The sequence below is a fragment of the Pavona decussata genome, unplaced genomic scaffold (genome assembly GCF_977016875.1).
Source record: "Pavona decussata unplaced genomic scaffold, jaPavDecu1.1 SCAFFOLD_37, whole genome shotgun sequence".
Classification (NCBI taxonomy): Eukaryota; Metazoa; Cnidaria; class Anthozoa; order Scleractinia; family Agariciidae; genus Pavona; species Pavona decussata.
This window is the reverse complement of record NW_028145459.1, coordinates 4,246,157-4,390,335: the sequence shown is the minus strand read 5'-3', so window position 1 is coordinate 4,390,335 and position 144,179 is coordinate 4,246,157. Positions and strand designations below refer to the sequence as shown.

The window sequence follows — 144,179 nt, the reverse complement described above, 5'->3', positions numbered from 1 at the left end:
TATCAGACAAACTAAGTGTTCTTTACCCAAGTTTGTCCCAGACTACTACTATACTAGGCAGATGATTCGTCTTGATGGATTCATGATCTGTCTAGGGGATGAACCATATCATCCCTAGTATAAATTGAGCCATTTAAACATATAGTACACTTTTGTGCATGCACCACCTGCTGAGAGATAAACCACTCAAAATGGCTTTCGAAAGCTCCCGATCTGAGAGGCCATGAAAACACAGCAAAACATAAATTTGTTTTAGCAGGTAGCTCGCTTGCTACCTGAGGAGATAAAACTAACCTACCCGGATTGCAATATTACATATGTGCGGTACTTTAACACGCATGCAGGATTTTTACTTAATTAACTACTTGTATTAAAGCCTGAAGTATTTTTTACTTATACATACATGGTTGCAAAACCGTAACACTCGGGAGACCTCAATCACAGCACAAGCTTGTCTGCCAGCCCCAGAACCTGGTTTATGATTTAAAGACAAACATCACCGACCTGCTGATGCTTCCCTATTATAATTTTTTTAGGTTTTCAAGGGAATATTGTTGGTTCAGTTTCAGTCAAATTTTAACGCCATACAAACTCTTATATTACGCTTTAATTTGGTGCCGGTGATTTTAGCTGAAAAATTGTTGTGCGCAGTTGGCAGTGTATTAATTTTGTACTATGTGAGTTTAAATTAAGGCGAATGTTTGATCAGTTGATATATGGTAACATTTCGAGCATTTAATAGCCTTAATGTGTCAGAGCAAATTATTAAGGAATTGTGGGTTGTATTATTAATTAATATGGCTTTAGTTATTAACTTACTGTACTGTTTTTGTCATGCGACAATAGTTTCAAGCTAAACTTCATTTTCCAAATCCAAGCACTCTTAATCCCCAGGGAATGAATTAATGCTTTTCATTCAACTTATTTATAATTGTCCTCCACAGTAGCATGCTCCCATCAATAGCATAGCTCTGCTGCCCACTCCATAAACCACATGCAACTCACAATATTATTCCTTGATTTGCTCTGACAAAGGACATTGCTGCTGAAGTTCCCTAATTTGTTGGGGAGGGGAGGGGGACGTAATTGTGAGGGTAACTCTTGAATTTTTTATAAAGTTCTATATTTTGTGGCCAAAGTAAAGTGAAATTAAGTTGCTTTAATTTGATTACGCATAAGTGAATAAATATGGTGTAGTGCTGGCTCAATGCAAGGTTACTTTTGTAGTATTTAATTTTTTTTTTTTTTCAGCTAGTTGTTACATAGCATGTTGACATATTTTACTTGGAGCAATCAGGTTTTTATTGGATTGAATATTATAAAAATGCATGAACCACTGCATTATATTACTCAGCGGATGTTGTTGAGGGCCGGTATGCAAATCAGGCCAATCTTCAGTGTTTAATTACTTAATTACTTACCTGGTGGATTAAATTTGACACCAAATGAAGGAATGAAATTTATCACAAAGTGAGATTGCCCATTATTGTCATCTTGAGTTATGTTCTTCTTCCTTTCATACTTGATAGTTTTCATTGGCATCCAGAGAGACCATTTCTTAGCTCTTTAACTGTATTTTGTTGACAAGTAGATTCTTTCGTTGCAATTCAAATGTCGCACTTAATCGTGGTGCCAAATATTCATCCTTAATGATCAGCATGAATTTTCTTAAAAGTACTCAATATACCTGATGTCAATTCTTGCAAGGGTCAAGTCAAGACTGTTGACTTTTAACCAGTACTGTATTTTGTGGGAATTTGATTTCTGTCTGATCTGAACCTAACCTTGTACATGTACAGTATCCAGCCTCCAAATCTCAATCTTAAGCAGTTGCACCAGAAAGCACTCAAAAGGAGTTTGCCCATGCACATTAAGCAAAAGAATTGCAAAGAACTGATGCAAGTCTTTATGAGGAAATTTTTTGTAAATTACAAAATTTCAATGGTTTATGTCATGGGGTTCTAATGTTCTTAGTATGAAGCGCTAAGAACCCATCTTTAAGTTTTCAACCTATTCGGGAACCATTTATTTTCACACCCCGTATTTTCTTTTGCTCTGTAATTCATGTAATACAGACCTCTCGCCATTGGCATGCCTTAAACTGCAACTTATACGTGTATAAGCCCTGGGCTTATACATGTGTTGATGGAAATATGTTTTTCATTTACTGGTTTTTAATTAAGCTTTAAAACGTCAATATTTGGAACAAAATTGAAACTAACAACAGGAACAAAACTAGAGGGGGGCAATCAGATGTATATTTTTGGTTTACAGATAGATGGGCCTATAACCTGGGGGCTTATAAGCCGCAGTTTACGGTACATAATTTCCTTATGATTGTTTTGAACAACTTTTAAGTCACACAGTTTTTATGAAAGCCCTGTGGTTTTCTGTGAAACATATCTTGCGCGCCCAGCTGCCCAGTAATATATACTTAAATTATATTGAAGGACAACTCCTATTTGGCACTATAATTATACTTAATTCTGACATACACGTACATGTGCAATTGTCAATTTTTAATTTTAAGTATGCACATTTAAAATTTGAATATGGTACACTATAAATATATAGTCAGGAGGCAGATCGCAAAAAAAAAAAAAAGATTTTCGTTAAACATTTTGGTTAGAAGCGGGAAACGTAAGTCTACTAGTTCAAAGTAGTGTTGCGCGGTTTATGACTGCACAGGAAAAGCAGATCTTACCAAGGGTTATTGGAATCCAAAAGGAGAATAATTTCCTTTTTGGGGGTTAAACCACGCATTTTTTGGTCTGAGCTAGCAACAAAAATTCTAAAAAACGGCAAAAATAGAAAACAGTGTATGGAATTTTTTTGCAATTTGAAGCTTAATTATCTCTGAAAAATGCCTGGTTACCCCTAATTTTCTTTTCAGATTCCAATAACCCTTGCGAAGACCTGCTTTTCCTGCGCAGTTGTAACCGCGCAAGGATATCTATGTTTTAGCAGGCACAGCCGTTAAGAAACCTGACTTTCTCGGAGCATCACGAGATGTGCAGAATGACTATGCGCAATAGCAAATTAAACACCATCCTTAAAATCTTTGTTTTTCCGCCCTGATTATAAGAATATTGCTGTTTCCACCACGACATTTCAATTTGGACTTTGGCCGGTAAGAGTGGTTTTCTCCCCGGTTCTCTCTCCTGTAACATGGAAATGAGGCTGGACCTAGAAAACTCTCAAAGGCAGTGAGTTTTCTAGGTCCAGCTTCATCTCCATGTTGCAGGACTGAGGGCTTGGAAGAAAACCCCTCTTAATGGCCAAAGTCCGAAGATTTCAAGGTGGAAACAGCAACATTCAGCTTCTACCCATAATGTTTTCTGAGATAGTGCCTCCTGACTAATGTGCAATATCGCCACATACATGTAATTAGGGCTGAAGTCGTATCTCGTTACTCCCAAGTTCAAGTCCTGGACCATGCTTAATGTTATCATCATCATCATCATCATCATCATCATCATCATCATCATCATTATCATCAATCAAGGCTAGCGCTGTTGCCTAAGAAAAATGATAAGGAGCCAAAGCTGAGAAGTTAGGAGCTCAGCATGTGAAGTGTTAGCTGGTGATGCTGCAAAAAGTTGAGGCACATTTTCTTAGGCGCCCAGGCTACTGGGTTCCTGTTAGGCAGCAGCTTTCATTATATTAGTCAAACATTGAATGTTTTTGCAACACAGTACAGAATTTGCGCATAGTATTCAACTGTGCCATACCCCTAAATTGAGACAATGCAAAGCCATACAGTTTAAATGTAAAGTAATTACATGTATGTGAATTAATGGGTTTAATTTTATTAATTACTAAATAATATAAATTAATTAATAATGCTTTAGAAATACACAGGCAAGTAAAAACTAGCGATATAATGTTCCGACTTTTGGCGACGTCATGACGCCATTCTCAAGGAATGAATAATATAAGTGAGTTCAACGGAGTAACATCTTAGATTAGCATAATGGAGTAATTTAAATATAAATACTTTGGCGCGGATCGAATCTGTTTGTACATTCAAGCGTGGTCTTAATTGTTTGATGTACAGCATTTCGTTAATTAAACAATCAAATTTGTTCCTGCATTTTTTCAGTACTTTGAAACAGCTAAGGAGGTCTTCAGGGACTGCGCTCGCGTGATCGTTATCATAATGTTTCCGCACAGAGGATGAAGTGCTGTTGTGGCCAACAACGCGCGCATGCAGATGACCACGAGTATAACCAACATAGCTACCTGTATCGCACAGGTTACATTGAAAACGATAAACTACACATTGTTGGTTAACTAGCTGTGGTTAGGGCTCCAATTCTTGGAGGTCTTGGCCAATTTTGCAACTGACAAATACGGGTTGGATTGTGGTTTGGAGCTTAAGACTAAGGTCTTTCAACTGAGTCTTAACCATGTCAGCAGAAACTTGATCCTTAAAGGCCCGTTTACACGTTAAAAGAGAAGGAACGGCTCGGTTAGAAACAAGTACCGGTTCCAGACGAAATCTCCCGTTTACACGTAGAAATTCTGTAATGTACCTAACAGAAAAAGGCACGGTACTTGAGAGCCCCTTGGAACGGGTACGAGACCGTTTACACGTTGTTTTCTTCGAGACCGGTAACGATAGAGCCCGCAATAATTAAACAAAACTGCTTCGATTAGTTGTTCATATGCGCTTACACATACAGTACGCTGTGCGTATCTCCGACTGTCATAGATTTACAAGCACCTTTCTGGTTTCTTCTGAAGAAGAGAACACGAAATTCACGTTTGACAGCGCGAGTGATTCTTCAAAGAAATGCTTCTGAGAGAATGTACCGAATTAGGAAAAAAAACAAGGCTTACGGTTCTCCTATTAACAGCCCTTGTATCGCACTTCACAGTCGCACGGAGCTTGTGGCAAATTCCAAGAACAAGCGCTTGGTTTGATCTTAGCACTTACTCTGACGATCAATGGTATGCTAAACAACTGACGTGGAGAACTATGGGCTCAGAAAAAACGTAACAGAACGGTACCGAAAAAAGGGCGAGCGTTTACATGTTGAAAAGAAAACAAAAATGTGGGTACGGAACCGTTTTTTATCGGTTCCGTTCCGAAATGGGTCCATAGCCGCCTATGGACCTTTTTAGGAACGGGACGGATAAGACTGGAACGGGTCAAGTACCGTTTACACGTCAAATTTTGTCGGAGCCGTTCGTCTTTTTAACTCGTGAATACCGTTTACACGTCAAATTTTGTCGGAGCCGTTCGTCTTTTTAACTCGTGAATGCGCGTAGCGCAATGAACGAGTTATAGCGATAGCTGGCTTTTGACTTGGTTGGTTGGTTGGTTGGTCGGTCGGTCGGTTGGTTGGTTTTGTCGTTAACTTTCGGGCGTGCGCAGTGAATGAGTTTTAAATTCAATTAGTGGAAAAAACACGCGAACATTTACTGTTCACGGCGCATCAGGAAATTCTTATTCAATATGTAGAGAATAATTTGACGATCATTTAGTGCAAGAATGGAGATTTTTCGTTCAATCTGAGCAAAGTTACAAGTTTTTTCAGTTTTTCAGAAAGTCCGGGGTCGTAAACTCAATTAGTGAAAAAAAAAACCGTGAAAAGTTCTTCACGACGCGTCAGAATTCTCTCATTCATTCTGTAGAGAATAATTTGACAATCATTTTAGTGTAAAAATGGAGATTTTTCGTTGAATCTGAGTAAAGTTATAGGATTTGTTCGTTTTTTTCTACAAAGTGCGGATTCTTTTAAGAATTAAAAATAATTTAATTTAGAAATAATTTAATTTGTCAGTTTTCACGCGAAAGCGGAACGTGCCATGTCACGCATCATTGACGTCGTAAACAAAATTATGCAAATTTCTGGTGAAATGAACACTTTAAGATCTTGTCAGCTTTCATAGAGGTTTCAAAGGTAAAAAATGTTTCATTTTCGAAATTTACAACTGGTAATTTATGGGAAAGCAAAAGGACGCGGTCGATAAATAATTCTTATTTAGCAAGAGCTTGTCATAGTTCATTATTTTAACTTGGGGATTGCGTGGACTGAACTCCAAAGGAAAAATATCACGCATTTATATCGGGCATGAAATGTAATGCGATACTTTGTTGAACAGATTTCCCTTTGTGAGATCGGCTTGCCCTACAATAATTTTGTAATTTTAATTCCCAAAAAAACTTCACTTGCCCATCGGGCAAGTGATGGTTAGAATCCACTAGCCCGATCGCGAAATCCAGTAGCCCCGGACTATCGGGGACACGAATTTGCATGACGTAGCTGCACATGGCATGCTTCTATAAACTTTGAATAAAAAAACACGTGATTTTTTTCAATCGGCGCATCAGAATAATCGCTTATTCAATCTGTACAGAATAATTTGACAATCATTTTTATAGTACAGGAATGGTCATTTTTCGTTACATAATCGGGCAAAGATATAATTTCTTTTAGCTTTCGAGGAAGTTTCCGTAGCCGTCTAAATTTCAATTACTATGTGTCATCTGCATTCACGAGTTGGCTCACAGGAGCCTTTGATTATCCGTGCCGTTCCAATTTTTTTAGTCGTGTAAACGGCCCTTAAAAGGAATGATCATTCGGGTCACGTCTTTTTCCATTACTGGCGAGGGCTGCGGTGTCTGCTGGTCAGCAACTCTCGAGTTGATAAAGGTGTTAATGGTGGAGTTGATGAGGTGTAGAGGGTACTTTAGGCGCGAAAACACAGACTTCAAGCGTTCACACTCGTCCGAAAAATAACTCCATGACGAGGATAACTGGTGAGCACGATCCAGCATAGTTGTTAGTAAGCTTCGTTTGTACCGGTTGTCTACATGTACTGTGCAAAAGTAATGAGAGCGAATTTGACTCTGGTAATGGAGAAGTAAGCCGGTATTAGTAGCTTTCACGTAAACCCTGGTCTCAATTTGGGGCGCTCGATTTAAGAGCTGGGTTCCGAGAAAGGGGAGCATCCCAGGGTTTACGTGAAACCTACTAATACCGGCTTACTTCAACATTACCAGAGTCACGTAGACAACCGGTACAAACGAAGCTTATTAACAACTACGCTGGATCGTGCTCACCGGTTATCCTCGTCATGGAGTTATTTTTCGGACGAGTGTGAACGCTTGAAGTCTGTGTTTTCGCGCCTAAAGTACCCTCTACACCTCATCAACTCCACCATTAACACCTTTATCAACTCGAGAGTTGCTGACCAGCAGACACCGCAGCCCTCGCCAGTAATGGAAAATGACCCGAGTGATCATTCCTTGTAAGGATCAAGTTTCTGCTGACATTGTTAAGACTCAGTTGAAAGACTTTAGTCTTAAGCTCCAAACCACAATCCAACCCGTTTTTGTCAGTCGCAAAATTGGCCAAGACCTCCAAGAATTGGAGCCCTAACCACAGCTAGTTAACCAACAATGTGTAGTTATCGTTTTCAATGTAATCTGTGCGATACAGGTAGCTATGTTGGTTATACTCGTGGTCATCTGCATGCGAGCGTTGTTGGCCACAACAGCACTTCATCCTCTGTGCGGAAACATTATGATAATGATCACGCGAGCGCAGTCCCTGAAGACCTCCTTAGCTGTTTCAAAGTACTGAAAAAATGCAGGAACAAATTTGATTGTTTAATTAACGAAATGCTGTACATCAAACAATTAAGACCACCCTTGAATGTACAAACAGATTCGATCCGCGCCAAAGTGTTTATTTACATTACTCCGTTATGCTAATCTAAGATGTTACTCCGTTGAACTCGCTTATATTATTCATTCCTTGAGAATGGCGTCATGACGTTTTCGAAACGTCGGAACATTATATTGCTAGTTTTTAAATAATATAAAACAGCTACAAACACTGTATGTAATAAAATGGCAATGTCAAATCATTTCATTTTAGCAGAATCAGCGTCAAGTCCCAAACCATCACAACATGAACCAAAACTTGACGTTATTGTGGCCACAGAGGCTCCTGGCTGGAACACAACTGTTAATAGAGTGTTAGCAACTTATTTGGCTAGGAATCCAAGACTTCGTATCAGAGCATTTGTGCCTGAATCTACTTGGAAAGGCAATGAACTCATACAAACATTAAATGTTGAACTTCTTGAGGATAAGAATTTTCCTGGGAATTCACCAGAAGAGCTACTTGGTTATCCGTCCGAAAGTCTTCAAAACGTGGACTTTCTTGTTATGCATTCATATAACAATGTTCTAGCAAAACAAGCTGAAAAGATTTCCAGCCACATGAAATGCAAATGGGTTCATGTAATTCACCAAACATGGCCAGAATTTGTGAAGTTCTGTAAGGAGGTGGAAGGAGCTGTTGTTTCTTTTGTTGGACATGAAATTGAGCATCAAGATGAATACCAAAAGCAGAAAGAAGTGTTAATGAAGGCTGATCTGGTTGTCGCAATTGGACCCAGGGTAGCTAGTTTTTGCAGAACCACCCTGAAATCCTGCAGTAAAGATACAAAAGTCTTGAGCATTATCCCTGGAATTTTTCCTGAATTAATTGGTGTTCATCAGATCCATAAAGATCAAAGGAGATTTAATGTTTTGATCTATGTAAACAGGAACGAATTCTTCAAGCATAAAGGTTGCGACATCACTGCAAGGGCTATCTCGTCATTGCAGGACATGTCATATCACCTTACCGCTGTTGTGGTGTCCCAAAGAAGGGAATCAGAGCTAAAACAGCATTTGATTGATGAAGGCATGGATTCCAGTCAGCTCACAGTGGTATCATTCTTTCATGCCCCTGAAAACTGGGACAACTTTATTAGTAAAGCTGATGTTCTCATCATGCCCTCAAGGGTGGAGGGATTCGGCATGAGTGGTGTCTATGCCATTTCAGCAGATCTTCCTGTCCTAATCAGTGGAGACAGTGGGCTTGGCATGTTCTTGAAGAAGTTAGCCTCTGGACAGAGGCATGTAGTTGATTCTGAAGACCCACAGGTTTGGGCCGACAAGATAAAGGAGGTTCGGGAGAAGGGTCAGCAAGCTGCTGCTCTGGAAGCAAAAATACTCCGGAAGGAATACATGAATGCATTAAGCTGGGAGGATCAATGTAGCAAACTAGTGGATATGATGATGATTAAACATGGTAAGGCTTACAGAATCCTTATATTGTTAAAACTGCGTAGCGTCTTGTTCAGGCAGCACTGCCGAAACGTCGGTGAGCATAAACTAAACTTAATAGCATTAAAGAATACCGAAACCTTTTGTTTACAAAATCCTTAGCTTGAGAAAGGATTTTCCATTAATTATCCGACAAAATAAATAGTTAATATTCTTGTATGACAATCACTATTATGTGACAGAATTTTGTATATGTTTTGGAGATAAAGTTTGTAAACTTAAAATTCAGAAATTATCTTTGTACAGTTTAAAATCATTTTGTCATCACTTTTACATGAAGCTGATTTCATGTAGTATGTAAACCCCTATGGCTGTTCTTCTGTTATAGAGTTCATCAATTAATCTCAGTTAAAGCTGCACATAGTAATGAAAATGCTTTGTTTGATCTACCCAGGTTCACTCTAATCAAAATCACAGCTGTTTTACTGACTTGCTATTTATATTGCTTGTTTAATAGTCCCTTCAGAGATTCTTGCCAGAGGTCCCTTGGCTATCAGGGCTTACAACAAGGCACTTGAACAGGGAATGACCCGTGTTATGAGAGTACCAATCATGCTAATTGGTCAAGAGCGATCTGGTAAGACAAGCCTGAAGAAGTCTTTAAGAGGCCATCTGTTTAATGACGAAGAGGAAAGCACTGATGGAATCGAGAAAGATCCTAACTACTTCAGTGTAACAACTGAGATTTGGAGCACTGGGGAGAAAGATCAGCAGTCAGATTCAGAATCTGAGGTTTCTCTTCATGGTAGAGTTGCACAACTCATGGTGAATGATTTCATGGAGAAAGGGAAGGATGCAGTTGTTCCCGAACTTTCCAACTCAACAAGTATGGAGAGCACTTTCAATTCAAAAAGTGCAGAATCGAAGACACCCAGAATTCACCTTGACAATGATGCACCAGCACAGGATGTTGAACAGACTCAACCACAGTCTCCGTTTGCGAATTTCCAACCTAAACATAATGAGGAAGAATTCAAGAAGCAGCAAGCTAAGCAAGAAGTACCAAATACAACAGCAGCACGTGTTGAGAAATTGCTTAAAGAATCCAAAAAGGAAGAAGAAGACAAAGTTTATTCTAATCTCTGGGATTTTGGAGGACAGTCAGTTTACTATGCCACTCACCCACTCTTCCTCACTGGAAAAGGAATTTATCTTCTGGTACATGACATTAGCAAAAATCCACATGGCAAAGCCACTCCCATTACAAAGCAAGGCACATATAAGCAGAAAAAAGATCATCACTGTAGGAAAACCAATGAAGAGTATCTTCACTTTTGGTTGTCTTCAGTCTTCTCTTTGGCAAATGAAGACCAGAACCACGCAGAGAACTTTGACAGTGGGAAATTACCAAAGAAATTGCCCCCAGTTATCTTAGTTTGCACTCATGCTGACAAACGTGTTGATGCCAGAGAGCTAGCCAGTGAATTATATGGCTCTCTACGGTGTGAGGCACAGCCTTACAATGAACATTTGTCTAAAAGGTACTTTGTTGTGGACAACACCAAGTCAGGAAGTGGCAGTGAGTGCCCAGACATCCAGCGTTTGAGAAATGAAGTACTTGAAGTGGCAAAGCAGCTCCCACAGATGAAACAGTCTATTCCAATCAAGTGGTTACGTTTTGAAGAGGAACTCAAACACAAGGTGAAGAATGATGAGCCATTCATCTCTCTTGACGAAGCAAGAAAAGTTGCAAGTGATGAGTGTGGAATTGAGGATGACGAACAATTTGAAACTTTGCTGAACTTTTTACATGACCAGAGAATTCTGATCCATTTTGACAACACGCCAGAGCTAGATAAAATGGTGATTCTGGACCTTCAGTGGTTGATTGATCTTTTCAGAAAAGTTATAACCGTCAAACGTTATGACCCTACAGCGGATGAAGAACAATTTGAGGAATTGTGGAAAAAGCTCGAGACTGATGGTATCTTAGATGATGAACTTTTGCAAATTGTGTGGAGACCCCTGATTAACAAGGAAACCACAGAAAGCCTGATCGCTGTCATGGAGAAGTTTAGCTTGCTGTGCCACTGGCCTTCCGAGGAGAAGAGGAAGCAATACCTTGTACCATCCATGTTGATGTCCCATCCAGATGAAGTTGCCACCAAGCTTCTCACTATTGCCTTCATTCCTCCTCTTTTTCTGCGATTTAGACAGAGAAGTGAGTACGTTCAAGTGCCTCTGGGGTTGTTCCCACGGCTTGTAGTAAAGTTCTTTGAGTGGTGCATCAACGAAGGATTCAGACCCTTGTACAATCAACTTTACCAGAACTTTGCCAGATTTCCTATCCAACCCAATGGCTACTCAGTAATTCTTTGCAGTCATTCCACCTTCATTGAGATCGTAATTCACAGAGATCCAGATTCTTCCAGTAAAACCTCTGAAGTGGCTATTGGAGGTATAGTGCGAAGGCAGCTAGAATCAATGCTTAAGCGTCAGGAATTCTTTTGGTTGCAATCCATGGAATACGAATTAAGTGTCCTGTGTCCAGTCTGTTGCGAGGAACGTTCAGTCAGCTACTGCCAACAGCATCAAACGAGTGGCTGTGAAAAAGAAGGATGCCTTCACTTCTGGTCTGAGTCCGAGTTGGAGTTGCAAGATCAGCTGCTTTGCGGAAATAACATTTTTGCTGGGTTTGTAGAAGTTAAGGTGGAGGTGTTTATACCCTGGTTCAAATTCCTGGAGTTAAAGGTATGGAACTCTATCATACTGCACAAAACTTTGAACCTCTAAAGTTTCATTTTAGCAATCATGCTGTTGCCCCTTGAGGGTTATCTTTGACAGTTGGCTCAGCCCCATTCAATTTTTTTTATTAGCTATTTATTATAATTTTTTTTATTTCGTGTCCTCTCTAAGTGTACTTTGGTCTATTTCTTCAATTAAGCACCTGTTTATTATTATCATCATCATCATCATCATCATCACCACCATCATCATCATTATTATTATTATTATTATCATTATTATTATTATTTATCAGCAGCGATTTGCTAAAGCAAAGGCATAGAAAAAACCAGGAAAGATTTATTACTCGACGTTGGAGTCATGATGACCCCGAAACGTCGAACTTTCGTCTATTTCTTCAATTTCCTGGTTTCCGGGTTTCTTCAATTTTCCTGATTTTTTCTATTATTATTATTATTATTATTATTATTATTATTATTATTATTATTATTATTATTATTATTATTATTATTATTAATGTCAAGTATGCGAAACACTGGCAGAAATCTTCAGAGTTCAATTAAAGTGTTGCTGTTTACAGTTTTTCATTTGTTGCGATATTAGCAGATAATTTGCGACTTCGTGAGTTTTGCCTACTTTCTGAAAATGTTCTTCTGATTATGCCAATAACGATGAATGATTAATTTTGTACATACCCAGGCACATGAGCTACTTATTTTGAAATACTACGTTAAAAAATCTACTTTTAACATAAGAAAAACAAGCTCCACACACTACTAGTGCACCTATCATCGGCTATCCTGGAGGGAGGGCTGGGGGGAGGACCACAGACAAGTAGGGAGATGTGATTGATAATTTGTTATTATTATTATTATTATTATTATTATTATTATTATTATTATTATTATTATTATTATTATTATTATTATTATTATTATTATTGTCTGTGTATTTCGAAAGCACTATTAATTATTATTATTATTATTTTGCACATAATTTTCCCGAACTGAAGAATAGGTTTATCCAATATTGTGTAAGTACCCTATGTTTACTGGGGCAAAATTTGCGTGCACTTTTGCATAATGGTATATACTCAATTGATTGAATGCTTACATTCAAATATAGCATTGACTGTCTATTTCTAAATTAATAGTTTTCCAAATAAGAATTAAAATATCAAGCAACAAGGTCGTTTATATTGAGCTGTTCGATGAGAATCACATTGACGCCTTCATAGTTTTCTTTTTTAGTTACCAATTGTTCATAGCAGTTTGTTATTAATATTTGTTCCTTTCAACAGGATCCCTGTGTTGACGAATTTCTGCTTTCCTTTGGAGGTGACGTTCTTAGTTATTATTACTTTGACAAGAGACATTACATGTAGCTGCACTAAACCAACCTTTATATTTCTTTGTAATTCACATGCAAGTTGTTTTTGCATCATTCATTTCCAGGAGTGCCCACCCATCCCCCCTCCCCCTCCCTTTCCTCCCCAGGGGAAGTTGAAATGGGATTCCAAGTGACGGGGATGATCGAATGGGGACAAAAATCAAACCCAGAAAAATTCCCTGGACCAAAAATTAACCCCCAAATTTCCTCGCCTTAAAAATTTTCAGAAAGCATGAAATGATATAACACGAAAAAAAAAACATTAGAAATTGAATGTTTGTGTTTGTTTATTCTTCATACCATCTGAAGTTATCTTTTCCGCATCTGGTAGTCATTCTAACAACACTTGTGACACCCAAGAACATCTTCTGTTTCAACAATAACATTATGCAGAATGACAATGCGGCCGGGATAGGCGGGCACTACCACCAATCTTCAGCTTTTTCTGAATACCCCAAAAAATCCCTACTTAAATCAAGCCACCCAAAAAAATACTTGCCAAATTTTCCTACCCGAAAAAAAAAACCGGAATCGAAAATTTCAAACCCAAAAAAAATCCTTCGATCATCCCCGTCACTTGAAATCCGGAGTACCCCCTCCCCCTCTCCCCTGGGCTCAACCCAGACATTAGCTTTTTTAACACAAACTAGCAAGTGCTCCTGCTGTGTTGATCTCCAGGTTCAATGTAAGTGTATTGTATTGAAACCATGCAACTGACCACATGTACAAATGTAATTGTCGTACAGATTCCCAAGTGAAAGATGTGATTGTATCAAAGGTCCACGTTATGGATGACCTAGCTTGCCGACTGGATCAACCAATTTGTCATGAAAAGAGGGAGGTGCCTACAGCTACTCAATATTGGGTGCATCTCGCTGAAGAATTCAAAGTGCCAATTGAAGTTGTGAAAAAGTGCAAGCAAAATTCTGTGAGTAGTCCTAGTAGAAACATGCTGGAATTCCAAGAAGCGTGTGACCCTGACTTTACTGTCAAAAGCCTCAAAGATGGTCTCCACGTTATCCCAAGAAATGATCTTGTAGTGAAGCTGGAACAATGCTGTCTACCAGGTGAGTTTCCTGCTATACCCAAATAGGTTTTTTTCGACCTAAACACAAAGTACTCAACATTAACAATATTTTGTAACATCAGGTGAAATAAAAAACAAACAGATGTAAAGATGGCTGCCAAAATTTACTCCGATAGAATATAGACAACATAATGTTTTTATCTGTGAACTTGAAGCTGATTGTTCTTGAAGACCTCAAACAAATGTTCATTTTCCGTGGGTGGCCATCAGCTGCATGTCTTTTGACAGGAGCCTATAGGAATCATACCCATGACTTTCCGTACGCTAGTTGGATGTCACTACTGGAAGACTCCTCTGTGTCGCCGGCATGCTGGTGACTTTGTACTTATTTTATTGCAAAGCTTATAAAAGACTTACCACCTTTGTTAATCATCTAGCTGGGCACTTTTGTCATTGCTAATCCCAGCAGTACTGCCTGTACCATGAAACACCTAGTAAAATGACTAAGCTCATACCAATCCCCCAGTACCTCAGTGATCAGGGTTTCGAACCGGTATATGAAAGGTCGCGTGTTTGATTGCCATCAGGGATGCAGGTTTTACTTTTTCCCACGTGCAATTACGTTACAATATATTGTAACATCCTCTCATGATTGATCATCATAAATACTTCCTACTCAAGATACGGCAACATTGCAAGACCTCCGTCTGCCCCAGCACCTTGAAACCCTTGACAGCATTTGTCAGGAGTTGGACCTCAACACAGATTGGAAAGTTCTGGGAAAGACGATTAACATTCCTGATACAACACTGCAGCGAATTGAGACTGGCTCTCTCAGCTGTACAAAAACAGTTCTTGACATCATCGAGAAGAGAACCCCCAAGCTGACTGTCAATGAGATGCAAGCTGCCTTAAGAGAAATGCGAAGAGAAGATGTCTGTAGAGTGCTGAACAACTACCTCTCAGGTAATAGTTATTTGCCGTAATATGAAAAGCCAAGGAATGTGTGCAGAGTGTCTGAAGTAGGCATTGAAATCCCCGGGGGGGGGGGTACTTGGGTTCAGTTTTGCTGGGTATATGTGCCGCTGGCCTCTCAGAGCCCCTGCCCCATTATAGTCTTTTTTGTGGCCAGTTATAGACCCCATCTTGGTCACTTTTTGGGAAAATGTAATTTTCGCGATCCCAACTAAGTCACTTTCTATTTATTTTTTTTTTTCTTACCCCAAAAAACCGAAAATGTGCGACCCCATTCTAGTAACTCTACTGAAAATGCAACCCCATTCTAGTCAATATAGTCGTGAAAATGCGACCCCATCCAGCGGCACATCCCCATTAGCCTCTTATAAGGGAGTACCCCCCCCCCCCCCGGGTTGAAATCACCACATCAATAGAAGAGGAGTCGTACTTGCATTGTTGAAAAAAACAAGACCCAGAAATTACACCTTATAACACATTAAGCACCTGCTAGTCCTGCTACACAGACTACTCTTGCCAAAATTGTGAGATATAGTGAAAGTAGTTAACAAGTTTGTTCGTTCTTTGATTCTCTTGTTGTTTTTTATCTACACGTTTCTCACATGTTTGTGTTGTTCATCATGCCCCACAAATTTCCAGTTTAACTAATCAAGTACAATTTTCCACTGAACAGCATTCTCACATATTATAGCACTGATTTAACTTTGGGGTAGGAGTGGGGCTAGGAGAACTCAAGCTATGAGTCTCTAACTATGCACCTACATGTATCATCAGTCATCCCCTGAGGGGGTACCCTGGGAAAAGAAGAGGGGCTTTGTAAGTTCCTTCTTGAACGTGCTAATTTCCCCCTCTTGGAAGGGGGCATAGAAAGATCAAAGTTGAGAAATTGCCCTTCCTAGAGAGTCACTACAGAAAAAATGTGAATTCTCTGGCCAGTCTCTGTGGTCAATATCATCTTCGTTAAGCAGATCACAAGATCACATATATAACATAGGATCATTGGATGAATTTGCATTGCAATACTTGAGCTGGAAAAATCCTGTTTCACCATCATTTACAACAACACTACTTGCTGCAACATGGTTTCTTGTTTTACAAAGGCCTCTATTCCCTGTAGGGTAAGACACAAGAAAGCAAGCTTTCTTTATTTCCCTCTCCTTGCTAGACAAATTATCAATCAAATCTCCCTACTTGTCTGTGGTCCTCCCCCCAGCCCTCCCTCCAGGGTAGCCGATGATAGGTGCACTAGTAGTGTGTGGAGCTTGTTGTTCTTATGTTAAAAGTAGATTTTTTAACGTAGTATTTCAAAATAAGTGGCTCATGTGCTAGGGTATGTACAAAATTAATCATTTATCGTTATTGACATAATCAGAAGAACATTTTCAGAAAGTAGGCAAAACTCACGAAGTTGCAAATTATCTGCTAATAACGCAACAAATGAAAAACTGCAAAGAGCAATTAACACTTTAATTGAAGTCTAAAGATTTCTGCCAGTGTTTCGCATACTTGACATTAATAATAATAATAATAATAATAATAATAATAATAATAATAATAATACATTTATATAGCGTCTTTTCTCAGTGGTCCAAAAACGCTTCACAGAAGGGAAATTATAATTACAAATTGCCTAACTATGACTATTAAATATAAGATGTAATTCATAAAAAGTACAACAACAATATAAATTCAATGTTCCATGTAAGCCCACAAAAAAATGCTCCTTAAGTTTCGGTTTAAAAGCAGAGATATTAATTCCGTTTCATTCCAATGAAATGTTTTTTGTAATGAACAAAATTTAAATAACCTGTACAGAAAATTTTAAGGGTGGGACCCGAGCACCCCTTGTCTCCAAGCTCCATTGTCCCTGTCTCGGGTCTAATTTTGCAACCCTCTGTCTCGCATAACAGAGAGCGCCACAATTGCATCTCTTCAGAGCAACCTAGATTGTTTGGAGGAAGTAACGACCTTGTTAGATAAAGAAACACCAGGAATGAAAAACTGGCTGCATTTTGCTCAGAGGTTTGGTGTGTCTAAAGAACATTGTGACTATTTGAAGCCTAAGGGAAGCCCAGGTCCAACCAAGATTGTGATGGAGTACATCGTTCACGTTAATCCACACCTTACAGTAAAGGAACTTGTCCAAACACTGATGAAAATGCAACGCAGAGATGTTGTGTATTCCTTAAAGAAATTCTTCTGTGGTAAATATGTGTATCTAAACTACTAATTTAATAGTTAAAATATGTAACATTTTTTGTGCAAATTTACCTGAGCAAATTAAACAATACTTCACTCAACGGTCAGTGCACAAACTCACTGACAGTATATTGATTCCATTGATTGACTTAGGAAATGTAACCGTTTTGAAGAGTTGAAATAAGATCACCTAATCAAGTCATTCTTCCTTTATTGTCATTGGTTTTGTGAAGTCAATGGAGTTATACCAGGTGGGATGATTGGCTCCATGCCCAATCCACTCCAATATTTAGGATCAGACAGCGTTGCCACAGCCAAAGAAATGTCAGGGGGGGGGAGGGGAGAATTTTTTCAACGGGCCAGAGAAAAGTCAGGGAATTCTGTATCAAGTCAGACAAATACTAGTTCTATCTCAACGGTCAGTGAAACGTCAGGCAATTATTGTCATTATTATTATTATTATTATTATTATTATTATTATTATTATTATTATTATTATTATTATTATTATTATTATTATTATTATTATTATTTTGGCTATAGCCACGCCCAGGTTTGGGAAAGGGTTGCTTTGTTGGCAAAGGTAATGTTGTCTCAAAAGACGTTTACGAAGGAACTGATTTCTGTGGCTTTATCGCTGGCTTTATGGCAAAGAATTTGTCTTCTTTTGTCCTTGAAAACTGGTTTGTGGTCAGTGAAAAGTAAAGCAAAAGTCAGGGAATTTTGCTGTTGTAATAAGTGGCAAGAGAATGACCCACGACAGGCCTCTGCTCCTTAGCTTACGCAACATGGTTAAATGTGCCAGGGGCTACGATCTTAAAATGACACAACTCTTGACATATGGGTAATTAATAAAGATCCACCACCATAAGAACGTTGCATGCCCGGATAAAGTTATTGTATGCTAATCCCTAGCTAAAGGTAGTTATGGTTGTTGAATTGTTGCAGAATTCATTAAAAAAAAGTTTTATTCGATGCTTTGCATTTTTGTTCAATAATCAAAAATCACATTCTATAAATTTTGTATTTTTGCTCAGATTTTGATTCAACGTTTTTGATAATTCTCTTTACCAATAGATCTTCCAGCGATCGAGCAAGGAGTTGAAGAGATGATGCTAGTGGATGAGAAGCTTGGTAGGGAGGCTGGAGACAACACAGATGGTGACTAAGACAATTTTTAAGTTTGAAAAGACTACCAATTAGCTCAGTAATGCTTAGGGTAACAACTGTGCGATCAAGCAGTTTATTCCTCAGTCTGTATGATGCTTATGATCCTATACTGGCTCCTCAATATCTTTATATCTCGTTTTACTTTAAAAGTAGTGCTGTATAGGCCCAGTGTACCGTTGGCGTTCAACATGACCCTTTCTGCGTGTTTCTAGGACAAACAGAGCACTGCGCGTGCCCCAGCACGGCCACTTGTTCAGGTATCCAGCAAACAAACGGGTAATATACGAAACACGCGGAAAACATATCGCCTTCTAGCATACGAGCAACTCTTTTGGGGTGTGAGAATTGAGCAGCTAAGCGCACCTCCATCTCCGAGGGAGTTTGCTCGCAGGTTACTTCTAGTCTGGACAGGCCAAAAAAAATTTGTATTATATTTACCAATACACTAGAAATATATGTCGATAACTTTAGCATTAAGAACACGCCCATATATGATATATACAAAATCAAAGGGCTCATAGATTATCAGAACATATTTTACAAATTTCAAGCAAGCTTAGGTGAGAAGATTTAAATGTAATTTTTCTTAGTCGAAAGAAGTCGATGAGAAATTTATGAACATTAGTTATGAAAGAAACAATCATTAAGTACAATTTGAATAGAGCGGTTTTCGAATGAGTGTCGAAAGTAATTTCGCTTTTGGTTTGGTTTTGCATTACTACACTCTGTGATTGGTTAACAAACCTCGCGACACTCTCTCAACCAATACGAATCCAAACCAAAACCAATCGTGTTTTGGCCGCACGCGTTTTCCCGCGCTTGGCGCCGGTTACCTGTATTTGCTTGGAATTCTGATTGGTTCGTTGTGTTGTTTACCTCTGTTGCGATTGGCCAGAGTTATTACTTTAGTTTTGGTTTTATAACACTCAATTGGAAACCGCTCTATACGCATATAGGAATTTGTCCCATTTCTTGCCAATGAAAACCAGTACCCCCAATATAACAGAAGACAATTGTGAGTGTAAAATGTATAGCGTAGCCCTGCTGAAGGAAGTAATCACTTTGTTTATCAGTACGTCCAACAAGGTCAAAGCTCTTGCCGGCTTTGTGTAATTATCAATCCGATACGTCCTTACTATGAAAGATAAACACCTCAGTTTAGTATTGTAGTCGAACCGTCCGTTAGCAAACACTACAAGAATTGGGTTTAAATGTCCACTTTCCACTAAATGTTCACTTTCCACTAACAGGAGGTTTTTGTTATCATCGTTAATTAGTATTTTTAGACTGTTCACAGCTCCATATTTTCAAGTGCTTTGGCTGAGTTTCATCTCTGACTATGTTTGACATGTTTATCTCTGCCATCTTGAGTAACATGTCGACCGAAATTTAGGAAGAGAAAAAACCAACCTAAGCGCTTACTTGGGAAAATAGGTTGGGCGGGGGGGGGGGGAAGTTGGGGGGGTTAGGGAGACTGTGGACAGTGTGGAAATCATTGTGTATTTCATATGAATGGCTCCCATGTCCCGGCTCGCAGTGCCGAGTGGGAAGGGTGACTGAGAACTGGAAGTAAATTTATGTGAGAAAGTTATCTTCTTTAGTTAATGCTCAAGTGTGAGCTATTTAAATTTTATTCATCTAATTAGGAGAGCTGTCCCTCTCTGCCTCGGTAGTTTTTAGATAGGGGTTGAAAAATAAACCGTTTTAGAAATTTGAATAGTACTTAAAAGGCCCAGGTCACGCAATTTTAGGAAATTTTAACGCATTGATATTGGTCATAGAACCGAAGGATACCTCAAAATAACTGCTTACATCTACAGAAAAACAAGAAAGCTAAAAAGAAGCGTGGATGGGAAAACGTAGACAAGATTAGAGGGATTGCATTTAAGTGAAGTTCAAGTTAATCTAGATTTTTGCATGAAAGTTTCATTTATAATAATCTGAAATTGTCTTAATTTGTTATCTGGCCGTGATTTCATTAATGAATGAATTTTGTATTTCCGTTTTCACGTTTAGGGCTTAACGAAATGCACACTGTCTAAGATACCATGACCAAACGTCTTTAAATAACACATTTTCACCATGGGATCATTTGACCACAACTATCAGAATCCTTCAGTTTTTGTTTTCTCATGCTAATTAGAGAAATTGTTCTTTGCTCTCCACTGGGATTACAAAATTTGAATTTGAAAAGAAAAGCGAACTGAATAGTTGTAGTTGTAATCAAATGACGCCATCTTGAAAATGGCCTATTAAAACAATACAGTGGAATCTCCATACTCGAGCCCAAGGTCGCACACTCCGGGTGCCAGATTAGTTTCATTTTCAGTGAAACCCGTCTGTAAGAGGCGAAGCCATGAGAGCGAGCTTATCGCGCCATCGACACAGTTATTTTCAGTGTTGAAATTTAAAGAACGGACATTAAAGACGAACATGTTTTCTCATTCCGAGTAAATATGTAGTTTTCCCTTGTTCACTCATTTCAGTTATTTTATCCTGGACAATCCAAACTTTCGATGTTCCGATGTTTGTCACAATTTTCCTGACAATATGCGAGTAATGGGGATTCTACTTTATGGCTGTGGGCATGCTTAAATAATCATAATAATAACATAGAGACGTTATCAGAAGTACATAAGATGATGCATACAGTATACTGTAAACTGCCGCCTTTAAGCCCATGTGCTCATAGTTCCCCAGTTATAGGTTCATTTACATGGAAACAAGAAAATTCTTGAGAATGATGTATTATTTAAAGTGACACAGCCATACTCGGAAAAAGGAAATCCGAATGCTCCTATCAGGAGTCTAACCTAAGACCTTCCGATTACTAGTTCGGATGCTCTCTACCACTGAGCTTCAGGAGACTCGTGAGAGCTAAGGCCATTAACCTAAGTTCATGGGACAAAAATCGTGCATACTGCTGGGATTTGAACCTCAATGTGTGGCATATGCACATACGTATAAGCGGGTATTTATAAGCGGCAGTGTACAATATCTGGGAAAAATACATGAATTAGCTATATATTTTTAGGAAAAGCATTTTCGCTGGATAAATCGACAGTGTCATATCGATTAATTTTTGTATCAATATACCATATCAGTTTTTACTCCGACTGTTTTTTTGGTTGTTTTGTTTTTGTTGTTTTTTCGCAAAATTCTCAAGGAAGTGGTCAAGACTATTATACTCGAACAGGACCCACCACACCCTAAAATAGATGGTGGTCTCTACCTGCATCCCCACCCCCCCCCCCCCTCTATCCAGCAGTAAGAAATGACAATGAGATTCAAACGTCACTTTTCTTGTTTATCTAGCAATGCTGACTCTTGCTAGCTCAATATTTCTGTGCCAGCTCAAATTTTAAAGCTTATAAAATTCGGTCCGCAATGTTCGTGAAATAGTTGGTCTCCTCAATACCCCTACAATCCCAGACAAGGTGGCTCCTCTTGGAACAAACTTATTATGACCAGTTCTCTGAAAATAACCTACTCATACCTCTGGGTAGGCTGTGTAACTGGCGGTGTTGTCCTGGCCTGGCCCTACATTGGTGGGAGGCAAGTGCTCTCACCACTGCGCCATCCCTTCTCCCCTCGTAACATCACTGACCTGTTGGTTTTGTGGAGGGAGGAAAACAGGAGAACCCGGAGAAAAACCCTTGGAATAGGAACGAGAACTAACAACAAACTCAACCCACATATGACGCCGAGTCCACAAATCGAACCCAGGCCACATTGGTGAGAGGCAAGTGCCCTAACCACTGCTGTGCTCCCCCCGTAACATCACTGACCTTTTCTTAGTAAATGATTCTAAACTCATAACGACGGTTTCAAACACATTTTAGAGCGTGAGGAGATAACGCCTCGCTACTGAAAATGGTAGTGATTGCGGGGCTCCCCTAGAAATATTTATCTGTTAGTTTATCAATTAATGCTCCCGCCTCCTCTCTCATTCTATCGATTAGCTGTAGCAGCTCAAAAAAAGTCTTCACTTTCGCCATAATCAGTTGCTTCGAAAAATCGCTGAATTGATGGAAAAAAAACTGGAAAATAAGTGAGACCTTCTAAGGCGAGGACAGAAACCAAGACTGAGAAGTGGAGGCTTACGAAGCAGTGGGTGCATGCATGATAAAATAACTAAGCAAATGGTTTAGAGCACTCAGCGGCATTCTGTCGATTATCGTAGTACAATCGATATAGTCATCTCATTTTTCAACATATATCATTAAGAATTCACTAATTTTTATTTGAAATGAACTTTCCGTTCTTTGCGGACATTAGGTGAAAGACCCCGTGAAATACAATTCCATCGGTTCACTCAGCTGATCTTTGAAGTTCTTCAGACATTATGGTAATTTAAACTGAGTTCAAATACTTTAATTTATTCGTTCGAATGTTTATTACATGATTTGGTTGTCTACACGAGAGGCTTAACAAACGCTTTTCGGAAAGTCCCGTTACGGAAACAATATATGAAGGGATTACATATAGCATTAAGCAATGTCAAGGACAGAAGAACAGGGTGAACCAATGTTAACACTACGCTAACAAAATGTCCCGTGGGTACAAACCTTTTCACAATACCAGAAAGGACTAAAGGAATATAGCACATGATTAAAACTCCGATAATAATTGTCGTTGTTCTGAAAGCTTTTTTCTCCTTTAAGAAATTGGCAACTGCTTCTGGTGAAACTTGGGCAGCTTGGATTTGTTTTTCGTGGCGACGTGTTATGAAATATACAGAAACATGACAGTACACAATTGTTATTAGAGTGAAGATACGAAATGCAAAATAAATGGGCCCAACTAGGAGTTGTAAGATTTTAAAATCTCCTAAAGATCTTTATCCAGACAAAATAGCAATTACCCAACTAAAAATGACAGCTGACTTTATGCGAGTTGTCGTAACAATACTGTGATATCTCAAAGAATACTTCATTGCTGCACAACGCTCGGCACTAAGTAAGGCCAGATGAAACAAAGATGCTGAAAAAGGTACAAAGAAAAAGCTTGCAACACCAAGAAAATTGCGGCAAAAATCCTTCAACGATAACCCCTTCAAGACGAAAATTTCTGCAACTGCAAAACTTGGCTGAACAATTGCTCCCACTAACGCGTCAGTTCCTGCCAAACAGGCCAGCAGAATGTTGTGTTTGGTCTGCAGTTGGTGTCTTGTTTTTACCAACACTATAACCAACGCCTTCATCAAGATGGTAAAGGGGCAGCTTACCATGTTTAGTGCTATGGCCAACAGAGTGAAAACGCTCTTCTCCAGCAAGTAACCTTTGGTCCAAGCCAATGGGTCCGAAGGGCAGTCGGCGTTAAAAGACGAGAGGAGAGTACTGTTGGTGAAGTTATTCATCTGTGAGTCCTCTTTAAGCAAGTTTGTCTCTGAAATTGATAAACTCGACCGATTCGCTACCGATTGAAGCAGACTGTCCAACTTTTTTGATTGACTGACTTTTATTCATTAGTTACACGGTAAATAAATCGGTTTCGAGAGTCAGTGGCAAAGGGCCTCTCACCTAAAACACAACGCTTTCCTTTTTTATTGTTGCAAAATAATGGCAAGAACACATTTCATTCTTAACAAAATTGTTTTCATTGCCGTCTATAAAGCTTTTATGCCATTAAGTTTCATTAAAAGTCTGATCAGTATTGAACTCGTTTCTTGTCAGCCAGCTAAAGTAACAGAGCGCGGATACAACCACTTTAAGCCGTTCCTCAAGGACTCATTTACCATTACAACTCAATGCAATTTATTTACAGGACAAAGAAAAGAGTCTTAAAATTAAAGAGTCTTTCCCTAGTCAGCATGAGCTCTTGTCAATGAATTCACTGAAAACGCAGTGCTCAGACTTGTCTAAATTAAACTCATAAATTTAATGGATTTGCCATTACAATTGAAGTGGTGCCTGGAAAATAGCCCTAAGTAACTTCTGATAAACTACTAGATTCTCCTTCCAAATTACCTTATGTTGCCTTGTAAAGAGGGGGAGAATTTAATATGAGATTAAGAGTCGCTTGGAATAGAATAGAATAGAATACAATACAATAGAATAGAATTGAATAACTTTATTTGCTATCGTGCTTACGTGAATTATCATGAGGCCATTTTCCACGCACCACTCCAAATAAAAGTTGTGAGAAAGGAACAAAGAAGAAAGCTACCTTCTATAGTTGATGCTCAAGTGAGAGCTATTTTAATTTTTTTAATCTAATTAGGAGAGCTGTCCCTCTCTGCTCCGGTAGGTTTTAGATTACGGTTGAAAAATAAACCGTCTTAGAAATTTGAATAGTAATGCCCAGGTCACGCAATTTTAGATACTTTTAACGCCTTGACATTGGTCATAGAACCGAAGGAAATCGCAAAATAACTGCTTAAATCTACAGAAAAACAAGAAAGCTAAAAAGAAGCGTGGATGGGAAAACGTAGACAAGATTAGAGGGATTGCATTTAAGTGAACTTCAAGTTATTCTAAATTTTGGTATGAAAGTTTCATTTATAATATTCTGAAATTGTCTTAATTTGTTATGTGGCCGTGATTTCATTAATGAATGAATTTTTTATTTCCATTTTCACGTTTACAGCTCAAACGTAACGAAAATACACACTGTCACCTAAGATACCATGACCAAGCGTCTTTAAATAACACATTTTCGCCATGGGATCATTTGACTACAACTATCAGAATCCTTCAGTTTTTGTTTTCTCATGCTAATTAGAGCTATTGTTCTTTGTTCTCCACTGGGATTACAGAATTTGAATTTGAAAAGGAGAACGAACTGAATAGTTATAGTTTTAATAAAATGACGCCATCTTGAAAATGGCCTATTAAAACAATACAGCAGAATCTTCATACTCGAGCCCAAGGTCGCACACTGCGTGTGCCACACTAGTTTCATTTTCAGTGAAACCCGTGTGTAAGAGGCGAAGCCATGAGAGCGAGCTTGGCGCGCCATCGACACAGTTATTTTCAGTCTTGAAATTTAAAGAAAGGACATTAAACACGAACATGTTTTCTCATTCCGAGTAAATATGTAGCTATCGTGCTTACGTGAATTATCATGGGGCCATTTTCCACGCACCACTCCAAATAAAAGTTTTGAACAGGAAATGATTAAAACACGGAAGAGATACTTGTAGAACATTAGTCAGCTTCAACGAAAATCAACTCAGTTACCTTCCATACTATGATTTACTGCCAAATTATGGAATTCTTAAATAAATCGTTTACATTTCACACGTGCATGATTTGTTAAAATTACTGAAAATACAAACATCACATATTAAGTACCTCTCGACAACAGAACAAATGTCGCGCAATCAGAATATACAGTTGCCTGTGCCCCTTTCATATCAGAGTCCCCCCACCCCCCTCCCGGTATGCCGGTGTCACTGACTGAATAATACACCGCTCTCAAGATGGAAATTGTGTATTGTTGGAGTATCATTGATGTTACTGTCAAGTTGACTTGTTGTTGTTGAGCTGTTCGTAACAAATATCTCGATGGATGCCTTCCTTTGACCTGTCTCTCAAGAGACAAGCGGAAATAATGCCGGACCATTCCATTTTTCATATACTTGTAAATAGTTGCAGCTTATACTTGTGCCCATTCGTGCCCATCAAATGCACTATTTGGGAACTGGTCCATTCACATTCAACTAAATTTTCTATACATAACTTATTCTCGAGCTCAGTCTCGTCCCCAGAGCCTCCTGTTCCTCTTAGCCGGCGGGGCCTTCGCACGAGAGAAAGGAGGCTCTGGGGACACAGGAGATTGGCTAGTCTCCTAACAAAAGAAATCTAAAACGGAAGTGAAATGTTAGCGGCAGAGCGTGGGATGAGCGACTGGTGGCCTGGGGCCCGTTTCTCGAAAGCCCCGGTAACTTATCGGGCCCGATGAGTGATTCTCGTGATTATGTTTCTTAACAGAAGTCAATTTCTGTTAGCTTTCAATACTAACTTTTAAAATCTTATAATTCTATGGTAACATTGGCCAAGTAACATGCCTGTAATCACTGTGTAATTGGCGAAAGAACATTTAAAAATATATTTATCGGGCCCGGTAAGTTACCGGGACTTTCGAGAAACGGGCCCCTTGCGCGAAAAATAAAAGAAATGCAGCACGATGGCGGACGCTAAAAAATCGCTAAAGATTCCCAGAAAAAGCCGTCGTCTGTCAGGGTGTTATAATCAAACGGTTTTTATTAGAAACCATTCTGTCAAAAGTTTCGTAAAGGAAACACGGGTTGGAGTTGGCAAAAGTCTTAAGAGTTTTTATCGAGAAGGGAAGTTTCGCTCGATGATAATTTCCCTAAAAAAATCTCTGTCAGCCTTGTTTTCACAAGATAAAAAACATTTATGAATTGCAGTCTTTAATGAAAAAGAGTCTATCTTCACAGGAGCTTTCGTTGGCTGAGACAAAAGTGAAAGAGCCCGCAGTTCTACGCCATTAAATGGTTAAATTTCCCGAGCTTATCAGGCTGAAGCACTCCCCACAAATTTCTATCTTGGAATAAAGTACAGTAAGGGACATCTTTTCTGTCTCAGCTCCTTTAGCTTTGCGATGTAAGGCGGCAAGAGGGCCTCTATTTCATGTATGTTGGAATCTAGCAGCAGTGTAAAATATGTTCTTTCCGTTTGATTTCACTGCAATGATATGATGACAGGATCCACCATCCCTAAGGAATTTGAAATTATATCTCTTGTTTTCTCTGTTGCTGTTACTGTCAGAGCAACTATAGGTACATTTAGAAACATGGCACTTAGCATACCTAGGAACAGGTCTAAAAATAACTATTTCCCTATGAATGTTATTAATTATTAACAATGTTTAATATGCAGTTGTTTTGCAACATCAATTTTCTGATTGTTTTTTTTTTCGGGGGGGGCGAGGAGGTGGTGGTAGAATTTGGGAAATTACCTACTTGAAAGTAGAAGAGGGCAACACAAATAATTTACATGTGCACTGTCATCCCTTCACATCTAATACCTGTTAGTATAAATCTACTAGTGTTCTATCACGAATGCCGTTCTCTGATTGGCTACGCTACTCGCTATCTATTCTGTGATAGATAGTGAGTAGCGATTTTCAACAAAATGGCGCCCGCTTCTTCGCGTTTTCGAAGTGTCTGCGATGAGGAAATAGATAATTTACTTGTTTAGTTTTGAACGACTAGTAGATTTATACTAAAATAATTAGACTATTCGCCCTCGATTTCTATGCGTGATAGTTGATTCGGGCTTCGCCCTCATCAACTATCACGCGATAGAAATCTCGAGCTCATAATCTAATTGTTAACTAGAATTATCTTTGAGGCATAAAAAGAGTGTCACTGAAAATATGAAAATTCCTTAAAATTGTTTTCAAAATTGCATTCAACATTTGGTCTTTTTAGAGCAATTTTTTAATTTGCTTAATATTTGGAACACTCATTGTGACCCAATGAAATCAAAATAAGTCTCTTGATGGCCACAGACACATAACACGATTAAACACACAAATGTCAATTATGCGTAATACTGATAAGTGAATGAGTTAATGTGTGCTGAGGTCAAATTTGGTGAATTTATAGCAGAGGTGGATAATCCAACCCAATGAATCTGTATGGTAGTTAATTTGCAGGTATACATACTAGAGATGGACTTCTTGTCTAGGAGGAACATTGAACTGACAAGTGTTTCTAGTTTGTCTGATAATCAGTCATCTGTGTATAACAGTATGGGCACAGATTATCCTTCTAATGGCATTAATGTATTAAAATTATTAAAAGCATAATTGTTAATAGAACTGAGTGGAGTGCAATGTTCAATATTTAGTAATTTATTACACCCATTTTGAAATCACATTTCTATTTGTCAATGTTAATATTTACTGATCTGCTTCGAGAAACCCGTTTTTTAAGTCGTTATTATTATTTCATTTTATTTTTGTGGGATAAAGGGATGCAATTTGGAGACAAAAAACAGTGCGATTCGTGAATAAATCGCACTGTTGAGAGCCAATCAGATTGCAAGGATCACCAGTGGTTTTAAAATAGGTGCAATAAACGTAGAAATAAATTATTAAATGATCCATCAGATGGTTCTTTTGTATTATAAATTGAGCCCTCAAAACGCCAGTTCCATCCGAAAAATGCGAACGTATTGTAGTCATTTTCCCATTAATGATTTGCATAACATTGTACAACTTTAATATAATGACAGATTAACCCTCACAGGTTTGTATAGTGTGATTTAATATGTTGATCACAAAGTATATAGCTCAAGAGTATCTATATGTTTATTGTAAAAAGAAGTAGAATAAAACTTGTTACCATTCTGCAATGAGATGTGCCTCGTCAACTACAGCGGCTTCGATCTTTTCCCTAATCTCAACACCGTCCAAAACCTTCCTAATTTTTTTCAATAAAATTAGCATAAAGACACTAAATATTTCTTCCACTTGGGATACAGAGAAGTCTAACGATTCGCCTCAAAGAATCATTGCAGATAGTAGTTTTGTGCTGATAAGTTTGATATCTGATCCCGCATCAGCGCATTCAACGGCGATGCGACCAAAATGATGGAGTCACTGACCTCCAGCCATGAGTCAAAACAAAGGGCAAAAGCTGGAATATCAAGGAATACCGGAAGTCCTAGAATCTAGGACTTCCGTAATCCTCCGTAATCCTGAATCTCCAGAGTCACTTGGTCCTCGTGCCCATCCTCCAGAGGCTAAGAGGACCAGGCGGCTCTGGGGGTCGCCCTGGGGACGAGAATGGGTGGAGCTCGGAAAAATTTTGTTATGAAGTTGACGCCTCACTCCTGACATGAACACCGCTGATCACGAAGGTCGGATTCCCACCTGCCGAGACTGCCGAATAATACGTGGCGCAAAACTCTCTGAAACTAGAAGAGGACAACAAGAGTAACAAGGCTATTATGGAGCAAAAGAGTGTTAAGAGTTTGCAAGGTATGTTGAAACTTTGTTTAATGCAAAGTAAGAACTCTACAAGCCAAGTTTTTAGGTAAAGCGTCCGATGCGCCATTCTGATAATTAAGCTTATACTAAGCATAAGCTTACACTGTAGCTTAATTTCTCCGAAGCTGAGAGATCAGTGCTCATAGATTCGGTCGAGGTTCAAGCAATGGACTTAACTCTAATATTATACCTACTTTTTTGTAGTTATTGATTAATCGGAAAATGCAAAGGATGCCTTCCAAGATCACGGGCCAAATGTTGCTTTAATTACAACTTTCGTTTAATGCGGAAGTGGAGGACATTCACCGAGGCATTTTACAGGTCACCGAAGCGTAATATAAGAGTTTGAATGGCATTTAAATTCGATCGAAAATTAAACAACAATATTCCCTCGACAACCTACATATTAGAATTAATATGAAAAAGCTCACCCGGTATGTTTTGCTGTGTTTTCAAGGCTTCTCGGAGCTTTCGAAATCCGTTTTGAGCAGTTTATCGCTCAGCAGCTGGTGCACTTAGGCACTTGTCATCGGCTTCCCCGAGGGGGGGGACCCCGGGCTGATGTGGGGGAATACGGGGACTTTATGAGGACTTTGCAACAAATTTCTTCCATTGTGGTGGGGGAAATGTGGGGACTTAGATTTTTGAATGCCCTACTCTCGGGGAAAATATGGGGACTTCGCTTATGTTCAACTGAGAGGAGATTGGGGACGATTTTTGTTCGCTCGATCGATGGCAAGATGGCGGAGGAGAACAAGAAGGTGTGTTTTAAAATCCATTGATTTTTGGCTATCAAACAGACCATCCGTCAAAAATTTGTACGTATTTGTAGGCATAGGCAACTTTAAAATTCCTCTGTGTATATATTATTGTTTATAGAGGTCACTGTTAAAGGTTAACAGGTCGTCTTTTGTTAGTGATATAATAGAAGCGGTCTGTTAAATTGTTAAGGATAGAAAAAGTTGATTTTTTTTAAATATTCACAAGAATGTTAATTCTGAAGCATCACAGCAACTGTTCAGAGTACTCAGGAAACTTAAGGATGTTGTGTTTAGAAGCAGCAATGAACCTTCATGATAGTGTGTTTTCCCTTGTTCTTCATCAGTCCGGATAGATTGAAAACTGGGGAATTCAGGACTGAATGAAAAGTTGAAATTTTCACCATACTGCGCATGTACAGTAAGAGGAGTGATTTATAGCAACTTATGGAGTATTCGAGAAAAAATAATTAAAGTTCAGTTTTCATCAGAATGCAAACTCCGAGTGTTTGCCGACTGTTTAAAGAACCCAAATAAAGTTCTGAAGTGCATCTTCAAATCCAGTTGGGTTCGCCAAATACTGGGGACTTTGCAAGAAACAAATCCCGCACGGGTGGGGAAATACAAGAACTTTGAAATACACAATTAGCAAAGTCCCCATATCAGCCCGGGGTCCCCCCCCTCGGGGAAGCCGATGACAAGTGCATAATACACAGGGCATAACATGTCGATAATTTCAAAAGTCGATAAACATTGATCGTTGTCGATCGAATTCCATACTAATCAATGGACAAATATCGGAAATTGATAAAAAATTGATCGCAAGATTTCTTGGGATTTATGCACCTATCATCAGCCATCCCCTGGGGGGAAGGGACCCCGGGCAATGGAGGAGACTTTGTAAAGGATCCTGTCGAAGTTCATAATTTCCCCCTCCTTAATGGGGACAAAGAGTAGTCAAAGTTAAGAAATTCCCCCTCCCAGAGGGGGATCATATTGAACAGTATGAAGCCAAAGTGAACTTAATGACTAGAAAACAGTACTTGATTAAAAATAATAAGCAACAGTGTTCATGTCAATTAACTTTTTTTACATGTTCATCTATTCACAACTGCTGCCAAAACTACAAATATTTATACAAAAAAGATTATTTTTTACATGGTTTTCTCACAATTTCAACATGATTTTTATCTTGCTGCACAGCCAGCTTATCAATATTATGTGTCAAATTGTGGTGCTTATACACAGTACCGCTGCCAACCTCGTTCCGAGGATCTCTCCTCTTAAGGTTGTACCTCTGCTATGTTGGCTTGGACTTGCACGGAATGTTTATCACAATACTGACGACCATTTGAGTCAAGTATATTCTCTACAATTAAATTGTCACATGGTAAGAATTTGCAGGCAAACAATAGATTAAAAACATTAGCGAGAGAGCTGCACAGACTTGTCACTCTTAGTTTACAAAGTCCCCTGTTTTCCCCATGGCGCAAGGCTTTTGGAAACCAAACCTTCCTCATTAATCCCCCACCTCCAGGGTAAAATAATCGTTTAAATCTCCCATAAAGTCCCCATATAAAGTTGTATTTGCCCGGGGTCTCCCCAACAGGGGATGGACGATGATAGGTGCATATTTACCTAAAATCCGGAAACCAGAAACTGGAAACCGGAATCCGGAATAAAAAAAAAATTAAAATTCCTCAACATGAAAATTTCAACGCTGGTTAGAGTCACTTGGGAAACAGTTTTTATAGCTTTTGAAAAATATATCAGTCAGGAGCCCAGAGAAATTTAAGTTTGCCTTAGATTTCAATTGCTTTAAGGCAGTTGAGCCACTCATTTGGAATAAAGGTTCCCAATCTTCAAACATACTCCTAAATACCCCCACACTTCTTCCTTCTCGTTAACGTTTCCTACTGCCATAGCACGTAGAGAAACAATGAAAGGTAACTAGAGAAAAGAGTCAGCGTTGCGTTTATCACTCATCAACTCTTCGCAAGACTCACTGTCTTGGCATAATAATATAAAAAGTCTTGAAACATGTCAGTATGGGGGGCGGCTTAAATTTCATCTAAAAAAAGCTTCAAATTGGCACTGACCCTGGATAGACAGCAGGCAAAGTTTAATTTATTCATTTATCAACTCGTCCATCCGTCCGTTCGTGCGTTCGTTCGTTCGTTCATTCATTCATTCATTCATCTCACTCGCTTGTGGTTCTGTCATGCCTGCCAGCATACATTTGTACGTTCAGTCATGTATGCATGTATTCATTTATGCACCTTTTTACAAAAGAGTGTCGAGCTGCCGGTACAAAGAAAATGTTTTATGTCGATGGCCTTTTTTGAAATACAGTAAGAACTTCAGGAGCCTGTGAACAATTTCCCATAATTCAGTAATCACAATAGCAGGATGTAGTTACCTTGGAAGCTGTAGATCTATTGATTTTTATTTAGAGGTAATAAGTTTAAATATTTTAAGCCCCATTCCCACCCTAATATGCCCAAACAATTTGTTGAGCCGTAATATACGTTATAGTCACAATGTTAATTTAAAGATATATTTCTATCGTCACCATTGTGAATGCGTTAATTTGCCTACTGTACCTGTCAAAACACCACCAATCTCTCTCTCCCCTAGCTCTTCCGAATGAACGAAAATCCCCTACTCACAAGCCAATCAGCATACGGCAAGCTACACAGAAAAAGAAAAATAGAAAGAAAAGAAAGTCTTTCCTGATTTACGGATTCTGTGTATTTGATTTATAAACATAGATAGGTGTCATTCTGGTGTGTTTTAAAGTTTTATGCTTTAAAGGGACTGCCTTAGAATACTAACACCATAGGCTAATAACTGCAGCAATTGAAATTTTAGGCAAACTTTTGAAAATTTCACTGACTGATATTATAATTTTTCAAGAGCTACTAAAACTGTTTCCCAAGTGACTTTAACCTTAATTGTTGAAATTTTCATGTCGATTAATTTTCATTTTTGTTTTTTTTTATTCCGGATTCGTTATTCCAGATTCCGGTTTCTGGTTTCCGGTTTCCTGATTCCTGGTTTTAGATAAACCTGATTTCTTGTGATTATCGTTTTTGATGAATTTTCAATGTTAACATTCGATTTGATCAATTTTAATTGACAAGTATCTAAATATGAAAAAGACGTATGGCGGGAGATAAGACCTTAGCCGTAGGCGGACTAACAAAGTGAGAGCCAATCGGCCATAGCAGGACTTCCTTTAGCCCGGATTCAGTACACTGTACTAGAAGCTCAAACAAAAATGAGGAGCAGCAAAATAACTCTATTCGCATCAAATCTCCAAAATATTCTTAAATGTTAGTTGTTTTTAGAAAAAACGCGGCTCAGGGAACATCAGTTTTATTACAGGGAACAAAATCGAGCATGGTCGAACAGTTTAGCATGCGTACTGCTGGAATGAAATAATGTTAACTATTTCTCAAGGTAAACATCCTAATTTCTACGGTGAATAGCAACAACACTTACAACAAACCACTTGCATGGTTGCTCAGTTTTTATTAAACTTTATTGCCCTACAGATTAACTTTAGAGCTGTTTAACACTTCTATAAGTTGCCGTTCGAGCTATCTGATTTATTGGCTTCGTTAATTTCACGGCCGATTGAAAATTGGCCCAATTTCTGTCGATAGCAATTGAAAGTCAGTTTAAAATCTTGTGATTATCGACAAATAAAACTTGTTGATCGATATCGAGTACTATCAACTAATCAACTAGGTTTTCGATGATAGATTTCGATTGACATGTTACGCCCTGACTTGCAGCACTGTACTATGTTATGCACCTGTCATCAGCCTTCCCCTGGGGGGACCCCAGGCAAGGGAGGGGACTTTGTAAAGGATCCTGTCGAAGTTTGTAATTTCCCCCTCCTTAATGGGAACAAAGAGTAGTCAAAGTTATAAAGAAACTCTGCCTCCGAGAGGGGAATTGTATTGAATGGTATGAAACCACAGTAAACCTGAGACTACAAAATTATAATTAATTAAGATGACCCAGCTCACCTGACTAGAAAACAGTACTTGACTTAAAAATAATAAGCAACAATGTTCATATCAATTAAAATTTCACTTGGTCATTTATTCACAACTGCTGCCAACACTCCAATACAAAAAAGGTTATATTTTACATGGTTTTCACACAATTTCAACATTTCATCTTGCTGCATGGCTGAGCTTATCAATATTGTGTAAAATCGTGATGCTTATACATAGTACTATTGCCAACCTCATTCCCAGGGTCTCTCCTCTTCAGGTTGTACCTCTGCTGTGACTAATACTTTGTTTAAAATGCAATATAGTTTCGAAGCTTTAACGGGTTTGGAATTAGGGACAAAAGCCAAGGTGTAAAAATAGCAAACGTCTTGGACTTTCACAGAATGTTTATCACAATACTGATGACAATTTGAGTCAAGTATATTCTCTTCTACAATTAAATCGTAATGTGGTACGAAATTTGCAGGTACTATACAATAGATTAAATTGGCATAAGGGAAAGAGTTGCACAGACTTGTCACTCTTACACATGTAGTTTACAAAGTCCAGTGTTTTCCCCTTGGTGCAAGGCTTTTAGAAACCAAACCTCCCTCATTTCTCCCATCTCCTGGATAAAATAATGTTTCAAATCTCCCAGAAAGTCCCTGCATGAAGTTGTATTTGTCCCTCCCCCCCCAGGGGATGGCCGATGATATGTTTTAATTTAATGTAATTTTTTTATCATGGTAGTTCATCTACCGTGGATAATTTATCTTGACGGATGATCCATCTGAAAGCCTGTATTCCTGTATTTTACACAGACAAATATATCAGACAAACTAAGTGTTCTTTACCCAAGTTTGTCCCAGACTACTACTATACTAGGCAGATGATTCGTCTTGATGGATTCATGATCTGTCTAGGGGATGAACCATATCATCCCTAGTATAAATTGAGCCATTTAAACATATAGTACACTTTTGTGCATGCACCACCTGCTGAGAGATAAACCACTCAAAATGGCTTTCGAAAGCTCCCGATCTGAGAGGCCATGAAAACACAGCAAAACATAAATTTGTTTTAGCAGGTAGCTCGCTTGCTACCTGATCATGAGCAGATAAAACTAACCTACCCGGATTGCAATATTACATATGTGCGGTACTTTAACACACATGCAGGATTTTAACTTAACTACTTGTATTATAGCCTGAAGTATTTTTTACTTATACATACATGGTTGCAAAACCGTGAATAACACTCGGGAGACCTCAATCACAGCACAAGCTTGTCTGCCAGCCCCAGAACCTGGTTTATGATTTAAAGACAAACATCACCGACCTGCTGATGCTTCCCTATTATAATTTTTTTAGGTTTTCAAGGGAATATTGTTGGTTAAGTTTCAGTCAAATTTTAACGCCATACAAACTCTTATATTACGCTTTAATTTGGTGCCGGTGATTTTAGCTGAAAAATTGTTGTGCGCAGTTGGCAGTGTATTAATTTTGTACTCTGTGAGTTAATTAAGGCGAATGTTTGGTCAGTTGATATATGGTAACATTTCGAGCATTTAATAGCCTTAATGTGTCAGAGCAAATTATTAAGGAATTGTGGGTTGTATTATTAATTAATATGGCTTTAGTTATTAACTTACTGTACTGTTTTTGTCATGCGACAATAGTTTCAAGCTAAACTTCATTTTCCAAATCCAAGCACTCTTAATCCCCAGGGAATGAATTAATGCTTTTCATTCAACTAATTTACAACTGTCCTCCACGGTAGCGTGCTCCCATCAATAGCATAGCTCTCCTGCTCACTGCATAAACCACATACAACTCACATTTTATTATTCCTTGATTTGCTCTGACAAAAGGCGTTGCTGCTGAAGTTCCCTAATTTGTTTGGGAGGGGAGGGGGGAAGTAAGGGTAACTCTTGAATTTTTTATAAAGTTCTATATTTTGTGACAAAAGTAAAGTGAAATTAAGCTGCTTTTGATTACGCATAAGTGAATAAATATGGTGTCGTGCTGGCTCAATGCAAGGTTACTTTTGTAGTATTTAAGTTTTTTTTTTTTCATTAAAGCTAGCTAGTTGTTACATAGCATGCTGACATATTTTCCTTGGAGCAGAGGCTGTCATTGAATTGAATATTATAGAAATGCATGAACCACTGCATTATATTACTCAGCGGATGTTGTTGAGGGCCGGTATGCAAATCAGGCAAATCTTCAGTGTTTAATTACTTAATCACTTACCTGGTGGATTAAATTTGACACCAAATGAAGGAATGAAATTTATCACATAGTGAGATTGCCTCAATTATTGTTATCTTGAGTTCTGTTCTTCTTCCTAATTCATACTTGATAGTTTTCATTGGTATCCAGCCAGACCATTAATATTTCTTGGCTCTTACTGTATTTTGTTAATTGACAGGTAGATTCCTTTAATTTGTTGCAATTCAAATGTCGCACTTAATCATAGTGCCAAATATTCATCCTTAATGAGCATGAATTTTCTTAAAAGTACTCAATATACCTGATCTCAATTCTTGCAAGGCTCAAATCAAGACTGTTGACTTTTAACCAGTGCTGTAATTTGTGGGAATTTGATTTCTGTCTGATCTGAACCTCACCTTGTACATGTATAGTATCCAGCCTCCAAATCTCAATCTTAAGCAGTTGCACCACAAAGCACTCAAAAGAGTCTGCCCATGCACATTAAGCAAAAGAATTGCAAAGAACTGATGCAAGTCTTCATGAGGAAATTTTTTTGTAAATTACATAATTTCAATGGTTTATGTCATGGGGTTGTATATAATGTTTTTAGTATGAAGCACTAAGAACCCATCTTTAAGTTTTCAACCTAGCTACTCGGGAACCATTATTTTTCACACCCCGTATTTTCTTTTGCTCTATATTTCATGTTAATACAGACCTCTCGCCATTGCCATGCCATAAACTGCTGCTTATACATGTAAGCCCTGGGCTAATATACAACTTCATAAGGGGTTTTAGATGGGATTATGAAATTAATGGAGGGGCTTATATCCGGGGGGAGGGGGTGGGGTTATAACCAGAATAGAAAAACATTTTGAAACGAGCTATAGCAGTGTTGATGGAAATATGTTTTTTATTTACTGCTTTTTAATTAAGCTTTAAAACGTCAGTATTTGGAACAAAATTGAAACTAACAACAGGAACGAAACTAGAGGGGGGCTTATAATCAGAGGTATTTTTGGTTTACAGATAGATGGGTCTATAACCGGGGGGGGGGGAGGGGGGGCGCTTCATTATAACCTACAGTTTACGGTATATGATTTCCTTATAATTGAAGGGTTTTATGCAAAACTATCGTAAGTGACGATTTTGGCCATTTTTTTAAAATGTCATCCAAATGAGCTGAATTTTTGCATGTGGTCTTTGATTTAATAGAAAAACATTGCCCTGTATTTTTTTTCGCAAATTTCTGCTTCATTTTGAAGAAAAACCTTAAGCAAAAAACGCGTCGGCGTTCTTTGCATTCTTTTATTCAAAGCGTAAACAAAAGAAACCGATTTAGTTCTTGTTTCGTAAAATCAACCGAGCGGGAAATTTGAAGTTCAATATGAATAACAATGGTACTTTCAACCTTTTTTTGCATGTTAGTTATCTGTGTACACCGCCATGGCACACTCGGTTAGGCGAGCGGAAACTCACTCCGGAAGATACCCGGTTCGATGCGCGCGCGATTTTTTTTTTATTAATTTTTTTTTTTTTTAGTAAGCAGGGTTTGGGTGTATTTTTTTCTTTTGCCAGTTTGGTCTTCGTTTACGCCAAAAAAACGAAGCCAAATGCGTCAAAGAATGGGCCTCGAAAATGTAGGCGGTTTGAAGCCCAAGCCACGGTTCCTTTTTTTCTGGGTTTTGTTTTTTGGATGATCAACTGAACAAAAAAATCCACTTCGACAGGAGCCCATAACTGGCTCCTGACTTTGTCGATCCAAGCACAGGGAGCGGAGGAGTCAAATTTGACCGCATCTCCAGCAAAATTCACCGTACAATCAAATCTTGTTGATTCGAATCACCGTACGTGATTTCGTGTCACGCGTCTCCTGGATGAATGGGTAAACAATCATAGCAGTTTAATATACATGCTTCTTAAACAGCTGCTAAAAGAAAGCCTGGAAAAAGTTCAACTTGAACGGGAATGAATTTTTTTTCAGGCAAAATATTTAAGCTGTTTACAACGGTATCTGTTTGTTTGTTTTTGTTCGAAGATAACCAATCACTCTAAATGGATGCCGAAAAAAAAGCTTCTTAAAGCTTTTATCTGAGGGTAAAAGGAGGAATGAGTTTGCGGAATGGAATGTGGAATGACGTGCGGAATGGCATAATTATGCAAAATACGAGTTGCGGAATGACATAATTATGCGAGATACGATTTATGCATAATGACTCACAGAAATACATTAAACTGAAAAAGCGCGCCTTTTTTTGGGCGCCAATTTGCAAATACAGCCTTTTTGTAACCATTTCAACTGAAGAATGCATCACAAAAACCCAAACAATGGTATCTTCGAATTCAAACTTTTTTCCTTCGATTTTCATCTCATAGCCGTTGATGCAACATAGCAGCTCGTGGACTTTTATCGTTTGCGAGTGAACACAAGATTTGTAATACATTTGCATTAAAGAGGCTTGTTTATTTACGTAACGTCCGCCATTACGGGAGATGTATACAACTCAATCGAAGGCTGGTTAAACTTGACATGTTTCAAGCTTTCACAGCGCCTCGTAGGAAAAAGACGTGAGTAAAGAACCGCCTCTGTTTATTTTTGAAACGATTTATGTCACTTGTCGAGGATTTATCTGGTTATGACGAATGTGTTGTCGTTCGGTCATGCTCATTTCCGTTGTTTTACGTTTTATATTAATCAATTTATCATACACAGCCAAACACACACACACACACACACGCAAAAAATAAATAAATAAATAAATGAAAACGAAAATAAAAATTTAACCGCAATCTATACCGCAGAACTCTTCCCCGTATTTTGACGTGTAGATTTCGGTTTTTTATTTTCGAAGGAAGGATCTTGATGTAACAAATTTTCAACTCCAACATTTTATAAGAAACGGCTGTGTATAAAAGTGGGACGGGGACAAGGGGACGGGGACATTGGGACGCGTGTGTGGGGACTTGGGACCTGGGGACGCGTGGGGAGGGACGTGGGGACATCAAGCATGGGACGCGGGGACGTATGGGATGGGGACGGGGACGCGGGGACGTCAAATATAGGGACCCGGGGGACGTGGGGACGTTAATGTTTATTGTTTAAGTCGAAGGTAAATGCGATACCTCTTTCTTCACAACTCACCCTACCCTCCTTGTGGTCCCAATAGAGACTTTAAGCATCGACGACGGGAACGGCAACGGCGACGGAGAAACCGAGGAAAGAATGAGGAGAGGACGCGGTTGCGTCGCGAAATTGGAAGCAGTTAAGCAGGCCAACGTCCCTCGAAGAGGATTAAATCGGATGAGCGCTTTCCATTCACCAAAAATTTTCGATTTGAATTTTCGGAAATCTCGGTCTCGAATGGAACGGGCTTATTCTCGGTCGGTTTCCACTTTTCGGGAACAGCTGAAAAGGTTGTCCTAAATTTTCGAAAATCTTTTCCGGAAAAGATGCTGTTCCATTCGATTCCCACCCGATAAATTTCGTCGAATTGAAAGCACCCATCAAGTCTTCGTTAAAAGCAGTCAGAAATCGATTTTAATAATGAAATAACCGATGAAAAATTTTTACTGCTCTTAACGAGAACGTGTTTGTCGGAGTTGCAGTTTTCCGATGTAAACAATTCAGACCATTTGATATATTTTTAGGTCGTAATAAAAATCACCGATATAACTAGAAATAGCAACTAGATTAACATTAATTTACTTCAAATGTTCTGCATCGAAGGCTGGGATTTCAAGAAACGCTTTAGCAGTGCGAGCACGCGTGAGAATTTCGTTATCTTTACATCTAAAAATTTGAACTGAAAACTACGATATGACACAGGGGTTTGTGGTTTGGATGCTATTTTTGAGCAACGTAGACTGTTTATTTTTCTCCAGCTCAAATGTAAATTAAAAGTTCTCGTGCGTCTTGTTTCGAATAAGAAAAAGTAATGTTACACTGATGTTAGAGAGAACCATCGATAATTAGTGTCAGACTCGCAAGTCATTTTTAATTTTGCAGGCATCGTCACTAGCTTACTGTTTTGAAACAGCCGACTGATGAAGTTATTATAGTTTCGGAAAAAATAAAACAAAAACTCAACGCGTACTTTTCCTACGGTATCCTTACGTGCCAAGCTATATTAAAAATATCATTTTTTCGGAGCGAAACGGAGGTAAAATATGTGAAATGTTACTCACGTTTTCGGGCAACGCCAAACAAAGCTTTCTCACGTCGGGCCCCGGAGCAGAACGTCTAGATATTTCCCGCCAGACATGCGCAATGTGACATTTGGGTTTTCCCTCACAACCTCACGTCGCCGTTGCCGTTCCCGTCGTCGATGCTTAAAGTCTCTAATATTCCAGCAAGGAGACTTGGACAGCGGTCTCACTTTATTCAACGCGTTCTTCGTCACGTTTATCGTCATGGAGGATTTCCAAGGTAAGGCTATCTTGCGTTTGTCTCGATTATCACTAAAATCCTAACACATCCTTGTTTGAATCTTGTAAATTTTGAGCTTGAAGGATACTATAGGCAATACTTAGTTTAACGATTTGCATTTTTGGTCGCCAGATTGTTCAGATTTGAACTACTTATTGGACGAAGATACAGAAGATGCTAGAGTTTGCAAGCGGAGTAGAAGGTGTGCTTCGTCACGATTATTTTCAGTTGTTTTGCATGTATAAAAAAGCCTTAATGTTACTACAGTATTTTACATGTATAGAAAGAATGCATTGTCACTTTGCGTGGCTGTAGTAGTTTCGTTATTAAGTGCAAAAACAAGCTACATTATAGTCACGACAACCCTTTTTTATTTTCTTCGTATCAATAATAACTAGTACGCCAGGGCAATCTTTTGTAATAGACAAGATTTATTGTCCGACTTAAAACCCCAACTGAATTTTGAATACATTTTAAATAAAGGAGATGTTTTGCTTGTTTGACCAGCTCAGGCTTTACCATGGGAACGAGAGGTTGCTAAAATCTCAGCTATAAATTCATCATGTGATCTGCCTAGTAATGGATTAACAACGTGTCCTTCCACAACCATTGAAGATTAACGCAAATTAAAAATCTTACACATCAGTCCAGGTTAAATTTGGGTGATGTTGATTTTTGTATTAATTTTTAACCTTTGATTTTATTTAGGCGGATAGCAGCCCTGTCAATTCCCCAAATGCTAAGAAAATTAAGAGGTAGGTTTTAAAAGTAATTAAGCAGCTGGTAATTCTTGGATATGCAAATTTGGGGGATGCTAATAGACCCCTCCACGGTTTTTTCAACATTTGACATGGACCAGTTAGTGAAATTCCTTTGACACCACTGGACAGAGCGCCTTCAAATTGGTAACATTGGCAAAGTTGCAAAAATTTATAGACGTTTGTAAACTTGTCCCCACCATACAAACGTCTGAAAAGTTTCGCGACTTCGAGGAGCTATATCTTCGTTACTTTTCGACAAATCACAAATCACTTTTCTTTCAAGGCGCCCTTTCCAGTGGTGAACGTTTTTGGATGATGCAAGAGTTGGTTAATTTCCTTTTATTATTATTATTTTTATATATACAGCAAAACGGTTGTGCGGGAGGAAATCGCGTTTGTAAGGCGAGCAATCGAGATAATCGACACGAGTGAGGAAGAGGAGGACTCTGAGGATAGTCAGCAGGTACATTGAGTGACACATAATGATAACTTATACGGTATCTAATAAGTACTGACATTTTAGGGTGATTCTCCAGCTAATATACAAACCGTTCGTTCTCCAGTCAGTTCATTCGCGAGATAATCATGAACTACAGTCCAAACATTTTTATGATGACAGTCAGTGGTCTCAATTTTAAAGTGACAATTTTCTAAATAAGCTACAACCGTAGAAAAACGCCGTTTTACAGTACTTTTTCTTCCCTCAAAAGCGACGTTATACATGAAAATGACTGTTTAAGGAAGTAATTTTCAAGATCAAGCTACTCTACATAGTTTATATTACCCAAATGAGCCACTGAGGTTCCATGATTGTTCTTAGCGCACGCAGTTTAAGTCATTTTTATCGCTCCTTGTTCCATCAAAGTTGTAGCGAGACCAACCACTGTAACAGTTTTCCGACTTTTAGAATCATCCCAAAATAGCAATGGGTTAATTAAACATGAAGGTGCTGTTTTATAGAATGTCTTATGAAACAATGTTTTTTTTTTAGGAATTCAAGAAGTATTACGAAGACGACAGCCGCCTTCCTTATTACGAGAAAGGCAGACAATCACCATATTCCAGTAAAGAGAGTGTAGACATTCTGCTGAGAGTGAAAGAACCATGTTGCACTGAAGTCCCCCGTCAGGTGATGGAGAATGCTTCGTTTGTAATAGATTTAGATGCTCTCCCCCACCCAAGATGTGCGGGCGGACGATCTTGGCAAGTGGGTCCATATTGGCTCCCCGAAAAGCTATATTGCTGTTGAGAGAAACAAAAGTGGCCATATCCTGGATGTTCAAGTGACAAGGCAGAAAAGAACAGACGCTGATTACATCATGGTGGTTAAGCAGTATCTTCAGCACGACAAGGAGGCACAATATCGGAAGCGGATGTCTTTCGTGTACGATAGCAAGTCGAGAAGGCACCGACTGGCATTGCTTCAGTATTACTTTGAAGGTGAAGAAACCCTTTTGAACCTTAAGGAACATGGAAATTCAAAAAACAACACAGAGCCTTATGTTCGAACGAAACCAAGCACATTCGAACAGCTGAAAGAAATATCCAGAAGCTGCCAACCCCGAGAGGTCTTTTTCGAAGCTGTACGTCAGAAGGGGGGATTGGAGTTTTGCCGCTCTAAAAGTGATCTGCCGCGAAATTCCAGGCAGGTGCAGAACGTATTATCGTCTACTTCGGCATCCTTTATGCCGTCAGCTAGTTCCAGTAGAGATATCTTGCTTGAAGCTATGGAAAAGTGCAAAACTAAAGATGGTTATGTCAGAGAGGTAGTTGGTGCACCAGAGCCTATGGCCTTCCTTGCCACTGACAGGCAGCTAAAAGATATCGAGCTGTACTGTTGTCAGGAAGACGATTTTTCAATTCTTGGTATTGATCTAACATTCAATCTTGGTAATTTTAGCGTGACTCCAACGACCTACAGGTGCCGCAAAATTGTTAACGTAACCACAGGTAAATCACCTGTTTTCCTTGGTCCCATGCTTGTTCATCAGAGCAAAACGGAACAAACGTACCGATATTTAGCCTCATCAGTTAAGCGATTCAATCCAAACACCGTGTCTCTTCAAGCCTTCGGCACTGATGGCGAACGTGCTTTGTCAAATGCATTCAATGAAGAGTTCCCTGTGGCTGACCATCATCGTTGTTTTATCCACGTGCGTAAAAACATTGAAATGAAACTCTCCAGTATAGGCATCAATGGGCGTTACCAAAATGAATTTCTCGACGACATATTTGGTCATAATGCAGCAGCTATCTCGTATCACGGAATTGTGGATTCCGATGATTCGGATGACTTTTATGCAAAACTGTGCTCGCTGGAGGATGTTTGGAATGCTCGAGAATGGGAAATCACATACCAAACTCCCACATTCTACGACTGGTTTGTCAAAAATGTCGCTGACACGATCAACGCATCGATGCTGAAACCCATGCGACAAAAGGCGGGACTTGGGGATTCCCTATACACAATAAACGACAATGAAGCAGAAAACCACCTGTTAAAGCTCAAGACGGACCACAAACGTGTGAACCTCGTAACGCTTATTGAAAAGAGCCATGAACTTGTGAAGGAACAAGATTCGTTGCTGGAAGGAGCAATAATTGACCAGGGGGAATGCAGACTCTCAGATGAATATAAGCACCTGAAGATATCCCCAGAAAAGTGGAGAAAGATGAATCCTACGGACAGAAGAGCGTACACCAGAAGAGCCAAAGAAAGTGGTCCCATGTCACAAACGCTTTCCACACTCTCCATATCACATACACAGTCCGGCATCTCTGGTATCCCAGAAAGCATTTTATCCCATCAATTCTCTAAGGCCCAGAGGCTCTTGCGAATGAATAAAGTTAGACATGGCTTTGGGGAAGACGATACTCTATTGGTAGCATCGGATACATCAGCGAAACCGCATGTTATAAGGCAATGCAAAAATGGTAAATTCTGTTGCGATGATGACTGTCCCGCATACAACCATTCCAGTCTTTGTGCTCACACACTGGCGGCAGCAGAATTCAAGGGCAAACTCGTAGATTTCGTAACATGGCACAAGAAAACTGGTGTACAGACAAGTGTGACAAAAATGTCTACTTATGGGCTGGATGTTGGCAGTGCTGGTAAAAAGCCACATCAACGAAGAAGAGCGAAGAAGACCAAGGAGAAAGAGAACTTCATCGTTGAACATGTAGACAGAGTGCAAACTCCATCTCAGAATCGCCAGCCCGTGAAAATGAAGATTGTTCGAAGAAATGGAGAACACGAAGTCTTGCAAGAAAGTCTGTCTGATCATCCCCGAGTGACAACTTGTACAGGATGTGGAATCAAATTCGCTCGAAAGGCCGATGGTGGACTCTTTCCTCCTCCGCATGACGTCGCCATTACACACAAAGAACACCGTCCCTGGAAAGATAGAAATACAGGGATCTTGAGAGTTGGAAAGGAACAGGCTGTCTATTTTCATGTAAATATTTCTTGCGTTCAGAAAGGAAACAGCATCAGTAGCGCTACCTTTGACGGAGCACAATTAGACATTCATCCCATTGTCAAGCAACGCCTGAACATGGAGCATAAAGATTTCCTCTTTCAGCAGTTGAACATTTCACTATAAATGAACAACACTGTAAAACGTTCCATGCCGGAAACACTACTTACGAGTAAAAGCGTTGAACGTCGGCAAACAGAGCATGTAGTTAAGATTTAAAACTATTATTACTAAGTACTGGTTTGTGTTTTCATTTTGAGGCGATACCTGCCCTTTTTAACAAGTTTCAGAGTAATTGTTTGCATTAGGTGCGATGCATACCATGCGGTTGCTTCTCAATCAATAGGGGATTTTTGGCCTCCATCAACTGTAAGTTATAAAGTGAAATTTTGTTGACTATGCAGTGAGCACTAGCGTTGTAACGTCGTTCATATTCTATTTACATTTCTACGACAATGGTTGCACTCATTCCAAGTTATTGAAAATGAGACAAAGATTATAATAATTTGCTTACAATTTGTTATGAAATTAGGGATACGCGAGGCAAAACTAGTCGGAGGATACCTTTCATGGCTTGTTACCAAGTCATTCCTCGTTACAGTTTTATTGCAACTAGCGTCCTAAGTTCCTTTTGCTATTACAGCGGTAGTTCAGTGTTACAACTCTTCAGATTACACAATTGCAAAAGTAAGTGAAAAGATGTTTGTAAAAGAGTTACTTGGCAGTTTAGTTTGCGGCCAGATAAACGTACAAAGCAACCAAATATTAGAAGGTCAATAAGCCGAATTACGTGTTTACAAATTAAAGCATGCTGTTCACGTTCATGTTATTTGACTGAACTGTCTCGTTGCAAAGTGACTTAGCTAACCAGAAAAACAGTTTTGCAATTTGTTAGATCGATTTCCTCTGGGTGTAGACAGTTTTGTCAATATGTAAACATTCTTTATTATGTAACTGAAGTTTTCATAAATTAAAATAATGAGTTTATTTTGCCTTCCGTTCACAACGTGGTACTCGCTGACTCTTTTTTTTTTCATTCTGGCCTCCTCAGACAAACCTTGAATACCTTTAGAGAAAACCCGCTTTGATTAATAGTGACATGAAAATGCTTTTTTCCATGGCTTATCGGATATTTTCAATGACTGACACGGCTTCTGCCACAGGTCGTCCACCCTCTGTGTTACACTTTCATTCACCCAAGGGCAAGTCGGTTATGTACGAATCTCCTATAATGCTTTACGGCCCTTAAAATAAGAAGTGGCAGTGAGTTGTAAAGCGAGAAGTGATCGCGCTCGCCAAACAGTGAACTGGATGTCGTTATTTCCCTTCTGCGAAAGAATTAAACGCCGCTTTTAATCGAGCAAACCAATGCACAACGTGGTGAAATATCGAGATATCTTTTCCAAAATCTGCGTACGTTATAACGCTCAGTTTAGCCGAAGACATCTCTGAACCTAAAACTTCTGTATATTATAGTCAGGGATGTGCAAGGGTTGCGTGATGATCAAAGCAAAAGCAGTAGAAACTTACCGTGGAAATCCTCGATCCTCCATGCCTGTTTACGAAACGAAGACTCGGCCAAGACCCCCTGCATTGAAGAAAGTGAAACCGCTGTCCTGGTCTTCTTGCTGATAGAAAATTGGAGCCTTAAGCAGGGTAGGGTGGGTAGCGGTCGCCAAAATTTATTTTCGATTCCAAATAAATAAAAAAGGAAACTAGATTACTTGTGGCATAAGCGAACTTCCAACCCCGGAGTGCTAGCTCCGAAATCTATTGCATGTGCCTCTAAACCACGGGGGATTCAACTATTGAAACAATATTCTATTTTGTTTGACATATTTTTAGTGGCAAATCTAACAGTAAATGCTTGCTAACAGTGCTTAACCCTAATCAAGATAGTCAGTGCGCCTACTCCTATATGAAGAAATATTTTGTGTAAACATCATAAGGTGTCCGATGTGGTTAAATAACACAGTTTCACGAAGAAAGAGATATCGCGTTTACCTCCGACTTTACCTCCCGCGTCCCTTACATTCGACGTCCCCGCGTCCCCGTCCCACACGTCCCCGCGTCCCCGCGTCCCATACCAGATGTCCCCACGTCCCTCCCCTCGCGTCCGCAAGTCCCAAGTCCCCACACACGCGTCCCAATGTCCCCGTCCCCTTGTCCCCGTCCCACTTTTATACACAGCCATAAGAAACTATATCTAAGCAATTCAATTATTTATCCATGCACAACTGTCACACTAACCCACTTCCAAAAAACGACGATCGCGAGCGTGAAAACAGAGTGTGTGCCAAATGTATAGATAATTGGGCAGATATCTTGACGCAACTCGTACTAAAAATACTGTAAGAGACTAATGTCACTTGAAGACTACTTTCTCTTCTTTCTTTTTTTTTTTTCATTTTAAAGAATCGATATAAGCTTGTATCGTACTGGTTATCCCATACCATAAAATCTCGGTTTTAGAGAGGAAACATGAAATTCAGTCCACTTTGGAGAAGAGAGGGGTAGGGGGAGGGGAACTGCAATAACTGTTGCAAAGTGTTGAAATAACACCCATGCCCATTTTTAACCATGAATAGTGCATGTCCCTCTGACTTATCAGTGATGGAATCACCTTCAGCGTGTATACTTTAAAATTAGAAGAACTTGCAAATAAATCATACTGATAACATCCCAAAATATTCCTAAGATGGAGAAAGCTTCTTCACCACTATAACAACTATCATCCATCACAATGGCTGAACAATCCAGTCACATTGTGTTTTATTTTCAAAGTATAAAACATGTTACCCCAAACATTGTTTATTCTGATCTTTGTAGTGGGTATTTAAGTAGGTGTTTCAACATTATGCTAGCTTATAGTGGGGCAAAGCCTTAAAGAATATGTTAGTATTATATACTGGTTTTTCGGCTTTTTTTTTCTTCTTCTTTTACTGACCATTTTGTCTGATACTTGAACTGTCTCAGACAAATAAAAACTAAAATTGATCAGTTTTTAGAATTTGCTTTTAAATTTTGGCCTAATTAAATTATAATGCATCTTTGTTGTATACTGGCAAGGTTCCACATTAAATCATTTTTTTTTTTGACATTTTACAAACTGTAAGCAAGAACATTACAACATCACTTTGAAAACGACAAGTGTGTTGAGTTGTTTTCAAATTACATTACATAACTAATTGTGTAATGAACAACTCATTTTTTGGCGTGAAAACAGCCTTGTTTATATTATGCTTAAGTATCTTCAAACTTTATGTTAAATGAATATACTGTTTGTAGAGTTTTCATATTACAAGCGTTATATATGTGGACATGGAAACTGCTATGACAACTAGAATTACCAGCTAAAGTTATGGTGGATATAGTTTTGGTTGTCATAAGAGAGGATCAAGTATATGTGTGGGCTTAATCCTCTAATGGTCATACATGACTTATTGGAATGATGACGATTCCCCTTGGTTTATTTTTAGGTCAGTCATCAAGAATCATAAAAATTAATTTTTAAAAAATTATGTGTACGTAAACAAAAAACAAAAAAACTCTGGTTGTATGGTTGACCTGAAAAAAAGTCATAAATAGCGTCTGTGAACAGCTGGGTATGTATCGGAACTTGTATGGAGAATTCATACTTTTGATCCTCTCTTGCTTGTTGTTGTTGTTGCCAAACGTTAACTCCATGTGAACAGTTAGTTATTATTGCTCTACACCCCAAGGGGAAATGGGAGGTCAATTTTAGGGCGATGTAAAAATGCTTGTCCCTGACAGGGGTTGAAAATGTGCAGTTTTGTACCATTGCGGTGGAAATCTGAATCTCTGTTCTCAAAACCTCAAAAGAAAGCTTTTTTGTTTTGTGCAATGAGGAAACTGCTTGATTATTTCAATATTTTGTTTTGGTAACCCTTAAGGAAACTACATTGGGGCCACACCTATGCCAAGAGAGTCTGCTACAATTTAGAATATTCTGTTCAACATTTTTGACGGCTTGTCCCTTCAGTTTTATGTAAGAGTCCCCCCTTCCCCTGGGGTGTAAGTGTGGTTACATTACATGTTTGTAGAGCTACTTGATTTACTGTTTTGAGCTACTGAGCAATCCAACCATTTATGGGTTTACCTCTGCGAGACCTGTGATACTCACCAATCAGATAAAACAAGGAAAACCAAAAAAGTCAACAATAGGTTGAGTCTAGGAAAGCTTAACAGGCTCTTGTAATGAGGCACAGACCATAATACCGTAAAAATTCCGGTTACGGGTGGGGATACGTAAAAAGGAAATGTCACCGGCTTTTTTAGGGGAAAGGGGTGTTACGTGTTTATATAAAGTTCAAAGATGGGCCTATAAGTGGAAGAGTGGTAGGGGTTTATCACGGAATAAAATTTTCCTTTACAAATAGATGGCCCAAAAATCGAGGCGATTTATTAGCAGGGGAGGGGGGCTTAAAACCGGGATTTCATGGTATGGGATAACCAGTACAATACAAGCTTATATCGATTCTTTAAAATAAAAGAAAAGAAAAAGAAAAGAAAGTAGATAAGAATTACAGTATGGTATTAATTACCGAGGCTTCAAGTGACATTAGTCTCTTACAGTATTTTTAGTACGAGTTGCGTCAAGATATCTGCCCAGCCCCATGCATAATTATCTATACATTTGGCACACACTCTGTTTTCACGCTCGCGATCGTCGTTTTTGGAAGTGGGTTAGTGTGACAGTTGTACATGGATAAATAATGTATGGGGCTGTGCGGAAATCTTTCCCGAATTGCTTAGATATAATTTTTTTATAAAATGTTGGAGTTGAAAATTTGTTACATCAAGATCCTTCCTTCGAAAATAAAAAACCGAAATCTACAAGTCAAAATACGGGGAAAGAGTTCTGCGGTATAGATTGCGGTTAAATTTTTATTTTCGTTTTCATTTATTTATTTATTTATTTTTTGCGTGTGTGTGTGTGTGTTTGGCTGTGTATGATAAATTGATTAATATAAAACGTAAAACAACGGAAATGAACATGACCGAACCACAACACATTCGTCATAACCAGATAAATCCTCGACAAGTGACATAAATCGTTTCAAAAATAAACAGAGGCGGTTCTTTACTCACGTCTTTTTCCTACAAGGCGCTGTGAAAGCTTGAAACATGTCAAATTTAACCAGCCTTCGATTGAGTTGTATACATCTCCCGTAATGGCGGACGTTACGTAAATAAACAAGCCTCTTTAATGCAAATGTATTACAAATCTTGTGTTCACTCGCAAACGATAAAAGTCCACGAGCTGCTATGTTGCATCAACGGCTATGCGATGAGAATCGAAGGAAAAAAGTTTGAATTCGAAGATACCATTGTTTGGGTTTTTGTGATGCATTCTTCGGTTGAAATGGTTACAAAAAGGCTGTATTTGCAAATTGGCGCCCAAAAAAGGCGCGCTTTTTCAGTTTAATGTATTTCTGTGAGTCATTATGCATAAATCGTATCTCGCATAATTATGTCATTCCGCAACTCGTATTTTGCATAATTATGCCATTCCGCACGTCATTCCACATTCCATTCCGCAAACTCATTCCCCCTTTTACCCTCACCGGTCTTTGTAATGCAAAGCATCAAAATCACGAAACAACAAAACGAAATCGAAGGCGGAAACAGCACATGCCCATTCTAGCCGGTGTATTAATTAATGTAGCCTCATCAGGCTGATTTTACTTTGTTAACCTGAAAAGTTAGCGTTTACCTAGCCTAAATGCTACATAAGTTAGAAGTTATAAACAGCTTAACAACGAAAAAGCCTCCGACTAGATATTTTAAAAATCACAGCCTTTAAGGTGGGGGTTCACCTAAAAGCCATTTTCACGCCGCTTAAAATCGGTCAAATGAAAATATCTTGTTTGCATTTCAAGCAATACAAAAACCCTCCATTCATAGCACAAATTAATGATTTGGGGTGTTTTATGAATTTTTGGGTGATTTTTAGGTATATTTGGAAGGAAATAATTTTTCTTGAAGGATTGGTAAAATTAAAAGAAATAAGGAATGTTGAAGATTTAGTGAAGTTTTAAAATTAGAATTTGTAGTTAATAATTAATAGACGGATACCGGATATCGCGTGTAGTTTATCACTGGTAGTGACTGATTTTAACGCATGCGTAAAAGACATGAGAGTCAATGTATCAAAATAACAATCCCACAAGGATGTCTTGATCTGCCTTGCCGCTAAATAAATACGTAGCTTGCCTACAGAAATAAGTATGCGCGGTGGTTAGCTTACGGACTACAGTTGCAGGAAAAGCGCCGGTTCTTGCGTCAGCACACCGAAGCAGCCCTGCATGCAAGGTGACTCAGATTACCTCGCACTGTAAGCTTGCGCATTTTTTTTTTTTCCATCCTTTCCCAAATCCATAACATCAAAATTTTGTTTTGAAACCCCTTAACTAGTGCTATCGGAGCTAAAGAAGCTCAAGTTACAAAATATTTATGCCGTTAATATTCGAACAGCTGGCATTTCCAGTAAAAGACTCAGCGCACAACGGCCGGAAACCGTAAGTTCAGCTAAATAGGCCTTATCACGGTTTTCGACGCCATTTTGACGAGTAGGCAAACAGGCGTGAAATAACAGTGTTTGTATGCTGGGATGGGAATCCAATATCAACTAAATTTAATAAAAAATCGCTTCTGAAAAATTCATGAATTGGAAACTTTTGGCACTAGGAAAAGGATTTTAAGAAAAAAAAAATGGAGGGATGTAGCTTTGCCAGAAAGCGTCCAGTCGTGTTTTGAACTTTCCATACATTTCCCTGTATTTTTTTTCCGCGAACTATTTTTAGTAGCAGTTCACGGCTGGTTCGCTAAACGGACAAATGGACGTTTGTTTGTCTGCTTGTGTTCTTCTAATGTTAATTTTTTTAGCCTTTTAAATAGTAAACCTGAAGCGAATAAAATGGGACAGATTTTTTTCGGGCAGCTCAAAATTCATGACCAACCTGGACAAGCTTCTAAAACAGAGAAATCCCTTTTAGATACGTCGGACGTATTTGGAAAGATAATTTTGGTCGTTGGGTGATCACGTCTATGATCAGTCGAGATAACTGGCAGACGTGATGCTGAAGCTGCCTATCTGTACCTCCAGCAGTAGACAAGGTACAAATAAATATAACAAAGCTATTTATGACAGAGCAGACGTACTGTCAGTAAAATAAGATAATAAGCTCTTGTGAAAAGCCAGACGGGAAATAAATGAGCTTTACTGATCAGTCATAAATGGTTCTCGGTTCGCACGTGATACACTGATCAGTAAAATCAAAGACAAATATTACGGCACAAGTGAGAGCTTTGAATAAACCGACTACTTAAGTTACACAGTTTTTTTATGAAAGCCCTGTGGTTTTCTGTGAAACAATATCTTGCCCAGCTTCCCAGTATATAAATTATATACTTACATTGAAGGACAACAGTTATTTGGCACTATAATAATTATTTAGTTCTGACATACATGTACATGTGTAATTGTCAATTTTTAATTTTAAATAAATGCATGTATTTAAAATTTGCACATGGTACACTGTAAATATAGTCAGGAGGCATATCACGCATATCGCATTAAAAAAAAAAAAGATTTTCGCTAAACATTTTGGGTAGAAGCGAGAAACATAAGTCTACGAGTTCCAAAGTAGTGTGGCACAGTTTATGACTGCACAGGTAAAGCAGCTATTACCAAGGGTTATTGAATATCCTTTCAACAAAAAAATTAACGATAGTAAAACAGCATGACGTTTCTACGACTTCAGTGAGAAAATAAATTAGCATGAAAGCATTTTGGTAAAGAGTTTCGCTCGAATGGAATCCGCTTGCGTGTTCAGTTTTGGTCTTTTGTTCTTGAATCACAGCATTTTGTAGACCAAACATTCAAATTTTTCACGGCATTTCTTTATGACTTTAAAGTTCTTAATTAAGTTGTTAGGTGTTAAACCATGCGCGTCCCTGAGATGTTTTCCGATCACAGAATGTTTATGCTCCTCAAGGCGTTGATGGAGGTGGCGGCAAGTGTACCCAATATAATTTGTATCACACAAATCACTTGTGAATTCGTATACTACACTTTGCTGATTGATCAGGGGAGGCTTTTCTTCTGTGACTCTCAGATGATCAGCGATCTTTTTGCTCGTGAACACCGGCTGTAGTTCTTGATTAATTTTAGTTCCGAGGTCGCCAAGTTGCCTGCAAACCACGTCCACCGATTTCTGAATCATCTTTAAATGGCATTACGTAATCCGAACAAGGCGATCAGAAGGTGTTTGAACTGGGTCTATAGGATGCTGGAGGCGATTGATAGCTGAGTCGATGAGTTTTTCGGGATATTTTAATTTCAAAAATATCCCTTTTAAGGTCTTGCATTCTTGCAAAAGGAAGTCTTGTGTAGACGATAGGCGTTTTGCGCGGTCTAGCGCAACAAAAGCCAACCACAAGAGGAAGACCACCAAAATATTATCATCCGCTTCTGGCAAAAGAAAAACATCTTGAATCAGTCGTGCGTAAAATTCTGCCAAAAGAGATGACAGACTCTGTCTGTAAGAAGGGATCTCGCCTGGCCCACTTATATGGCCTCCCCAAAACGCACAAAACAACACTCGCGATGCGGCCGATCCTCTCAGCAACTGGAACGTACAACTATGCGCTTGCGAAATGGCTAGATGAAAAGCTAAAACCTTTGTCGACTAACGAGTATACAATCTCTGATGTTTTCAATTTTGCCGAAGAAATCAAACACCTCAAACTCAACGGAAATGTTTTTCTTGTCTCCTATGATGTCACCGCTCTTTTCACGAATGTTCCTCTGGATGAAACCATCCATATTCTAGCCGATAGAGTCTTCAAAGATAATTGGTTCAACAAGACCTACAACATGAACATCAGCAAAGACGACCTGATCGAGCTGCCAAGTGTTGCCACAAAAAAACCAACTATTTTAATTTAATGGAAACTGGTACGAACAGGTCAATAGGGTCGCGATGGGATCGCCATTAGGTCCACTTATGGCAAACGCGTTCATGTGTTCAGTTGAAGAGAAACTAGCGAGTGAGAACAAGCTTCCGAGCTTCTACAAGAGATACGTGGACGACACGCTGGCTCTGGTTTGCAACCTCTTCGATGCCACCGATTTGCTTAAATGTCTTAACGAAGCCATAGTTAATAAAAGGCAATGGTTATGAAGCTTGACAAACTCCTTTGTTATATGTTTTTGTTAGCGATTTTGGCCTTGACCGTGCACAAACTACAATAGATTTTGAAATGTGTTGAAACAACTGACCAATAGAAACGTTCCTGCTAAGATATTCAACTGTGGTGTGAACGTTAAAACAAAGGATTGTGCACGGTCGCGGCCCTTCCAACATAAACTGCAGCACCTTTGTTTTCATGGCAAAGTTTCATAACCAGTCCCTCAATTAACTATGACGAAGCCCATCCCTCCATTCAATTGACGATGGAAGTAGCAACCAACGATCGATTACCATTCATTGGCGTGGAAATCATCAAAACCGACGGCAAACTTGAAACCTGTGTTTACAGAAAGCAAACAAGGGCTCCTCCTACGTTACCAAAGCCATGTTGACAGCCGGTACAAACGGTCACTTCTAAGAACAATGCTAGACCGCGCAAAACGCTTATCGTCTACACAAGACTTCCTTTTGCAATGCAAGACCTTAAAAGGGACATTTTTGAAATTAAAATACCCCGAAAAACTCATCGACTCAGCTATCAATCGCCTCCAGCATCCTATAGACCCAGTTCAAACACCTTCTGACCGCCCTGTTCGGATTACGTAGTGCCATTTAAAGATCAGAAATCGGTGGGCGTGGTTTGCAGGCAACTTGGCGACCTCGGAACTAAAATTAATCAAGAACTACAGCCGGTGTTCACGAGCAAAAAGATCGCTGATCATCTGAGAGTCACAGAAGAAAAGCCTCCCCTGATCAATCAGCAAAGTGTAGTATACGAATTCACATGTGACTTGTGTGATACAAGTATATTGGGTACACTTGCCGCCACCTCCATCAACGCCTTGAGGAGCATAAACATTCTGTGATCGGAAAACATCTCAGGGACGCGTATGGTTTAACACCTAACAACTTAATTAAGAACTTTAAAGTCATAAAGAAATGCCGTGACAAATTTGAATGTTTGGTCTACGAAATGCTGTGGATCAAGAACAAAAGACCAAAACTGAACACGCAAGCGGATTCCATTCGCGCGAAACATCTTTACCTAAATGCTTTGATGCTAATACTTTCTCACTTTCAATACCTATAAATATGCCTTTACGTTATTTCAATTTTACTCATTTGACAATGACGATATGAAGTCGTCGAAACGTCATGTTATTGGAATCCAAAAGGAAAATAATTTCCTTTTTGGGGATAACCACGCATTTTTTAGAGCTAGTAACAATAAATTATAGTTCTAAAAAATGCCAAAATAGAAAACAATGGAATTGTTTTGCAAATAATTGAAGCTTAATTATCTCTGAATAATGCATGCTTTACCCCTAATTTTCTTCTCAGATTCCAATAACACTTTCCAAGCTTTTCCCGCATAGTTATAACCGCGCAAAAAATATCTCTGTTTTAGCTGGCACACCCGTTAAGAAACCTGACTTTCTCAGAGCATCGCAAGATGTGCAGAAAGTATGCGCATAGCAAATTAAACACCATCTTTAAAATCTTCGTTTTTCCGCCCTGATTATAAGAATATTGCTGTTTCAACCTCGAAATCTTTGGACTTTGGCCGGTAAGAGGGGTTTTCTTCCCGGTTCTCTCTCCTGCAACATGGAAATGAGGCTGGACGGCGGGCTAGAAAACTCTCAAAAGCAGTGAGTTTTCTTGGTCCAGCTTTGTTTCCATATTGCAGAACCGAGGGCTTGGAAGAAAACCCCTCTGAATGATTTCAAGGTGGAAACAGCAATATTCAACTTTTATGCAAAAATGTTTAGCGGAAATGAAACAATAAGCCCTTTCTGAGATAGTGCCTCCTGACTGCTATGCAATATCACCACATACATGTAATTAGGGCTGCAGTTGTTTCTCATTACTCCCAAGTTCAAGTCCTGGACCACGCTTAATGTCATTATCATCATCATTATCATCATCATCATCATTATCATCAATCAAGGCTAGCGCTGTTGCCTAAAAAAAAAATTATAAGGATCCAAAGCTGAGAAGTTAGAAGCTCAGCATGTGATGTTAGCTGGTGATGCTGCAAAAAAAATTTAGGCACATTTTCTTAGGTGCCCAGGCTACTGGGTTCCTGTTAGGCAGCAGCTTTCATTAAACATGGAATGTTTTTGCAACATAATGCAGAATTTGCACATAGTATTCAACTGTACCATACCCCCAAACTAAGACAACGCGTAGCCATACAGTTTAATTATACAGTAATTATCTGAATTATACTTGTAACATTTCTAATGGGTTTAACTTAATTACTAAATAATATAAAAGAGCTACAATGTAACACAATCACAATGATAAATCATTTTATTTTAGCAGAATCTACATCAAGTCCCAAACCATTACAACATGAACCAAAACTTAACGTTATTGTGGCCACAGGGGCTCGTGGTTGGAACACAACTGTTAATAGAGTGTTAGCAACTCATTTGGCTAGGGATCCAAGACTCCGCCTCAGAGCATTTGTGCCTGAATCTTGGAAAAGCAACGAACTCAAACAAACATTAAATGTTGAACTTCTTGAGGATGAGAATTTTGCTGGGGTTTCACCAGTAGAGCTACTTGATTATCCGTCTGAAAGTCTTCAAAACGTGGACTTTCTTGTTATGCATTCATATGACAATGATCTAGCAAAACAAGCTGAAAAGATTTGCAGCCACAAGAAATGCAAATGGGTTCATGTAATTCACACAAACTGGCCAGAATTTGTGAAGTTCTTCAAGGAGCTGGAAGGAGCTATTGTTTCTTTTCGTGGACATGAAATTGAGCATCAAGATGAATACCAAAAGCAGAAAGAAGTGTTAGAGAAGGCTGATTTGGTTCTCGCAGTTGGACCCAGGGTAACTAGTTTCTGCAGAGCCACCCTGAAATCCTGCAGTAAAGATACAAAAGTCATAAGCATTATCCCTGGAATTTTCCCTGAATTAATTGATGTTCATCAGATCCATGAAGATCAAAAGAGATTTAATGTTTTGATCTATGTAAACAGGAGCGAATTCTTCAAGCAGAAAGGTTGCGACATCACTGCAAGGGCTATCTCATCATTGCAGGACAAGTCATATCACCTTACTGCTGTTGTGTTGTCCCGAACAAGTGAATCAGAGGTAAGACAGCATTTGACTGATGAAGGCATGGATTCCAGTCGGCTCACAGTGGTGTCATTCTTTCATGCCCCTGAAAACTGGGTCAACGTTATTAGTAAAGCTGATGTTCTCATCACACCCTCAAGGGTGGAGGGATTCAGCATGAGTGGTGTATATGCCATTTCAGCAGACCTTCCTGTCCTAATCAGTGGAGACAGTGGACTTGGCATGGTCTTGAAGAAGTTATCCTCTGGACAGAGGCATGTAGTTGATTCTGAAGACCCACAGGTTTGGGCAGACAAGATAAAGGAGGTTCGGGAGAAGGGTCAGAAAGCTGCTGCTTTGGAAGCAAAAATACTCCGGAAGGAATATATGAATGCGTTTAGCTGGGAGGATCAATGTAGCAAACTAGTGGATGTAATGATGATTAAACATGGTAAGGCTTACAGAATCCTTATATTGTTAAAACTGCATAGCGTCTTGTTCTTTCAGCATGCCACCCTGAAGAAGGCAGCACTGCCGAAACGTCTGTGAACATAAACCGAACTTAATAGCATTAAAGAATACCAAAACCTTTTGTTTACAGACTCCTTACCTTGAGAAAAGATTTTCCATTGATTATCCGATAAAATAAATAGTTAATATTCTTTTATGACAGTCACTATTATGTGACAGAATTTTGTATATGTTTTGGAGATAACCTGTGTAAATTTAAATTTCAGAAATTGTCTTTGTACAGTTTACAATCATTTTGTTATCACTTTTACATGAAGCTGATTTCATGTAGTTTGTAAACCCCTATGGCTGTTCTTCTGTTATAGACTTCATCAATTAATCTCAGTTAAAGCTGCACATAGTAACTATGAAAAATGCTTTGTTCGATCTATTCCAGGTTCACTCTAATCAAAATCACAGCTGTATTACTGACGTGCCATTTATATTGCTTGTTTAATAGTCCCTTCAGAGATTCTTGCCAGAGGTCCCTTGGCTGTCAGGGCTTACAACAAGGCACTTCAACAGGGAATGACCCGTGTTATGAGAGTACCAATCATGCTAATTGGCCAAGAGCGATCTGGTAAGACAAGCCTGAAGAAGTCTTTAAGAGGCCTTCTGTTTAATGACGAAGAGGAAAGCACTGATGGAATCGAGAAAGATCCTAACTACTTCAGTGTAACAACTGAGATTTGGAGCACTGGCGAGAAAGATCAGCAGTCAGATTCAGAATCTGCGGTTTCTCTTCATGGTAGAGTTGCACAACTCATGGTGAATGATTTCATGGAGAAAGGGAAGGATGCAGTTGTTCCAGAACTTTCCAACTCAGCAAGCATGGAGCGCACTTCCAATTCAAAAAGTGCAGAATCGAAGACTCCCAGAATTCACCTTGACACCGATTCACCAGCAGAGGATGTTGAACAGACTCAACCACACTCTGTGGTTGCGAATTGCCAACCTAAACATAATGAGGAAGAATTCAAGAAGCAGCAAGCTAAGCAAGAAGTACCAAATACAACAGCAGCACGTGTTGAGAAATTGCTTAAAGAATCCGAAAAGGAAGAAGAAGACAAAGTTTATTCTAATGTCTGGGATTTTGGAGGACAGTCAGTTTACTATGCCACTCACCCACTCTTCCTCACTGGAAAAGGAATTTATCTTCTGGTACATGATATTAGCAAAAATCCACATGACAAAGCCACTCCCATTACAAAGCAAGGCACATTTAAGCAGAAAAAGGATCATCACTGTAGGAAAACCAATGAAGAGTATCTTCACTTTTGGTTGTCTTCAGTCTTCTCTTTGGCAAAGGAAGACCAGATCCACGCAGAGAACTTTGACAGTGGGAAGTTACCAAAGAGATTGCCCCCAGTTATCTTAGTTTGCACCCATGCTGACAAACGTGTTGATGCAAGAAAGCTAGCCAGTGAATTATATGGCTCTCTACGGTGTGAGGCACAGCCTTACAAAGAACATTTGTCTAAAAGGTACTTTGTTGTGGACAACACCAAGTCAGGAAGTGGCAGTGAGTGCCCAGACATCCAGCGTTTGAGAAATGAAGTACTTGAAGTGGCAAAGCAGCTCCCACAGATGAAACAGTCTATTCCAATCAAGTGGTTACGTTTTGAAGAGGAACTCAAACACAAGGTGGAGAATGATGAGCCATTCATCTCTCTTGACGAAGCAAGAAAAGTTGCAAGTGATGAGTGTGGAATTGAGGATAATGAACAATTTGTAACTTTGCTGAACTTTTTACATGACCAGAGAATTCTGATCCATTTTGACGACACGCCAGAGCTAAATAAAATGGTGATTCTGGACCCTCAGTGGTTGATTGATCTTTTCAGAAAAGTGATAACCGTCAAACGTTATGACCCTAAAGCGGATGAAGAACAGTTTGAGGAACTGTGGAAAAAGCTCGAGACTGATGGTATCCTAGATGATGAACTTTTGCAAATTGTGTGGAGACCCCTGCTTAACAAGGAAACTACAGAGAGCCTTATCGCTGTCATGGAGAAGTTTAGCTTGCTGTGCCACTGGCCTTCCGAGGAGAAGAGTAAGGAATACCTTGTACCATCCATGTTGATGTCCCATCCAGATGAAGTTGCCACCAAGCTTCTCACTGATGCCTTCATTCCTCCTCTTTTTCTGCGATTTAGACAGAGAAGTCCAGTGACCATTTCGCGCTGGGCCACTGAAGACACGCCTGCTTATGAGTACGTTCAAGTGCCCCTGGGGTTGTTCCCACGGCTTGTAGTAAAGTTCTTTGAGTGGTGCATCAAGAAAGGATTCAGACCCTTGTACAATCAACTTTACCAGAACTTTGCCAGATTTCCTATCCAACCCAAGGGCTACTCAGTAATTCTTTGCTGTCGTTCCACCTTCATTGAGATCGTGATTCACAGAGATCCAGATTCGTCCAGTGACACTTCTGAAGTGGCTATTGGTGGTATGGTGAGAACGCAGCTAGAATCAATGCTTAAGAGAATGCGTGAGGAATTCTTTTGGTTGCAATCCATGAAATACGAATTAAGTGTCCTGTGTCCAGTTTGTTGCAAGCAACGCTCAGTCAGCTACTGCCAACAGCATCAAACAAGTGGCTGTGAAAAAGAAGGATGCCTTCACTTCTGGTCTGAGTCCGAGTTGGAGTTGCAAGATCAGCCGCTTTGCGGAAATAACGTTTTTGCTGAGTTTGTAGAAGTTAAGGTGGAGGTGTTTATACCCTGGTTCAAATTCCTGGAGTTAAAGGTATGGAATTCTACCATGCTGCACAAAACTTTGAATCTCTAAAGTTTCATTTTAGCAATCATGCTGTTGCCCTTTGAGAGTTATCTTTGACAGTTGGCTTACATTCAAATTCATCATTGCTGTCTATTTCTAAATTAATAGTTTTCCAAATAAGAATTAAAATACCAAGCAACAAGGTCGTTTATGTTAAGCTGTTAGTTGAGAATCACATTGACACTTTCCTTGTTTTCTTTTTCAGTTACGCATTGTTTATAGCAGTTTATTTCAATCCAATGTTATTAATACTTGTTCCTTTCAACAGGATCCCTCTTTTGACGAATTTCTGCTTTCCTTTGGAGGTGACGTTCTTAGTTACTATTACTTTGACAAGAGAAATTACATGTGGCTACACTGAACCAACCTTTAAATTTCTTTGTAATTCACATGCAAGTTGTTTTTGTATTGGCAGTCATTTCCATGAGTGCCCACCCATTCCCCCTCCCCCTCCCTTTCCTCCCCAGGGAAGATTGGATTTCAAGTGACAGGGATGATCGAATGGGGACAAAAATCAAAACCCAGAAAAATTCCCTGGACCAAAAATTAACCCTTAAAACATCCCATGCCGAATTTTCTAGCCTTAAAATTTTTCAGAAAGCATTAAATGATATAACACGAAAAATTAAAAAAAAAAAAACATTAGAAATTGAATGTTTGTGTTTGTTTGTTCTTCATACCATCTGAAGTTTTCTTTTCCTCATCTGGTAGTCATTCTAGCAACACTCGAGACACCCAAGGACGTCTTCAGTTTTAAATCATTTCTCAATCTACAGGGCCCCACTGAATATCACTTTCGTGATGTGGGCTCCCTGTATAAAGATTGTTATTATTATTATTTATTATTATTATTAATAACATTATGCAGAATGACAACGCGGCCGGGATACGCGGGCACTACCACAAATCACCAGCTTGTTTTAAATACCCCAAAAGAACCCTACTTAAATCAAGCCACCCAAAAAGATACTGGCTAAAGTTTCTTACCCAAAAAAATCCCGGAATCGAAAATTTCAAACCCAAAAAATTCCTTCGATCATCCCCGTCACTTGAAATTCGGAGTTCCCCCCCCCCCCCCCCCCCTCACCTCTCGGCTCTCTAAGGGTTCAACCCAGACATTAGCTTTTTTTTAACACAAACTAGCAAGTGCCTCCACGGCAGAGACAAGGGAACCACTGAAACCTGGCCCCAACAGTTCAGTTTAGAAAGAATTTAAAATCTGGACCTAGCTGCATGCAACTAGAACTTGATGCAGGGGATCAGGCTGTAAGGCCCAGAAAACTCTTTGTTCCTAACATTTTTACTGCGACCATTTGTTATGTGGTATCTGCTGTCTCAGTTACCCAGTCGTCATTCTCCTTTGAGACAGTAATTGACAATTTTTTGTTTCCTGAAATAAATGAACTAATAGGTCATTGAATCAAACACATTTCAGTTACGCCTTAAATTTTCGGGGGGGGGGGGGGGGGGGTGGCCAGCGAATGCTCCGGAGTAGAGTTATGTGAGATACGTGGGCCGGAGAATGTGGGAAAATGCCCCACTTATGTCCAAGACTTGTAGGCAATGCTGGAATTGACTGAAGCACTGCACTGACACACTCTACCCATGCGTTGTTTTCAACATTTATTCTGTAAAGTGAATCTCTCGCTAGAGTGTGCTGTGTTCCTGCTGTGTTGATCTCCAGATTCAATATCAGTGTATTGTAGTGAAACCATGCAACTGACGACATGTATACATGTAATTGTCTGACAGATTCCCTAGTGAAAGATGTGATTGTATCAAAGGTCCACGTTATGGATGACCTTGCTTGCCAACTGGATCAACCAATTTGTCATGGAAAGAGAGAGGTGCCTGCAACTACTCAATATTGGGTGCATCTTGCTGAAGAATTCAAAGTGCCAAATGAAGTTGTAAAAAAGTGTCAGCAAAATACTGTGAGTAGTCCTAGTAGAAACATGCTGGAATTCCAAGAAGCGTGTGACCCTGACTTTACCGTCAAAAGCCTCAAAGACGGTCTCCAGGTTATCCCAAGAAATGATCTTGTAGTGAAGCTGGACCAATGCTGTCTACCAGGTAAGTTTTCTCAACATTAATAATATTTTATAGCATTAGGTAGAAAACAAAACAAATAGAAGAGATAATTTTCACTGTAAAGATGGCTGCCAAAATTTAGTCCGATTGAATATAGACAACATATTGTTTTTATCTGGGAACTTGAAGCTGATTGTTCTTGAAGACCTCAAACAAATGTACATTTTCCTTGGGCAGCCATCAGCTGCATGTCTTTTGAAAGGAGCCTATGGGAATCATACCCATGACTTTCTGTACACTAGTTGAATGCCACCACTGAACGACTCCCCTGTGTTGCCGGCATGATTGTGACATGCTGAACATTAGACTTTGTGCTTATTTTATTACAAAGTTTATAAAAGACTTACCACCTTTGTTAATCATCTAGCTGGGCGCTTTTGTCATTGCTAATCCTAGCAGTACTACCTGTGCCATGAAACACCTAGTAAAATGACTAAGCTCATTCGAATCTCCCAGTACCTGAGTGATCAGGGTTTCCAACCGGTTTATGAAAGATCGTGTGTTTGATTGCCATCAGGGATGCAGGTCTTACTTTTTCCCACTTGCAATTACGTTGCAATTTATTGTAACATCCTCTCAATCATGATTGATCATCATGAATACTTTCTACTCAAGATACGGCAACATTGCAAGACCTCCGTCTGCCCCAGCACCTTAAAACCCTTGACAGCATTTGTCAGGAGCTGGACCTCAACACAGATTGGCAAGTTCTGGGAAAGACGATTACCATTCCTGATACAACGCTGCAGCGAATTGGGACTGGCTCTGTCAGCTGTACAAAAGCAGTTCTTGACATCATCGAGAAGAGAACTCCCGAGCTGACTGTCAATGAGATGCAAGCTGCCTTAAGAGAAATGCGAAGAGAAGATGTCTGTAGAGTGATGAACAACTATCTCCCAGGTAATAATGTGTGCTGGGTGTCTGAAGGAGGCATTGAAATCACCACATCAATAGAAAAGGAGTCGCACTTGCATTGTTGAAAAAACAACACCCAGAAATTACACCTTATAACACGTTAAGCACCTGCTAGTCCTGCTACACAGACTACTCTTGCCAAAATTGTGGGATATAGTGAAACTAGTTTAAAACAATTTTTTTTTTCCTTTGGTTATCTTGTTGTTTTTTATCTGCACGTTTCTCACATGTTTGTGTTGTTCATCATTCCCCACAAATTTCCAGTTTAACTAATCAAGTACAATTTTCCACTGGACGGCATTCTCAAATATTGTAGCACTGACTTTACTCTGGGATAGGAAGCGGGCTAGGAGAGCTCAAGATGTGAGTCTCTGAGATTTTAACTATGCACCTACATGTATCATCAGCCATCCCCTGAGGGGGCAGGGGGTAACTTTGTAAGTTCTTTCTTGAAAGTGCTAATTTCCTCCTTTTGGAAGGGGGCATAGAAAGATCAAAGTTAAGAAATTGCCCCTCCTAGAGAGTCATCACAGAAAAAAATGTGAACTTACTAACCAGTCTCCGTGTTCAGTATCATCTTCGTTTTGCTAGCAGATCACAAGATCACATATAAAACATTGGATCATCGTATGAATTTGTATGACAATATGTAAGCTGAACGAATCCTGTTTCCCCATCATTTACAACAACTACGACATGGTTTCTTGTTTTACAAAGGCCTCTATTTTCCCTGTAGGGTAAGACACAAGAAAGCAAGCTTCCTTTATTCCCTCTCCTTGCTAGACAAATTAGCAATCAAATCTCTCTTTAACGACCCATGAAAACGCCTACTTGCCTGTGGTCCTCCCCCCACCCTTTCCTCCAGGATAGCCGATGATACGTGCAGTAGTAGTGTATGGAGCTTGTTGTTCTTATGTTAAAAGTTGATTTTTTAACGTAGTATTTAAAAATAAGTCGCTCATGTGCCAGGGTTTGTATAAAATTAATCATTTATCGTTATTGACATCATCAGAAGAACATTTTCAGAAAGTAAGCAAAACTCAAGAAGTCGCAAATTATCTGCTAATAACGCAACAAATGAAAAACTGTAAACAGCAACACTTTAATTGAAGTCTGAAGATTTCTGCCAGTGTTTCACATACTTGACATTAAGCAGAGATCTTTATTCCCTTTCATTCCAATGAAACGTTTTTTGTAATAAACAAAATTTAAATCACCTGTACAGAAAATTATAAGGGTGGGACCCAAGCATCCCCTTGTCTTCAAGCTCCATTGTCCCTCTCTCAGGTTTAATTTTGGAACTTTCTGTCTCACATAACAGAGGGCGGCACAATTGCATCTGTTCAAAGCAACCTAGATTGTTTGGATGAAGTAACGACCTTGTTAGATAAAGAAACACCAGGAATGAAAAACTGGCTGCATTTTGCTCAGAGGTTTGGTGTGTCTAAAGAACATTGTGACTATTTGAAGCCTAAGGGAAGCCCAGGTCCAACCAAGATTGTGATGGAGTACATCGTTCACGTTAATCCACACCTTACAGTAAAGGAACTTGTCCAAACACTGATGAAAATGCAACGCAGAGATGTTGTGTACTCCTTAAAGAAATTCTTCTGTGGTAAATATTTGTATCTAAACTACTAATCTAATAGTTAAAATGTGTAACATTTTTTGTGCAAATTTAAATGAGCAAATTAAACAATACTTCACTCAACGACCAGTGCACAAAATCACTGACAGTACATTGATTCCATTGATTGACTTAGGAAATCTAACCATTTTGAAGGGTTGAAATAAGATTTTTTTCCTTTATTCTCATTGGTTTTGTGAAGTCAATGGAGTTATACCAGGTGGGAAGATTGGCTCCGTGCCCAATCCACTCCAACATTTAGGATCAAACAGTGTTGCCACAGTCAAAGAAATGTCGGGGGGGGGGGGGGGGGGAGGAGAGACTTTTTTCAATGGGCCAGAAAAAAGTCAGAGAATTCTGTATCAAGTCAGAGAAATACTAAATCCTATCTCAAAGTCAGTGAAAAGTCAGGCAATTATTGTCATTATGATTTTGTTTTTGGCTATAGCCACGCCAAGGTTTGGGAAAGGGTTTCCTTGTTGGCAAAGGTGATGTTGTCTCAAAAGACGTTTATAAAGGAGTTGATTTCTGTGGCCTCGTCGCTGGCTTTATTGGCAAAGGATTTGTCAATTTGGCCTTGAAAACTGGTTTGTGGTCACTGAAAAGTAAAGAAAAAGGCAGGGATTTTTGCTGTTGTAATAAGTGGCAAGAGAATGACCCACGACAGGCCTCTGCTCCTTAGTTTACGCAACATGGTTAAATTTTCCAAGGGCTACGACTTTAAAATGGCACAACTCTTGAGATGTGGGTAATTAATAAAGATCCACCACCATAAGAACGTTGCATGCCCGGGTGAAGTTATTGTATGCTAATCCCTAGCTAAAGGTAGTTATGGTTGTCGAATTGTTGCAGAATTCATTAAAAAAAGTTTCATTCGATGCTTTGCATTTTTGTTCAATAATCAAAAGTTACTTTCAATAAAATTTGCATTTTTGCTCAGCAAATTGGATTTTGATTCAACGTATTTGATAATTCTCTTTACCGATAGATCTTCCAGCGATCGAGCAAGGAGTTGAAGAGATGATGCTAGTGGATGAGAAGCTTGGCAGGGAGGCTGGAGACAACACAGATGGTGACTAAGACAATTTTTAAGTTTGAAAAGACTACCAATTAGCTCAGTAATGCTTAAGGTAACAACTGTGCGATCAAGCAGTTTATTCCTCAGTCTGTATGATGCTTATGATATTATACTGGCTCCTCAATATCTTTATATCTCGTTTTACTTTAAAAGTAGTGCTGTATAGGCCCAGTATACCATTGGCGTTCAACATGACCCTTTCTGCGTGTTTCTAGGACAAACAGAGCACTGCGCGTGCCCCAGCACGGCCACTTGTTCTCTCAATGATACCACTGGGGAAAGGTTTCTTGGCACTGACATTGCAAATGTCTGCACATAGTTGAAAGATTTGCCCCTTTTTGCCCATACGTTCTGGTATCCAGTAAACAAACGGGTAATATACATAACACGCGGAAAACATATCGCCTTCTAGCATACGAGCAACTCTTTTGGGGTGTGAGAATTAAGCGCACCTCCATCTCCAAGGGAGTTTGCTCGCAGGTTACTTCTAGTCTGGACAGGCAAAAAAATTGTTTTATATTAACCAATACACTAGAAATATATGTCGATAACTTTAGCATTAAGAACATGCCCATATATGATATATACAAAATCAAAGGGCTCATAGATTATCAGAACATATTTTACAAATTTCAAGCAAGCTTAGGTGAGAAGATTTAAATTTAATTTTTCTTAGTCGAAAGAAGTCGATGAGAAATTTATGAACATTAGTTAGGAAAGAAACAATCATTAAGTACAATTTGAATAGAGCGGTTTTCGAATGAGTGTCGAAAGTTAATTTCGCTTTTGGTTTGGTTTTGCATTACTACGCTCTGTGATTGGTTAACAGACCTCGCGACACTCTCTCAACCAATAAGAATCCAAACCAAAACTAATCGTGTTTTGGCCGCACGCGTTTTCTCGCGCTTGGTGCCGGTTACATGTATTTGCTTGGAATTCTGATTGGCTCGTTGTGTTGTTTACATCTGTTGCGATTGGCCAGAGTTATTACTTTGGTTTTGGTTTTATAACACTCAATTGGAAACCGCTCTATACGCATATAGGAATTTGTCCCATTTCTTGCCAATGAGAACCAGTACCCCCAATATAACAGAAGACAACTGTGGGTGTAAAATGTATAGCGTAGCCCTGCTGAAGGAAGTAATCACTTTGTTTATCAGTACGTCCAACAGGGTCAAAGCTCTTGCCGGCTTTGTGTAATTATCAATCCGATACGTCCTTACTATGAAAGATAAACACCTCAGTTTGGTATTGTAGTCGAACCGTCCGTTAGCAAACACTGCAAGAATTGCGTCTAAATGTCCACTGTCATGAAAGAATCACGTGTCCGCTTGTGGGCATTTGTGTGTGGATGAAATGAACGTGAACTAGAAAGGTGTTAGCTAACAGGAGGTTTTTATTATCATCGTTAATTAGTATTTTTAGACTGTTCACAGCTCCATATTTTCAAGTGCTTTGGCTGAGTTTCATCTCTGACTTTGTTTGACATGTTTATCTCTGCCATCTTGAGTAACATGTCGACCGAAATTTAGGAAGAGAAAAAAAAAACCTAAGCGCTTACTTGGGAAAATAGGTTGGGCGGGGGGGGGGGGGGGGTTGGGGGGTTAGGAAGACTGTGGACAGTGTGGAAATCATTGTGTATTTCATATGAATGGCTCCCATGTCCCGGCTCGCAGTGCCGAGTGGGAAGGGTGACTGAGAACTGGAAGTAAATTTATGTGAGAAAGTTATCTTCTTTAGTCAATGCTCAAGTGTGAGCTATCTAAATTTTTTTCATCTAATTAGGAGAGCTGTCCCTCTCTGCTCCGGTAGTTTTTAGATTACGGTTGAAAAATAAACCGTCTTAGAAATTTGAATAGTACTTATAAGGCCCAGGTCACGCAATTTTAGATACTTTTAACGCATTGACATTGGTCATAGAACCGAAGGAAACCTTTAAATAACTGCTTACATCTACAGAAAAACAAGGAAGCTAAAAAGAAGCGTGGATGGGAAAACGTAGACAAGATTAGAGGGATTGCATTTAAGTGAAGTTCAAGTTAATCTAAATTTTTGCATGAAAGTTTCATTTATAATTATCTGAAATTGTCTTAATTTGTTATCTGGCCGTGATTTCATTAATGAATGAATTTTGTATTTCCATTTTCACGTTTAGGGCTTAACGAAATGCACACTGTCTAAGATACCATGACCAAACGTCTTTAAATAACACATTTTCACCATGGGATCATTTGACCACAACTATCAGAATCCTTCAGTTTTTGTTTTCTCATGCTAATTAGAGCAATTGTTCTTTGCTCTCCACTGGGATTACAAAATTTGAATTTGAAAAGAAAAGCGAACTGAATAGTTATAGTTGTAATAAAATGACGCCATCTTGAAAATGGCCTATTAAAACAATACAGCGGAATCTCCATACTCGAGCCCACGGTCGCACACTGCGGATGCCAGACTAGTTTCATTTTCAGTGAAAACCGTGTGTAAGAGGCGAAGCCATGAGAGCGAGCTTGGCGCGCCATCGACACGGTTATTTTCAGTCTTGAAATTTAAAGAACGGACATTAAACACGAACATGTTTTCTCATTCCGAGTAAATATGTAGTTTTCCCTTGTTCACTCATTTCAGTTATTTTATCCTGAACAATCCAAACTTTCGATGTTCCGAACATTTGTTGTCACAATTTTCCTGACAATATGCGAGTAATGGGGATTCTACTTTATGGATGTGGGCATGAGTAAATAATCATAATAATAACATAGAGACGTTATCAGAAGTACATAAGATGATGCATACAGTATACTGTAAACTGCCGCCTTTAAGCCCATGTGCTCATAGTTCCCCAGTTATAGGTTCATTTACTTGGAAACAAGAAACTACTTGAGAATGATGTATTATTTAAAGTGACACAGCCATACTCGGAAAAAAGGAAATCCGAATGCTCCTATCAGGAGTCTAACCTAAGATCTTCCGATTACTAGTTCGGATGCTCTACCACTGAGCTACACGACACTCGTGAGAGCTAATGCCATTAAACTAGGTTCATGGTACAAAAATCGTGCATACTGCTGGGATTTTGGCATATGCACATATTTATAAGCGGGTATTTATAAGCGACAGTTTACAATATCTGGGAAAAATACATGAATGAGCTATATATTTTTAGGAAAAGAATTTTCGCTGGATAAATCGACAGTGTCATATCGATTAATTTTTGTATCAATATACCATATCAGTTCTTACTCCGACTGTTTGTTTGGTTGTTTGGTTTTTGTTGTTTTTTCGCAAATTCTTAACTCTCAGGGAAGTGGTCAAGACTATTATACACGAACAGGACCCACTACACCATAAAATAGATGGCGGTCTCTGCCTACACCCCCCCCCCCCCCCCCTCTATCTAGTAGTAAGAAATGGCAATGAGATTCAAACGTCACTTTTCTTGTTTATCTAGCAATGCTGACTCTTGCTAGCTGAATAGTTCTGCGTCAGCTCAAATTTTAAAGCTTATAAAATTCTGTCGGCAATGTTCGTGAAATAGTTGGTGTCCTCAATACCCCTACAATCCCAGACAAGGTGGGTCCTCTTGGAACAAACTTATTATGACCAGTTCCCTGAAAATAACCTACTCATACCTCTGGGTAGCCTGTGTAACTGGCGGTGTTGTCCGCGCGGATCCGCGCGCGAATCATTCTCATCCCCAGAGCCGCCTGCCCCTACATTGGTGGGAGGCAAGTGCTCTAACCACTGCAGTGCTCCCCCCGTAACATCACTGACCTGTTGGTTTTGTGGAGGGAGGAAAACAGGAGTACCCGGAGAAAAACCCTTGGAATAGGAACGAGAACTAACAACAAACTCAACCCACTTAGAGCAAGTGCTCTAACCACAGCGGTGCTCCCCCCATAACATCACTGACCTTTTCTTAGTAAATGATTCTTAACTCATAAACCTGTTTTCTCCTTTAAAAATTGGCAGCTGCTTCAAGAAGTAAAACTTGTACAACTGTTTTTCGTGGGGACGTGTTATGATATGCACAGAAGCATTTTAGTGTACAATTGTTATTAGATTGAAGGTAAGAAATACAAAACGAAAGACGCTATAAATGGATTTCACGATTTTTAAGTAGCTTAAATTATACGTTAAGCAAAGCAGAATTGTAATAGGCCTTATCACGGTTTTCGACGCCATTTTGACGGGTAGGCAAACAGGCTTCAAATAACAGTGTTTGTATGGAAATCCAATGTCAAATAATTTTCTTAAAACATCGCTTCTGAAAGATTCATGAATTAGAAACTTTTGGCACTTGGAAAAGGATTTTAAGAGAACAAAATTGGAGGGATGTAGCTGTGACAGAAAGCGTCCAGTCGTGTTTTGAACTTTCCATACATTTGTCTGTATAGCGAACCAGCCGTGAACTGCTACTAAAAATAGTTCGCGGTAAAAAATACAGGGAAATGTATGGAAAGTTCAAAACACGACTGGACGCTTTCTGTCACAGCTACATCCCTCCAATTTTTTCCTTAAAATCCTTTTCCTTGTGCCAAAAGTTTCCAATTCATGAACTTTTCAGCAGCGATGTTTTACGAAAATTATTTGACATCGGATTTCCATACAAACACTGTTATTTCAAGCCTGTTTGCCTACCCGTCAAAATGGCGTCGAAAACTGTGATAAGGCCTATTAGCCAACTACAAATAACAGCTGACCTCATGTGAGCTGGCGTAACAACGTCGTCATATCTCAAAGAATACTTCATTGCTGCATAACGCTTGGCACTAAGTAAAGCCAGATGAAACAGAGATGCTGAAAAAAAGTATAAAGAAAACCCTTGATACATCAGGAAAATTGCGGCAAAAATCATTCAACGATAACTGAGCCTTGAGTAAAGATAAGAAATTTATACAACTGCAAAGCTTGGCTGAACAATTGCTCCCAGTAACAACTCAGTTCCTGCCAAACAGGTCAGCAGAATGTTGTGTTTGGTCTGTAGTTGGTGTCTTGTTTTTACCAACACTATAACCAATACCAGGGCCGTAGCCAGTATTAGGCAAACCGAGGCACTTGCCTCAGTCATTGTTTTTTTGTTTTTTTTTCGGGGAAAGTAAGATTTTTTTTGAAGGAGAAAGAAAGGCACTAGCAGCAAATTAATTCACAAACAGTTAAATAAATATAAAAAAAATGTTAACGCAACATGGTATTATGTTTAATGATAACGCGAATCAGGCAGTGGCCTCAATTACAGATGAGAAAAGTTAAGCAAAAATTCATGCTAACCAGGCAGCGACTTCCTAAAGAAAACTGCCTCGTTTTTATGTGTTTTGACGCCATTTCTCGAGTCTTCTGTCTTCTCTGATCTGAATGAGAAAAATCTATCAAAATGCAGCGTTGTATTTCCCTGCTAGCAGAGGTCTCTGCGTCAGATACCTCTGCTAGCCGCTGGCAAAGTTGTATCTAATCAACAGCTTTTTTCAAAGACAGCGGTAAGTAGATCGGCTCTCATAACATGCTTTCAGTTCTTCTCAATAATCGGAACAAAATTTAAGCTTGTTTTGACATTATTTAGCTAAGCAACTTTGACTTTCAGTCCATCTAGTAAAGATAGTGATGTCAATGAAGAAGCCACCGGAGATGGTGGGAAAGAAGTTGTAGAGTCTGTAGAGGCCGAAAGCGGACAGGCGACAGCGCGACTAAGTACAGGAAGCTGTTCGTGCGAGCGCAGCTTTAGCGCTCTCCGCAAGGTGAAGACCTGGAGTTAGTTGCATAAAATTTAATGTCGGGCGTAACTGGTAAGGCTAGGCTTTCAGCCCAGTCACATCCAGTATTTTAGCACAGGCTGAATGGCCTTGCATTAGCCCATGTCCACGGCAAAATCCCTGTGGACCCGCTCGAGGTTTTACAGCAATGGGATGCTAGTGGGCACAGGCGAATCGCGCTGGCATTTAAGCTTAGTTCGTTGCCTTTTAGAAACGAAAATCCTCAAATAAGAACGTCCGAGACCAGGTTTTATGAGCCTGCAAGACTGAGCACCCCTAACAAACCCTATTTTTCACGAAACCGCTGGTCAGCCGAACCTTGTTTAGGTCGTTGTTGTCTAAGGCCTTCATATAGAAACAAACCACCAACAAACGCATTAAAAAGTCGCATACAAGAACACAGAGCCCCTAAAGTAGCATTTAAATAGCTCCCCTCCCCCCCTCCCCCCTCCCCCCATGCCTCAGTCGTTATTTTTTTCTGGCTACGGCCCTGAATACGTTCATCAAGATGGTAGAGGGGCCCAAAACTAAGAAGGAAAGATAATGAAGTGGCATGATAAAATAACCAAGCAAATGATTTGGAGCACTGCGGCATTCTGTCGATTATCGTAGTACAATCGATATAGTCATCTCATTTTTCAACATATTTCATTAAGAATCCTCTAATTTTTATTTGAAATGAACTTTCCGTTCTTTGCGGACATCAGGTGAAAAGACCCCGCGAAATGCAATTTCATTTTACTCAGCTGACCTTTCAAGCTCTTCAGACATTATAATAATGTTAAGTTCAATTACTTTAATTTTTTCATTCGAATGTCTTTTACATGATTTGGTTGTCTACACGAGAAGCTTAAGAAATGCTTTTCGGAAAGTCTCGTTACGGAAACAATATATGAAGGGATTACATGTAGAATTAAGCAAGGTCAAGGACAAAAGAACAGCGCGAACCAATGTTAACACTACACTAACAAAATGTCCCGTGGGTACGAACCTTTTCACAATACCAGACAGGCCCGGGGGGGGTACTCCCCTATATAAGGTATATAGGTATGTGCCGCCCCTAAGGGTATGGTTTTTGAGCCGTTTTGGTCTGAAAAAGGGTATAGATTTTGACAATTACGGTCTGAAATCGGGTCGAGTTTTTGGGGCAGGGAATATTTACGAAAGCTTACAAACATATTTTTCTTCTCAGTACGTAACTGGAACGACTAACTGATAGCAAGAAATAGAAATAGATAAACTATGTCATTCCAGCTTACTTTTACTCCTTGCGTCAACTTCCGTTCGGCACTGATGCATAATTATCAGGTCTGAAAACGGGTATGAATTTTAGAGGTCAGGTCTGAAAACGGGTGTGGAAAATGGCATGTTTAGGTCTGAAATAGGGTCGGGGTTTGAAGACCCGGGCAGCACACCCCCACCAAGAATTCCGGGGAGTACTACCCCCCCCCCCCCGGGCAGACAGGACTAAAGGAATATAGCACATGATTAAAACTCCGATAATAATTGACGTTGTTCTTAAAGCTTTTTTCTCATTCAAAAAATTGGCAACCGCTTCTGGTGAAACTTGGGCAGCTTGGATTTGTTTTTCGTGGCGACGTGTTATGAAATATACAGAAACATGACAGTATACAATTGTTATTAGAGTGAAGATACGAAATGTAAAATAAATGGGCCGAACTAGGAGCTGTAAGATTTTAAAATCTCCTAAAGATCTTAATACAGACAAAATTGCAATTACCCAACTAAAAATGACAGCTGACTTTATGCGAGTTGTCGTAACAATGCTGTGATATCTCAAAGAATACTTCATTGCTGCATAACGCTCGGCACTAAGTAAGGCCAGATGAAACAAAGATGCTGAAAAAGGTATAAAGAAAAAGATTAAGAAAATTGCGGCAAAAATCCTTCAATGATAAGCCCTTCAAGACGAAAATTTCTGCAACTGCAAAACTTGGCTGAACAATTGCTCCCACTAACAAGTCAGTCCCTGCCAAACAGGCCAGCAGAATGTTGTGTTTGGTCTGCAGTTGGTGTCTTGTTTTTACCAACACTATAACCAACACGTTCATCAAGATGGTAAGGGGGCAGCTTGCCATGTTTAGTGCTATGGCCAGTAGGGTGAAAACGCTCTTCTCTAGCAAGTAATCTTCGGTCCAAGCCAATGGGTCCAAAGGGCAGTCGGCGTTAAAAGACGAGAGGAGAGTGCTGTTGGTGAAGTTATTTATCTTTGAGTTTGTCTCTGAAATTTATAAACTCGACTATTCGCTACCGATTGAAGTAAACTTTTATTCATTAGTTACACGGTAAATAAATCGGTTTCGAGAGTCAGTGGCAAAGGCCTCTCACCTAAAACACAACGCTTTCCTTTTTTATTGTTGCAAAATAATGGCAAGAACACATTTCATTCTTAACAAAATTGTTTTCATTGCCGTCTATAAAGCTTTTATGCCATTAAGTTTCATTAAAAGTCTGACGAGTATTGAACTCGTTTCTTGTCAGCCAGCTAAAGTAACAGAGCGCGGATACAACCACTTTAAGCCGTTACTCAAGGACTCATTTACCATTAAAACTCAATGCAGTTTATTTACAGGACAAAGAAAAGAGTCTTAAAGTTTAAGAGTCTTTTCCTAGTCAGCAGGAGATCCTGTCAATGAATTCATTGAAAACGCAGTGCTCAGACTTGTCTAAATTAAACTCATAAATTTAATGGATTTGCCATTACAATTAAAGTGGTCCCTGGAAAATAGCCCTAAGTGACTTCTGATAAACTACTAGATTCTCCTTTCAAATTACCTTATGTTGCCTTGTAAAGAGGGGGAGAATTTAATGTGAGATTAAGAGTCACTTGGAATAGAATAGAATATAATAGAATTGAATAACTTTATTTGCTATTGTGCTAACGTGATTATCATGGGGCCATTTTCCACGCACCACTTCAAATAAAAGTTTTGAGCAGGAACTGACAACACGGAACAGATACTGTACTTGTAGAACGTTAGTCAGCTTCAACGAAAATCAACTCAGTCACTTTTCATACTATGATTTACTGCCAAAATATGGAATTCTTAAATAAAGTGTTCAGATTTTACGCGTGCATGATTTGTTAAAATTATACTGAAAATACAAACATCACATAAGTACCTCTCGACAACAGCAAACAAATGTCGCGGAATTAATAACAGTTGCGCACGAAACGATTATATTCTGAAACAAAACAAGTAAAAATTCCAAATAGGATACAAGAAACGGAAAACACAACTCAACAGTAGATTTTGCAGGGAGATGAAAGTTGTAGCTTGTAAGCGTGTACTGTAAGTCCTCGAGTAAGTTTCCTCTGCATGTGTGCCCAGGAAATCTTCATGGGGGTACTCCCACCCCTTGACCTTTAAAGTATCTGGTTGTGAAGTGTAGTGTATCATGTTGGTAAAATTCATCTCAAGGAAGTTTGTTTTTGAGCTGGAGGACTCTTCTCCTCGGAATGACATAGACTGCTTTTTAATTACAGTAGCAACTTTTATCTATTAGCTGCACTTGCAATTAGTCTATTTGGAGAGCCATTCGCAAAGTGTGTCTCTCGGAAAATCATACTTTTGGCTTTATTGTCGCAAATCCGTATGAATACACGACATCGGCTAAGTCAATTATTTGGCAATCGTATTTACAGCATTCATCACATTAGACTCTCCCTATTGCTTTTGTATCTCAGTTGAATTCCTTTTTTATTTGCTAACCAAAGTATAGTCAATTAAGGAATAAAATCGTTTTAACTTGACGTATGTAAAAGAAGCTCAGTTTTTGGACCATTGATTTACCACTGTCCCCATTTATACTCCACTTTACAAAAGTTTGTTGTCAATAACTCTCAACAAGCAGAGCAGCTGTCAAGCCGAAACCTTATTTATATATTACCTAACGCAAACAGGTTAGTAAAGAAACGGCGAGTGTGAAACTGAAATAGTTTTTAAAAGCGAAGGCCTTTTTACTTGTCAGCACTGTCTCGTTACGTATAAACAGTGCAAAGATGTCATATGGAAACGAGTGTTTACCAGACTACCATCCCCTGTTATGTATTTTTCTTAGTCCAAAAATGAAGACTTAAGCTAATTACTGATAATTATGTTATTTCCACTTATCACTTATTTTTTGATTTTATAACAAGGAAACATCACATGAGTACCCTACAATTGCGAAACTGGTAAACGACAATACGTTGAGAATGATGTATTATTCAGTGATTGACACAGGCATACTCGGAAAAAGGAAATCCGAGTGCTCCTATCTGAGTCGAACCTAAGACCTTCCGATTACTACTGAGTTCGGATGCTATACCACTGAGCTACAGGAGACTCGTGGGAGGTAAGGCCATTAAACGAGGTTCATGGGATAATAAAAAAATTATGTTGTTGAACAAGTAATTGTTAGTTCCAAGTGCACCATTTTTTCGTTGCGGCCAATCGTCTCCGGGATATAGCACCAGAATAAATTGACCGTAAAGGGCAGTTTCGTTAGTAAAAAGCCGGAAAACACGACTCGTCTATTGATTTTGTAAAGTTAAAAAAAGTCGTTTTGTAAGAGCCATCTAGTCTTCCCCTGGAAAATGTTTCGTTTCCGCAAATTCCACTTATTTTTTCTTAATAAGTGATCCTGAACTTATAACGACGTTTTCGAACACATTTTAGAGTGTGAGGAGATGGCGCCATTGCAACTGAAAGTGGCAGTGATTGCGGGGATACCCTGGAATTATTTACCGGTTCACAGTTTATTAATGCTTCTTCACAGAGAGTGCATGTCGCTCTCTTCTTCCGTCATTTCGCCCACACAGGAAACCCATGAAATCAGAGGATGGCCGGCCGGCCGGCCCGCCATAAGCTTGTAAAGCCGAGAAACGAGAACGAAGATTTTTCGGCTGAAATCGGAACTTGCGAAGTTCCGCTTGTCTTGTGAACTTCACTAGTCCCTATTTTAGCCATGAAATCTTCGTCCCGCCCCGACTGGGCCTCAGAGTGTTGTCGTTCGTGGAACTGGAATGCGATGAAAAAAAGTTGTTCGCCCAGGGTGCAATGGACCCAGGTAGTGATTTCCGTGCAGGCGCAACCTCGTTCCCAGTGCCCTTCCAATTTTTCTGGGAATATCGCAAGGAAGTCTGGTCCTATTTCAACTCCAAAATGGCGCGGTACTGCTGTGAAGAAATTCGAAGGATGGTTTGGCCTTGGATCCGATAAGGAGGACGTCAACGAAGACATCTTCAAAGGTCTGTTGTAGTTTCTAAGTGAAAAGAGGTAGTATAGTTCGACTCTTCACTTGAAAGCCAGGTTTATAATGCGACATATTTCAAACTGTTTGCTCAGCAATTTTTGTCTCGATCGAGCTGTGAAGATCTGTAAAAGTTTATTTGTTTCAACGAGACAGGCCGTTTTACGACCAAAGACGAAATATTTCCCGCATTTTTGCCAGAAAAATTCCTACAGTAGGGTAGTTTTTTGAAAGAGATCTTCAGTTTATACCGAATCTGATCCGTCGGCAAAAAATTCGTACGCGCGTGGCTTTTGAATAAACCAAACAATCTCGACTCCGACGTCAATTTAAAAAGCTTAATATTTGTAGAATTTGGAAAAAAATATATATAATTTTGGGAATTTTTTTTTGGTAGCCGTCAGAAGGTAACCTACAGAGCGTCATTCAAATGAATTTTTAAAAGCTTATCGGTTTTCGAAGCATAACAACTGCCTTATTTTACAAATGTAGCACAGGGCATAAAGGTGTGAGGCTTCTCCTATGTTCTTCAAGTGTAAAGCCTGGGGAGTTAAAAGGTTGCAAGATGCATTATGTGAAATTGACGTTAGCTTATGGTTTGAAACTTTATTCTGTGGAAATATTTATTTATATTAAAATACCTAACTTTAAAGTGGATGAAGAAAACAAAATTGGTTGTTTTCACTCTCCATGGTTCGGTCATTACCTAATCTTGGCCTGATTAATAATGGTAATTAAACTGAGTGGAGTGCAATTTGGTCTGAAATCATACGCGTGATTTCAAAATCAAACAAACGCGCAGCGCGAGTTTGATTTGAAATCACAAGTATGATTTCAGACCAAAATTGCACGACACAAAGTTCAATTACCACTTTATTACACCTATTTTGAAATCATGGAGTTTTATTGTCAATATTAATATACTATTTTTGTTACTTCATTTCCATTTTGATGGGCTAAAGAAAGGATGCAATTTAGAGCAAAAAATGGTGCAATTTGGGAATAAATTGCACTGTTGAGAGCCAATCAGATTGCAAGGATCACCAGTGATTTCAAAATGAGTGTAATAAGGCCCTATATAATCCTGGGCCCAGTTGTTCAAAGTCGGATTAAGCTAATCCTGGATTAACGTGAACTTTGACTTGAGTTTTATTACTAATCGGTAAAGATTCTTCCAAAACATTCTTGGCCTTCAGTTTTGACTTAGACTTTTCTTTGCCTTTAGCTTAAAATTAGGCTTTAAAACCACGTTAAAGAGGATGATGAAAACCTTGATTAACTTTTTATCATAGATTAGCATTAATCGGCTTTCGAACAACCGGGCCCTGGGTTTGAGCATTTTAAAATAGTCTTGAGGTGGTGCCCAGTTTCTGTAACTGTCAACATTTCTATTTTAACTTGACACCCTTATCCAGATTTCCAGTAATTTTCAGACAGTATCCAACCATCGTCAAGACTAAATGATGGATGAAATCTAATGACATGAAAATAAGCAGCACTTAATTTTTAATGCTGGGCCCAGTTGATCGAAGCATGGTTAGCGCTAACCCAGGTTAAATGCCATGACAGCCTATACTGTAGGTTTTAATACCTCTTAACCAATGCTTCAAGCAACTCAGCCCTGGTTTGTAAAGTTATGTTGCCATGGAAACAACACCCAACTCAACTTAACCACCAAAATAACAACAACTTAGTTTAGCTTTAACTTACATAATTTTTGCCAATTAAATTTTGAGAGCTCAGAACTTTACAGTTTGTAATGTTTTAAACACAAGCAGCAGTGTTTTATCGGGATTTAAAACCACAAGGTGCAGCCGAGTGGTTTAAGACCCGATGAAACATGTGCTGCGAGTTTTTTGAACGGCTTCAAAAACACTTCTGAAAAAGCGTGTGTCAAGAGAGTTCATAACAGCCATGCTTTTGTGAACATACAAGAAAAACATTAAACACCAAATACTAATAAGGAGGAGGTTTTATCGGATGTAAAACCACTGCACGTGATGTTTTATCGACCATTTCATAGGTCAATGGGCTAATGAATTGTTAATGAGTTTTTTAAGTATTCATGGCAAAATGATGTATAAGAAAAGGCGTTACAGCTGTAATGGCAGACTGTCAGCGGCAACCCAGTGGTGGACAAGCATCCCATCCCGGGGGAGTAACAATACCCCCTCATGTAGTTGATTTTTGGTACAGAAACCAGATTAAGCTCTGGCTGTGTGGGCCATGTAGGCTTGTAGATGGATTTTACCTACCAGTGAAGCCTTGCTTCCAGGGGGTAAAGACAGTAAGTAAAATCAGGTTGACACAGCACTTTTTAACAAGCAGCTTAGTTCCATTACTGAAATATGGCAGACAGTGACATGATAAACATAAAAGAGATGGCAACATTCATTTGAAGTGGGAACATAACGTCATTGCATCACTGTAGCCTTTGTTATTTGGCAGCTTCCGTCATGCCAATCTGAAGCAATTTTTACTAGTTGTCATGTTTTACACTGTAGGTTTCAGCTGCTAACTTGTCAAAACCTGAGAAGCAGGAGAAAGAGCCAAATGGCACATTAAAACAAATTCATAGCATATTCTATACTTATAAACCTCTATAATTTAAAATTCATGGCAACTGGTACATACACTGTAGACCAAACTGAAATGTCGTAGATGTACATTGTACGATGTTAATTTGCTAAAGAATTCAAACTGTGACCAAAAATCAGTGCCCTACAGTTTAGTGTTTTCTGTGTCACAACAATGGCTAACTGATGCATGTATTGTGTTCTTGCAGGACGTACAATGAAGCTGAAAGTTACACTTGCATCAAATGCTGAGGGATGGGACAAAGTGGTGAACGGGCAATTAGAAACTGAGCTTGCTCGTGATGATAGAGTCGAAGTCAGCGGATTTGTGCCAGGCAACACTCAGAAACAGAGAGAAGATGCTGCAAGGTTAAACATCAAACTGTTTGATGCAAAACCTGACTATATTGGTTTAACAACAACCGAGAAGCTTTTCCATCCACCCGATGATCTTGAAATTGATATTTTGGTAATGCATTCCTATGGGCACCATGTTGGAAAACAAGCACAGGTTATAAAAGATGCCAAACAATGCAGTTGGGTACTTGTTGTACATACTATCCCTGAGGATCTGGAGAAATACCGAGAAAAATCAGACCCAATTACAGCTAGACAGTATATATCAGAACATGATTTACAGGTAACATTGTGTAAGAAAGCTGATCTTGTAATTGCAGTTGGTCCTAAAGTTGCAGAAGCTTACAAAACTGCATTACGGTACTGTGGAAAGCAGAACAGTGTCATTACCCTAACGCCAAGACTTTCAGAAGAATTCCTTGGTGCGCATCAGATGGTTGAAAATTCTGGCGAGAAGTTTCGTGTGTTGATTAGTGCATCATCCATGTATTTTAAAGTTAAGGGGTGTGACATTGCAGCGAAGGCTATCAAACTGTTGAATGATCCATTGTATCATCTGGTATTTATTGTACAAGAAAACGATGACAGAGCTAAGATGGAGCAAGCCATGGTTGATGCGGGAATTGATTTGAATCAACTGACGGTGAGAAATTATTCTGGAGATACTAAAATGTGGCACCAACAGCTGTGTGAAGTAGATCTTCTTATCAAACCATCAAGAACAGAGGGCTATGGAATGAGTGGTCTCCGTGCCATTTCAGCAGATTTGCCTGTCCTAATCAGTGGAAATTGTGGGCTTGGTGTTGCCTTGAAGAGGCTTTGCTCAGGAGTGAAGCATGTGGTGGATTCTGATGATCCACAAGACTGGGCCAACAAGATAAGGGAGATCAAAGCTAAAGATTTAAAAACCCGCCATGAGGAAGCTGAACAGCTAAGGAATGAATACTCAAGGGAATTCAATTGGAACAAGCAGTTCAGTGAGCTGGTCGAGAAATTCTCCAAGATGGTCCCACTGGATCATGGTATGATTTAATATTATTAATATGTAACTTTATTGACATGTGTTTATTAATTTTAAAATAGTTTTTCTGATATTTGAACTTACATGTATACTGGTATCCCAAGTCCCTGTATTGAAAATCCTTATTGTTTAATACATGTAAGTGTATTCAGGAATTTGAAAAAGGACAAACCGCCAATAAATTTAAATGCCTTATCTTGTTTCTGAGACAGTTGCTGCTGTCTCAATTACTGTGAGCAAGAGGTTCAACACGATATGTCGCCATCTTCTTCTAAGGAAGCTAAGGGAACATGGAGTGTTGTTAGCGTCCTTGGAGCTTGTACCTTCGTGACTACCAGTAGCGAGTCGAAATTAAAAACTGCTACAATTATTCCACTTGGCATACAGTCCTATCATCCTATCATGGGCCCACTGCTATTCAATCCAGAGATTAATTATTATATCACTGGTACTACCAAGATCATGGAACTAAGACTCTATGCTGACATTATAACAGGCTACTATGTTAGCAACTTGCCTAATAGATTGTGCTTGAATTCTGTGTTTAATGGCGACTTTTCACATCAATGAAAATGGTTAGAAAACAACTACATGTGTCTTGCTATCGACCCTTCTAAGATTGTAGGCAACGATTATTGGTAAATCGTTCTATGATTCAAGCTTGCCTTTAAGTCATCTTACTGCAACGTTTGGCCTTACAAACTGTACTCAATGTCATTGTGCTTTATACGTGTACTCATTATAAACTCAATTTGCGCCAATTTAATTTTGTTAAGTTTAGTTCTTATTATGTGCATACATTATTTTCTGTAACAAGCCTTATGGTTGCTTGGCAGCATCAATTGTTTAAATAAAGCTTATTTTGTATTTTCCTTTTTTCTGAAACATAGGAAAATACAAATCAACCTGGGTTGAAATCATTTTAACCTGGGATTCGTTTTAACCTTAACAACACTTATACTTACTCACTTTGAGTTTTATTGTTTATGAATGTGTGGCAAATTAGGCCATTTCAGATCAATTCCAATGAGTTTTAAATCCTTGGGGCCCTGTGTATTCCTTTAGTGTATCTGCTGGACTTGATGAAATGAATGTTTCGCAGTAGAGAATGACCCACAGTGTGGAGTGGAAATTAGTAAAACTCAATAAGGCTTGCTTTAAAATGGCCACATATAGCACGCATTCATCAGAAGTTAACCAGGGAAGCTGCAAGGTACATGCACATGCCGTCAAAGCATTTATCTAACATATGACATGTTATTGTAGCATCAACAGAAAGCCGTGGTCAATTTCCTTACTGTGATCTTGAAAATCAGAAACAGAAATTTGTTTTAATCAGAACAGGTTGTAATCAGAACATGTCATTTTTGCGGACTGAGCGACCTACAGTAGTGGTGGCAGCACAAAATGAAATTTTTTTACTGAGACTATTGTGGGTGTAACATCAAGCCATTTTGTCTTCACTGTTGCATTGGTCTAATTCACATGCTTTTTCTGTTGTCTTACAGACAGGAGGAGAGATGAGGAATGCCAGGCTGTTGGTGCTGAAATTGATAATGTGGATGGAAATTCATGTGACCAGGAGGTGAGGTTGAGTATTCAAGAGACAAACCACGATGATAGCTGGTGTTGTATGTTTGACAGACGTGTGCCCAGTGAGGAAGACGCTGTGGACAACAGTCCTGCTGCAAGGCTGTCGACTAAGCTGGGTACGTTACCCATGCCGATCTACAAGCAGGTATGTGCAAAGTTAAACATCAGGCGAGATGAGAGATTTGATGACTTCAGGATGCTTGCAGAAAAGATTGGATTCTCCAGGGATCAAATACGGGTTGTAGAAAAGTCAGGAAATCCTACAGATGAAATTCTGGTAAGATGGTCGTCAACAGGGGATGTAACAGTGGAAAACCTGATTGACTTGTTGAAGACGGAGGACCTTGAACGAATGGATGTAGCAAAGATCCTTGAGGACTGGGTTTATCTGAGAGCTAACACTGAATAGAAGTCTGGACTTCTGAAGGGGGTGGGTCAGTATTGATAAAACTTCACTTTACACGTGAATGGTGGACTTGAGGAATTGACCACAGACGTGTCACAAGTCAACCCCTGACTGGCCCATGAAAGAACATGACTATGTTGAGGTCACAAAACATGAGAATGACGCTGGAAGACATTGAGTGTAATGTCATGGGAAGTTAACGTGTTTCACCCAGTCCACAGTTGCAAATGAAAGTAAAATAACTTGATTTGCATATTTTCACCACTGACAGAAATTTGATCTATCCTGATTCTCTGCCCTCCTGTTGCTGGGTGAGGGAATTGCTCTTAATTGTGTGGAAATCCACCGAAGAAACAGCTTATCATGTAAATGTTTCACTTCAATTCTAAAGGATCAGTTTATCTCCTACTAGTAAGCTTACTATTACACAAGCAAACTCTTCCCCACAGACATCAATAGAGCCACAGAGACGGCTGTCATTAGATTGATTTACAGTTTAACTTAATGCCTGTCATGTAGTAAAAGCCACCAGGTATGTAAAAAGGATCATGGAATTAACGCCACAGTTGTCATCTTAGACAAAGATATCTACAGCTGTACCAAAGGAGGAAAATTCAGGTATCCCACAATGCCTCGCTTCCAACTATATTATCAACTCGATGTTGATACGTGATCTCGCATTTGCGATGGGGCTTCTCGGAGTGAACGTTGAGCTGCCCTCTCCGTCGCCATTGCTTTACGTGAATTGCTTAGATTTAGACAGTCAGAGTTATGTCAATTCGTCAAACTTAGCCTGCTGTCGGTTTCTAACGGTCATGGGACACGTTAGTTTTCCAAAAGACTTACGAGAGCGGCTTCTTTGCTTGTTTGTGCGATCAGAAACATTGAACGGCCGCTTGCCACTCGACTCTTCTTAGACTTCTTCCATGCATTTACCGTTTGCTTGAATATCGACGTAAAAGGAAGCATTTATGTCACCACGTAATGTCCTTACACGAATAGAACCGAACAGAATCGTGCTTAAAGTACTGTTCATTTCGACCGGGAAAACGAGTACAGTGATCGTTCAAAAGCAGTTACTATAAAAGCATTATGCAGTTGTTTACATGTTTGGCGCCAATTTAGGCAAACTTCAACGAACACAAATTCCTTCAAAACATGGGGACTTAAGGGGACCTTGAATAAAATTCAAAGGAGATACTATTCGAGCATCAACAGGCAAGATTTCACGCTAATGTACCCAGGAATGAACTCGCTAGGGTCAAATTTGGGTCAAGCATTTGAGAGCCGCGAACGAACAAAGCGAGTCGATCATGCATACCACTCCAAACAATTGTATGTTTTTCTTTATTCTTAGGCAAATTAGCTGCGAAATTGTAATACAAGCTTGAACTTAATTGCCAAAGCAATGCACAAAACGATTTACCTTACATTCTCAGATCCTGAATAAGGAAAAATAGCCACTTGAAATTCAGTCGATTTCGGACTGCGCGCTCGCCTTCGCATCGATACTTGACACCTTCTAGTCGATAATTTTTCGCGGAGACTCATGGGATACCTGAATTCTCCTCCTTTAGCTGTACCATAACAGGCAAGATAGATGTTTTTGGCAGACAAAGGTCTGTCTTCAAAGATGACAATCTGTTAGAATTTCTGTGGTGAAACAAACAAATTCCATGTAAATAAACTAAACATTGTGTCCATCAGACTGTGGTATAACTGCTAGTTAAGTTTTTATGCCTTTAGTAATTAGATTTTGTCTGATCTTTTACATGTTTTAGTGAGAGGGAATCACACCCGGGTTAGTTTCAGCGGTGTGATTACACCGCAAGTCTTTATTGATATGACACAGTGATGTCAATGTCGAAAGCATTTCAAATATATCCGCCAAGGTTGTACTCTTCTGTGGATGCAGGTATTAGTGTACAGTGTATAATCTCTGAGGGAATTTATAAAAATAATGTAACTTTAGAAATTATATTTTTTTTCACCAGATAAAATAATTAATGACATTACTTTTTAGTAAATACATAAACTATATGTCGATGTTGCTATTTCAGTAGTCTAACTAATTGAAGTATTTCGTTCAAGATTTAGAAAGTCATGGAAAAATGCCTTGGCTATAATGCATTTACTGAGAGTAGTGTGTTATGAAACAATGACTGAAATTATTTTTTAAGCAGAACGTAAAACTTACAATAATGATTAAACACTTATTAGATCCCTGGGACCTTGCATGTTAGAAACCATCTCAGGTGTAATTTTTACTTAGCAGCACAATGCAGTTATTTAAATATGTGTACAAACATGCCACCTTCTTTAATGTACTTTAGTAGCATTTTAACTCTAGCTAGACTGGGTTTTTTTTTTTTGTGTTCTGAGGCCTGAGAGGGGTGGGGAGAAGATTCCCCCCCCCCCCCCCAATCCCTGCCTTTCTTCTCCATTACTCTATGACAATCAAAGCTATGACAATGGCACTTAGAGTATAAGTAATACATCCAAAGATGTTTCCCTTGAGGTCTGGAACAAGAAGTGATGACGTCATATTACATGGTAATTATGTCATGTTTGCCAAATGGCAGCCCTCTTGGATTTGCCATCTTGGATTTATGGATTTTTCCTAAAACTTGAGGAAAGTGCCAAAATTGAACCAAAGGTGATCAAAACCACTAAAATAACTCTAAATTTGAGCTAAGAACATAAAAGTTACTGTAAGAAAAGTCATTTTTCATTATTTTTCTGAGAAAACGGCCGGTCAAAAGTTGGTTACCATGGTAACATCAGAGTCAATGAGTAACATCAAATTGTTTCCAGATAAATTTCTGAGAAAGTCACTAAGCTTTGCAGTGTTTATGCAAAATATTAGAACAGCAGCAATGTGCAGAGTCTGCCCCCACCCCCAGTCTAGATAGGGTTGAATTAATGTATGAAAAAGTGAATTAATATTAATAATATTATAAGTATAACTTACATAGCTCAAATGCAGGAGAAGTGTCAAGCAATCCCAGATTGCCATTAGATTGTACCATCTGTATAAAAAATGACAGCTTAACTGGCTCTAAGAGTTAATAATTTTTTCATCTGCATCTGTCAAGCTTTTGATGCCAAAACTTTGCAAGAATCGAGGATCGAGTCAAGCACAAATCACCATGCTACCTGTGCAGTGCAGTTGGATAGTCTAGCATAAGCATCAAATAAAGACCAGAACTGTTCTACACTATTCTGATCTATGTACTTATTCTTTTGAGGAAACGTTTGAACATGAATCTGATGCTTGCCATAAAATAATGCCTTACTAAATCTCTCTATCGCCTTAATACTTGGCAACTGCCCCACGTGTAGTTGCTAGATTTTAGATGCCTGTAGATTGTAGATTTTATAGATACTGATTTGAATTAAGGAAGTATTAATTACTGGATATGTATTCTATTATTGTATATAGTTATTGTAGCCTTGGATTTTATTGTTGCAAATTTTAAAGATTGTTGTATATTTAATAATTAGGATAGTGTACTCCCCCATTAGTAAGCCAATTATCGGCTAGCTAGAAGATTGACACTAAAATAAAGTTATTATTATTGGTGTTATTTGCTGAGTAGGTTTACCTTTTTATGTTCAGGGGAAGGGATTTGGCAAATACCCAAACAAAGGGGTATAGCTTAAATATGAAGAAGTCTTCAATGTTCATTATATAAAACAGGTAACATTTTGTAGTTACTGTCATTAACTACAAAATGGTATTAGCATAACCTGTTGACTGACTACTGGTTTCATGAAGGAAGTCATGTAATTATAACTAGCCAGATTAAATTTTAGTGTTGTAATTTATGAGTAATAACAATAATTAATTAAGACAAACATGTAATACTTCTCAGCAAATTGGTTCAATTTTAATGAACGTGAAAAGTTACACCATAAATCCTCAATTACGTTTATGTCTGGAGGTGCTTTACAAGTGCATAAAATGACTTGGTGACCTGTGCTTTAACCCTTGAAGCTCTAATAGGGATAAGCATCAAAATTTCTCCTTGTTATATCAATGCTTATTCAACCCTTGAGGTCATGAGAATTAAGGATATCATCATCCAAGGTGAATAGCCCACTTTTAAAAGAGTGATAGCCTGGGTCGAGAGTAGCTGCCCAAACAATAGTGGGAAGGCTTGGGGAACTTGGCTATTATCATTGCATTCAGCGTCCCCCCAAACAATCCCACCATCACTTGGGCAGTTACTCTCAACCCAGGCCATCACTCATTTTCAATGTGGGGCTATTTTCTTGATATTTTAATACATTCTCCCAAGTACTTTTATAAAAAAAATTATGGGGACAAGATAGGAGAATTCGTTCTTTGCCTGATATTAGCGGTTAAAGGGTTTAAGGTGGCTTATGGTTTTCATTACTTCTACTTTGATAGATCAATACTACCACTTTTGATCAGTTGATACAACGATGGATCAAACAGATGCCTAATTAATCATTGGTAAACAAGTCATGGTCGCACAATAGGTTACCATGACAACTATATAACCTAATAAAAACACACCTAGTTTTAGGTTTTAGTGGTTATCCACAGCACTATAACTAAAACACAAACTTAGTGACTCTCATTGAAACAACGTTTTGCTAAATTTGCTCAAGCCTTTCAACTTGGCTCTTTCCCCACCATACACTGATTTCATGATTTGTTTTTTTTTTTTTGTTGTTTTTTTTGTTTTTTCAGCCAAAACATGTAAGAACCCACTTTCAGCTTTGCCGCAATTTTTCAAAGGTTTTTTACCAGTACCTTGAAAAAAAGAGTATTTCTAGAAGCAGCGCTTGAACTACGGCTGCTTTATAGTGGGGATCATGGAGCTTGTTACATGTAGTGTTTAGAGTTAGAGGTGTTTTAAACAAGTTATACTGTTACTATGGTAAACTATGTTGTGTTAAGAAAATTATCATTATTGATGATAACTTGTTCACCAATGATCAAGCATTGGATTGGTGCCATTGTTGTATCAGCTGATAAAGATTGGTAGTATTGATCTGTTGAGGTATAAATGCCTGAAAGTGCTCAAAACCAGTGCCAGTGACCTTGATAATATTACTATACAAAGCTATTTATATACTTTAAATAGCACTGCATTTCAATTGTTTTGTAATGCAATTGCATGGACCTTGAAAATGTAAGATGCGACTTGGAAGGAAAGAAACTGTTTTCTAGTCTTGTAATAATATGGTCAGGAGCATTTCAAATTTGAATCCAAATTACTAATCATTGTCCAAACGAACGAGTGATCAGCATGACCAACACTATACTTGTTGTCTCAGCACACACACCTCCAGCCAAACAAACAAAAAACAGAGCAGAGGGGACACTCTCTCTCATAGACTGCAATCAGTCTCTCTTTTGCTTGAGAATCTGCAGGGGAGAGCACAAGATATATGGGGGGCGAGTTGCGCACAGGAGCGCTAAAGCCGCAAGTAGTGCGGGCGCCAGAAGGTGAGCAGAGATAAGGGAGCACAGATTGAAGATTAGGGAGTGCATTTGATGATCTTGATCTCAGGGTCTCCCCTTTGCCAAGTTGGTGATGATGTCATCCGCCCCTGCCAAATCTGCAGGGGATGCCAGATACGCATCCCAAGATCATCAAGATGAAGAAATCACGGCTACAGGTTTGAAAAGAAATCTCCTAAATCCACAAAACCTGCAACTAGGATCTATTTTTATTTCAAAAAAAAATTGGTAGAATGTTCTCACCTGTAAACACAATGAAAACAAAGCCTGATACAAATCTTTCAATCGCATGCAAATATGTCATTGTAGCTCCTAACGTTTCAAGTTTTTATATTCATTTAAAGTAGTGTTCATGCTATTAAGAACTACTTCTGTAGTGGCTGTGATCATCAGTCATTTTCAAGTTTGACTCCTTGATCAGTTAATAGTATTTGTTTTCATGCTACATGCATCTCGTGATACCTTATTTGAACAAATTATCCCGTAAAGTCGTCAGCAAATTATTTGCTGTAGTTCCTTCTAAGTTCTATTTTCTCTACATGTTTCTCACCTTTTGTTGGCTATAAAAGCAAGTGAAATTCATCTGGTTGACTACCACACCAACTGACTATTGACTGACAGACAGACTGACTCATTGGGTGATTGATTAAAAATACACACCAGTTTTAAACTAATTATTAAACAAAATAATTTAAAATCAGTAAACAGTTAACAGTCAACCTTTTAAAAGGCATTTGAACATCTACCTCAGGCTGTTTAACTACACATACTGTACAACACAACCATGAGCACAAGAAGGCTAAGAGAAAACAAGCTGTGTGACACAAACCTTTTTTTAAAACTAATGATTTGCACTTGAGTCATTTCATCATCACCCTCTAATCCAGGATAATACAAGCAAATTGAAAGCAAACAGTGCCTGCAAATTTATACTCTTGTTATGCACGAGTAACCTGCTTACATCAACTAATGCTTGCACTCATCACACGGGTAAACAGCCATGTGCTTCTACTCATGCTTCAATGTGCCTTGTGAGTAATCCAGCCTTATTCTAAGTTTATTCTATTCTGTAGTGCTTTAGAGACTCTAGCCAGTCAGTCTACATTGTGGTAATAAGACAGTTCTGCAAGAAAGTTCAAGATCACTAGCACATGTAGATGACCCTCAACTGACAAGATTACATGCCCTGTTTAGTTGGAAACATGGCAAACATTTTTGTAACTAGTTGATCACACTCTTCTTTCCAGTTGAACTGCTTCATGTATTCACTTCTCAGTTCCTCAGCTTGCAAGCGGCGGGTTTGCGAGCTCTTCTCCCGAACCTCCTTTATCTTGTCTGCCCAAACCTGTGGATCTTCAGAATCCACTACATGGTTTGCACCGGAGGGCAATTTCTTCAAGGCCATGCCAAGCCCAGTGTTTCCACTAATGAGAAGAGGAAGATCTGCCGAAATGGCACGGACACCACTCATCCCAAAGCCTTCCATTCTTGAGGGCTTCATGACCAGATCTACCTCACAAAAGAGATTGATCCAGTCCTCAGCACTCTCTGAAACTCGCACAGTGAGTTGATCAGCATCAATGCCCTCGCTGAGTAAGGCCTGTGTTATCTCTGCAACATTTTGGCTGGGCTTTACAACAAATATGAGATGGTAGCTGTAAGATGGTGTGTTTAGTAACTTGATAGCCTTGGCAGCGATATCACATCCCTTGACTTTAAAGTACTTCATTGACCCACTGATCAGCACGTGAAATGTTTCTCTTTTCTGTTCTTGTGATGGCCGAACACCAACAAAGTTTTGGAAAACTCCAGGTGTGAGGTCGATCACATCTTTATCCTTTCCTGTGGGGCGCAGAGCAGATCTGTATGCTCCAGCCACTTTAGGACCAATTGCGACCACAGCATCAGCTTTTTGGCATAATGTAACCTGAACTTCATGCTCAGAATCATGCTCTGTTGCACTCTCTAAAAATTTCACAAGCTCCTCACTATCAGTGTGCAAAACATGAAGCCACCTGCATTTCTTAACTTCCTTGATGACTTGTGCCTGTCGGCCAAGGTCCCGACCATGAGAGTGAATCATCAGAACATCGATATTAAGACTGTCGGGTGGATGAGCAAGCCGTTCAGCTGGTGAACAACCAGGGATATCCTTTGCATCAACAAGCTCAATACCTAACTTCTTGGCATGTGCTCGCTGTTTCTCAGTACTTTTTGGCACAAGCCCGCTGACTTTCACTCTTGGATTGCTGATGAGTTCAAGAAGCAACTGTCCATTCACAGCTATGTCCCATCCTTCGTTATCTGAGGTTAAAGTTATTTTCAGTTTCGCCTCTTCATCTGATGCTGCAAAACAAAACGTTTTCATGCATTTAAACACAAAGATCAACTTCCTTCTTTCCAACAACCCCAAGGGATGGAGCTTGTGTCTGAAAGTGATTGGGATAATTGTCTGAAAAAATTGAAAGGAAGCGTTTAGCCAAAGGGAAAACCTGTATCATGTACTTATGGGTGTGGCTGAAATTCAATTCTTCCTACAGGTAGTTGGTAGTTCCTGTGAGTCATATGGTGTAATAATTATTCCAGAAATATCCATGTTCCATGATCCATATCCATGGGGATTGTTTCAAAGACCCCTTTAGATTTGGAATTCAAATTTAGCTGTTGTACTTTCCTCAAAACTATTTTGGCCACTTAGACCCACCCATCCGCCTCTGGAATTTCTAATCAAGGAACAGAGGGGAGGAAAGGAGTCTATAAATTGTTTTAATTCTTTATACCTAACAAGTGTTATTGATTCCTGTGCAAAAACGAAATTAAGAGCTTTCATGGGATCTCGTGATGTATCAATCAATTTGAACTTACATTTGAACATTTCAATATCTGTGGGAAATTTAATACTTGCAAGGGCGGGGTGGAGAGATTTCAACTGAATTTATCTTGTGGTTGGTAGAATGTGCAATTCGTATGTGTCTTCTTCGTAAATACCAATTAAACCAACGTTTTGAGGATCACAACAGTTCTAGGAAAATGACTGAATGTTTAAATAAATTGACAATTCTCAGAATAGCGGCTTTGTTGAATATGTATGAAGTGGCAAAAATGAAATCGAAAGTGCTGACAAATCACATTTCAGTGCAAGAACTTACAAAATTCTGCACTGAAAATCTGTGGGAAGTGCAGCTGGTCCTAAACGTAAATTTGGTAGATTTCAGTTTTCTTTTTGACGAAAAAGGCAGTTCAATTGCGAACTATCAGTATCTGAGAGCTGCAGATCGAGCTACAGTGTTCTGTACCGAGCAATTCTGCGCCACTGCTGTACTCATCTGAGCACTTGTACTACTGATCGATCACTGTACATCAGCACAATTTTAGTTAGCAAGAGAAAAAGTTTGCTTGAATATTTTAACTCACTTTTCTGTTTGTTTGGATCCATTTTGAGGTAGCAGGTCGTAGGTAGCACTAAACGATGGTGACAAACTCAGAGAGCGTGTGAATTACCATGAAACGACAAAGTGACAATTCTTCAAGAACTTTGGCCGAGGAGATACTGGGACTGACTTCCGCCTTCCTTCCCCGAAATCGAAAGTGAAACCTGATTACAAATATTGTTTTGCATCGGCTACTGGGTTGTGAGATCGAAAGAAGCTATGGAAAGAGAAACAGAAAAGTCGTCAATAGGAGATCAAGGTGAGCATACCAATGCGCAGTATATTCAGAGTGAATGTATCTAATATGCTGACTGTGCGGTCAGATATCAAACGTTCAATGAGAAGAGGAAAATGGTCATGATTGAGTGTCATCTCGCGCGATCGTGACTCCGGGAATGAGTTTCATCCCGGGATGAGCTTGATTATTTGCTTATTATTGTTTACATGATTTTTTCGATGACAACACCCAAACTTTTTTTCCGTTTGCTTCATCGGTAATATAATGTTGAGGAAGAGATCCAGGTCACAATTTCGACAGAGCAGTTATGATAGTAACAAAATTCGTGATTTTGCTTGTCTAAAGTGATTATATATGTGAGGGTGATTTTTAGTCTTGTTCAAGAGGCGGGCACTTACATTCGGTAATAAGCGAGCTGTTGCTGCGGGTCTCTTGTATTAGTGCAGGATGACACTGTTCCACTCGAATTGTCCCTGAGGAACACACACGTCAGTCAATGCATAAATTATTAAGTAGTCAAATTGATTATGATAACTTATGAAAGAAGTGACATGGTCATGTGGACGTTGGGGCAAAGAAACTGGTTGTTTTCAAATTCTATGCTTGATTGTCCTTTTTGGTGGTCTTGTGTGCCACAGCTGTCAAAAGTTTTATCTATTCTAATTTAATTCTTATAATTTATAAGCTTATTACCTTATAAGCTTGTTTGTCTTGAACCTAATGCACTTATCATTGGCTTTCGGGCACCCCGGGGGATTTGTTTTAACAATCAAACAAAAACCATCTAAATCCCCGGGGAATAGGGCATAAAAGTCACGTCAAATCCCCCCTCCCCAGGGGCTTAGGAGCCAGAATACCTTCATTTTTCGCTAGCATCCTAGAGACTCACAAGACAGTTGCCTGTCTTAGCTTTAAATATCTGCTGCGGATGCAAGCTAAGCCACAAAATAATGGAGTTACATGTCAGCTCTAAGAACACAATAGCTGTTTTTCAGATAAAAAGCAACTCAGAGAACTAAAAGACAGCTCAACAAGCTATAGCACTGTAGCTCTCGAAAGCGAGCTTTGTAAAGACGAGGATCTGTGAGACACTCATATCCGTGATTACAAACTTCCTGCAATCTTCTAGCCTCCCATGTAGATGTACTTAGGGGTTCATCACGTGTTTCCTTCCGTTCATGGCAGGCTTTTAGCCAGGATTTCGAAAGTGGGAGTCCAAATGTTATGTGGGCCTTTCGTCCCACATAGCATGGTGCCACAGGCGCCATGCTGCTAGGGGGGTCTAGGGGCATGTTCCCCCAGAAAATTTTGAAAAATTGAAGCCTCTTAGACGTGATTTCCGCAATTCTGACGGCTGTATTATTATTAAACCCCTGTTTTTCCTTGATGATTTTACTAATCTATCCTTTCCTCAACTTACCTTTTTTAAGACTGAATTATATTTGGGAAAGGAACTCCAGTTGTTATGAAGAGTGATTGAAATTTGAAGTTGTCAAGCCATGATTTACACGAAAGAACAGATATGCGTGGCTTTGTTGGTCAAACTGCATTCTGGTCTACAAGTGCCAGTCTCCCAAATTATCAGAAATGCAACATCTTTTATTATTTTCAGTAAAGAACTTAAATTTATGTGTTGTGTAGTCATTATTTACATTCAGACAATTGGTAGTGCAAAGCCTAAGACCGTTTCGAAGAAAACAAATCTACTCAATCACAACTGTAAGTCAGTTTAATAAACCAATATAAGGCCTAAACTGTCGAACTGCTTATGGACCTAAATTGTACGTTATTTGGATTTTATATTCTTCGCGGTTGACAGTCGAAAGTTACTCTAGCTGCCTCGTAGTGGACGTCTTCAATTGGAATCCGGCGTAGACAAGACTCATATCCTCATAACTAATCACCAGCGCGCGTATTTATTTATAGCAGCCGGCAAAGTAGCCTGGGGACGACTCAGTAAGCCAATATCACTGAACAGCGGCTTTGCCTGTGAAATCACTTCGCTTAACTTTGATTCATTTGATAAAAACAGAAAGGAAACTTGCTAAAAAAAAGTGTTAATATAGAAGAAAAATACGACAGCAACACTAAAACAACTCTTGAGAGCAAAAAGGAATGTAAGTTTTATTAATTTATAGACAATGTTTTGTTACATTAAGCACAGAAGTTCGTAAATAGCCGCCCAGAACAGGCTGTCGAAAATCTCCCATTTCTGAGAAGTGGCCGTTCTTTGGACGGCTGGACGGCCACCTGGCTAAAAGCCTGGTTCATGGGGAAGGAAACGTGTGACGAACCCCTAAGGACGTCTGCGTGGGAGGCTAGCAATCTTCCCTCAGCGAGATACAATAGCATAAGCCTAAATTCACGAGTTAAGAAATCCACGGATCCTGTATCTCCACAGATAACATTTATTTAGTGCTACTTGAAATCTTGCAGTCAATCCAAGCCGATAAGCCTTAACAAATGCCACAGAGCTAGCATACACAATGGAATATCAAAAACTAATCCTTATGGCTCAGAATGATCAGTAGGAAACCCTCCATTCAGTATATTTGAGAATTCCCCCTCATGATCAAGACAAACACCATGAAGCAGAGCAGTCGCATCACATTTTGATCTAGGGAAGAATCTCTTATACAAAAGGAAAATTGCTGAAAGCTGAAAAGGCTTTTATCAACACAACAACGGACACACAGTGGGAGTCGCGCAGCTCTGTCAACCCCATTTTGACATGCCATGTACCGCTGACCAATGATGACCAAATCCCGGGGGTGCATCCCTGAGGTCTGAAGCTTTCGTTTCCAAAACTAAACAATGTCCCCACCCCGCGGGCCCAAAATATTGTCAAAAATGTACAGTTCCCCGCATGTTGTCAATTATAAGCTCTTGACCCTGTTCCAGATTGGAACAGCAATGCTGTCCACACAGCTTCGTCAGACAGAACCACAGGGAGCTTACTGGTTCACAGAAAATATATGTTTCCTAAAAGGCAAAGACATTTAACTTCGAGAAGTACCGGATTTAATAAACACACTAGACTCCATCTCACATACTTAACTCAAAGCAATCCTTTTCATTTTGTCTTTGATAAACAACAAACAAGCAGGATCATTTTGTGACGAGGAGCATGTTGTTATTTTTGTCTTAGTTAATAAGCTTATAAGGTTTAAAAAATGGTTGAATTGTAAAATAACAAATATACACCCATTTGCAATCAGATACTCCCAGTTACAGATTGCTTCATTCAAAATACTTATACAGGTTTTATATAAAAGCTGCAAGCTATTTTTTTATGGCTGTTTGGAAAACTAGTTTTTGAGTAGAAGACCAAAATATAGTACTATTATACCATCTTTTCAGTTCTTTTTCTCAACAATAATAAATGCGTGTATATCTGCAGGCTTGGCAGCTTGGAGCTTCAAGGGATTATAAATCAAAGTAACAGCAATCCCTCCTAATGTAGCTGTTTTCTTGAACCTTGTCATGTAATATTTGACATTTAGAGTTTTTCTCTCTGCATAATTATCTATATGATCATAAAAAAAAAATAAATAATAATAATAATAATAATAATAATAATGATAATAATAAAGTACCTTTAGTTATTATTAATAGGAAATTAACAATGCATAATATTCGCATTAAGTTTATGAACCTTAATTTATCTCATTGTCAGTTAATTATCACACTATTTTACAGCATTGTTATTTAAAGGTGCCTTTATCTCCAATGAAGTTACAATTGTCATCTATCTCACCATCAGAATCAGTTGGCACGTTGTCGTTCAAATATCTTCAAATGTCTTTAGATTCATCAATATAAGACGAACACTGTTTCCAAGGGGATAGCTCAATTCTTCTACTTTCCTATGCAAAATGACCATTGCCTTTCAGTCTTTCCATTCAGTCACCTCAATAGGAATCTCCAGACTGCCTTGAATAAGCTGAGATATGGCTTGTATTTGATTTGACCTCATCTTTTATGTCAGCTCCTCTTTGCAATGCATACCAGATATATCAGCTCAGTTCTATTGGAATATGTCCGACAGAAGAAGGGAATAGGGTTCCTGGCAAGATTGTTTGCCCAGCTACTGCAAACTGGGCATGTTAATATTGTCTTTCTCTTGCTTAAATACAAGCTGTTGCTTTTAAAATGGTTTCCAGCTTGTGCGATACATGTGATAACCTCTTAAACCAGTGATGAATTTTTGTTGTTTGACGTTGTTGTTTTCTCTTGTGAAAAGTGCACCTGGGTTGCTATAGAAATGATTACGCATCATAAAGCATCAAATTTCTGTTAATTAAATATAACTTTTCAAAAATTTGCGTTAATTTTAATATAATTCACGAATTTTGTTTGCATTGTTTAAATGCTTCGTTAATTTTATAACACATGGATTTTGTTCGCATTGTTAAAATGCTTCGTTATAATTATCCCTATAATAAGGTATACAATTATTTTAGTCAGGAGGCTCTCGTCACTGGCCATGGTTTAATACACAAATATATAAGCTAACTGAAAATTGAAAATAACATTTAAAAGTTGCAGGTAAATTAGTTCCTTAATATATATCCTGCATTAAGCAATAAAACTTTTATAAAACTGTATCTTTTACTGTTGTTCTGAAAAGCGTTCATGTATGCTGTCCCCAGTAATGTTTTTCTAAAGGCAATCCATCATCATTGTTTTGCATTTCCTCTTAAGTGTTATGGCCATGTGCGTCTATGTCAAAATGACAATCTGACTTAGTTTACATTTTGGTCTTCAGTTCCACGGAAATTGTATGAAAATCTTTAAATCAATAGGCCTGATCACGGTTTTTGACGCCATTTTGACGAGTAGGCAAACAGGCTTGAAATAACAGTGTTTGTATGGAAATCCGATGTCAAATAATTTTCATAAAACATCACTTCTGAGAAATTCATGAATTGGAAACTTTTGGCACTAGGAAAAGGATTTTAAGAAAAAAAAAAGATGGAGGGATGTAGGTGTGCCAGGAAGCGTCCAGTCCTGTTTTGAACTTTCTATACATTTGTCTGTATAGCGAACCAGCCATGAACTGCTACTAAGAATAGTTCGCAGGAAAAAATACAGAAAAAAAAAATACTTAATTAAAATGACTTGAATCAGTTAAAATTGTTTAGTCTATTTATTAATGCAGAGGCCTTTTTTCTCATAACTACCATCTGTTGGTTTCCCCCCTCTATGAAGCATTTTGAACACTTATTGTGTCTAACGTAAGTACAGTTTAGTGCTCAAAATGCTGTAAAATGAATTTAACGTCATTGTGTTTTACTATTTTCATTTTGCAGCCTTTACCTTCAAATCTGTGAAAGGTGAACACAGATTGAACATAACACTAGCTACAGATGCCGAAGGCTGGAAGATTACAGTCACTGAACAGTTAATTAGTGAGCTGGCCAAGAACCCACTGGTGAAAGTCTCTGGCCTTATACCAAGCCGCACTAAAGAACTACAAGACTGGGCCAAGAAATCAAACATCGAACTGGTAGAACCAAAGAAGATGTGGGGCTATGTTGACAAAGAACTGCTGGCCTTCCCACCTGACAGTCTTGAAATTGATATTCTTATCATTCACTCTTATGGGCATGCCCTTGGGAAACAAGCTCAAAACATAAAGGATATCAAGAAATGCAAGTGGGCTCATGTGGTACACACAATCAGTGAACAACTAGAAAAACATATGAGGAAAGAAGCAAGCCTGCAGACAGCGCAGCGGAAGATTTCTGAGCATGAATTACAGCTACAACTGTGTGTACTAGCTGACATAGTGATTGCGATCGGCCCTAAAGTAGCTATGGCTTACAGACGTTATCTTCGCTCCAGTGGAAAGGATGTTGTTGATTTAACCCCAGAAATTGTCAATGACCTAATTGATGTTCGGCCAGAGCATGATGAAGAAGATGGAGTATTTCGTGTAATGATAAGTGCAACATATCATGCCAGGTATTACCGGGTCAAAGGTTGTGATATCGCTGCCAAGGCAATTGCATCATTGAATGACTCATACCATGCTATATTTATAGTGCAGCCCACAGAGGATGTTGAAGAACTCAGCACCAAACTCGAGGAACATATCAAACCCAGGCAATTCACTGTGAGACCTTTTTCCAGAGGCACTGAAAACTGGAAAAACTTGCTTTGCGAAGTAGATCTTTGCATCATGCCTTCAAGAACAGAGGGTTTTGGGACAACTAGTCTTATTGCCATGTCCGCAGATGTCCCTGTCATCGTCTGTGGAAATAGTGGGCTTGGCATGGTCCTACAGCAGTTGCCTTCTGGAGCACAGCATGTGGTGGATTCTGAAGAGCCAGAAGATTGGGCCAGCAAGATAAAAGAAACCAGAGAAAAGGGCGCCAAGGTTTGTGCTTCTGAGGCTAGGCAGCTTAGGATGGAGTACATGAAAAAATTCAGCTGGAAGAAACAATGTGACCACCTTGTTGAGAAAATGATCGGGATATGTCCAAAGAAACAAGGTACTAAATGAACTTATTTGAAAAGTTGTTTCAAGGAGGCTCGAAAGGGTTTTGAGCCGCATGCCCCTTCTTAACCCACCCACACCATAGCTAAGGTGTACGAGTCAGCTAAATGAATTGATATGTTTATCAAATTTGCATGTGCAGAACACCAGAAGTGGGAAATGCAGCTTAAAATCGAGCGAATTGGAAATAAAAGCTGCAGGAAACATTTGTTTTTATCTCGAAATTGTACACATTTAGTATGCCACTTTATTAGAAACGCTTCGGAGAAATTTATCTAGTAGAATTTTCTGTAGGTGAAAATAGAAGCTATTACACAAGATCTACCAGTCCAGATAATTTTTTGTCATATTGCCAGAGAAGTTAAAGAATGTATGGCGTTTTCTAACCAAGCAATAAAAACAGTCCAACTTAGTTTTTGAGAAAATTTGCAAAAACTGAAATTAAGAAGTCCTCTTTTGTAGAGCTGACCAGTTGCCATGGTAATCTCTATGATGTCACAACTAGCCTAAAAGTATTGCACAACAGCTGAGTTACAAAATGTCTTGCCTTATTTTTTGGCTTGCTCTTTGTCACCCCAGATTATGAAATAATAGTAGACTAATATATTAAGTTTTCCTGTTTCCTTTGCAGGCTCCCAGCCTGTTTGGTTTCCGAGAATCCACAGACATCAATTACAAACAAACCATCCCTAGATCAGTAGTATGTGTTTGTAAGTCCCTTCCTCCCAGGGGTCCTAGCTAGTCACGTGATCCTAAAGAAGTTTGTGTTGAGTGCATAGGAACCATGGTTGTAGGAAAAATAAACTAGTAATTAAATAAAGTAATTTTCGTTTTTTTTTCTTCTTCTTCTTCTTCTTTTCCCAACACAGACGGCAAAAAGGAGTGTGTCGAGCACGTTGAGGAGAGGGATTTTGCGGTAGGCTTATACTGTGAGACTAAAATGCAGCAAGGGGAACTTGACAGTGCTCCAGACCAAGAGAAAGACAATGAAACCATGAAGAAAGGTTTTCAAGAAATGACGCTAACTGACAGCTTGGAGCAGGAAAAGATGGGAGCTGACCTCAAACCCACGGGCACTGAGGAAGATGGTGGCATTTCAAAGATGAGTGTTGAAGAGACAAGCCAGAAAAACCCTGGAAATGACACGGTAGACGCAGGATCCAATCAACTGCCAAGGTCCAGACTGTCGACCAATATCAGCGACATTCCTTATTCTGTCTTGCGTAAGGTCTGCTTGAAGCTAAACATAAGAGATGACCTGGAGTACAAAGATTTCCGAATGCTTGGTGAAAAGATGGACTATGAGAAAGACATCACCCGCTATCTGGAGCAGCAAAAAAATCCCACTGACATACTTCTTCAAATGTGGAGCAGTTCAAATCGTCAATCGACTGTGGGGAGGCTTATTGAATTATTAAAGGAGAAAGATATGGAACGCCTGGATGTAGTGGAGATTCTTGAGGGCTGGGTGCAAGACAAGGTTTGAAAATAGGTAACGGACGTGTCGGTTTTTTTAATATAACCCAATGAAGGAAATGCTTTTGATAAAAGTATGAACGGAGTGGTTCAATGAACTCATTCGACTTCAAAAAAAGGTTCAAACTTTTTCCATGGATCTGTTGTGAAGACGCCACACGTGGTCTTCCAAACAGTCTGGAGCGTGCCAGGAAATGGAGGGTGAGACTGGGGAGAGACGTAAACGAGCTGCGCCTCGTGAAATAGGGCGTTACTCTAGCAATTCGCGTCTCCTTTTAAAATAACGATTGTTTTTTAGTCTGTGCACTGTATTGCTGTGATGTTTTCAGCAAGAAGGTATCAATGTTAGAGAGGTTTTTTTCCCTTTCCCGTACTAAATACTATCGTATTTATTCAATTAACCGCCTACAGCCCAAAAAGTTACTAACCGGCCACCCTCAAATAAGCGCCCAACCCAACCCGCCCCACCCCCCTCCCAACAAAAAAAACATTTCTGTTCTCGCCCAATGCAAAGTAAGAGGAGCGTCAGTTGTGTTCCAAAATTGGTTTTAGATACGGTAGTCAATGAACTTTTATTATAATGTTTATGGTTTGTTTATGTTAGCTTTTGCACTTCGTTTGGTCTTGTTGAAGCAAAACAAACTTGTTATCCTTTGCCTTGTTATTCTCTAAAAATGTCCTAGCTTGCTGAAAATGCTGGGGAAATAATAAGCACCCAACTCGAATTAGCGCCCACCTTCATCGGCCCAAAATTAAATAGGCACCCAGGGTGGGGGGGGATGGTTAATTGAATAAATACGGTACTTGTCAAGTTGCTTTCAAGACAGTGGCTCCTTAAGTTACTGCGCATGCGCGTTACGGGATGACTTGAGAACTGAACTTAGGTTATTTCCTAATGGTATCCGGTCACCTCGCCACCAGGGAGTCTCGCCACCAACCAACTCGCCGCCACGAAACCACCTCGCCACCAGCCAACTCGCCACCAAGCGAAGTCTTCTCTGATAAGTTGAGGAGAAATAGCTGTTCGGGGACTATAATTTTCATCGGTTCGCTTCTCTGTATGCATATTACGACCTTTACCGAAGTGATGTCTAGGGAACTTACTGACGGCATTTTCGAAACTCGCTGTGTTGTGCTTGTAATCTCGAGAGCGAGAAATTGTAAGCTCAGTGCAAGGAATCGAAAACTTGCTAGCTGGAACTGAAGCTTTCGTAAAGCAAGTAACAAATAAACAATAGCTTTCTCTAATTTAACTTCACTGACCGCTTGCTTGCTTCTCTTAGACACTCGAACATGTACAATCGAACGTTTAAAATCAAACAGAATCGAACTGTAGACCGAAAGAGCTTTGTAATTCATTTCAATTTGGTTTCAAACAGTGCTCTGCGGGTCAAATAAGCTATGAACAGCGCCAGTCAATTGAATTATCGTTTTTTACTGCATCGCGGTAATCAGACTGGCATACTCCGGTGCCACACTTGCGGTGTTGCCAACGGAGACAACCATCACACTGGAGACCTCTGACTGACCCGACCCTATCCAGCCAAACGTTGTTGTTTTCTTAGAGGTTTGCAGCAGTGATTGACGGCTGAGTGAAAAGCGTTAAGGTTGGTTGAATCTTGAACTTCAGAGTCTACAAGTTATTGAAGGACGCAGTAACCTGATCGTACTGTAGTTAGTCTACTATGAACCGATGGGTTGTAACTGATAAAGATTATTTGCGGAGTATATTTGGGTAATAATAAACTAAACATAAACAGGAAAGTGGGTCATTATTGCTACTCGGTCATATTTGCGATGAAATCAAAACAGACACTCTTACTCGTCGCTCTGAAGTTGGCTGGTGGCGAGGTGGTTTCGTGGTGGCGAGTTGGTTGGTGGCGAGACTCCCTGGTGGCGAGGTGACCGTAATTCTTCCTAATACAAAGGTGTTTTTGCGCAGTAATGACATGTGGGAAAAGCACACCTTAGCAGGGCCTGTTGGACTCCAAATGAAAATTGGAGGCAACTGCACATTTTTTTTCAGAGACGAATAAGTTTCAATCTGCAAACAAAGCCATGCCTCTTTGATGATACCACTGATTCCATTTTAGAGACGAAAACTGAAAAGTGAGTATGTAGCACAATTCTCTGTCTGTGAATCATTGTAAATGGGCCACTAAGAACATTTATAGATCAACGACTTTTCGCTGTACAGATCGACTGATCAGTGATGTTTAGTTCAGTATCTGCTTGGTCTAGTAGTAAAGTGTATTCTGGAATTGGTTCAAAGCATAAAAGTATGAACAATTCTAACTTCAACTTATCGTCGAAACGGTGCTGTGATTCTAATCTCAAGGGAGTTAAGTTATAGTTTAAGCTGTGGTACGTTTAGTATATTTAGGTTTTATGCGTGTTTCGTTTACAACCGAAACACGCCGCTTAAGACGTATTCTTTAGAGTTTGCATGGAAAGTTTGAAGTACTCTAAATTCAATTTATCGTTTAAAACGATGCTGTGATACTCATATATAGTTAGGAAAATTATATATTTTTATAGACGCGATACGGTAATGTATTAATTTTAGCCTTTTATTATTGTAAATACATTTTGTTAGAGGGCCTTGCCGAATTAGCCTCATTTGCAGACATTCTTTGGCTCGTCACGTCACCGACCAGCCGTGACGTGACGAGCCAGGGAACGTCTGTATTGGAGGCTATTTCCGAATCACTAATTTGTGCATAAATAAAATACTCCCGCTACCAGGAAAAGAAACTCCCTTACTTTTGATACTGTTGTACAGTAAAGGAAGTGTTCAAAACTACTACACTCGAACAGGACCCACCAAACCCCAAAATAGATGGTGGTCGGGCACCCCCCGTTCCTCAACCTCAAAAGATGGTGTCTTTTTTGCATAGCCACCCCTCTATCCAGCGGCAAAAAATGACAGTGAGATTCAAACCTCACTTTTCTTGTTTATCTAGCAATGCTGACTCTTGCTAGCTGAAGATTTCTGTGTCAACTCAAATTTTAAAGCCAATAAATTTTTGTCGGTAATATTCACGAGATAGGTGTTGTCTTCGATAAACCCCCTACCCCATACAAGGTGGGTCCTCTTCGAACAAACTTGTTATGACCAGTGCCCTAATTTACTACTGGTCATCTCTAACCCCACGATTTCGAAAAGGAAAATGTATCAATTGAGTTCCCATCAAAGAAAGAGATTCTAAAGCCGACGTTGCGAGCGTTAGCCCTTCCTCAGAGCGAATCAATGAATTCTGGATGATGTCTGGTGACTCGATTGGAAAAACGTTGTCCCATGCAAAGTGTAATCTAATTCGCATGCGCATATTTCGTGTTTTATTCTCGTCCGCGAGAAATATGGAAACTGTAAGCCTTATAGTCCGCTGTCGATCCGAATAAACAAGACGTTGTGATCACAGGGACTCCAGTACAAAAGTTGTGAAAAAGCAGGCCCGTAGCAGGGGGAGGGGCAGGGGGGCTTGAGCCCCCCCAGAATATTAAGAAGTTAAAAAAAAAATTGCCAAAAATATATGATTTAAACAAATTAATGTGCATCAAGCAGTCTTGAATTCTGATGCTGCAAGTGCCTTTTCACAACCTTTATAATCTGCTTACTACCTGTCAGTTTCCTTCGCTAACATTTTTTTTATACAGCTATTTCGACAAAGGTTGTCCACCATATTGAATCCATATTGCCCGCCATCTCAAGTCTTCGCTTTACGGTTGGGGCACAATGGATTCTGAACTTTTATTGAAATTTATTGGGTATTTCCCAGACTACCTTTTGGCATTGCCGCGTACGCTTTTACGCTTTTTTTTGGACAGCCTTTGCCGAAACAGCTGTATACAACAGCAACAAAGGCACTCCTACCTTGTGAATCGGGAAATAAGAAACAAAATGGATCGAAATCAATCAATCTCAAGCCATGTCATAAAGCTGCTGAAATAAACTAATTGTTTTCTAAGACAGCTGACCTATATTTTAAGGTGATTCTCCCATCTGTGACATATGGCATCACTATCTGGGGTAACTGCAACAACATGGACTACATTAAATCCTTGCAGGCACTACACTGTCGTGCTGGAAGGCTAATTTTTAATTTACCACGGGATACACCATCAGAAGAAGTTATGGAACTCACCAAGAGAGGCTCAAGGGGTACCCTTGATCCTCTCTTGAACTCACACAATGGGACTGGATTTATGATCTGCACAAAGTCTCGTTAAACTATTTTACAACATATAGTTAGCGATAATATGCCCTCAACGATTTCAGATTTAGCTGTATGGCGCAACAGTCCGTATGATTTGAGAGGATATAAAAAGGCCGTTGTTCCATGATTTTCCACCTATTTTATGAAAAATTCTACTCGTTATAGAGGCGCAGTATTATGGAATTTTGTCTCAGATTATTTTAAAGACTTTGTAGTTTTAAGCAATTTCACAGAAAGGTCCAATCTGATCCCACATTTAGGGATTTCAGATTTACTAGTGCATAAAAATTACAAATTAAAGTACAAAGTCATTTTGCATCGTCATACTTTTACCTTTAAGTCTGATTATCCATTTGATGTATTTTATACATTTCTTTTTGAAGGATAATTGCACACAACCCCTCAAGCATGTAATGCTTGTATTCTGTTGATCGTGTTTAAATAAACGATCTTACTTACTTACTTACTATTGATAGCAATATAAATGTCCTTAGTTTATAACAAGTTCGGGCATTGTCAGGAAAGCCACACAAATATGTCCTCTCAAGAGCCAAAGTTATTGTTTTGCTTACTGATTAGAATTAAATCTACTGCTGTTTTGTACGTTCTCGTTGAATCAGTTTAAACTCCCTAATAAGTCTTTTTTTTTTTTTAGTGACTGGGGGGGGGGGGGTAGTTTTGTTTGACTAATTTGCTTGGCCCCCCCAGTTACTTTAGCCTTGCTACGGGTCTGAAAAGAAAGAAATTAATTTAACAATTTCTATGGTCTATAGACAATAAAATGTCGTCAAAAAATATTCAAAACTCAAGGTTCACTGCCAAGTTTTGGACATTTTATGGCGTCATTTTATGATCTATAGGAGTATAGACCATAGAAAACTGCCGTCGATTTGATTTTTACAATAACATGAAAAAAGTATGAGCGGAATTGGCTATTTTTGTCGTTGAGAAAGCGCGCGCGTTACATCTGACGTCATTTTTATTGTCTGTACTCTTATAGACAATAGCTACGAGCCAATCAGCGCGCGGAAATTTAGGCAGTTATTGTAAAAAAAAATTATCGACTTACGTTCGTTTCTTGTGAGTTTCTATAGTGTCATTTGCATACAATTTACGCGACAGCACTAATGTCGTGTACTGAGTTGTGCGCGAGCGGATCTGAGCTCTGCTCACTATACTGCATAAAAAGAGAGTCCAACGCCGCCTTTGAGAACATTTGGCCGGATGATAACGGGATTCTAAAGTGCCCACAAAGTGTAGAAACCGCCATTCTAATAGCATTGAAAGAAGTGGATCAAGGCGCCGAGGAACAAACTTGACGTGGTACGAAACACCCCGACATTTTCGGTAAACACCAGTGTTACCGGGCTTATAGAGCGATACAACCAGCGCAATGCGTCTTCTATATTTGGCCCACGTGCGCGAAGAGGAAATGCGACGGCAACCATGCACCGTTACTTACAAGGAAATCATCAAGCTAGTCCTGCCTCAGCAGGCCTAGAGCTAGGACCTTCAACAACATCTCTCGATCGATTCGTTTGGTGCACGACCAGCGCCTTCGATTTGGAATGCCTCCAGTACGAAAGGATTCAGTGGAAACAAACGAAGGAAGGTAACCATAGAGAACAAGTCGTTTACACCGACTTTTTTTTTATTGTTTGACATTCGCTTTAAAAGAAAGTGATCTATTGTTTTGTTCCTCAAAACAGCGTGGAACTGCATCAAATTCATGGAAGACAATGATGGAATAATTCCATTGGTTTAATAAAACGTTAACAATTACTGATGAATATGGTTTCCCTTAACTTCTTCTAAGCAATTAGTACCTTATCAATCTAATAACATGGAAGAGAAAAGGCTTCAGCGTCGATTTACAGTTCCAACTATTCAAAAATAGAAGAAACTGAAGCTGAGCTGAAGTGATGCTCTGCGCTTTATCCGTCCACTGTCCTAAATTTGTAGTCCAGCACAGAATCTAAATTTTACAAAGCGTCAGATTTCAAGGTGGAGAACGAGAGCGCTGTGAGCCAAATTTGGATCAAATTTATGTTGAAGCCCCGGGGGTTGAAGCCCAAATGAAAAGGAAAAGTTCTTCGCTGAACGAAGGAAGAGCTTCAATTTAAGTGCCATGTAAACGCTGGGGGGCTGAAAGTCAAAGACTGATAACTGAAGCCAGGCCCGGGAAGCCAGGGCGCAGAAAAGAATGCCATTCTTTTCTACGTCCTGCCGTGCCCTACTGAAACCAACAACTTTGCATTCCAAAACGCATTTCAAAACGTCTGAATGCTTAAAGCCGAAAGATTGAAAATATATATTATTAGCTGTCAATAATGGAAATTAATTGAAAGGTGAAAATCGAAAAACGAAATTCGCAATTTACATTCCCAAAAGAGAATAATCACGCATAGGAGATTCGCTAAGACGGAAGACTCAATTAGTTTGCAAAAAGGAAAATTGAAAAGCCAACTGAAGCGCTGAAAGACACCTTTTAGATTTTCCGCCCTCCGTTATATTACAATGTTGCGTTTTAAGCTTTGGGGACTCGTTTGGGTGGTACCGTGGATTAATGGGCGAAATTTCAGCCAACATCACATGAGCATAATGGTCTGACACATGGTCCCCACAGGTACTTACTCTGACCTCACCCACCCTAGAATTATAGGGCCTCTGTTAGCATTTTGTCACATGTTTAGTACCTTATCAATCTAATAACATGAAAGAGAAAAGGCTTCAGCGTCGATTTACAGTTCCAACTATTCAAAAATAGAAGAAACTGAAGCTGAGCTGAAGTGATGCTCTGTGCTTTATCCGTCCACTGTCCTAAATTTGTAGTCCAGCACAGAATCCAAATTTTACAAAGCGTCAGGTTTCAACGTGGACCGGAGAACGAGAGCGCTGTGAACCAAATTCGGATCAAATTTATGTTGAAGCCCCGGGGGTTGAAGCCCAATTGAAAAGGAAAAGTTCTTCGCTGAACGAAGGAAGAGCTTCAAGTTAAGTGCCATGTAAAAGCTGGGGGCTGAAAGTCAAAGACTGAGAACTGAAGCCAGGCCCGGGAAGCCAGGGCGCAGAAAAAGATGCCATTCTTTTCTACGTCCTGTCGCGCCCTGCTGAAACCAACAACTTTGCATTCCAAAACGCATTTCAAAACGTCTGAATGCTTAAAGCCGAAAGATTAAAAAATATATATTATTAGCTGTCAACAATGGAAATTAATTGAAAGGTGAAAATCGAAAAACGAAATTCGCAATTTACATTCTCAAAAGAAAATAATCACGCATAAGAAATTCGCTAGGACGGAAGACTCAATTAATTGAATTGAAAAGCCAACTCAAGCGCTGAAAGACACCTTTTGAATTTTCCGCCTTCCGTTATATCACAATGTTGCGGTTTAAGCTTTGGGGACTCGTTTGGGTGGTACTGTGGATTAATGGGCGAAATTTCAGCCAACATCACATGAGCATAATGGTCTGACACGAGCATTATTGTCGACATAATGGTATGATTTTTAGGGTGACGCTAAAAAGCATAATGGTCAAATTTGCGAGCATAATGTGTCTAACCCTATGAATCGACCTTCAACCGCAAGTCACGTTTCGTTGCTTATAATTACTTTTGAGTGACAACTTTATCCCCGAAGGTCTCAAAGATCTACTCTGATTGGTATATGAATAGGAGGAAGGACTTTTTCGGAAGTCTAAGGTTACCGATGTTGTTTTCTATGGGGCTCCACGCGCGCGGAGCTCCGCTACAGATGTGAAGGTTGCATGGGAGAAGAGCCTTGTGTGTCTGATGCCGGAAGGTGTTATCCAAACACTGTTAGCTAGCGGAGAAACAGCCGCACAAGCCGGCAGAAGAAACGAAGTAAAAAATGAAAGAGGAATCTGCCGGATTCAAAAACGTGTTCCCGTTTCAGGAGAACCTCAAGGGAAAACAACTGTTGGTTGTGGAACTTTGGTCAAACTCACAGAAGACCAGATCCCAAGAGAGTGGCGACGTGCAGGGGGCCGAAGCTTTAAGTATGCGATCATAACCGCTGCGAACGTCTTTCATGGGGATTTCGATCTCAACAACTATTTCCTGGACTTTAAGAAATCAGACAGAAAATTAAAAACATTTCAGCTCGATCGTGTTGCAAAGCCCTGGCCCTTCCAAGATCGAGCTGCTTCAGGACTAACAGTGATTCCGCTCGATTCACATGCTTCCGAGTTCCGCCACGGTTTGCTTAAGAAAAAATGCAGCGTTTTAAGGCACGGCGCAATTCATGTTGACCTTGTTTATGATTACTCTGATCATGAAGGATTCTGCTGCCATATGTTGGCTGAACAGACAAGCAGCAACCGATTGTTTGGTGTGAAAACCCACAAACTAACTCGAGTTGACTCTGGCCGGTATCAACTCGACTCACTCGACAATTTTACATCGCCGATTCTTGTTCCTCTTGGCTGTGCTATTCTACGAAGAGCTAACGGGGAATGGAGTTTGGTAGGAGTGCAGCTAAGCCCGATGACTGATCCACAAACCTTTCAGCCAAAGCCAGTTTGGTTATCAAGTTTATTTCTTGCAGGTAAATATTTGCATTTAGCTTATGTGAATAAATAGATCATCAAATCCAGTCGGTGCCTACTAATACGGAGGACTATTTTCCCGCAGGTTATGATTATACGGGAAAAGCAGGAAAAGATACAGCCTAATACATTAATTGTACACGCATCACTGTCATACTTAACACTCTTACACAAAGAACGAGCATAAGTAGAGTTTGAGTCGCAAAATCTATACATTTAAATGTATGTGGCCGTGCGGAAATCTTGCCGAAAAGCAGATCTTAGTAAGGACTACTGGAATCCAAAAAGAAAATTGGGGATAACCACGCATTGTTTAGAGATAACAAGATGCGAATACTGGCATTTACGCGTGTTGCTGTGGTTGATTCATTTATTCCAGTTGTATGCTTCGCAGATTGATAAAACTATCCTTGCTAATGGAATAGATCGCGTTACATATGTTGTTTCCTTGTGTCTGTCGCCACTTAGGGCCTTACCGGAAATTTCGGAAATTCCATTACGATAACGTCAACCTCGTTCCCAGGGTCTCTCATCTTCCCTCCCCCTAGAGCGAGAGCTAAGAGGGGCGGGAAGATGAGAGACCCTGGGAACGAGGTTGCGATAACGTAAGCTTATCAATGACCTCTTCTCAGTCTCCCATTGTGGTTCTATAAAACTGTCAAACAAAGCATGATTCCTTTGCCAGGAACTATCCAATTTCCACGGTTTTAAATGTCGAGTGCTTCTTAGAAGTTATTCTTTCAATTTACCACTTCAAAATAGTTAATTTTCTGTTTGAAAACGGCACACTTGAGTCCACAACATTTTTTAAGACAATATGACCGCCACAAATTTAATCGGAGTTTGATGAATAAATCAAATGATGCTTTGACGTCACACAGGTAGGGGTGAGTGGGTCCCCTCCTTCGCGATATACGCAACAAGAATGGATTTTGATCGGCCTGCTTTTGTTGAAGGCAATCAGAACAATACATCCCTACTAGGAGAGGGGTAGCTTCCCACGCAGTCGTTTTTAGGGGACTCGTATCACCTCCTCCCTGGAGATGGGAGAGTTAAATGAATAAATTAATGTGCAGATTTGTTACTACGACGAAGGAAAAAAAAAAACAAGATGCCCCTAATGGCATTAACACGGAATGCTTAATGTAGCCCCATTTATTCCCCATATTTGTATGCTTGGCAGATTTTTTAAAACTATCCTCCCTTCGCAATTGAAATAATTGAATGGGTTTATTTAGAGAGACTGCATGATATGTTATCATTGTGTCACTGGGAATCATACCGGAAATTACTCTGCGATAACGTCATGACCCCGCTGGAACTGGTCTGGCTTCCTTCACCTTGAATTATTTGATCTGTTTGTGAAAGCATAATTTCTTCACTGTGAACTCTCCCAATTTCCACAATTTAAACTGTTGAGTACTACTTAAAAGTTATTTTGATTCACCGTTTGTAAAAAGGTTTGTTTTCTTTCTGAAAATGGCAGATTGGAGTCTTAAACTCATACATGTGGCCGCCATTGAACAAAACACGGCCTTCCAACTGATGATTTGCTTTGACGTCACACAGGTAGAGATGAGTGGGTCCCCTCCCTCGTGATATACGCGCCGATAATGGATTTTGATTGGGCCGTTTTTGTTGAAGACAATCTAGGTTTAATGAATAAATCAAATAATGATTTGACTTCACACCGGAAGGGATCTCTCGTGATATGTGCCTCGATAATGGATTTTGATTGGGCCGCTTCTGTTGATGACAATCAGAACAATACATCCCTACTAGGAGAGGACAGAGTTTAATGCATAAATTAATGTGCAGATTTGTGACTACGACAAAGAAAAATAAAAGATACCCCACCCAAACCTAGACACGGCCTGCCCTGCGGGCATTCTGTGTAAAAAAAAAAACATCTACCCGTTTTTAAACATGGTTTGCCCCTCAGGGCATCCCACGTAATTAAGCAACAATAATTCTAAAAAGCGCTAAAATACAAGGCAATGAATGGCATTTTTCCCAAGTTGAAGATTAATTATCTCTGAAAAATGCATGGTTACCCTCAATTTTCTTTATGGATACCAAGAGCACTTGCCAAGTTCTGCTTTCTCCGCATAGTTTTAAACTGAGCAAAACTAGCCCTGTATTAGAAGGCACCACCCACAGGAAAGCCAAGTATCTTGAGATGCACAGAATGTATGCCAATAACAAAAGTAGGCACCGCCTTTAAAGTTATAGCTCGTCACACACAAAGTACACCATGGCATGAGATATTCTGGCCATCGCGCTATGGTTGTGATAATATAAATGAATGCGAAGCTCGAATCAACTTGTGAGCATAGAATAATATTGGTGAGTGAATGTTGGGATCAGCTATTTATACTGATTTACGATCCTGAGTTGAGTTAGATCGAGTTGAGTTTGAGTAGGATTGAGTTTGAGTTTGATTTAAGTTTGAGCAGGGGGGCTGGCAGCTTAATCTTTGATCTGGTTTTTTCAGCAAGCCATCATCATCATCAGACATGATTGCCAGTCACAAAATCATAAAAAATCATAAAATCTGTCAATCGTTAAAAAACCGCTACAAGCATGCCTGACATGTAAGAAATTCATGTGGGAACTACCTAAGGACTTAACTGCTTTTGTCCATGATGAAAATTATGTGACTGAACATTTCCTGTAATGTTTGGATGAGGAAAAACAAAATTATTTGCTGAACCTACACAAACCCGCATTTGCCACTACATTGCTCGTTTGTTTATCAAAAATCAGCACTTAGTCTCACTGGGCCAAATTTCTTTACTGGAACGATCATGTAAACTTAGTTCCAGGCCTCGCTGCTAGCCTCCCCTTAATGATCGTCTGTAGATATTGGCTTTGCACTTCAATTACCTAGCTTTTGTGTTAGATACCCTCTGTCAGATTTTGGTCTTTTGTTGTAGGTAAGTTACACTTTTAGGAAACAAATGTTTTGTCAATTAATTACACTAAATTCTAACAAGCCTGACTTCTAAGAAAACAGTTGATTTCCACATAAACAACAAGTCATAATTTTTGGTCAAATGCACATGTGTGGCTTCTAATTGGGTTTTCAGAGCAAAGAGGTAAAGTGTACAAAAAGGCTTAGCTCTTTGTGAACTCACTTCCTTTGCTCAGTGAAAAAGGGTTTGCAAATGAGAAACAGAGATATTTTAAGAATGGTGCCTACTTTTTCTACTGTTCATACTTTCTGCGCATCTCCACATGCTCAGTTTTCTATGGGTGGTGCATACTATTCCAGGGATATTTTTGCACAGTTTAAAACTATGCGGAGAAAGCAGAACATAGCAAGCGCTCTTGGTATCCATAAAAAAATTGGGGGTAACCATGCATTTTTCAGAGATACTAAAGCTTCGATATATACAGAATAAAAAGCAATAATTTGCTTTGTATTAATTTCTTTTTTTTTATTATTATTATTATTGTTGCTTTATCATCTCTGAAAAATGTGTGGTTTACCCCCAATTTTCATTTTGGTTTCCAATAGCCCTTGTTAAGATCTGCTTTTCACACGGTCATAAACTGCACAAAAATAGCTCTGTATCAGTGCATGGGTACTGTCATTAAGAACAAAACTCAACTTCCTTATCCATTTCCTTTAATTGTTATCCAGTAATGTTGCCCACCCATTTTTTAACTGTATCAGATGTCTGATATCTGTTTGTTATTCTGCTACCTTAATCACTATCTTGTTACCAGACAACCTACGTACTTCCAGCACCTACGTACTTCCACTAGATGAACCAGTACAGCAAACCACAATGGCCTCAGGTGAGGAACTCACAGATCAATTCAAAGAGCAACACATCCTGTGTTTCATCAATCAAAGAAATCAATTCAAAATTATTAAAATGCGCTTAGGTAGCTAGTATAATTATCAGAGTATACTCATTACCACTGTATTTAAGTGGCGCCCAACCCCAGGGGTGGGGGCCGGGATTTGACCACAAAGTTGTGCTCCACGGTAGGGGCTATTAATTGACCCGAAAAAAACAAAAATGTCAGATGCCCGTGGGTTTGCCCACCTTTCCCCGGGTTGGGGAAAACATTGATAGGTGTGTTATTCCCATTGTATGCCTCACAAATTTTTAAACTTATTTTCCCTTTGCGATTGAACTAATTAAATAGTTCTAGTCAGAAAGACAGTGTAGCCACTGGCAAAGACACCCGTGTGAAATAACCCCATGGAATTCCATGGAAAATTTCCATGGGGTATTAAGACATGGAATCAATGGAATTCTATGGAGTTCCATGGAAATAAGAACAGGCTAGGGAGCTCCATGGAGTTGCTGCATGGAATTCCTTGGGCTAATTGAGTTCCATGGAGTTCCATGGAACACAACTGCATTCTTACCCGGCATAGTAAATCAAACCCAATCGAACTAAATTTCAATCGAACTCAATCGAACTCAATCCGTGGATTGAGTTCGATTGAGTTCGGCAATCGAACGAAATCGAACTCACCGAAAAGAATAAAAATCAATCGAACCCAATCGAACGTTCGATTTTCGAACTCATGATTAGTGTAAAACAGGCTTTGAAAATCCCTAACCAGATCTTGGAAGCTCGAGTTACTTCAGTCCGGAGTGTAGGCCAGGTGTTTTCTTTATCAACGACATTTCAAATTCCAAACGCTTGCCCACCCCCTCCTCCCCATACTTTTTGACGTGTCCCTTCCAGACAGGCTGTTGACATAGACAGAGGAAGGCAGATCACCCTAGCACACTCTGTTTTCTGTATTTATAGTTAACATGCAAGTGGTTGTACTTGGCCCTAGCTAAAGGATCTTCCCATCTCGCGACCCTACAACCATGTAAACTACCTTCAATCTCCTATTACAAGGAACAAAAACTGCTAAGGTTGTTTCACCTTCTAGGATCTTCCTCCCTCCATGTACACAGCCCCTTATAGACAATGATCAGGAGGCATCAACTTTTGAATGCTTCATGAATGAAGCAGCAGGAAGCACTTGAGTCCCACAAATGCTTACATTACTCCTTAACCTTTAATTATTGTTCAAGATGTTTTTGATAACCAGTCAACATTAACTTCTAACTTCTACAAACCAGAAGAAACAAAATTTTATTACGTGATATGTCACTTACCCAATAAATTATCAGACAGAAACCTAGTAGCCTCCAACAGATGATTCTATTTTTTTTAACTTGCCCAATTTTATCTAATCCATGCAGAAGCTGTAAAAGCTGTAGATGATGTAGATACAGCACGGTCACCCAGACTGACCCCACCGCAACCCACAGTGACCCCAGCAGCAGCAGCACGGTCACCCAGCATGATCCCAAGAGATGTACCACAGCAAACCGCAATGACCCCAGGTGAGCAACTGATCAATTCAAAGAGCAACACATATTCCTGTGTTCCATCAATCAAACAAATCAATTCAAAATTATTAAATGCACTTAGGCAGCTAGTATAATTATCAGAGTACACTCATTACCACTGTATTTAAGTAGTGCCCAACCCCAGGAGTTGGGGGATTTGACCACAAAGTTGTTATCGACAGTAGGGGCTATTGACACACGGAAAAAACGAAAATGTCAAATGCCCGTGGGTATGCCCGCCCTTCCCCGGGTTGGGGAAAACATTGATAGGTGCATTGTTCCCATTGTATGCCTCGCAAATTTTTAAACTTATCCTCCCTTTGCGATTGAACTAATTGAATAGTTTTAGTCAGAAAGATAGTGGTTATTGCATTACGCCAAATCAAAGGTGACAGCGTAAGGATTAAAGCGTCCATGTGAAGCACGAGGTATTCTTCTTAACAAAAGTGTTCCCTGTATTTCATTTATAAAATAATCCTGGGGAGGGTACTTCCTTATAAGAGGCTAATGGGGATGTGCCGCTGGATGGGGTAGCATTTTTACGACTCGATTGACTAGAATGGGGTTGCATTTTCAATAGAGTTACTAGAATGGGGTCGCACATTTTCAGATTTTTTGGGTAAGAAAATTCTAGTAAGTAGGGATTCAAAATGGTCAGAAGTTGTTGTTTATTAAATGTAACAATCACTTCGCGTTACATTCAGTTCTTTCAATTCATTTTGGGATGACCTATTTAAAGGATTGATAAAGTAGATGCATAAATAGATAGTGACTAAGATGGGGTCTATAACTGGCCACAAAATAGACTATTCCCCCCCCCCCCCTCCCCGGGAAAATAATATAAACGGCAGAACATTGAAAAACGTATCTACAGTTACATTTACCTTATTGTCATTCATCTTAATCTGGTTATGAAATGTCAGTAATTGTAAGATTATGAAGTGTTATCAATAATCAAAACAAATTTATTATCCTATGAATCCTGTTTACAGGTTCAAAGTCAACAGCTGAAGGAAAGTTAAATATAACATTAGCATCAGATGTTGGTAACTGGAAAAATACCGTCAATACGCTGTTAGTTCTTGAACTGGCCAAGGATTCCAGACTGAAAGTCAGTGGATTTGTGCCCTGTCACTCAAAGGAACAGAGAAACCATGCAAGTAGCTTAAATATTGAACTTGTTGATGTGGATCAGGATCTCTCTGGTTACCCACCAACTGAGCTCCTTTATTACCCACCTGACCACCTAAAGATTGACATTCTGTTGATACATTCATACGGACCTGGCCTAGGTCGACAAGCACAAGTTATAAAGAAACTCAAGAAATGCAAGTGGGCTCAGGTTGTGCACACAATCAGTGATGAACTTTATCAATTCTTAGAAGATCCACAAGATTGTAGAGATGATCATAAACTTCAAGTAACACTCTGTGAAAAGGCTGACATCATTATTGCAATTGGCCCTAAGGTGGCAGAAGCGTACAGACGTTATTTACGGCTTACTCGCAGGTATGAAAATGTGATTGAGTTAACACCAGGTGTTATGGAAGAATTGAATGGTGTTCGTCAAGTGTATGATGAGGCTGACAAATTTCATGTGTTGGTCAGTGGATCATCATATTACTTTAAAGTCAAGGGATGCGACATTGCTGCTCAAGCAATCAAGTTGCTGAACGCATCATCTTATCAGTTAATGGTTGTTTTAAGGCCCTCTGAATCAGAGACAGATGTGGCCGACGTACAGCAGGCCTTACTCAAAGAGGGCATTGATTCCCGTCAGCTTACAGTGAGGGTGGGTAAAAATCATGCAGACTGGCGTCAATGGTTGTGTGAGGCTGACCTGGTCATCAAACCGTCAAGAACTGAAGGTTTTGGAATGAGTGGTCTCCTCGCCATTTCTGCCAATGTTCCTGTTCTTGTCAGTTCATTTAGTGGCCTTGGCATCATTTTAAAGAAGCTGAGCTCTGGAGCAAGCCAGGTTGTGGAGTCAGATGATCCACAAGTTTGGGCTGATAAGATAAAGGAGATCAGATCCTTGAACCCACAAAGTCGCCACTCACAAGCTGAGGAACTGAGAGAAGAATACACCAACCATTTCAGTTGGAAGAAACAATGTGATGACCTGGTGGACACATTTTTTGAGATGGCCCAACAATGTCATGGTAAGCCATATTTTCTTAATAAGATACCAGAGTCAAAGTAAATGAAGGGTTCAATATTTAACAAATAGATCCCAAGTTGCCGTGCGTCTGTTCAGTAATAGATCACAGATGATGTCAAGATGTGGTAAGAACAAAAAAGTGGCACACGAGCCGCAGGCGAGTGTGTCACTGATGTTCTTACCACATTTTGACGTCTTCTATGATCTATTACTGAACAGACCCACAGCAATTGTGGAATCTATTTGTTTTATACAATGAACAGAAAGGAAACACGACAAACTTGCCTCGTTTTTAATAGTGCTTGACTGTTCGATTTGTGCCAGTTCAGGCATTTTCAAAGTCACCAACGCTCACAGGCTTCTTCTCTTCTTCTTTATCGTACTTCACTACTTGTAAACAACTTCCTCTTATTTTTTTTCCGAGGCCTTCGCTTGCTCAAAGCAGAATAATCTAGTAAATATTTCCAAAACTGTGAGCCTTTTCGTAGCAATGAGAGCTGTTTCGAAGATTTGTTCCAGTGTAGGCATTTTCAAATTGACAAGAACACTTTCGCCTTGGTTTCTTCTTTTTCTTGTTTCTAAACTTTTCTCGAGGCCTTCACTTGCTCAATTCGAATTAATCTCGCAAACATTTTCAAAACTGCGTGCCATGTTGTACAAAACAAAGAAAACAGTTTTTCCCGGGACTTCATTCGTATGTCTTCACTCTAATAGATCATGGGCAATGACCAATCACAGCACGCGTAATATACAGCGCATTGTAAAACAATTGCTGTCCACAAGGTCAAGTATTTAATAAATTGTCCCCTATATACATATATTTTTGATGTATTTGCATTTGTTATAAATGTCAAATTTCCAGTATGTGCTCAGTAAGCAAATGAAATAAACGCTTCCTCTGAAATCTATTCACAAACCACTTGTGAGACATTGCTCAAGTAACTGTTGAAAAGAAAAAGGGAATTGCATTTTTTTTAAGGTGGCTGGCACCAATGTCCATTTTCTTTCCAGCACTAACACCTTGCCTGGTCGATACTACCACTCTATCAGTTGATACAACAATAATGATACCAAAAGATGCATTTAATATTGGTGAACAATTTATGGTAATTTTCCTCACATATAGATGGGTTACCATAGCAATCGTATAACCTCCTATTAAAAGCACCCTTAATTTTACCTTTAAGTGGCTGTAACTCAAAAACGATGGCTTTGCAGCAGACTATTTCAGGCTGTGTACGTGAACAGCCTGGGCTGCCTGTGCCAGAAGCCAGTCGCTTTTAAGTTTTCTTGGATGGATGGATGGATGGATGGATGGATGGATGGATGGATCTAAATGTGTATATGTACGTCAGTGAGAGAAAGTGACAGCAAAAAAGGAACAGTTTAAACTGGCAGCAAATGAATGCAGAAATAAAGGCAATTCCAACAAATGCGTTCCGTATCACTTAGAACTAATCGTCGATAACGTACTGGTACAAATCGTTTCACCTCTATCACGTTCTTTCGTACAACTGTCGAATCCTAACTCGTAAATCGACGACAATCGTCTCACAAATTGCATCAACCACGTTTTCTTGTGTACATACCTTTCAACTGGTCACGTGATGAGTCATCACACCATAAAGGGACAACCTTATGTTCACTGTCAAAAATGTCAACTATACGATTCTCACAATTATTCACCGAAGTAGGAAGATATAAATATAGGTAAGAAGTGGGAAGACAAGCTGGAAAATGTCTTATCTTCCTTTTCGGCTTGGAAAACGTCTTGCCTTTCGTTTTGGTTGGCTCCTTGTCACCCCGGGTTCTGAAATATATAGTAGACTAATATACAAATGAAAAGACGGGTAACTACTTTTCGTCTTTTCATTTGTAACCTACTCTGCAAATCTATGCATAGAGCACTCCAAAGATGAGAGAAACAATCTTTATATTGTTATCCATTCCTTTAGTAGACTAATATATTAAGTTTTTCTGTTTCCTTTACAGGCTCCCACCCTGTTTAGTTTCCAGGGAAGCTACAGAGATCCAAACCATCCGTCAAAGTAGTATCTGTTTGTGCGACACGTTAGTCACTCCCTCCCAGGGGTCAGGGAAATCCATCTAGCTAGTCCCGCGATCCTAAAGAAGTTTGTGTTGACTGCATAGGAACCATGGTTGTAGACAAACAAACTAGTTGAATAAAGTAATCCTTTCGTTTTCAATTTTTTTTTTTTTTTTGCAACACAGACGGTGAAAAGACTCAGCTTGACAGCGCGCGGCGGAATGAGATGAGCACTGCGGGAGATGTTCGCATTTCAGAGTCGGAGCCGGTGAGTGTTGTAACGACAGTCCAGAAAAACCCTGGAATTGACACAGTAGTTTGATTATCCGCCTTACTGGACGACTTATATCGTGGACATTCCTTATTCCGTCTTGCGTAGAGTCTGCTTGAAGCTGAACATAAGAGATGACCTGCAGTACAAAGATTTCCGAATGCTTGCTGAGAAACTGGGTTTTCATAAAGACGTCACCCGCTATCTGGAGAAGCAAAAGAATCCCACTGATACACTTCTTAAAATGTGGAGCATTTCAACACCTTTTGGAGCGACTGTGGGAGGCTTATTGAATTGTTAAAGGAGGAAGAAATGCAACGCGAGGATGTAGTGGAGATTCTTGAGGGCTGGGTAAAAAACAAGGTTTGAAAATAAGTAACGGACTTTTTAATATAACCCAATGAAGGAAATACTTTTGATAAAGGTATGGACGGAGTGGTTCAATGAACTCATTTGACTTCAAAAGGTTACAACTTTTTCCATGGATCTGTTGTAAAAACGCGCGTGGTCTTCCAAACAGTTTACAGCTGCACAGCTGCGCCTCGTGCAATTGCGCGTTATTTTAGCGATTCGCGTCTCCTTTTAAAATAACGATTGTTTTTGAGTCTGTGCACTGCTTTACTGTGATCTTGTCAGCAAGAAGGTATCAATGTTAGAGAGGTTTCTCCTTTCTCGTACTAAAAGGTACCGTATTTATTCGATTAACCGCCCACCTTCGAACAAGAGCCCAGCGTGAAAGCCCAAAAAGTCGGCCACCCCCAAATAAGCGCCCAACAAAAAACATTTCTGTGCCCAGCGTGAAGTAAGAGGAGCGTCAGTTGTGTTCCAAAATTGATTTTAGATAAGGTAGTCAATGAACTTTGATATTGTTTATGGCTTGTTCGTGTTAGCTTTTGCACTTTGTTTTGTCTTGTTGAGGCGAAATAATCTTGTTATTCTTTGTTTTGTTATTCTCTAAAAATGTCCTTGCTTGCTGAAAATGTTTGGGAAATGATGAGCGCCCACCCTCGAATAAGCGCCCACCTTCATGGGCCCAAAATTAAATAAGCGGCCAGGGCGGGGGGCGGTTAATTGAATGAATACGGTACTTGTCAAGTTACTTTCAAGACAGTGGCTCCTTCAGTTACTGCGCATGCGCGTTACGGGATGACTTGAGAACTGAACTTAGGTTATTTCCTAATACAAAGGTATTTTTGCGCAGTAATGACATGTGGGAAAAGCAGACCTTAGCAAGGCCTGTTGGACTCCAAACGAAAATTGGAGGCAACTGCACACTTTTTTCAGAGATGAATAAGTTAATCTGCAAACAAAGGCATGCCTCTTTGATGATGCCACTGATTCCATTTTAGAGACGAAAACTGAAAAGCGAGTAGCACAATTCTCTGTCTGTGAATCCTTGTAAACGGGCCACTAGTTACAATATTTATAGACCAACGACTTTTCGCTGTACAGACACCGAGAAGTAGGTTGGAAAAACGAGGCGCAGCCGAGTTTTTTAACCAACTTCGAGGTGTTTGGAAATAGAAGGAAACACTCTTTCGAGTGTTTGTTATAGCTTCTCAAACTATTGATAATTCTTGTAGAAATTCGAAGCAAAAGTTCACAAAATTTTATGATAATTAAGATCACATTTTCAAACCTCCTCCACGCTAGTGATTTCCTTTGTTTTGGCTTGTTGAATTATAATGAGTTTAAGAAGTTTAGTTCAGTATCTGCTTAGTCTAGTAGTAAAGTATATCCGGAATTGTCTCAAAGCATAAACTGAGTATGAACAATTCTAAATTCAACTTATCGTCGAAGCGATGCTGTGCTTCTAATCTCAAGGGAGTTAAGTTATAGTTTAAGCTCTGGTACGTTTAGTATATTTAGGTTTTATGCGTGTTTCGTTTACAGTCGAAACACACCGCATAACACGCCTTCTTTAAAGTTTGCATGAAAAGTTTGAAGAATTCTAAATTCAATTTATCGTTGAAAACGATGCTGTGATACTCGCATAGTTAAGAAAATTATATATATTTTTATACACGCGATACAATAATGTATTAATTTTAGCCTTTTGCTATTGTAAATAGTACGTTTAGTATATTTAGGTTTTATGCGTGTTTCGTTTACAATCGAAGCACACCGCATAACACGCTTTTTTTTAAAGTTAGGATGAAAAGTCTGAAGAATTTTAAATTCAATTTATCGTTGAAAACGATGCTGTGATACTCGTATATAGTTAGGAAAATTATATATTTTTATAGACGCGATACGGTAATGTATTAATTTTAGCCTTTTGCTATTGTAAATAGATTTTGTTTGAGGGCCTTCCCGAATTGTCACCGACCAGTGCGTGACTTGACGTGCCCGTTGGAGGTGATTAGTGATTTCCGAATCACTAATTTGCGATTAATAAAATACTCCCGCTACCTGCAGGAAAAGAAACTCCTTTACTTTTTATACTGTTGTACAGTAATTTACTACTGGTCATCTCTAAAGCCGGGTTCACACTAGCGATATAACGGCATAAGAAGGTCATTATGTCGTTACGTTTGTAGTGTGAACATGTAGACATGATGACATAATAGCAACATAATGACATGGACATAACATAAGGAAAAAACTGATCTTTTCGTTATGTCGTTATGTTTATTTCGTTATGATGTTATGTTTCAGCTAAGACAAGTGTGAACATCATTGACATAACGACATAACAAAGAACCAATCAGAGCGTCACAAGAATTGATGAACTCACTGCCGCCACCAGCACAATTTTTGATATGGCGGCTACTGTGGAGTTTGAAGACATGACGGAGCAACCCTTGGTGCGGCTCGTGTAGATGAAGAAGAACTTGCTGAAGCGGTTCGAACTTATCCAATATTCTATGATAAAAGACGTGTAGATGCTCTTCTAGCTTCTTCCTGAAATACTGGACGCATCCACTCTTTTCTTCTAGCAATTTTTTACTTTTGTTGTCTTCGACGACGCCGTCGTCGAAGAAACAAATTAAGTCATCGCGAAGGCAACAAGTGTTTCTTCCGCCATTTTTTAAAGTCTTCTTTTCACCTAATCTTGTGTATTTCTGTCAGCGTTCACATTACCGACATAAGTAAGCGATTATGTCGTTATGTTGCTGGTGTGAACCAGGCTTACCCCCGCCCCCCCCCCCCCCCCCCCCCACACACACACACACACACACACACACACACACACAGGTAAGGTAAGGTAAGGTAAGGTAACTTTATTTAGACACGGTAAATCCTTCAGCAAATATGAGATATACATTCAGAGAAAAAAGATAAAAGATAACCAAAATCATACCTAACTAAACTAACTAACCTACACTACTGTTAATCATATACTAAAAGCTGCTTTACAAGGATGCCGTGTTAAAAAACTCATTCAAAACTGTGGTGACGTAGATTAAGTTTAAAATTATGTAAAGATGTTGCTGCACGAAGGTCACTAGATAGGCTGTTCCACAACCCGGCTCCCCTGTAAGAGAAACTCTTCTTTAAATAATTGGTGCGGGGCTGTGGAAGAGCCACACACACGATTTCGAAAAGGAAAATGTTTCAATTGAGTTCACAGGGTTAGTTACTTTGCCCCGTCAAAGAAAGACATTTTAAAGCCCTTCGTCAGAGCGAATCAATGAATTCTGAATGATGTCTGGTGACTCGATTGGAAAAACGTTAGTTGTCCCGTTGTCCCGTGCAACTGAGTGTGGTCTAACTCGCATGCGCATATTTCTCGTGTTATTCTCGTCCGCGAGAAACATGGAAATTGTAAGCCTTCTAGTCCGCTGTCGATCCGAATAAATAAGACGGTGTGATTTCACGGTTCTGTGCGAAGGTGGCAAAGTCTATTTTAAAGAGACTGGGAGATCAAAACTACAGAGACATATTGCTTGCTCGTACACAAGACCTCAACAGTTTCAGAACATTCTAGTGAGACCGGGCTAACTAACCAGGCCACACTGGTACACCCACAAGGTTAAAAAGGCACTCAGACGAGACCTCGCCGTGAGAAGATCTGCATCAGGGAGCCTTCGATTAAACAACTGCGGTACCGATCGATACCAATAAAATCGATAATTGTTAAAACTCATTTTGTCTTCTGAGATAAAAATAACGTTCATTTTGGGTAGAGAGAGAGAGAGATTTTAAAAGAGTTTCGGAATGGGATTTGAGTTCAGAAAACAATGAAGCTTAATTGATGAAAACTATCGTAAAGAGAGCGAGAAAAGGTCATGCAGTTAAGACTTTCCGCGGAAAGCCAAATGGCAGCTTAGGATAGGGATCGCTTCTGTTCCTTAACATTTTCTGCGTTTTCAAAATTCAGCTGAAGCATTCGGACCTAGCTGTAATATAAGCTTATATATGCGTAAACAAAGAAACGATTTTAGCTTTTGTTTTAAGCTTCATTACTATCAGACTCAATTCCAGAAGTGTATAATTTAAAGGGATAGTAGTTCGCAAATCATAGCAAGCTTTAAGCCTAGTTTATATTCATATTTTCTTATCGAGACTTACCCTGGCACTTTGGAAGCCATATCAGTAACTACGACAGCCTCCTCTTCGCTCATTCAAACCAGTTGCTGTGAAAAAAATCCATTTTTAGCACGAAATATATATGATACTGATCAGAAAAAAGAAAACATTGTTGAAGACAACTAATTTAGAGCCTTATATTATATCTGCCTCTGTAAACGAGTTGTTTACAGTCTTTCATCGATCGTCGGCGTGAAATGGCTGGTGACGTCCGCACTGCGCTGGCAATTTTGGCGGGAACTTTGACGGGAGTTAAGGTGTGATTTTACTGGTGTCCGGTGGTCCCTTGATGTTTCTATTTGACAATTAGAAATTTCTGTCGGGTGATAGCTGATGAGTGCGAAGCTGGGAAGGAAAGAACGTTGCTTTGCAATGTTGAGATGACGAGGCGAAGAAGGCTTAAACTAAAACATACAACTCAACAAACTTAACTTACAAAATGTACAGACTAAGGTGAACATACCGGCAAAACCGAACGGAAATACAGAACATTGTTATGGTGCATTTAGAGGAAACTTCTTAGCAGATGATTCTTGCAGACTGGAGAATCGAGCAGAAAACTGAACTAATCGACTTTGACTACGCGAAGCGCGCCTCATCAAACTTCAACACATAATGGACAGAAATGTCATTCCAGCAAACATGACTTGCAAAATGCAAATTATTAAACTAAACTTCCGCGCAAAAAGACCTAGGGGAATACGAATGAGTGCTGTATTATAACAAGGTGTTTAGATCCAACAGGAAGAGTACCAAATACTATTGGAAAAAAATTTAAGACTTTTTGGGCTCAGTCGAGAAAATCTGGGTGTGGTTTTCTTTTGAAACGGGTGCCATGATTTGCCACGAGACCAATGTTTGAAATTCGAAGACGCGCGCGTGCATGTGGAATTCAAATAAAACGGAAGTGAACGGAAGTCAGAAATATGGAGTCTGCGTGGTTTACTGATGCCCAGTACAAAAATTTAAATGAGGCGCATCTCACGAGGCTTGCTTTGGAGGCTCCCGCCGCATAGCATCGTTTTACGTACTTGTGCGTCTCTGTGGAGACAGTGTCCATTTGAATGATGCTCTGCGGCGGGAACCCACAACAATTAGCGTCGTGAAACCATTTACAGGCAACTACTACGGTTTTACGAGAGTCAGTGTTATGTCAACCGCGGTTATATGTGAAGTGTTACGATATAGTATTGCATGTCAGAGCGGATTAATACCAAGTCAAAGAAAAGATGGGATGCAAGCATCGACTGTGGACATCATTGTTATTATAGATCAAGCACGGTCCACGCTGCCAAATCGCGGGCTTTGTTGAGCGATGAACGCTGACAGGCTAAGCCACAATCCTGGCCAAAAATAATGGGACGATTTGCAAAATTCATCACGAAACCCCCCCTCCCCAAGCAATGGTCTTAATTACGCTGCTGTGATTATCTACAGTCCGAATGATTCCAGTTGCTATCAACATTGCTTGGAGGAGGTGGGGAGCTTCCAAAAATTTGTAATGGCAGCTTCAGTAAGCTTATGGAGACTGGTTATAGATATCCACGATAGAATTTTAACTGATCTATGCTATTTTGTTATCTGTCCCGGAACAGGATTGCAGATGTGCTCCTCCTAAACAGGCGAGCAATTTCTTGTGCATCGGTTCACAAGACTTGGCTTAGCTTTGGCCGGGCTTAGTGATGACAACCTTAAAGACGACAGTGTTTTCAGTCTTCTTGGTGAACATTCTGGTAAAAATTTTGATTAAAACAAGACACAAGAAAGAGTTGGTCACCAACCACTATGTCTTCGAGTTGAAGAACTCTGCCTTCGTCACCCTTGGATGAACTTAATTCGGCAGACTGCTTTTTTTACGCTGTTCAGTAGCTTAGCGCGGCCACCAAAATTTTGTTACTCTGATTAAAACTGCAATGCGCACTGATTATACTTAATTTAAGTGTATGGCGACTCACGGTCAGAGAAGGCAACCCTCCAAGATCAACTATTCCTAGGAGACCCAGAGGTAGATAGTCGGGGTGATGGAGGACGCAGTCAAAATTGATGAAAAACCTTCGGCGAAGAAACCATGGTGAAGCCCTTTAATTTTTCTTTCCCGTAATTAATTTTCCCGCCTGGTATTGTTTTCTTTCTCTCCCCTTTGTAATCTACGCATGCCCCTGGGTCTCCGAGGATGGGACCAAATTAGTGGGCCTCGCCGCAAATACCCCAGCACCATTGTTCCCGGCTTCGGTCAATCAAGGAAAGCTAAGGTCGTTAGGAAAGTAAGGAAGTTTATATATCTAACTTTTTTTTCGTCTTTTTTACCGCTTACTGCCATAGAGATCAGTCTTACCGCCTATAACTTATCATAGGAAATTAACGCTCGTGTTAATTTAGCTATCAGTGGCTGATCCAGGGGGAGGGTCTGGAGGTCCGGACCCCCCCCCCCCCCCCCATTAAGTTTTTGCATCGACAGGTTAGCATATCACTATTCAATTGGTTGATTTTTTTAAAATCATTTTGCCATTAAACTAAATTCCATTAAAAATGTAATTTTAGGGGTACCCTCTAGTGGTCTGCTAAAGTTCCCAACAGCTACCACTTGCCTACGGTGGAGCTGGCGCTTAAAGCAGTGCTATGCACTCGCCTTGGCAGTAAAGAGTCACCGATACGCGGGTTTACTCCCGCTCCTTGACCCGACGGCTATGCCATGCTGATGAGCCCCAAGAAGGGCGAAACAGCTGTCCATGGCTGCCACTGCCCGGGTGATATGGTTGTGCGCATGCGTACGGTATTGGCCATACCACGGGGATGGTGCGTGTGTCTCAGTGCTGATAAGTGTTGTTTAAAGCTGTATTGCCCGACCGGCGTTCATAGAAACATGTGCTCTTCTCTGTTTTCTGATTATTGACGACATCTGTACAACCTTTGTTACTAAGCACAAAAGCAGGATGTTCCAAGGGTGCATCCTTTACGAGTAAAATTCATGTACACGGCAAGGGGTTGATTATAACGTGTAACCGCGAGTGGGGGAGGGAGAGGGAATCCGAGGTGTGGAGGATAAGTAATTTGCCTCAATAAAATTTCGACAGTGTTTCTGAATCAAAGTTTGCCCCCCCTCCCCAATCCCCCTTATCAAAAATCCCTGGATCCGCCCCTGCCGGTATTCGAAATTAACGCAAATTGAAGGAAAATTACTTCCCAATAGAGGAATCGACGCGAAGAGGCTAACATTTCAAAATGAGGGAAATTTTAACGCGACTTGCACAAAGAAACAGAATTTGTGGAGACAACAGGAACAAATTAATTTTAACAATAAGTGTAAAAATCTGAAATGCAAACAATATTCGTGGAATTATTGTCCCTAAACGCGGGTTTAAGCGAAGAAATCTGCCCACTTCGAGCGTTCTTCAAAGTGTCCATATCCATGACACTGTCGGATCTCCACCCTGATAAAACAATGCTATTTCTTTCGGGAGTACGTTCCAGTAATTTGGGGCGAAAACATTAAAATTAATGTCGCGCAAATTAACGTTAGATTTCGCGTTAATTTCATGAGGCGTTAATTTGCCATAATAAGGTAATTGGTTTTGTTATATCTCTCATTTACTACGCGCGGTGTGATTGGTCACGTTTTGCTGGCCGTATTCACTAAAGCAAACAATAAGCAAGGAACAGGCTGTAGGGGTACGATCGGCACTGTACGCCCGCTAATAAAATTTGAAAAGAGTTTCAATTTCGGTTAATGTTATATCTATATTTCCACCTAAATATCGACTCGCAATTTATAGTGGTTGTTTACCATTTAATCAGAAAACCCGGTTGGTCGACAGGTGTGGTAAATGGAAAGCGTCAAAACCCGAATAGGAATTTTCATACGGGATTTGCTGTTCCATTTACAGCAGTAGCCGTGATGTGACTCAATATGGCGGACGAAATCGTTCTGTTGTACGAAATGCTGAATGATGAATATGAAGAAGAATTGCTGAATTGTGATGATGAACAGATTCAACTGTTTGGTTCCATAATTCCATTCATGAGGAGGGATCTGATGAGAAATCCTCACTTTTTCGAGGTCGTAGTCTCTCATACTCAGTGGATGAGTTCAGTAGACACTTCAGTTCATGATGACTAGAAACACGGTAATCTCGTACCCCGATCTCAGTCGTCGGTTCGGGAATGGGAGATCTGGATACGAGATTAGAAACACGGTTGAAGCACTAAGCCGGGAGGTGGTGACAACAGGCAAAATCCCGAGAGGCGATGGCATGACATTTCCGAAGCAAGGAAGCCACAAACTCCAGACTGAACACTTTTTGTGAATCTTGCAACCATGTTTGTTTTTTGAGCGGGAAAGGGAGCTGAGTAGCCAAGCGATCCAATCCGAAAGCCCTGGTACTGGTCAGAAAGAGCAAATGGAACGAGCAATGGAACGCACAAGTTCCGTTCGGAAATTCCGTTTGGGAATTTTGGTCTACCTTTCAAGAAATCCCGGAAATTTTCCATTTGGGAAGTCTTTCCATTTACATTCCAACCGAAATTTCCGGATTTTTTTGGTAAATGGTAAACATTTCCATATTCTATGGTAACGTTTCCGCTGTACACATGTTTTGCGGCACTGAAGTTCTTCGGAATCAATCAACAAGTCTCTTCTCCGAGGCTAGGGTGACTATCTCAGGGTGACTTTCGTGGAGCGAATGGTTGATAAATACTTGCACTGTTCAACTGGGATTGTGGTAATGAGCTGAGCAGGCATGGAACATACTCCTGCTGTAGGTGAGTACAAGCCAAAGCTTAAACTGTTTGTCAAATTTCCAAAATTAGAGGTCCAATATCCCATAAGTTAAGTGAATTTACAATCCAACTCCAGAAAAGCGGTAAAAGTAAAAGGTATAAAGGGAAGGTTTCTGTTTGGCTTAGATCGCCAATGATGGGAAGAATCCTTAAATTCTAATATGACAATCGAATACCAAGCTAGAATGTAGAAGGCGCATCCTTAATTAGCAAAAAAGCTTAAATTTGCATTGCGGAAGCGGAATGTGTCCTCGATCGGAGTAAACCACATGCACTGCAATCTGATAGATTTCAGTGATCAATCATTAGAAATTTCTGGAATTCCAAACGGCTGATCGAACATATTACTTCAAAGAAATCTGCTGGTAAGTCTGTCAAGTGTTTGCAAAGTGAAGCAGCTTGGCTAACACATGTGAGCCTCGCTATGGGTACCCACGGTCTTCGTTTTCTTCGCGAATATTTTGCAAATCTTCGTTTTTTTTTGGAAGATCTTCGTTTTCTTCAGATTGAAATGGTTTAAACGTTTATTCAGTGTTATTCACAATTGATAAATATTTCACTTCAATCGCAAATTGCACAACTCACTGTTTAAATTCAAAGCAAAACAATATAAACAGTTCTTGAAACAATAAAGGATTGCTGGATTCCTTGGCGGTGTTTTAACCCCAATTTAACATGCTAGCTTCTGATAAGATTCCAAGAAATCGAAACTGCAGTATTGTATGAGAAACAACATTAGACACTCATATCCGTGCAATCCTCACGCAGCGAGATACAATAGCAAAAATTAATACACGAGTTAAGAAATCCACGGATCCTGTATCTTTACCGACAACATTTATTTAGCGCTACCTAAAAACTTGAAGTCAATAGAAGCCGATAAGCTTAACAAATGTCACAGAGCTAGCATACACAATAGCATATCAACACCTAATCCTTACGGCTCTTAGTGATCAGTTAAGAACACCTCCATTCAGTAAATTTGAGAATTCCCCCTCGCGATAAAGACAAACACCATTAAGAGCGGTCGCATCACATTTTGATCTAAAGGGAAGATTCTCTTATACAAAAGGAAAATCGCTTAAAGACATATGAATGCTTTGTAAAACCAAAACTGAAAAGGCTTTTATCAACACAACGGACACACAGTCGGCAGTCGCGCAGGTCTGCCAACCCAATTTTAACACACAGAAATGTGGTTAAAAATGCCAAAATTCAGAAATAAAAGATACTTTCTGTAGCATTTACGAGTTTTGACAGTTTTAATATATCTGAGTGTTCAATTTGATCACGTAAATTTTGGTAAATTTTCAGATCTTCGCTTCAATCTTGAGATCTTCGTTTTTTCAGCGGTGATCTTCGCGTCTTCGATTTCTTTGGAAATACCCATAGAGAGGCTCACATGTAAATCCAAACGTTTTGAATAGGACCGAAGCCCCCAAGAGGGCCATTTTTTTATAATTATGCTACTATAGTTTACAATAAATTTTTAAAATTAGATAATTGTAAGCTGATTAGGCATTTACATTTTTGTATCATAGGCTTAGCTTGAAATGCTTTTTATTTAATATTTATTTTTATATCTGTTGTACAATTGTAAAATTTTAGTCTGTGATTGTAATAGTTTAGTTTGCCAGGACTCCTTTTGCAGGGGTTTCAATAAAGTTTGAAGTAGGCAGCCAGTTTGAGAAGAGTAGGCGACGGTATTGACAAGGGGCCGCAAGGCCCCTTTTGCTATGGGGGTCAGGGGGCATGCCCCCCGCAAAATTTGGAATCTGGAAGCGCTGCCGTAACACTATTTCCAGCGTTCTGGGCATCAAATTGTGTATAAATAGAAGTACGATTTCTTAGCACCAACAACATTTTTTTGTTTATTTTTACAATCATACTGATGTGTTTGATAAGCTGAAAATAGCCTTTTGGATACATTTCGTGGAATATGAAGGCCACAGTCAATAAAAAGAATGAAGTTGATTAAAATTGTCCTAAATAGCATCAAAATGACAAGATACTATGATTGAAATGTAGCTGCAATAAAATCACTTAGTACACATTCAGTTAAAATTTGTTTTACAACTGATCATGAGTTTAACAGACTGAGAAACTGTGATCAAACATCAATGTACAAATCTTCTTCTTCACTCTATATGGCAGCTGTGAACGGCTAACTTGTTTCCGCATTACAAAACACAAACAGAAGTTCGTCGTTCAAGGTGGCTGCAAAATGGTATTAACTGAACTCCTTAGGTATCACGGAAAGGATTTTGTTGACGAAACTCAATCGATGTCAATGGAAAGAAAAACGGAAATTCCAGACTTGTCAAGGCGCCGGGCGGGCATCATGAAACGTGATGAGATCAGATATTTTTAAGTCAGAGTTTTTGATCAAACTTTAGTTTTAAAAAGATAAAACGCTTAAAATGGACCTGGAGAGTTTTTTGTTTTCATTCAAGCGAACATTTTAGAAAATGCAGGTTTCATTCAAATTTCAATTTATCAGCACTGTGACAAATCGTGAAAATGATAAACAAAATGATGGTAAATATTTACATTACGTACATTTGCAGTTTTCCACGCAAGGCGATTGTGAAAAGTTGAGAAGTGGCTGAAAAATTGGCTGAAATACTGTGTACATTATCTAAAGCACAACAGAAAAACGGTGCATTTGACAAAAACAAATTTTGATTACATTTTCATTTTTAATACTTTAGATCTTTACTTGCGCAGTGGCTTTTTCTTTCGCAACATGTTACTGATTAGCTCAATTTTCTAAATCTTAACAGATGAGCGACTTGATATCTGATCACTGAATTGCCAGCATGTAAGTTAAGGTGGACTCTTTTTATTCATGAATTTTAAAGACCGACTCTGATTCAAGGCCAGGATATTTAAAAAATAAACGAATCAGCTGAAAATGATGACTCTTCGTCTTAACACATGAACAAGGAACGTCTACTAAACCTAAGACATTGCCTTGATCCAATTGCTGCTCTATTGTCTGTCAGTGGTCGCTTACAGGAGGTTAAAAACAAAAGAAAATTTCTAACTTTTAGCTCCAAAAGTGGTTGCGGTTGCAACTTGATTAATACTGAATGCGAAAGTAGGTTGAATTACAATCAGAGGGGTAATCTATTATAAAAGCCACAATAATATAGACTTACCTTCAACTCCCCTTCTTTTAACAAAAAAGCTTGTTATGTTGTGCTCTTGATGAGACGTTTTCCTGCGGCTAGTAAACCGTGCAACTATATCCAAAAATAAATGTGACGCGTTGCAACCGACTCAAATTACGAGGTGACCAACTTGACGAGTCGAGCTGTAACAGCGATACCAAATCATGCCGAATGTGCAATAATGACCTTGATCTCGAAATTGAGGTAAAAAGTACATCCAAGCCCATCAAAAATAAATTTTAATTCTGTTTGAAAGGACCGTTCTTTCATTACTTCAGTTTAGGCAGAAAGTAGCCGACATCTCTGATCGAAGTAGCTGACGCTCATCGTAGGACGTCGGTGCTTATTGAAACCCCTGCTTTTGATAACAAAGTCAGTTTTGACCTTGACTGGATCACCTTCAGTTAGTAGATTTTAGAGGACATTTTTGTCATGACAGGGCCAACACAGTTCAACATAAGGGTAACAGATAACTTGGTGGTATACAAGATGCCTATGGGCGTTTATGCGGAATGCGCTGGTGTATGTTTAGCCTTATATATTCCCATTATATGCCTCCCAGATTTTCAAACTTATCCTCCCTCTCGATTGAACTAATTGAATAGTTTTAGTTAGAAAGATAGCGTGTTATTGCATAACGCCAAATCAAAGGTGAAAAAGAAAGGATTAAAGCGTCCTTGTGAAGCATGAGGTATTCTTCTTAACAAAGGATTTCATTTATAAAATAATATAAACAGTGGAACATTGAAAAACGTATACATGTGCATCAATTACAAACCTTATTATAGTCATTCATCTTATTCTGGTTATGAAATGTTCAGTAATTGTAAGATTACGAATTGTCGTCAATCATCAAAACAAATTTATTATCCTATGAATCCTGTCTTACAGGTTCAAATTCAACAGCTGAAGGAAAGTTAAATATAACAGTAGCATCAGATGTTGGTAACTGGAAAAATGCTGTCAATACGCTGTTAGTTCTTGAACTGGCCAAGGATTCCAGACTGAAAGTCAGTGGATTTGTGCCCCATCACTCAGAGGAAAAGAGAAACCATGCAAGGAGCTTAAATATTGAACTTGTTGATGCGGATCAGGATCTCTCTGGTTACCCAACAACTGAGCTCCTTGGTCACCCACCTGACCACCTAAAGATTGACATTCTGTTGATACATTCATACGGACCTGGCCTAGGTCGACAAGCACAAGTTATAAAGAAACTCAAGAAATGCAAGTGGGCTCAGGTTGTGCACACAATCAGTGATGAACTTTATAAATTCTTAGAACATCCACAAGATTGTAAAGATGATCATCAACTTCAAGTAACACTCTGTGAAAAGGCTGACATCATTATTGCAATTGGCCCTAAGGTGGCACAAGCTTACAGACGTTATTTACGGCATACTAGCAAGCATGAAAATGTGATTGAGTTTACACCAGGAGTTATCGAAGAATTGAATGGTGTTCGTCGAGTGTATGATGAGGCTGACAATTTTCATGTGTTGGTCAGTGGATCATCATATTACTTTAAAGTCAAGGGATGCGACATTGCTGCTCAAGCAATCAAATTGCTGAACGCATCATCTTATCAGTTAATGGTTGTTTTAAGGCCCTCTGAATCAGAGACAGGTGTGAGAGACATAACACAGGCCTTACTCAAAGAGGGCATTGATTCCCGTCAGCTTACAGTGAGGGTTTGTAAAAACCATGCAGACTGGCGTCAGTGGTTGTGTGAGGCTGACCTGGTCATCAAACCGTCAAGAACTGAAGGTTTTGGAATGAGTGGTCTCCTCGCCATTTCTGCCAATGTTCCTGTTCTTGTCAGTTCATTTAGTGGCCTTGGCGTCATTTTAAAGAAGCTGCACACTGGAGCAAGCCAGGTTGTGGAGTCAGATGATCCACAAGTTTGGGCTGACAAGATAAAGGAGATCAGATCCAAGGACCCACAAAGTCGCCACTCACAAGCTGAGGAACTGAGAAAGGAATACACCAACCATTTCAGTTGGAAGAAACAATGTGACAACCTGGTGGACACATTTTTTGAGATGGCCCAACAATGTCATGGTAAGCCATATTTTCTTAATAAGATACCAGAGTCAAAGTAAATGAAGGGTTCAATATTAAACAATTGCTGTCCACAAGATCAAGTATTTAATAAATTGTTTTCTTACTTTAATCATATTGTTAAGCTGTGGAACTATATCTGTAAATTCTCACCCCCTACCAGTTTTTCAACTACTGTTTCCTTCCGCAACTTTGTTACTGAGCACATGTTTCACCTTTTGCAGAATAACTTTGACATATTCTATCCCTGTACGTGGTCAATTGTACGATCCTGCTCCTGGGATCCCTAGTTTTTTTAGCGTCTTTTAAATTTGGGGTCTTCTGGTTGATCGTGTTTTAATTATTATTTGTATCATGGGAGGTGCCTCACATGGGTCCTCGCGTCCCTCTCGCACCTGTCCTTTTGACCTTATCACTTTAAATCACTTTGCACATATATTTCATTTCTTTCTGGCTGTTTAATTTGCTGTATGTAACATGTGTAATGGTCAATAAAGTAGTGTTAAAAAAAAAATTTCCAGTAGGTGCTTATTAAGCAATGATAGCTGATGAAGTAAAGGTAGATTGAAATAAATCCTTTCTCTGAAATCTATCCACGAACCTCTTGTGAGACATTACTCAAGTAACTGTTAAAAAGAAAAAGGGAATTGCATTCTTTTAAAGGTGGCTGGCACCGATGTCCATTTATTTTCCAGCACTAACACTTTGACCAGTCGATACTACCACTCTTTATCAGTTAGTACCACAATGATACCAAAAGATGCATTAACCCTTTCCCTACCGAGACCCACTATAGTGGGTCCTGAACTCATAACTTGGTAAGTATTTGCTCAATTACAGTGAAATTTTGTCAGCAAATTGGGCTTGGAAAGATCTTTGCATTTCAAAACAAAAAAATGGTATCCTCTGGTATCTATGATGTTGTTTACCACCCCTATGATTTGTGGAATATTTTCATTTTATGCATTTACAGACTCTCACATATCTCAGAGTGTTCTATGCATCAAAAGCTGCAAAATAAGCTACAGTTTTGAGGTATACCTACCACATGAGTCGATCAGTGAAATTTTGTAGTTTTGAATTTTTTCGTTTTAAAACCATTTCTATCAAAGACCTGACTTCCTTCAGTTATCTTGATTTCAGAAATGAATTACATTCATATTACATCAGCAAGCTGGTTTACCGTTTTCGAAAAATAGGTCAAAAAACTTGGTAGGGAAAGGGTTAATATTGGTGAACAATTTATGGTGATTTTCCCCACACATAAATGGGTTACCGTAGTAACCGTGTAACCTCCTATTAAAACACCCTTAATTTTACCTTTAAGTGGCTGTAACTAAAAAACGATGGCTTTGCAGCAGACTATTTCAGGCTGCTTACGTGAACAACCTGTGTTGCCTGTGCCTGAAGCCAGTTGCTTTTAAGATTTCTTGGATGGATGTATGGATCTAAATGTGTACATGTACATTTGAATTCCGAAGACAATATTGTATTACAGTCTGATATGGGGGGAGATACACTGTTAAAACCTGCCAAAAAAGGTTGAAAGACTGAGGGGGAAAGCCTGAATGGCATCTGTAAGGTTAAAGTTGGTTATATATTTCAGAAAAGTATCAGTCTTTTGACATACATTTCCAAGGAAAATGTGTTTAAACCTTCCAGCAGTGGGAAAGGTTAAAGCACAGAAGCGAAACATTGACAAAACTTTGTTTGCAGATCAGTCTAGAAGTTGTGGACTCGACTCAACTAAGTAGTCTTTCAAACCTAGTTTGCCAATCCTGTGAAATCCTGTCTTGAGCTTTTCGATTTCATCCGCTCTAGTCTGGAGAGAAATATGGGATGGAGTAAAACTTGCCCTGTTTATGCCAAGAGGCTTCACTGCTTGGTCACCCCTCATCTCACCAGTTATGCAGGCTAAATAAATGCCTAGCAATAACAGTTAATTAAATTCTTGTCTTGAATAAACACCCCTGTATGCTTTGTTTACCTGAGTAAATATGTTACAGACTTCTGTGTAAGCCTCTGTGAAGGAGGTCTATTTTTCCTTTAATTAGGAAGACTTGCCAATCCTTTTCAGTTCTTTTTCTATTACTTGATTTTCTGACTTGATTGTCTTTACAGTCACAGATGGGTGTATGCTGTTTGTGTTGTGTTTTATTAGCTTATTAGTTTTACTAGCTTGCCACTATGGTAACTGGAAAATCACTTGCCTTCCCCTCCCCCCTCCAAAACCTCCTGCCCAAGTGAAAAGATATTTTCATGGGAAATAGAAAAACTGACTTTTTTTAATGGCTCTTAAAATAAAAAGTACCACAAAAAGTGACGTTCTTAATCGGAGTACATAAAACTTATAAGAACATTCCACTGGGGGGCGGGGATTCCCATATAAAAATGATGGGGGTGAGCATTGGAAATTTTGAAAAGAACCCCTTAAAGGTACCAGAATTCTGTTTAGTGGGAATGGCCTGAACAATGTTAACTCTTAAGAATACCAAATCAGTTGACTGACATTTGTAAGTTATCATATTTTTGGGTTCAATACCTTAAAACATTCCACCACACCTCTGGAGTACCAGGGAGTACCAAACCATGAAGTTTAACCCCTAAAATGGTACAACAATCACCCCCGGCATTTTTATATGGGAATATTTCCCCCCTCCCCGGCGTTTCCTCTCTGGTGTCATCAGCTCTACAATAATGATTTTATTTCAAGTGTTGGGACACCACTCCTGTTCCTTCCCTTAACAGCAAGAGAAAAGCCAATGACTGCGAATTAACTGCTAATTCTAATTAATTATTTTATCTTTAATCATTGTCCAATGCATCTGAGCCTCATAATTTAAAAATTATGTTATTTATTTTCATTTAATTTTGTCTAAAGATAGCAGAACACCTGATGCTCAACGCCTGGTTCCTGCCGAGAGTGTTCCCTTCATCAAACAGCAAGTGAAAGGGATGACTTTAGCAGACAAGGATCCTTATGCCCTCAAGACAAGAGTTAAGAACGGCACAGATGCAGTTGATGCAGCAGTAAGCCTGGATCGAGAGCAAGTCAATGCTCGTCTTTCAACTAAAGTCACAAGCATCCCTCTGAAAGTGTATTCTGATGTCTGTTTGAAACTGAACATCAAGCGAAGTCTGCAATTTGATGACTTTAGAATGCTGGCAGAGAGGGTTGGATTAAGCAGAGATCAGACAGAATTTATGGAGCAGAAATATCCAAACCACACCGACGAAATTCTGAAGACGTGGTCCAAAAAGAGAGAAGCAACAGTTGGAAAATTGATTGACATATTAAAAGAGAAGGATTTTGACAGGACAGATGTAACAGACATACTTGAAAACTGGGTTTACGAAGTGTAATCAGTGTGAAATGTTTAGACCACAAACTTCTGCCATCACTAACCTGTCAGTGGTGATCCCACAAAGTATCCTATGCTAGGATTTTCTATACAGTGGAACCTCTAGATTCAGACACCTCCATGAAGGTGACACTTCAGTGTGGTTGTGTGAGTTGGATCACTTCAGGCAGTATGGTTGAGTGGTTGGAGCATCAGACTTGTAATTCAGAGGTCACAGAATCAAGTCCCACTCTGACTGCGTAGCTGGAGTTGTTTCTCGGTAGCGCCGAATTCAACTTCTCAACTGCGCTTGTAAATAGCCAGCTGTTCTGCCTCCTGCCAGCTTGGATTCTTAACCATGTCATGTTATATTTCACATATTTGTTTCTGTCCGGTTTATTCCATTATCCCTGATTTTATAATTTTTATGATAATATTATTATTATTATTATTATTATTATTATTATTATTATTATTGTTGTTGTTGTTATTATTATTATTATTATTATTATTATTATTATTATTGTTGTTGTTATTATTATTATTATTATTATTATTATTATTATTATTATTATTATTATTATTACGCGGCCAGTTTTTGGACGTCCCAAATGCTGTTGAATCCTCCATTAAGGCGACCACCAGAAAGGATTGATATGATTATTGTGCGCCAATCAGGTGACAGCTTTCAAACCTTGACCTTTTAGAGAATTTTGATCAATGAATTAAAAATCATGCATGTATATGGCTGCTTAAATTCTACTCAAGAAAACAGTCTTTGTTTAGGTGGATTAATTATTTACAAAGTCAGCCCAATAATTAACTTCTTCTCACCAGGCTGGAAATGTACCATCACATTTCTTTCAATTAACTTCTTGTTTCAAACACCTTCCACTACTGTCCTGATTAGGATCTCATAAGGTTCTCTGAGATGGGATGCTTTAGGATCTTACATGGTTCCTAGGATCCTGTAATGAAAGCTGGGCTGTGTAATTATAGTAATTGTAGCTAGAAGGTATTAATTTTTACACCTAAATTTACAGTGAAAGTATCCAGATATATTGGTTTTAGTATTTTTGGCACAATTTCAATTTAGCGAATGTATGAAAAATTTGTATTGTTGCTGACTATCATGTAACAGTGTCTTCAATGTGTAATGAGAAAATGTTACAAATTGTTTAAAAAACAATGTGCACAAAAAAGGAAGAAAAAACTAGAACAAAGACCTAGTGTCAACCCTACTTCATGGTTGGAAGAATCTATTAAAAAAATTGTGAATAATTTTCATTTTAAAGGCTACCATTTGTCATGTCGGGCTAAGTGTTGTTGGTCTTTCCGTTCCTTGGACTGGTGCTAGCCAAGCTAGTCTTGCCTTTGTATTGAACCGTCCAGTTTTCTCGTTTTTTATTTATTAACTTTTTGAACCTTAAAAAGCGGGGCAATGTTTTATGCGTTGACAAGGTTGATGCGAGATGTTTCTGTTGTTCTCAAACTGACAGCTACCAGGGCCGTAGCCAGAAACAAATCACGACTGAGGCAATATCCATGGTTGAATTCCCCGCCTAGCTGTTTAGGGTCTTAAATATGATGGCTCAGGGGCGTAGCCACGATTTTTCAAGAGGTACGCACAATTTTTCCGAATCACCCTGTCCCCCCCCCCCCCCTCCTCTCCCCACTCAATTGTTTTTTTCACGTGCCATAATGACATGAATAAATTTTCTTTATCGTCAGGATGGTGAGGTTATGCTGTAAGTGTAAGTGTGTCATGAAATGGCAACTACGTCGTTTAATTCTTCGCTGCTTTCTTGGGTTCATTGAAGTGCTTCGATCCCTTCATTCATTAATTAAGCCAACAAGCTAGCGGTATCTCAGGGTTTTATTCACAAATGCCGGAGCACTTTTTACCACTGTGGGCCACATCATTGCTTTTGAGCAGCATTAAGTACGCGCTTACTCAGTATAAATCTTCAAATAAACAATCAAAGTGTACATGCCTAGATCTACATCGCCAAGAGCAAAAAAACTGAGGCATAGCTTTCCTAAAGGCATAATGGATATACTGGTTTACTGTTACAAACACAAAGCTAACCGTCTGTCTTTAATTCCAGCATAGACAGAAATGACCTCACTTAGGTCTATTTCCTTGTGCTTGTGAACATGTATCACGGATAGCGAGGACAACCTCGCATCTGACATAGCACTCGGAAGTGGCGTCTTAAGCCTTTTCATGCTACTAAAGCTCCGCTCTGCAGCACATGTAGACACAGGGTATGTGAGAAGCGTCTTGACTGTTACAGCAATTCTAGGGTAAAATTCTGGGATAGAAAAGTCCAGCGTCTCCACCAAGGCCTGCGGAGTGCCGTCTTCAACCAACAGCCACTTATGACGCCACCTAATCACTTCTCGTTTTATTCGTTTTATTTTATTTTATCTTACCTGATATTATTTTATTCTATTTTATTTTATTTTCGACTTTTTCAGGTACGCACGTGCGTATGTGCGTACAGGTAGTTAAGCCCCTGGGCTACGTTTAAACAAAACACTGGGATCAAAACTTATTTGACAAAAATTCCGAGACCTCTGCTAGCAGGGAAATAGAACGCTGCATTTTGATAGATTTTCCTCACTCAGATCAGAGAAGACAGAAGACTCGAGAAATGGCGTCAAAACACATGAAAACGAAGCAGTTTTCTTTAGGAAGTCGCTGCCTGGTTAGCATGAATTTTTGCTTAATTTTTCTCATCTGTAATTCAGGCCACTGCCTGATTCGCGTTATCATTAAACATAATACCATGTTGCGTTAACATTTTTTTATATTTATTTAACTGTTTGTGAATTCATTTGCTGCTAGTGCCTTTCTTTCTCCTTCAAAAAAAATCGTAATTCCCCCCCCCCCCCCCCCAAAAAAAAACAAAACAAAAACAAAAAACAATGACTGAGGCAAGTGCCTCGGTTTGCCTCATACTGGCTACGGCCCTGGCTACATGTACCTTTCTTACGTCCATGAAGCACAGGGGCAGACAGCTGGGGCGAAGGAAAGTCAAAACTTGGCAATAAAAATTCAGTGAAGGAAAGCCTCCTTCTCCACCAAAAATGTTTCTCGCCAGTTGTACCGTTTCCTCGCCCCGAGTATCTGCTCCTGTGCATTTGAGTTTTTCAGTGAATTCGTATAATTAGGGTACATAGAAATATTGAAATTATGCAGGAACATTATTTTTCGTGTACTTTTTTTAGATTGTTAACTTCTTTACAGCTTTTGCTTTTTTATTTGGTTTTCTTTACTTTACAACAATAGACGGTATTTTTATAATGAGGTGAAGTATGTGTAAACTGTGCAATATCACTAAACGGCATACCTCTTAAGAGCTTGTAAAATAGCGACACACATTTGTACAATGGTACTGCGACCAAGCGAAGGCTCCCACGTAGCTTATCTCAAGTTGTCTTATTGTGCGCCGAAAACGGACTTTCGGAAAGTCTGCCTCACCACAGGTACCCCAAGCTCTATGAGAGATATAGGCCGTGACCTTTGCGTGAGTGTTGTAATTTACAAACAAGGGAGTTCAGGTAGGGATTTTTTTTTAATTGAAAATTCGGAATTTTCAATTGAAGTAGGAATCGTTTTTGTTCCATATAAATCCTTATAATTTCGCCGTTACGCTATGCTCGCCGTGACGCTTAAATTACGACACTCACGCAAAGGTCACCTATATCTCTCATAGGGCTTGCGGTACCTGTGGCCTCACACGCAGAAGTTCTTTGTCATGTCACGTCACTCTCGTGGGGTGCATTGCGTGACGTGACTAGCCATAGGACGTCTGCGTGAGGCTGTATCCCTGGCATCTTTACTGCTGTTTTATCCCAGAAATGAACTCAGGTTATAAAGGTCATGGTGTTTGCTTCCTTTAGCTGGTATGCAAATTATCTTTATACATAGTTGAAACAAACGTTTGAGGTACAGGTCCAGTTTATAGCTAGTAGCAGTATTTGAGAAGTTAAAGTCAGCTTTAGCGGCAGCAGAAAGCAACAAGGCTTGTAATGCGGCATTTTATCATTTACATAACTTGAGACTTATTAAGAAATATCTGTCGCGAGACTCCTTAATTACTTTGGTCCATGCTTTTATAACCAGCCGTCTTGACTATTGTAATCAATGGTTTATTGTTTGGCTTACCAAAGGCGCAGATTGCTAAATTACAGCGTGTACAAAATGCAGCAGCCAGACTTATTCTTGGCATCGGAAAGTTTTCTCACATTATACCGGCGCTTTATGAGCTCCACTGGCTGCCGGTTTCCTTTGTATTGACTATAAGAACTTTCAAATGTGTTTATGGCCTAACGCCAACTTATCTTAGTGATCTTATTAGTATAAAATCGAATTCATTATATAATCTTAGGTTTACTGGTAAACTCTTATTGGACCATCCCAAGGGAAAGAAGCTTACAACATTGGGAGTAAGATCATTTTCAGAAGCAGCTCCGAAACTCTGGAATGGCCTACCCGTGGAGCTTTGTCAAGCAACATCACTTTTATCTCGACTTAAAACTTATCTTTTTAAGAAGTATTTTTTATAGTTTGTGACTTAGTTTACTTTTTTCTCACGGTGATGTATTGATTATTGTAAAGCGCTATTGATCAGAATATGTAAATACGCGCTATATAAATTGGTAAATTATTATTATTATTATTATTATTATTATTATTATTATTATTATTATTATTATTATTATTATTATTATTATTATTATTATTATTATTATTATTATTATAACTAGGGACTGAAGGCCGCCGCCGAGGCAACTGGGGGAAAACCAGAAACTGACTAAAAAAAACCTGTTTTTCTGTCAGGCAAAAAAATCTGAATGTTCAAAAAAGAGAAAAACCAAAATCTGCAATGAATATCAAAACCGAAAAGACGGAAAGCGCGATCAGAAAAAGTCCCCCTCTTGCAAGGAAAACTTTGCTTGTGCGCTTGTGTGCAAATTTGAAGGGAAGAAAATGACACGTTCGCAAATCCTACGCCGGGAAATCTTTGGACATCTTATAACATTTTTTTAATAACTTGTATCGATCTGTCTGTTCGAACAAACAAGACCTCATCAGGAGGCCATTGAGCTGATAAGGTACTTTTCCCATTAATCTGCAGATTATCCCGTAAATGTTCATGAATGTGAACGTATTGTTTTGCCGGATGGTGTGCCCCACTAATGTACGGAGTTCCACTGCAAACTCAGACTGATTTGGTTGAAAAACGAGAAGAAACATTCCATAGCGTTTTCGCTGTTTGACTGACAATAAGATATAAATTAATTCAAATTTTTAAAAAAAAAAAACCACAACATTTATCAGTATCAACATTCTTTTCTTTTATTTTTTTTATTTAATCCGCCATCCGCCAACACATCCGCCATCCACCATCGGCCATCCGCATCCGCCATCCGCCATCCGCCTCATCCTCACCCTGCATTCCCAGGTCTCGGGGTCTCGCGGATGACAAATTCCGAACACTGAGAAGATCTGGGTACTAGCGTCGACAAGACAAGGGAGGTGGAAGGTGAAGGTTGGGGGAAGTGGACTGTCTGATGGACAAACGTGTTATCCAAGGTGCAGCTAGCGGAGCAACAGCCGCGCAAGTCAGAAGAAACGAATTAAAAAATGAAAGAGGAATTTGCCGGATTCAAAAACGTATTCCAGATTTAGGAGATCGTCAAGGGGAAAAAACTGTTGGTTGTGGAACTTTGTTTAAACTCACAGAAGACCAGATCCCAACACAGTGGCGGCGTGCAGGGGGCAGAAGCTTCAAGTATGCGATCATAACCGCTGAAGACGTCTTTCAAGGGGATTTCGATCTCAAGAACTATTTCCTGGATTTTAAAAAATCAGACAGAGAATTAAAAACATTTGAGCTCGATCGTGTTGCAAAGGACCGGCCCTTCCAAGATCCAGCTGCTCCAGGACTAACAGTGATTCCGCTCAATTCACATGCTTCCGAGTTCCGCCACGGTTTGTTTAAGAAAAAATGCAGCGTTTTAAGGCACGGCGCATTTCATGTTGACCTTGTTTATGATTACTCTGAAGGATTTTGCTGCCATATGCTGGCTGAAGACCCAAGCAGCAACCGATCGTTTGGTGTGAAAACCCACAAACTAACTCGAGATACCTCTGAGCGGTATCAACTCGACAATTTTACATCGTCCATTCTTGTTCCTCTTGGCTGTGCTATTCTACGAAGAGCTAGAAGGAAATGGAGTTTGGTTGGAGTGCAGCTAAACACGATGACTTCTGATCCACAAACCTTTCAGCCAAAGCCAGTTTGGTTATCAAGTTTATTTCTTGCAGGTAAATATTTGCATTTAGCTTATGTAAACAAATAGATCATCAAATCCAGTTTAAGGACGGTACCTACTAATACAGAGGACTATTTTCCCGCAGTTTATGATTATGCGGGAAAAGTAGGGAAAGATTTCCGCACAGCCTTATGCATTAATTATACACGCATCACTGTCGTACTAAACACTCGTACACAAAGAACGAACATGAGTAGAGTTTGAGTCGCAAAATGTATACATTCAAATGTTTGTGGCCGTGCGGAAATCTTGCCGAAAAGCAGATCTTAGTAATGACTACCGGAATCCAAAAAGAAAATTGGGGGTAACCACGCATTGTTTAGGGATAATTAAGCAACAACAATTCTAAAAAGCACTAAAATACAAAGCAATGAATGGCATTTTTTCCCAAGTTGAAGATTAAATATCTCTGAAAAATGCATGGTTACCCCACAGGGAGTCCACAAAAGTTGTGAAAAAGAAATAAATTAATAAATTATCGACACAGATCACAGATTTACGCGCCATCACAAGTGAAATGTCGCCTCTCCCTACTTCCCAAAGATGTTTTTGCGCGACAGCTTTGGACAGTCACCGCTCCCTGTTTAGTCACAAATTACGCGAGACCGGAAATAAATTTTCAGCCGACTTGTCGCGCAAACCTAAATTTTGTAAATAAAACCAAAAGTAGAAATATTATTTCAGTTCGCGCAATTTGTGACTAAACAGGGAGCGGTGACTGTCCAAAGCT

At 39.3% G+C, this 144,179-nt stretch overlaps 8 protein-coding genes, 2 long non-coding RNA genes and 3 pseudogenes across 17 annotated transcripts in view; 11 read left to right on the top strand and 2 right to left on the bottom strand.

Moving 5' to 3' along the window:
* LOC146484157 (uncharacterized) overlaps positions 1-19,587 on the top strand; it is a 24,396-nt gene extending 4,809 nt beyond the window's left edge. Inside the window, exons 2-8 of one of the 2 annotated variants that reach the window (XM_085105466.1) lie at positions 7,893-9,098; positions 9,591-11,824; positions 13,119-13,155; positions 13,954-14,274; positions 14,916-15,200; positions 17,120-17,413; positions 18,486-19,587. In XM_085105466.1, the coding sequence (XP_084961592.1) occupies positions 7,893-9,098; positions 9,591-11,824; positions 13,119-13,155; positions 13,954-14,274; positions 14,916-15,200; positions 17,120-17,413; positions 18,486-18,577 (4,469 nt within the window). In that variant the 3' untranslated portion in view covers positions 18,578-19,587. The remainder of the gene's footprint in view (positions 1-7,892; positions 9,099-9,590; positions 11,825-13,118; positions 13,156-13,953; positions 14,275-14,915; positions 15,201-17,119; positions 17,414-18,485) is intronic. The other variant, XM_085105467.1, reaches the window with a different exon arrangement.
* Positions 6,754-7,873, top strand: LOC146484158 (uncharacterized; annotated as a pseudogene).
* A 9,826-nt stretch (positions 19,588-29,413) lies between the features above and the next one.
* LOC146484154 (uncharacterized) lies at positions 29,414-69,723 on the top strand. 2 transcript variants are annotated; one of them, XM_085105465.1, is made up of 8 exons: positions 29,414-29,534; positions 56,731-57,930; positions 58,450-60,734; positions 61,036-61,072; positions 62,520-62,840; positions 63,474-63,758; positions 65,095-65,388; positions 66,389-69,723. In XM_085105465.1, exons 1-8 carry the CDS (start codon positions 29,504-29,506, stop codon positions 66,478-66,480), a joined length of 4,545 nt encoding a protein of 1,514 aa, XP_084961591.1. In that variant the 5' UTR covers positions 29,414-29,503; the 3' UTR covers positions 66,481-69,723. The 2 variants fall into 2 exon arrangements, with proteins under 2 accessions (XP_084961591.1, XP_084961590.1); XM_085105464.1 differs by having other exon boundaries at positions 29,420-29,534; positions 56,728-57,930.
* Positions 40,932-44,980, top strand: LOC146484156 (uncharacterized; annotated as a pseudogene). The gene is made up of 5 exons (XR_014863740.1): positions 40,932-40,947; positions 41,080-41,129; positions 41,656-41,702; positions 42,075-42,171; positions 42,700-44,980. The product of XR_014863740.1 is annotated as an uncharacterized LOC146484156 (transcript).
* LOC146484155 (uncharacterized) lies at positions 53,739-55,656 on the top strand (annotated as a pseudogene).
* Positions 69,724-77,359: 7,636 nt separating the features above from the next.
* LOC146484153 (uncharacterized) lies at positions 77,360-87,021 on the top strand. Of its 2 annotated transcripts, none has more exons than XM_085105458.1 (3): positions 77,360-77,479; positions 80,267-81,436; positions 82,944-87,021. In XM_085105458.1, the coding sequence occupies exons 2-3, from the start codon at positions 80,275-80,277 to the stop codon at positions 83,435-83,437; spliced, it is 1,656 nt and encodes a 551-aa protein (XP_084961584.1). In that variant the 5' UTR covers positions 77,360-77,479; positions 80,267-80,274; the 3' UTR covers positions 83,438-87,021. The 2 variants fall into 2 exon arrangements, with proteins under 2 accessions (XP_084961584.1, XP_084961585.1); XM_085105459.1 differs by having other exon boundaries at positions 77,382-77,507.
* Positions 87,022-89,122: 2,101 nt separating this feature from the next.
* LOC146484152 (uncharacterized) lies at positions 89,123-92,485 on the bottom strand. The gene is made up of 2 exons (XM_085105460.1): positions 92,346-92,485; positions 89,123-91,277 (listed from the first exon to the last, which is right to left on the bottom strand). The coding sequence occupies exons 1-2, from the start codon at positions 92,365-92,367 to the stop codon at positions 90,109-90,111; spliced, it is 1,191 nt and encodes a 396-aa protein (XP_084961586.1). The 5' UTR covers positions 92,368-92,485; the 3' UTR covers positions 89,123-90,108.
* On the top strand, positions 92,476-101,470 carry LOC146484151 (uncharacterized). Its single transcript, XM_085105456.1, has 3 exons — positions 92,476-92,621; positions 97,913-99,097; positions 99,972-101,470. The coding sequence occupies exons 1-3, from the start codon at positions 92,582-92,584 to the stop codon at positions 100,586-100,588; spliced, it is 1,842 nt and encodes a 613-aa protein (XP_084961582.1). The 5' UTR covers positions 92,476-92,581; the 3' UTR covers positions 100,589-101,470.
* A 1,106-nt stretch (positions 101,471-102,576) lies between these two features.
* LOC146484149 (uncharacterized) lies at positions 102,577-121,659 on the top strand. Its single transcript, XR_014863734.1, has 2 exons — positions 102,577-102,695; positions 120,591-121,659. It is a non-coding gene; the product is annotated as an uncharacterized LOC146484149 (long non-coding RNA).
* Positions 108,154-119,708, top strand: LOC146484150 (uncharacterized). 2 transcript variants are annotated; one of them, XM_085105454.1, is made up of 5 exons: positions 108,154-109,362; positions 113,096-113,167; positions 114,589-114,732; positions 115,731-116,900; positions 119,132-119,708. In XM_085105454.1, exons 1-5 carry the CDS (start codon positions 108,588-108,590, stop codon positions 119,266-119,268), a joined length of 2,298 nt encoding a protein of 765 aa, XP_084961580.1. In that variant the 5' UTR covers positions 108,154-108,587; the 3' UTR covers positions 119,269-119,708. The 2 variants fall into 2 exon arrangements, with proteins under 2 accessions (XP_084961580.1, XP_084961581.1); XM_085105455.1 differs by lacking the exon at positions 113,096-113,167.
* A 6,511-nt stretch (positions 121,660-128,170) lies between the features above and the next one.
* LOC146484148 (uncharacterized) lies at positions 128,171-137,305 on the top strand. The gene is made up of 3 exons (XM_085105457.1): positions 128,171-128,508; positions 132,591-133,760; positions 136,642-137,305. Exons 1-3 carry the CDS (start codon positions 128,487-128,489, stop codon positions 137,121-137,123), a joined length of 1,674 nt encoding a protein of 557 aa, XP_084961583.1. The 5' UTR covers positions 128,171-128,486; the 3' UTR covers positions 137,124-137,305.
* A 262-nt stretch (positions 137,306-137,567) lies between these two features.
* On the bottom strand, positions 137,568-138,732 carry LOC146484147 (uncharacterized). Its single transcript, XR_014863735.1, has 2 exons — positions 137,988-138,732; positions 137,568-137,939 (listed from the first exon to the last, which is right to left on the bottom strand). It is a non-coding gene; the product is annotated as an uncharacterized LOC146484147 (long non-coding RNA).
* Positions 138,733-142,639: 3,907 nt separating this feature from the next.
* Positions 142,640-144,179, top strand: part of LOC146484146 (uncharacterized) — a 15,341-nt gene continuing 13,801 nt past the window's right edge. For 2 of the 3 annotated variants that reach the window (XM_085105452.1, XM_085105451.1), the window contains exon 1: positions 142,643-143,441. In XM_085105452.1, the coding sequence (XP_084961578.1) occupies positions 142,685-143,441 (757 nt within the window). In that variant the 5' untranslated portion in view covers positions 142,643-142,684. Of the gene's footprint in view, positions 143,442-144,179 lie in introns of all 3 variants that reach the window. The other variant, XM_085105453.1, reaches the window with a different exon arrangement.

Excerpts from the sequence above, each read along its gene's own strand:
- LOC146484154 (XM_085105464.1), top strand. The coding sequence starts at position 29,504 with ATGGAGCAAAAGAGTGTTAAGAGTTTGCAAG. Across the intron at positions 61,073-62,519 it reads ATTTCTGCTTTCCTTTGGAG|ATTCCCTAGTGAAAGATGTG; the intron begins GTGACGTTCTTA and ends ATTGTCTGACAG. Across the intron at positions 65,389-66,388 it reads CTTAAAGAAATTCTTCTGTG|ATCTTCCAGCGATCGAGCAA; the intron begins GTAAATATTTGT and ends CTTTACCGATAG.
- LOC146484153 (XM_085105458.1), top strand. The coding sequence starts at position 80,275 with ATGAAGCTGAAAGTTACACTTGCATCAAATGCTGAGGGATGGGACAAA. Across the intron at positions 81,437-82,943 it reads GATGGTCCCACTGGATCATG|ACAGGAGGAGAGATGAGGAA; the intron begins GTATGATTTAAT and ends GTTGTCTTACAG.
- LOC146484152 (XM_085105460.1), bottom strand. The coding sequence starts at position 92,367 with ATGGATCCAAACAAACAGAAAA. Across the intron at positions 91,278-92,345 it reads GGATCCAAACAAACAGAAAA|CATCAGATGAAGAGGCGAAA; the intron begins GTGAGTTAAAAT and ends TTTGTTTTGCAG.
- LOC146484151 (XM_085105456.1), top strand. The coding sequence starts at position 92,582 with ATGGAAAGAGAAACAGAAAAGTCGTCAATAGGAGATCAAG. Across the intron at positions 92,622-97,912 it reads GTCGTCAATAGGAGATCAAG|CCTTTACCTTCAAATCTGTG; the intron begins GTGAGCATACCA and ends TTCATTTTGCAG. Across the intron at positions 99,098-99,971 it reads GATATGTCCAAAGAAACAAG|ACGGCAAAAAGGAGTGTGTC; the intron begins GTACTAAATGAA and ends TTCCCAACACAG.
- LOC146484150 (XM_085105454.1), top strand. The coding sequence starts at position 108,588 with ATGCCGGAAGGTGTTATCCAAACACTGTTAGCTAGCGGAGAAACAGCC. Across the intron at positions 109,363-113,095 it reads ATCAAGTTTATTTCTTGCAG|ACAACCTACGTACTTCCAGC; the intron begins GTAAATATTTGC and ends TCTTGTTACCAG. Across the intron at positions 116,901-119,131 it reads GATGGCCCAACAATGTCATG|ACGGTGAAAAGACTCAGCTT; the intron begins GTAAGCCATATT and ends TTTGCAACACAG.
- LOC146484148 (XM_085105457.1), top strand. The coding sequence starts at position 128,487 with ATGGAACATACTCCTGCTGTAG. Across the intron at positions 128,509-132,590 it reads GGAACATACTCCTGCTGTAG|GTTCAAATTCAACAGCTGAA; the intron begins GTGAGTACAAGC and ends CCTGTCTTACAG. Across the intron at positions 133,761-136,641 it reads GATGGCCCAACAATGTCATG|ATAGCAGAACACCTGATGCT; the intron begins GTAAGCCATATT and ends TTTTGTCTAAAG.